The sequence below is a fragment of the Buteo buteo genome, chromosome 13, assembly GCF_964188355.1.
Source record: "Buteo buteo chromosome 13, bButBut1.hap1.1, whole genome shotgun sequence".
Lineage (NCBI taxonomy): Eukaryota > Metazoa > Chordata > Aves > Accipitriformes > Accipitridae > Buteo > Buteo buteo.
This window is the reverse complement of record NC_134183.1, coordinates 10,893,358-11,035,556: the sequence shown is the minus strand read 5'-3', so window position 1 is coordinate 11,035,556 and position 142,199 is coordinate 10,893,358. Positions and strand designations below refer to the sequence as shown.

At 47.6% G+C, this 142,199-nt stretch overlaps 4 protein-coding genes across 14 annotated transcripts; all 4 read right to left on the bottom strand.

The window, feature by feature from the left end:
- Positions 1-23,322: 23,322 nt before the first annotated feature.
- KIF23 (kinesin family member 23) lies at positions 23,323-41,123 on the bottom strand. Of its 2 annotated transcripts, XM_075044692.1 has the most exons (24): positions 41,019-41,086; positions 40,857-40,923; positions 40,557-40,685; positions 39,008-39,113; positions 38,163-38,299; positions 37,372-37,481; positions 36,627-36,797; positions 35,628-35,669; positions 35,089-35,201; positions 34,820-34,941; positions 34,171-34,273; positions 33,736-33,815; positions 33,526-33,645; positions 32,847-33,006; positions 32,129-32,296; positions 31,726-31,883; positions 31,175-31,348; positions 30,290-30,469; positions 29,612-29,878; positions 27,391-27,621; positions 26,248-26,330; positions 25,870-25,951; positions 25,682-25,752; positions 23,323-24,126 (listed from the first exon to the last, which is right to left on the bottom strand). In XM_075044692.1, exons 1-24 carry the CDS (start codon positions 41,027-41,029, stop codon positions 24,111-24,113), a joined length of 2,901 nt encoding a protein of 966 aa, XP_074900793.1. In that variant the 5' UTR covers positions 41,030-41,086; the 3' UTR covers positions 23,323-24,110. The 2 variants fall into 2 exon arrangements, with proteins under 2 accessions (XP_074900793.1, XP_074900794.1); XM_075044693.1 differs by lacking the exon at positions 29,612-29,878 and having other exon boundaries at positions 40,857-40,926; positions 41,019-41,123.
- Positions 41,124-43,128: 2,005 nt separating this feature from the next.
- PAQR5 (progestin and adipoQ receptor family member 5) lies at positions 43,129-56,675 on the bottom strand. Of its 2 annotated transcripts, XM_075044691.1 has the most exons (10): positions 56,386-56,426; positions 54,481-54,569; positions 54,102-54,154; positions 53,412-53,644; positions 53,075-53,202; positions 52,739-52,944; positions 51,940-52,066; positions 47,089-47,185; positions 46,419-46,560; positions 43,129-45,801 (listed from the first exon to the last, which is right to left on the bottom strand). In XM_075044691.1, exons 4-10 carry the CDS (start codon positions 53,460-53,462, stop codon positions 45,554-45,556), a joined length of 999 nt encoding a protein of 332 aa, XP_074900792.1. In that variant the 5' UTR covers positions 53,463-53,644; positions 54,102-54,154; positions 54,481-54,569; positions 56,386-56,426; the 3' UTR covers positions 43,129-45,553. The 2 variants fall into 2 exon arrangements, with proteins under 2 accessions (XP_074900792.1, XP_074900791.1); XM_075044690.1 differs by lacking the exon at positions 54,481-54,569 and having other exon boundaries at positions 56,386-56,675.
- A 9,313-nt stretch (positions 56,676-65,988) lies between these two features.
- On the bottom strand, positions 65,989-120,403 carry GLCE (glucuronic acid epimerase). Of its 8 annotated transcripts, none has more exons than XM_075044683.1 (5): positions 120,310-120,403; positions 102,779-102,878; positions 75,990-76,552; positions 72,027-72,272; positions 65,989-69,376 (listed from the first exon to the last, which is right to left on the bottom strand). In XM_075044683.1, the coding sequence occupies exons 3-5, from the start codon at positions 76,537-76,539 to the stop codon at positions 68,352-68,354; spliced, it is 1,821 nt and encodes a 606-aa protein (XP_074900784.1). In that variant the 5' UTR covers positions 76,540-76,552; positions 102,779-102,878; positions 120,310-120,403; the 3' UTR covers positions 65,989-68,351. The 8 variants fall into 8 exon arrangements, with proteins under 8 accessions (XP_074900784.1, XP_074900783.1, XP_074900785.1 ...); XM_075044682.1 differs by lacking the exon at positions 120,310-120,403 and adding an exon at positions 119,905-119,928; XM_075044684.1 differs by lacking the exon at positions 120,310-120,403 and adding an exon at positions 108,780-108,851.
- A 9,296-nt stretch (positions 120,404-129,699) lies between these two features.
- On the bottom strand, positions 129,700-139,503 carry NOX5 (NADPH oxidase 5). Of its 2 annotated transcripts, none has more exons than XM_075043894.1 (15): positions 139,384-139,503; positions 138,602-138,845; positions 137,643-137,853; positions 137,064-137,298; positions 136,480-136,633; positions 135,234-135,409; positions 134,693-134,875; positions 133,820-133,952; positions 133,187-133,329; positions 131,729-131,773; positions 131,233-131,357; positions 130,741-130,825; positions 130,449-130,548; positions 130,125-130,291; positions 129,700-129,831 (listed from the first exon to the last, which is right to left on the bottom strand). In XM_075043894.1, the coding sequence occupies exons 1-15, from the start codon at positions 139,501-139,503 to the stop codon at positions 129,700-129,702; spliced, it is 2,253 nt and encodes a 750-aa protein (XP_074899995.1). The 2 variants fall into 2 exon arrangements, with proteins under 2 accessions (XP_074899995.1, XP_074899996.1); XM_075043895.1 differs by having other exon boundaries at positions 138,695-138,845.
- Positions 139,504-142,199: the final 2,696 nt, after the last annotated feature.

Here is a 142,199-nt window from a genome sequence, read left to right as displayed (position 1 = left end):
CAGGGGAACCCTGCCATAGTCCCTTAGCCAGCCCTCGTTACTGTCAGACCCAAGTGCTCACAAGTTGAATGCCTTTTACCTGCAAGTCCTGCAGCAGCAGCCCGGCCCAGAGGTGCCATGGGAGCTGGGAGCGGGACAAGCCTCCCACCCACAGGGCAGCAGCAGAGGTGAAGGTGCCTGGGGGGATGATGGAGATGAGAACTGAGGGGGTCCTGAAATGATTTTTCCCTTCCTTCAAAGCGCTGAGGTTTCAGACATCGTTTCTTTTTGCACAGTACAAGCAGACAGCTCTGGCCTTTCCTGCAAAGCCCCCGGTTACACAACCGCTGGCAGGACACCAGTGCCCTTGCCCCCCCCGCCCCCGGCTCAGCACTACCCGCACCCCCTTCACCGTCACCGGCTGTTTCGGAGCGGGTGTCTGCAATCCTCCTCCTGGAGCAAGCCCGGCCTCTGCAGCCAAGCCCAGCTTCACAGGAGATGGGTCTTGGGGTCTCCCCAGACTGCACCCCCAGGCCACCCCCCAGCAGGCACCTGGGAGTCCTCTCTTGACAAACCCTCCTCCCAACAAAAGCTGATAATAAAAGCATTGCTAAGATCCTTGGCCAGCTTCAACACTACCTTTTTTTTTTTTTTTTTTTTTTTTTGCAAATGACTGCTGAGAATTAATCCTCCCTGTTACCTGCTGCAGCCATGAGCAACGCCATCACAAGTGTCCTTTAGATAAGGTTGCTGCCACTTAATTAGCTAATATTTGCACAGTGGCAGGAAGATGTAGACAGCTTCCTCGGCGCTAAGCATCGCTATTAGGTGGGAGATGATCCGTTCCTGCAGGAGAGGAACCGCAGGTGGCTGTGCTGGCTGTTGGCAGCGGTATCACCCAGAAAGGGTGCAGACCCAGCGGGCTCTCCCAGCAGAAAGTCACCTACAGAAATTCTATGTCCTCTCTAGAGGCTCTGCCCAGTTGCTCCCAGCCCCGGGGGAGCTGGGGTTCTTCCTTCCAAGAAGAAAGGGGGCAAGGGCAGATTAAACACAGGCTTACCGAGCTCCTTCCATCGGCTCAGCACCACTGCTCAGGTACCTACTGCATTTCCAGAGAGACCTTCTGGTCTCTGCCTCAGAGAAGCAGAAGATGTTGAGGATGCAGCTCAAAGGCAGGAGGATGCAGAGGGGCTTCATGTCTCATCAACCCACCGTGCTAGTCCTGGCAGCGGGATGCCACGGCCCGATGCTCTGTGCATGTGGCATCTCCTCGGGCGAGGAGAGCTGTGAACACCTCCCACACTTCCCAGCCCCGTTGGCCACAGCACCTCATTCCCAGAGCCATGACGCTGTGTACGGGGCAGCGACCCTCCGGGGACCTACAGCACAAATCCCATCAGCAGCACCCACCAGTACACTTCATTTAGTACTTCATTTAGGGGCTGCTCCTGCAAACATGAGGAAGAAAGGAGCAGAGGGGTGGGCAGCACCAGCCCTCCCGTGCAGGGGGACGTGCTCTCCTCCCACGGCACCAGCTGTTCCTCCCCACCGGACCATCCTGCTGCAGCCCTTGGGTGCTTCCAGCATCCACAGACTTAGTCCCCAAGCCATTTCTTGCCTTTCCTTTCACTATTGCCACGATAACATTGCAGGCCAGAACCTGAGACTGTAAACACTTTGGAGAAAAGTTGCTTATGGTAAAGCAGTTATTAAAGATATCTGTAGCATCACCCAAATTGCAAGGAGAGCAACAGAAAACTAGACAAATGCGCAGAAACCCTGAGAAACAGCAGTCACACGACTGAAGCACGAAACAGGATGGTGAGAAATCTGAGCTTTTTCCCTGCTTTGGCCCAAAAGGGAATGTTTGGGACAAACCTATCAACTCTTGGTTTCCTACATGCATAAAGCTTTCTTGAGGGAGTCCCATTCACTGGGAGCAAAAGCTGCTCCCACCTCCCACGGGGCTCACACAAGCCACAGCTTCAGAGCTTGGGTCATGTTCCCTGCAGAGCACTGAAGGAGCACAGAAAGGCTGATGCAAAAGCATAATTAGGTGATCGTATTTTTAATAAGAAATGTAAAGAGTTTGCTTGTGGCTATGCGGGGTGGAAAGAGCTGTGCCAAACTCTATGCCATGAGTTTCTGCCCAGTTTCACCCTCAGTTCAGGGGGAACTTGTTCTCACTGGGAATTTCAGAGGGCTGAGCAAATGGGTCTGGTTTTGGTTTTATGTAGCAGAAAGCGCTGGTATTGGGCTACCTCCAGCAAATGTGAGTGCTGGGTTAGCGAAGCCTCACTGTAATTTATGCGCTGGTTTGGGAACCCACAGCCCTCGAGGGAACATGTCAAATCCACATCAACTGCCAGATCTCGCCGCTGGATCCCTGCTGGGATGGCTGCTCACTCCTTTCCCCCTGCATGCCCCTGCCCACCAGCTAACCCACCTCGCGGGCTGAGACGGGGCAGGTCTGAGGCTGATTCCTGACCATCGCCGGGGAATTTCCAGGTCCTGCATGAAACACATGTGGACTTTTCTTTGCTTCTTTTGGGATGTCCTTTAAACGCTGTCAGCCCTTCACAGGCCACTTTGTACCTACTGCTGTGAAAGAGAAGGGTTCCGCATGTCCAGCTCACCAGCTGGGAAGGAATGGAACTCCCCCCAAAACCCCCAAGGGATCAGGGCAGCTCTCCTGCTGCCCTTCAGCTGTAGCACGGCTGCAGGACATCTGCTTGGTGCAGCATGCTGAGTTTTGGGGAGAAGCACCTCATTCCTAGGGTTGTGATGCAGATGATGAGCCACTGCTATAACACCAGGAGCCCTGCAGCCCCTCCAGCACTGCCACGATTCCCTTTCCCAAGTCAATGAGATGGTAAATCTGTGTTCATCCATACCTGGCAAGCCTCCTGAGGTCTCAGCTCCAGCCCTGGCAATGTGGGATGCAGACGCTCATCCTCCCCAAAAGGAAGGAAAAAATAAAACACATCCAGATTTCCATCCTGCTATGTGAAGATACGTCCTGGCCCCTGCAAGTGCGGATCCCTTTACAGTGACACCGCTTCATCCAGGCCTCTTGGCAGATCCAGATGGGCTCCGTGTTGACACATCTGGAGCTATTTGCAGCACCTAGATGGCACTCCAAGGATAACAACAGTAATTTGGCACGGCACGGTGACGGGGTCTGGCAAACCCACCTTTACAGCCACTCATGGGGGGGTAAAACAGGTCTGCAAGGAGGGTCCCATTCTCATACCACCACGGGAGAAACATCAACACCCTGATTAACCAGCAGCACCTCACACCTCAGCTGCACTGAGGGAGCGGTGGAAAATGTGCCCTTATTTACGAGCACTCCTCCAGCATCCCTCCCTCTCCACATGCCCGGTGCCTCCCAGGACGGGGGACACAAAGCGCAAGTCGCTGTTAACGTCCTGTCTAGGCAAGTGCTTCGGGAAGCTACAGGAAAAGCAGTTCCTTCTCCCTGTTTGCTTTTTGCAGGTTTTGCTTGTGCAAGGTACTGGATTAACAACGCCAAGCTCTGCACCCCCCAAGGCCAGCGAGGACTGGTGATAAAGTGCTTTGCAGCCGCTGCGGTGCAGCCGTGCTGAGCCCGAGGGGGCTGGAGAGGACAGGGCAGCTGCCCAAATCCTGCCTTTCCAGCCAGTAACTCCGAGCTGCTGACACCTGGCTCTAGGTGATTAGCAGAAACCGTCAGCCTTATTTCATGCATTTTAGCCAGACACTGATGACTTGAGGTCACAACCCCTCGCTAACGAGAGGCTTTGCGTGCCTAACCGATGCCCTGAAGCAATTAGTCCCTCACAATGCTTATTATTTCTATACGAAACGGATGCTGCATGAGTTTTCTTACTGTTGGCAGAATTTCCTCCCTGTAAAGTAAATAAGCGTGCCGGTATTTACCAAAAGCATTCCTGAGTACCATGTCCCCTGCGAGGCTGCAGCAGCTCCTTAAAGGAGACCCAGCATGGCTCAGTCACGGCTGAGCTGGGATGCCCCATCTCTCTGCCCTGAAAGCCCTGAAAGAGATTTTTAGCTCAAACCCCACAACCACGAGCAGCCCTGGTACGGTCAGCCATGGAGCCTGCAACCTCTCTGCCGGGGATGGGGCGAGAGCAGCACAGGAGCTGTATAACCCAAATAGCAACACAGACCCCAAGGAGCCATTAGTTATCTCCTTAGGTAGGCTGTGCTTTGCCAGCACTTCTGATCACCTCTAACCTTCAGCTAAAACACTGCAACATCTATTTATAAGACCCGGGGACTGTAAAAACCTAAATTCAAGCCCTGGAGCAGCTCAGCCAAGTCAACCACCGAAGGCATTAACACCTCCCTTGCAGCCAGACCACACAAACCCGGGCTGGCAGCATCTCCCCGGCCCACGACATGCTGACCGCACACACCACCCGAAAGGCCACGCTGGCTGCAGGGCACAAATCGTGCCCCTGGGCTGGAGATGCAGCACCACGAACCCAGGAGCACGCTGAGGAGCCCCACACCATCCGTAAGGGACCTGCCACCCAGGGCAGGCTGCAGCAAAGCACTGCTCAGCAGATGAAAACCAGCCCGAGCAACAAGGACCCAGCTGCTGCTCCCACACAGAGGTGTCCCTCCAAAGCACAACTCCCTGCAATATTTTTTTTAGCGTGGAGGCATACTTATCGGCTTGCAGTTTATACGAGACTGCACTCCTTCAATGTCCTTTAAAGCACTTGCCTTCTGATTCGGAAGGGAGACTTGAAATAAAAATTAAAAGGCAAACAAAACCAGTGTCTCCACTTAAAAGCCCTTTAAAGGCTTGGAAATGATTAATGTGTTTAAACTATAAACTGTAGCTGTTTTAAGAGGAGATAAATACGAGATCAAGACTTCTGACTACACAAACAGTGCGAAAGCGTAAGTAAACAGCCATGACAAGTTTAGCACTCTCATGGAGACAGAGTTCTGCAGAGGACGCGTGTGTTCCGTGCCACCGCTGCAGGATTTAAAGAGGAAACATCAGGCAGAGACAAAAAAAAGAGCAACGCGCAATTAAGCTTTTCCTTAGCCGGCTGCACCATGCAGGGTCAGAGCACCCTGCTCATCCCGGGCTCTGGGGTGGCAGAGCAGCCAAAGAGGGTTTCCAGGGGAGACGGTCAATGGACAACGTGTGTGGCATCGTCAGTGCATTTATCTCAAGGCAGACAGTTCCTCCCCAGGCTCCTCAGGACAGGAAAATGTTGCAATGCCAAGATTAGTGGAACTTCTGCCCAAAGAGTCATTGCTGTTGATTGCCAGCTCTTGCAAATCCACTCAGCTCTGCTCCAGCTCTCACCAGCACTAGTTTTGCTCAACCGAGGATAAAACCAGGACCAGGGTGACAGAGGGAATCCACCTCCTGCCACCACGGCGGGGCATTTTCCACGAGCCGTGGGCTGGACCAAGCCTGGCAGGGGGCTGGAGGGCAGGAGGTAATGCAGGCAGCTGGCAGCACGTCCCCTCTTCGATGGGAGCACGATGGCAGAGCTGCAATGTGCAGATGCATTGGCACGTTTTGCAAAGCAGCTGCCAAGGCTGCTCATCACCTTCGCAATCCAATAGCAGCACCACAAGCCAGGGAAGTCCGATGGAGCACTGATGGAGGGGAGGAGATGTGGTGGGAGGGACAGGCAGAAGCCCCTGACCAGTGCCAGGAGAACAACCCCATGTCCCCAAGAACAAAACACATGCTCAATGGCACTGGTTGGTCTGTTTTGTATTAAACAGGCACCTGAGACAGAAAAATGTGTACATCTCCCACACAACCCTGGTGGGACCCCACCGCCCTCCTCCCCAGCCTGGCGAGCAAGAAATCTGCCCTCCAGCTTTGGCAGATGGCAAAATACTCTATAAGAGGAAGAAGGAAAAGAAGCAATAACAAGGCCATTTCTGCTACAGATGAATAAAGATCCTTGAACTCCCTCCAGAAAGAGGCATTGTGTCCTCCAGGGCAGCTTGCAATGCTCTGCCAGGCAGATGAACTCCGAGCCCGCTCCTGAATCATCCGAATCACCTTAGCACCAGCTCCCTTGCTGCCCACCAAATTTCGCAATTGAGAGCTGTGCCCTGGAAACTCTGGGATTTACATTCCTGCCTTGCTTAGTATCCCGGCACAGAGATGCCATTTTGTCCGCGGAGCTGCTGTGCTGAGCTGCTCACCCTCCCGGGAGCACAGAGGCAATCCTCGGTACCCTTCCCACCACCAGATTTCCCTTTAGGTCTTGAAATCAATCTTTCCCTTCAAAATCTGAAGAACTCCCCATCCTCCTTTTTCCCCCCAGGAGAAGCACTAGAGCCACTCCATTTAGCACAGCCTGCTCCCCACACCTGCCATCCAAGCCTTACCATTTGGAGGTCCCAACAAGCCCGGTTAACCGCAAGGCATATCCCGGTTCTGCATGTTGTTGTGTTTTTCTCGGTGATCCAAGACAGAGCTGCAGGTACAAAGAAAAGGCAGAAAACACAAAGACCGCCAGACCTGAGCATGGAGAAACTCCCTTATCAGCTTTATCCTAAAGAGCAGGATGCAAAACATGAAGACAGAGCCCGTACTGGAAACCCCAATATGACTTCTTCCATGCAACATATAGCGACATCCTGAAACGAGCCCAGCGGGAATGATTTTGGGAAGCAGAGAACGTGCGCACACACATGGATGCAGGGAAGGGACTGACACTGATGTCCCTTGCTGTGCAGCAAGAATAATTGCATGAGCGTGGTGGGAAGGAGGTGGCGGTTCCTTGGTGCGTGGAGGGAAAGGCAAGCAAACAAACATCAGAGAGCGCAGGAAGCAAAGTGATGCATTGGACTTTTCTGCTGAAAGATTCATGTTGAGTTCAATGGGCCATTTAGCAGGTAACTGTCACTTCAAACAACATGGATTATTCAGACAACAGGAGACAAGCCAGGGTAATGCTGCTCGTAATCCTGTGTATGTTCAAACACTTTGACGGCTAGATAAATAGACTATTTAATTAAACCAACAAGTCATCGTTTATTTTCACATCACAATAGGTTAAATGGCTTTTTATTCCCATTTTCCATATCAACAGAGCAGACTTTTTAGTAATAAAAGCTAAACTCTAATTAACAGCTGGTGTGGTTGTACTTGGCAGCATTGTGAGTAATTCAGTACAAAGCAAACACATTTACTATAAATGGCTTTTGATTGCAGAGACCAAGGTAATGGATGTTTTGTGAGCGGGTGCCAGCTACCGCCTGGTTATTGTTTCAGAGGCGTTGTGACAGGACCAAGGACGAGGTGAGAGCAGGCATCGTCCTGGCCAGGAAGATGGAAGTGAGAAAACATCTACATGATTTATAAACAGAGCCTGGGATGGGGGCAGCACCCACAGATGCTGCCGAAATGCCACTTGGGGAAAGCAGCCAGAGCCCCCACCAACTGCAGCGGGGTTTCAGGAGGAGCCCCACGGCAGGAGGGTCCCATTTAGAAATTAAAACACTAGGATGAGTGATCATCCCAACCTGCCCATGAGCACCCGGTGCTGTCTTACGCCAGCCCTGTCCCCTAGGGCTCGGCCGGTGCTTGCCCAGCAGGCAGGACCGCATCCCCCATGTCCCCAGGATGCTCCCCAGCGGCTTTCTGCCGCCGGAGGAACAGCCATGCCTGCTGCTGCTGCTACAAATCAACAGATGCCACTTAGGGCTGGGATATAAGATCTGCCCAGCTCATCATTTCCTATCATAACGTTTGGTTTTTTTTCCTTCCTTCTAAATCAGCATTGCTTTAATAAGAGGCTTGCTGCTGGTAGTGCCAGCGAGGAAGGGGCTGATGCTGTCAGCACTGGAAAATAAATGGTGTGTCAGCGGCTTCACCTGCCAGGAGTGTGATTTGCAGCGCTCCCCACACCTTCCAACCCCACCAGCCCTGAGGTTTATCTAGGCACACTGTCGGTCACGTCTACCCACTTTTAATGTTTTTCATTATTTATGCAGAAATATTGACAACAGGTTGAAGTCCCCGGCCATAAAAATTATTTAAAATCAATCTCTCATGCTTCACTTACTGATTTCCCATTTAAACGGTCTCTCCGGTGATTTAAATACCACATCCTCATCCAGGCCTCCGTATTGATCCGCTGCTCAGATGGAGCGGTCCCCGTGCCAGGCAGAGTGTGCCCCGTGATTTGTCCTCCCTAAGGTGGCAGCTTTCCTATAAGATGCAAGGCAGATTTTCTCAAATTAAAATGGAGGAAAGGTTTATTCTGAGATGTTACAGCAGGGCTTTGAACTCTGAACCGAGGTGCAGGTGTGAAGGAGAGATGGATGCTCCCCAGGGAGCCGCGTGTGCTCTGCGAAATGGGGTTTGGGTCACATCCACAGTAGCTGCTACATCATTTGGGCTGGGAATCTGGTTTGAGGGCAGATTTACTGCAGTGCTGGGGAGTCAGTGCCGGTGTTTTACCATCCCTCTTACCTGAAAGGCCTGTCTCCAGTGCTGCCAGTGCACTCAGCTAGCTCCAGTTGCCAGAAGGAAACTGGGAGCTGAGAAAACCAACAGCATTGAGTTAACGACTCTTTGACTGGAAGTAAAATTATGACGCGATGGAAAGAACCGGCCTCTGCTTCTGAAAGCAGCGTGAGAGAGGAGCAGCTGGGAGAAGGGAGGCACAGGGATGCGAAGCCCCTCCAGAACAAGGCAAAAACCCTGTGGGAAGCCACTCCCCGCGGCATGGGGAATCCAGGCGCAGCCTGGGAGCGTTTGCTCTCTGCCTCAAGCAATATTTAAGCATCGCACAAAGAGCAGGAGGGCTCAGTCTGGAGCAGGGTCTCCCCCAGGCTCTGTGCCCAGGGCTGATCCCCCTTGCACAAACACACCGCACTCATGCCGTCATCGGCAGCCCATCGCTTTCGATCGCAGCAGTGCCTGGACCCCCACTACGTGCACCGAGGGGGTTCACGCAGCGTCACACCAGGACCTCCTGCGTTACAAGAGTGCCGCTGACCTCTGCCAGGCTGCAGTACCTGGAAAGCATCCAGCGTGCAGCGACTCTGCATATTAAACAAGGACTTCGGCAAGAGCAAATCTTTTCTCTGAAAGCAAGAAAATATGCAGCGTTTTCCCTTGTTTTTAAAGGGAACATGTAATCTGATTATTTTGATTGAGGCTGGTCACAGCAACTGCACAGAGCAAAACCCGCAGTTTCTAAACCCCAAAAATGCTCACTCCTGCCATTCTGCCTACCTGAGCAAACCCAGGAGCCAGGAGCCCAGACCCTAGATGAGCCCCGCTCCTTTCCTGTGCTGAGAGTCTCCAGTATGTTTTGACCAGCTCTGGTTTTCCTAGAGGAAACCAGAAAGCTGAGAAAACTTGCAGCGGCTGAAGGGCTGCATTCAGCTGGGACGCCACTGCGTAACCCGATGGAAACCCAGACCCCATTCCCGGCGGCAGCGGTGGGAACACTTTCCAGCCCCCACTGATCGCTCCTGCTTTGCCGAGGGCCGGATGAGCAGCCAGGCAGGAGAGGAGCAATAAACCTGCCGGCTCCAGGAGCGCTGGCACGGACCCAGGAGTTACTGGGGCTCACTGGAGACCTCTCCCCTTTGCTTTGCTCTTCCCCTCCACCGTTGGTGCACTGGGGACATGTTCCGCCTGCACCCTTCCCCATGGGCATCTCCCACCTGCAGCTTGGCTCGCCATGCACAGCCACGGGGCCACCACTGGTGTCACTCCAGGCTGGCCAGGGGGACAAGCTGCTGTCCGGCCAAGACTCAGGACTTGGGCTTTAGGGCATCAGCCTTGCAGAAACCCTTCTCCGTGCGGGATGCACTGAGGGCAGCTCTGGCTCCCAAGCGCTGCCTTCCCCCAGTGCCAGCGAGACCCTCCTGGGCAGCCACCATGGCCAGACAGCCCTCGTTGGGACCAGGATCACCCAGGAGACCCATCCCCCTTGCTAACAACAGAAGAGTCACCTTTATATTAAACGGAAGCCCCACGGGATTGCAGTACAGAGAAGGAGCTGCTTTGCGTGCACACAGAGAGAGCTCTCGGCGCGGGAGCAGGTAAGTGGAAAAAGTCAAAGGCGGCAAAACAAGCAAGTTTGTGAAGCCAGCATTACTGGCCCACCTTCCGTGGAAAGCACAGAAGTTGTGGCAGCCTCAGCTTAGTCTTCCTGGTCCATTAGGATAAACCTATACGGCTTCATTAGGGTTATTTTAATTTTGCCCGCACAATAATTACGGATGTTTGAAGCCCTGGTACAGACCCATTCTGCTTGTGCCACACAGGAGGCGGTTGCAGGGAATGCCCCTCGCCCAGCTGCCTGCTCCCCGTCCTGGCAGGACACGGGGCCGAGCAGCATCGCTGCTGCAACTGGGCAGTGCCCTCGCACCGCTGCAGCCCAGGGGGAGAGAGGTTTGTCTCTGGTGTCCACCACTATCAGCAAAAGTCATTCTGGATACAGTATTTGAACCCTTCATTAACTTCTGCACATCTCCGATAGGCAAGGTGCTTTTGAGCAGAGCATCTTCCTCCCCATCCTCACGCCAGCAACAGGTTAACTCGGTAAAATAACCATGTAATTTGGGCCATGCACGTGGGCTGGCTAGCTTGGCTCTGCAAGGGACAATAACTGCTGGGCTCCAGCGGGTTTGCAAAAGGCACAGCCCTGCACATGCACCCATGCTGACCACATCTTTGGGTCGGACAGGCTGCTGCACAGGCTGCTTTCTTTCGCCACCCCCACCAAAACACAAGCTACAGGAGCACAGCACGAGTCGGGACAATGAGGCACAGATTTTTGCAAAGCCCCGCGAGCTGCAAAATCAGACAAAATGTTATTTGATCATAAAGCTCCGGTTTCCAACACTAATGTGGAAGCAGCTGGGTGCGGCGTGCACGACATGGCTAGCTGGGTCATATGGGATGGAGCTGCTCCAGGGTGAGCGGATCCGAGGAGCCTCGTTAGGGTATAATAGCAGCTTTGTGGGGAAATGGCTGGAAGGGCGTTTGGAGAGCCAGCCCCTGCAGCCGAGCTGCTTGGGCTGCACACTTGCCAGAGGTAAGCGAGCCAAGAACGCAATGGGCTGTATTAGACTTGTCATCGTGGCCGGTGCTGGGGAGCAACATGCTGTAAAGAGCCATCGCTTTTGGAAATGTTCGCTCCCGGCAGCTCTTTGGGGAAGTGCTACCAGTCCCCCCCTCTCCAGCCCCGCTCCCAGTGTTTTCCCACACGTAGGCATCTGCCTCCACCGCCCTCCCAGACCCCACGGTACCTGGCATGTGAGGCAGGGGGATGTATGGTGCCGGGTGGGGTGTACAGCATCACATCCTGGGGCGCTTTTCTGGGGATGCAGCTATGTAATGGAGGTGTGTACTCCAAATCCAGATCCGTCACCCAGAGGAGAAGGGGGTTATGCTCCCGTTAGGGTAACTCACCAGCCACAGCTATCCTATAGCCTCACCTATACAATACCTGCTGTACGTTACAGCAACAGCTTTGAAGGCCCAGGCTGCAGATGCACGGAGACCAGACAGCAGTTTTAAGCGAAGCAAGAAACCTATGGGCAGCAACATCAACCCTCAGTTTCCCCGGGGAGAGACAGGGACCTGCGAAGGAAAGCTGCTGCCCTGGGATGGGGCAGGCGTAAGCAGCCACTTGGTATTTTCCGCTTCACCCCGCAACCTTTCCCAAGCAACTGGGTCCAGTTTCTGCTGACCTTGGAGGCTGCGCAAAGGGGGAATATAATTTTGTGTCGATGGTGTGGATTCCCTTCTTCCTGTTAAACAAGCTCTTATTTCTCTTGTCACCTTTCATGTGCTCCGTTTGGTTTTGAAAACCTGCCAGGAGAGAATAAGGAGCCGCATTCAGAGCAGATTACCTAACCTCAAAAAACAAGGCGATGCTTTTAAAGCCACCTCCACTCTGCTGATGGAGAAAGGCAAACCCAACGATGAGAGTCAACCCAGGGAAAGAAAAAAAAAAAAAAACCTGCCACCTGCATTTACTTTGTGTGACCTCTAGCTCTAACTATCGCTGGCGTAGAATAAATACAGAGGGGAGAGAAAAACACTGTGTCCTAAAGCAAACAGCAAGGACAAGCTTGATGAGAGTATTTAAGCGGTTATTAGAGAGCGCTTGATTGCAAACCTTGTAGGAGCCCCACGGAGCATGTGATGTTTGTTTTACCAGCACTTAGCAGCTGTCCTGTTAAGGAAGAGAACAAAGTGTAGGTGTTATAAAGTCAATATTGTTACAAGGAGGCGTGTGACAAAGGGCCACCGAGCTGCAGTTCAATGAAATCACTCTCTCATTGGGTTTATACAGCTTAGCTGAGGTTTATATTATTTCCCCTGAACTACTTTTCCAGATGTGTATGACATAAAAAATTAAGAACATAGACCCAACATGATTATTTCCACTGATGAGATTAATGTGTGGGTTGGGGTTTGTTGTTTGGTTTTTTTTATCTTAACTAGAAGATGGATTTTTGGAATGAAACAAAAGTGTCTTTTCAAATGGTTTCACATCCCTCACAGCCCCACTTCAGGTGGGGAGCTGCTCTCCTCCTCCCATCCCATTTTTTCCCAGTCCTAAGAAATTATCCTTTAAATTGAAATTTATCCTGTTTATTGTTGCCAAGAGATGTATTGAAAAGAAAGGCCACAAGTCACACTGGCATCTTCTTGACTGGCTGGCCTCTACTTAGCAACCTTCAGAAAAAATTAAAAAAAAAAAAATAATACTTTTTTTGCACCTGGATCATTAAAGCATTAAAGCTTTTAATTGCCCATATATCCATCCCTGGGGCAGACACCTCCGAGCTGCTAGTCCATGGGGAGTTCTATTTTAACACTTGCTTTTTGATTGCAGAAGTTTTGGTGGCCTTTGCCAGGAATGGTGAATTGCAGTAAAAAGAAAGTCATATTCACAGAAACACCCATGCCAATAAAATAGGTATTTTCCATTATGAAAATAATTCCTTATAAAATTATGAACCAAATCACATGGAAGAAATCTGCCCCCCTCCTCCCCCCCCAGCTCAGATGTGTTGTCATCCCCCCCACCGCAGGGCTGCTGCTCCTAAACCCCCCAGCCCTGCAGAGGCTGCGGATTCCCTGTGTGTAACCTGGAACCATTGCACAACACCCCGAAATAAAAAAGCACAGCTCGTATTTCCTGCTTCCTTCACGGGAACCGCTGGGGCAGAGCCCTTCGAGTTTTATGTGTTTAAATTCTGTTCTGACGCCGCAGTCTCAGATTTGTGCTTTCAGGAGGGAGGATTAACTTTATCCTTATTGCAGCTATTAACCTCTGCCTGCAAGGACACTAGAGGTAAATGAGTAACTTCATTTCTTGGGTAACGAGAAAATATACAATACTGTCACCAAAGCACACAGAGAAGTGATTTTCTTTCCATGTGTGAGAGTAAACACTTTTTTTTTTTTAAAACACACTAGATTATTTTTTTTAAAGGAACTTCCCAGTTTGCAAATTTTCACATTTTTATTAGGCATATGCATCCATCAGGGGCTTGGCCTCCACTCCAGATCCAGAGCCACATTTTCTAATCCATAACTTATTTTTTCTCTTTATAAAACCAGAGGTGTCAAACCCAGACCTTGAGGGGAAGGTGGAAATCCAGGCTTGAATCCTAATACCGCAGCCTGACCTCTTTGCCTGTATTTCACACCTCTGGAAATACCATCAGCTAAACCCTGCTTTTCCACTTAAGCACCATTGAAAAATGAAACTATCTGTAAGCTTCGCCTAGAATAACACAAAGGCTTTTGCGATACCTGCCCTGTCTGGGGGCGGGTGGAGGCATCCCACCCCAAAATCCTTTGGCCGTGCTACCTGGGGTAGTGAGGTCTCCAGACCATGGGGCTGCAGGGAGCCCCTGTGAATAGCAGCAGGCAAGAAACCACAGCCCAAGAAATGGATCATTTTTTCTTGTCTGGGTTTTGCTGCATTTTCCTACCGAGTCGGTCTCCCCCCGACTCTGCAAATAGCAGCTCTGCCTTGTTTATAAAGGCAATGTTGACATTTTGTTATAAATGGTAATGTCAATTTGATAAAGTTAATTACTTATTATTTGGAATCTAATTTGCATTGAAGGTTGAATTCATTAAAAAGCAGAACTCGTGTTTAAACAAGAGGTGTCAGAAGCAGCTGAGGGGATGTGGGAGCGGGCTGCCCAGCGCCGGCAATGGGCAGCTCCCCGCGTGTGCTGGTTCGGTGGGGTGTGCTCCAGCCCCGCTGTCAGAGGGTTTATTAACACAACAGATGAAAGTATTAACGTACTAGAGCTAAGAATTCCCAATGCAATAATGCATTCGGATAGTCCAAGCTCAAGTAAATATTTACTTTGTCTTATTTTTCAACTGAATTTCTTAAAGCAGCTGAGAAATTGCACTTTCCAACTCTGCTCTGGTTTCAAGTCCACAGCAAGACACCCTTCCTGCTCATGCTCATTTTAATATCAGTATTATTTTTAAAATACTTTTATTATTGCAACTTTTTTTTTTTGCGTTGGTTCATTCCAACGCCACTTCTTCTAAACCTCAGAAACCCAAACCGTTGCAGAATGCCCACCCTGCCAACGGCACTCCTTGATTTTCAGCCACCTACCATCCCTCCATCCAATAGCCCTGAAAATATTCAAACCAATTGATTTTAGTACATCACACACAGAAAGCAAGCCCCAGACCTGCTAGCCCCTAACCCAGAGCCAAAGCCACGTGCACTCACCTTCCTTTCTCTAGCTAAAGACAAAACCCCCATTTCTTCGTGAACAAATTTTCTTCCTGAACCCTCTGTACTACTCAGATACCGTTACCAAAGTCTGCAGTGCATCCACCAAAATGCGGCTTAACACCCATCTGTCCTTACGTGGTTGGCTGAGAATAATTTGGGGGATTCCAGCTAGAAGGTACAACAAAACCAGAGCAGCAAAGCCCCAAACCCACCACCAAACAGCAAGGCACCTCTCCAAAACTCAGCGGGCATCTTGGCAGGACCCGACCAAGCTGCCCGTCCCTTCCTCCCCCGCCAGACCCAAGGGCGAGCTGATCCCCCCGGGCTCAGAGCAGGGCAGGAGGGAGGTATGGAAGCGCTGGTGCCCCAGCACACGACAGCCCTCCCCAGCGCCCAGGGGCCACCGTGAGGGGCTGCAGCCGCAGTCCTGAGCAGCGGGCAGGGTGAGAGCTGGGGGAGGCTCATTTCACCCTGAAAGCATCGAAGTGTAAGTGGTACATAGATGGGGCATTGACCTTTGCAGTGCTGACAGTCCTCCAGCCGCAGCTCCGTGTGCCGCTTTTGCTGCTCACAACCTTTCAGCTGCGCACCCGAGGCCGGCGGTGCAGACCCCACAGTGTCCTAAGTGCTCTTATCCTCATCGCCTTGCACCGGCAGGCTCCGAGTCACTGCTACACTGGATTTATTGTCAAAGTGATTGCCACTGACATTTCAACCATCCTATTTTCCCTTTATCTCCTCACCCTTTTGCATTGTAGCTTTTAGTGTGTAACTCCACGCCAAGATCCTCTCACCTTGTAGCATTTAGTCTGTAGCTTGCTAGAACAAGCACAACCTCGCGGGTAAGAAGCGGGTAAGTCATTTTAATGTGTTAAATACTGCCCAACACTATACACGTACAAGGCTTAACAACCGATTAGTGCAAAACAACCACGCTTAATTAGGCACATTCCAATCAGTGCTGGTAGCATGTTAAACAAGCCACCGAAAGGGAGCCTGAGCTGGTCTTGAGGAAGGGTGCAGCTGTCCCAGGGAGAAGGTATGAGACGTTTCACAGCATCACCCCCACCGCTGGATCCTGGCCGGGGACCCAGAAGAGGAGGATGCTTCTCCAGGGACACCCCTGCTTCTCCAGCTGCCCACTAAGGAGGTTTTTCCTTTTCTTTCTCTTTGTTCCACACCCCACCCCAAGGAACATCAGACTCGATGGGTGCTGTCAGCAAAGGGTGCTGCGATTCACGTTTTGTGCCTCAAGTCAAATTGAGGCAAAATCCAGCTAGCTCTGTACGTGGAGCCACTTCCCTTCACTCCTGTGTTTGTCCTTGTGCTCACTGTCATGGTTTTTAACCCGAGGGAGGAAAACACGAGAAGAACATCCTCTGCGTGCTGCTGAGGCTGTCAGACCTGCTGGGCAGCGTGCTCCGTTCCAAACCCCAAGATGATGCACCTCGCTCCGGACACCTTTGGCTGTCACACCTCTCTACAAGCACAGGCTTGTCTCTTCTTGCACCAGCCAGGTGGGAACATGCAACACCAGTGTTTAACCTACAATAACTGTGTATTTCCAGCAGCACCAAATAGATCTCTCCTGCGTTTGTGCCTTGGGGAACTCATGTGTCTAGAGGAGTGCCAGTAAATGATGACGCACAGCATGGGAGGTCTTCCTCTGTTTTTCCCTGTGTGCCATCAGAAGGCAGGGTGCCATGCGGCCACCCTTCTCCAGAGCATCTCCAACGCCCTCATTAACTGCTCCCAATATTTTTCTAGCTGTCCTTCAAAGGCTGCATTCCCCGAGTACGGGGGTCGTGGAGGCGTTTCAGGGCAGGCAGAGGGGAGGGTGGTGGGAGCAGAGCTGGCGACAACACGACCGAGCACCATCTGCCACCCTGTGCTGCTTGCGCGTGGACCGGCGACCATACAGGACCCACGGCACCAACGTGGTGGGGATGCAGCCCCACCGGTGCTGGGGCAAAACCCCATAGCTGCTCCATGGGCTCGGGGAGGGGGGAGCACAGCGAGGGGCTGCCACGGGACCCCCAGCCCCCCTGCGCTCCCTTTGCCAGGCAGAGGCTGTACAAACTGCTGCCAGGACTTGGAGCAGCGCAAGGGAAAGGCTAATCCAAGCCCAAGAAGCTAACAAATGGTTTCAAAACATTTCCAAGTACAGCAGAAGAGCTAGTTCACTTCGAAACACAGTAGGAGACAAGATTTACTAGGCAAAGCTGATGCTACTTACTGTACACGTTCACTGTAAAGGTTAAAGCGCTGTGAGCCAATATGGGTTTAGGGGCTTCGCCGTGACCCGCTGCTCCACATGCTCATTTAATTTAATTTCTCTGGCTTTTGTCTGCAGAACACCTTCTACCCCTTTCAACAGTAAAGAGCCAAAGGCCCAAAGCTAATATATATGCCTTAGATCTCCTTGATGATGCAATCTAGTAACAAATCACTACTTAAATAATCCAGCCATTTAATCATCCAGAAATGTGTAGAAATAAGAGGATTAGCATTCTATCCTAGGGAATTGTATTTTACAGGCTCTAGGTTTTTTCCTAATAAAACAACAAGAGCAGCTCGTGGTATTTTAAAAATAAATCCAAGTATCCAAAGCTCCAGAATAACCAAGCTGGTAGGGCAGGAGGAGGCTTTTCCACTACCATCTAAAACTCCTTGCTCACTAATTAAAGAGTTTTCATCTGAACCACAGGTTAAAAGATAGGTTTAACTCTTGCACATCCAGTCTCAGGAGCCTAACATGAATTCTTTGCAGGGGCAAACTGGGAATCAGTCTGCTGCCTTTCCCTGGGAGCTAACTCAAGGTGATCCAACTGTGCCAGTGCTATCCCTGCCCCTGGAAAGTGGCTCCAGCCTGGGCAAAGGACAAACTTCTTTCCTACAGAAAACAACTGTTGTTCCCCATCACCACCCAAACACCCTTTTACTCATCTTTTTATAGGTGTGCTTCGTCCACAAAGCTGACTATCATCAGAGACAATATAATTTTAGCATGTGGGTGGATTATTTTTAACAGCATCTGAACTCAACATAAATCAAGGCAGACATTGGAGACAAATGCTATTTCTGGGAAGCAGGGAGCAGCATGTTGGAAAAGACCATTACTTATATGTCATGCAGACTACTGGAGCAGGTCCTGTCCGAAGGAGGATGGCCACCAGTGCTGCCAGGGGACGTCTGCACATAAGCATCTACCCTGTTTATAGGGATAAAGCCCCATCCTTCGGACAGGGGTGCTGCTGAGTTGTCACAGACGCCAGCCCTTTTTCACATCAGCTGCCCGCCCCAGTAAGATCAATGTTTTTGCCTGAAGTAGTAAGCTTCAAGGTGATTTTCATCATCCACAAGCCCTCAGACGCTGCTCCCAGCATTGTCCCCACACAATGCCACTCCGCTCTGCCAACACAGGCTTTGCCACATGCCAGCGGTTCATCTGCTGCCATGATTTCGTGAGGGTTGCTCGTGCCTGCCAGGATTATTGCTTATAATTATTCACGCTGTGCCATGAACAGCAAGCCTCTCAGAAGAAAAGCAACTCCAATTTTTATTCCTTTGGGCAATCGAAAGCTTATTCCTGCAAATTCTTAAGAGTCAGCTTTCAGCCTTCACACCCAGCCCCTAATTACCACTCAGACCATCACCGTGGACATAGCTGGGGGGAGATGAAGGCCACCCCACCGTGGACCACCCCAGGCCAGCAAGCACTGCCCACACCACAGAGCCACAATACAGGCCACACACACTCTGCAATAATCAGGGTTGGACATGAGAAAGGGAGACCACAAAAGGGAGTGGAAAGTAGAAAACAGTTCACTGTGAGAAAGGATATTAAAAGCAAAAATAATCACTAAAAAGTGAGTTTATCCCAAGCATCCAGCAGTGGCCATTCTCTGATCCCCGCCTGCATTTTGGCAGCTGCATTGTTCAGAGCCAGATGAATTCCTGCATCCCTGTTAGGCACTGAGCAATGTCTGATGGAGAAGGGGCAGCAGCAGAACCCGAGGTTTGTACGCCTCAGGTCGGTGCCTGCCCCTGCAGCCCATTCTGCCTCCCCATCACACAGCGAGGACAAGGCAGCAGCACCAAGCGCCCAACTCTGCCTGCTGCCAGCACGGCTCACGTGCCTTCAGGCAGCATCACTTGACAGGCACAGCCAAAGCATAGATGTTCCGCGATGACTTCGAAGCAAAAGTTGACTTCCACTTCAGACAGCCTCCCTAGATAGTCAGGTTTTTTGGCCATGCCTTTGATCCCTCTCTGCAAATAGCTTCCACCAGGCAACAGAGGAGGACCAGGAGACTGACAGTCCCCGATCGAGAGGCCAGGCTGAGAACAGCTGTAGCCGTTCGGGTCAGGGTCGGAGCATGTCAGCATGCAAGTGTGAAGCACGCACAGGAGCTGCCAGGTCCAAAAGCAAACAGGCTCCTCCGTATCAGCTTTTTCCTCCCCTGCTCTCTGGCAGCCTGCCTAGCACACAGGCTGGGTTCAGCCAGAACGCTTTTCACAGCGGCAGAGTGCAGGCACCTTTTTTTTTTTTTTTTGCAAAGCACTTGGCAAGAAGAGCAGGCAGGCTAGCGAGGTAGGCAGTAAAACCCCGTTAACTTCACTGGGAAGAGTTCAGCTAATCCTACAGGCTTCTGGTACTTACATCCTTAACAGTGATTCACTGCTGCGGACACAGAGGGGCAGAACACGACCTGGAAAGAAGATTGGTGTCCTGAACTTTCATACCCTACCTTGACCCGTTTTCGACGGCAGACTTTGGAACAGTCCCAGTCCAAGAACAGCTCTAATCCAGCTCACTGTGTCTACAATTTCAAGGTTGAGCCTGCATGTTATTCTTCTGCTTTTCATTACTCAGCAGAGGCTGCAGCCAATTAATGCCAAGAACATCCAAGCAACACAGGCAACAGAGTCCAGAGCCTTCACCTTTTGCCAGCGGGAAACTCTGACGATTCAGAACTGGCAGGAAGATCAGGCAGCATTAGCTGCAGACTTCAGCCCGTTGTGGTAGGAATTTGTTACCTCAAAAGGTAAACATAAATTCAGTTCAGTATTCCTGACAAATGCTGGCTTGCTAAGGAGCTAAAGGACAAGCAAACTGACTGAAATTCTTCTCTGACACCAGGCTTGCTCACAGAGCAGGGCATCCACTGCTCATCAGCTCTCTTCCAGAGAGAAGCAGCTGACTGGAAGTGCTGAAATTTTGCAGGCTTCCAGCTGCATGAACCAGAAATCACAGAAACGAGCCTCAGAACAAAGGCACTGAATAGCTTTTCACCAGCGGGCTACAAGCCTTTGCAAAATAGCATGATGCATCACGCTGGAGCATGGTATGCTCCTGTTGGCCGACAGAAGGACTGGCAGAAACAAGAAGGACCTGCCATGAACCCTGTTTAAATGAAGAAAAGCACTAATCACACAGATTATCATGCCTTTACATCACACTGGTTACTTTGTTTCCATGTATAACTGAGTTCTCCTCAGCAACAGGTTCAAGCATCCCAACAGGGAGACAAGTGGGCAGCTGCTTCTACCAAGCACAGAGCAAACAGATCCCGAGCAAACATTCCTGTTGCTGACAGCAAGACCCCAAGATGCCCTTGGGGTTAGAGCCCCTGCTCTATAAATCGCTCCAGCCCAATAAATTGCTCTATTATTGGGCAATAACAAATTCAGGGCTAAACCCACCCACACCCCCCCCCCCCCGCCCCACCAAAAGCTTGCCCGCTAGAAACGAACTTGGAGTTACTCCGTAGGGCTACTTCCTTGACCGCTCTTGGAAAATGTTAGCAGCAATCAGTGCAAAGCTCAAGGGGAAAATAAAGGAAGGTATACATGTACTGCAAAAAAAAAAAAAAAAAAAAGCTGAATTTCCAAAGATGAAAATTTTTCCCAAAAGCCCACTTGCTTCAGAAAGGTTTTTCCATCCTCACTGACAGCAGACTGGTGGGAGCCGGCTCTGGCCAACATCAAGCAGTCAGCCTCGTTCAGCTATTTCACAGAGGAGCATTGGTACAGGCAACCCTCCTACTGCGTGCTGCTGTTTGTTTTAACGCTTCCCACTGAATGTCAACGGAGCCTAAAGAACGACAAGTACACAAAGATACCCACAATAAATGCCAGCCCTTGTTAGCTGAGTAAATTGTGTGCTTAGCTGAGTCTTAGAGGAATCTTTGCAGAGTAAACACTGCCAGTACTATGTGCGAGGGTAAATATGCGAAGAATACGCAAAGACATGAAGCACGACTTCAGAGGAATGCAATTGAGTGGCACGGAATGCAACTCTGCTAATGGAAAAGCATTGCTAGACCTGTGCTAGTAAACTGAGCCTGATGGGCACGCTGAGCTCCTCCCGCCATTGCTGCCGCAAGAGTCCCCGCGTCTTCTCTTCCCCCAAGTTAACAGTCTTCACGAGATGAGCCCGAGTCCTCATCCAAGTTCTGTTTCTTTCCAAACATGAACCCAGGGCAGCTTGCAAAGCTCGTTCTCACTCATTAGGTTTTAATCTTTAAAGTTATCTATGGCACCCATCACAGGAGGTAATAATAGCATTTGAGTAATTAAAGACGTAACTAAGATAGGAGGGAGGTGCAGTATGGTTGTGTTGGCTGCACAGGGGTGATGACTAGTCAAGACTTCAAGCCAGAAAGAGCAGCCCAGCCTTCACCCTACCCTTAAATTCTGCTTGGAGGCATGAGGCAGCACAGTTAGCTCAGCGATAGACCTCAAAGGCAGTTGAAGCACATGAAGAACAAGTCACAGACTCGAGACAAGTTGTTACCATGCTGCCACCTTCCTCACAGCACTGGCAAGGACAGATATCTTCCTCACCAAGGTCTTATATTTGCGCTTTTGATTAACCTTTATAATAGGACAAGGTGGCCGCAGTGACCGTTTTGTTTGTACTTAACAGCTTTCTTGTTCAAAACACGAAATTTCTGAGCAAAGCTCTTGCAAAACATTGTGCATCAAAATACAGATCTTGGCAATGACTGAGAAACAAACACTTTGGCCTTGTGTCCTTTGCCACCACTGATACAAAAACCAGCATTTTGAGAGCTAATTCAGAATGCCTTTCCCATTGCTTTTGAAGCAACCCAAATGAAGCCATTCTCTGTAGCTGACTATATTTCCTTTACAAAGTTCTGAGTATCAGTTTCTCATCTCCCTCCCAGGTTTCCCCAGTAACACTTTCAATATGACTTACACTGATGACAGGATGATTGAATCCAAATCAAAGAGATAATGCATTTGACAGCTTGCTCATCATTAACAGGAGATTAATTATTTTAGTCTATGCGAAGGAGTTAATTTAAATGCCAGAAGTAGGAGCATAGGCCTTGTTTAAGTTTCTTTCATCGTTATTTCTGTTGGCTGCCCCTCCTATCCCTATCCTTCCACAGGGTAGCAGCAAAAGGCAGGAAGATGAGTGGCAGCAGGGAATCTGCCCAGGTTAGGGATATCCCGACACCGCAAGGTGGAAGAAAAGGAATTCCCTGCCCCATGCCCAGGGCAAAGCCTACCTCCCTGCAGGGCAGAGGAAGAGGGATCCAGCCCCAGCCCCTGATGGTTATTCCACACCATCTAGTGGCATTAGCTCACCATGCAGCTCGGCTTCCCACCGCTCCATCGCCAGGCAGCGCGGGATTTGCCTGTTGAGCTCAAGTTCACAGAAGCCTCTTAAACAAACCCACACGTTTCTTCAGGCTGGTTTGTCCCCTCATAGGTTTTCCTTCCGTTCTTAGGCACTACATTTAACTAATTAGTCAGGCAGTAAATAAAAGCAAAACTGTACTTCAGTCAGCATCCTGAACACACATTGGACAAATGCATGCCTGCCACACAAAGCTTGTAGCTTTTTCAAGTAGGACTTCTTGTTTCCCAGACCAAGGCGGAAAGCCTCTGAAACCATTAAGCAGCGCTGCCTGCTCAAGACAATAGAATAATGATGCTCCGTCTTGTGTGTTCTCAGAGTGATTATGATCAAGCCTGCTTTTAGCTAGGGGATTGCTAAGACTACCACAGCAGGCAGTGTTAGCACTAGCCATTCCTGCTGCTGTACAGCTTTCTGCTCCAGCTGCAGGCCTAGGAGACCTGTGGAAAAGATGACGTTTCTTTAGAACATAAGCCTTTTCATGGACTACCTGAAAATAAATTTGTTTATAGCAGCTATGAACAGGCACTCAGATTGGTCATTTTCTTCCTTAAAAAAAAATTTTTTAAAAAAAATCCCCTAGGCTTTATAAAAATGCTTTTTAAACTACTTAGTAACAAAAGCATTTTCTTATGCTGGAAAAAGCTCAAAGCTTCAATATCTTTTAACAAGGCAGTCAGTCATTCAGAATGGAACCAAGTGCCCTTGAAAGCAATTTGCAGACATAAAGATAAGGTTGTCCAAAACATATCTTGGGATCCAAGCAGATTTCTTGGTTTAAACTTCAGAAGTATCCCTAAAAGTGCATTCATTCATAGCTCTTTGCACAAGACACAGTCAAGATGCTGCGACGCTTACCTTAGTTTCTGTAGCTTAGCATTCCCATAAGTAACAAGAACATGGTTTGCAAGAGCCATTGAATAAAAGTATTTATTTTAACATGTTTGCAGAACCACACATACAAAGTTCTCACCATATCTGTGAGCAAATTACCCTTTTACCCCATATCTACAGATGTAAAACATTTATTTACTTGCACTACAAAATAAAGTAGATCTGATGTCAAGTCACCATCACTCATCATATCAGTATTCTTGCTTCGTTACTATGAAGGTTTGAAGATTGAAATGTTTTCACAAGCTGATATGCATATTAAATAATCAAAGGTAATTCTTTCAAGAAGAAATCCATATTACCAAGCTGTTGCTAGTTATAATAAAATATGAAATGGTATAGAAACACGCTTAAAGTGCGTTACTGCATCTAAATAAATAGCAGCATTTATGCCTCTTCAAAACAGAGGACCTGACGAGGAAGGGATAGTAACCAGGACAGAAGTATTTTGCCCTATAAAAAGAAAACAAAATGAAAAAATATGCAAGACAAAAGCCTTGTGTCATTAGCCTATAAAGATACAGCTTAATAACAAGGGCTTCATACATACGAGACAGAAGGTGTCCTTCAGAAGTCCAGAGGACACAATGGCAGAACCTCCCTACATCTATTGAAAATATACACACCCACACATAGGCTTCTTTGGGATTGCAAGAAGTATCTCCCATTTAACCATTGCCTAGCACAGGCCATTATATAAATATAAGCCTGTAGTGATTGACAAGGCAGTTTTTATCAAGTTTATCACTGGCAGCAGATATTACATCAGTCTGATAAAATCAAGAGGATTCCAACGCAGTAGTACATTAAGTTCACGGCTTTCTTCGCCTAAAAAAGGAAAGAAAAAAAGCCACAAACAACTTTCAGACTTTACACAGCAGCAGTTTTCCTTAACAGTAGTCAAGAGCCTATTTACTTATTCTGCTGTATACATCTCACACCTCCTATGCTAAGAAATGCAACAATTAACACAAGAAAGCTAAAGAGCTTATTTATCAAGAAACACTTGTATTTTGCTTTCTTTTTTAGGCAACCATGAGCATAAAACAAATTTTTATTTAAATTACTTAATAAGTTTTTAATACAAGCTCCAACTCAACACAGAGGCAAACTAAAGGATTTACTACTGTATTACAAGGCTGTAAGTAGCAGTAGCCACCTTGAGCAGGTCCCAGTTTCTAATAAGAGATGTAATAAAGTATATGCTAACATGATGAGAGGCACAAATTTGTCACCTTATCTGGAAGAGGGATTACTGGTTTCAGATACTCTCCAAAATATCCTTCCACCGTAGTTCTAAACTTTTTGGATTCCAAATGCAGTAAGTTTAGTTGATTTTGGCTTCATAGAAACCTCTCTCTTGCCTGTAAACATCTCTTGCAAAACTGCAAATTTTATTCCCCTGAGCTGAATAGGTGACTTCCAGAGCACTGCCAGCATCTATGTGCAAGAGGGCAAATCTGGATATTGAATTCTGTTCTGCAACACCTAGTTTAACAAAACTATCTTATTTGAAGCATTTCTTTTGTCAATAAAGTGTTTTGTTAGACATGGGGGCTCAAGTGTTGGGCACTAGCCTTACAAACTGCAGGATCATCTGGACCTTTTGCTAGAAATCGGGACTTCTGATTTGGTAAGCTTGCATTTATGTGTGCAACTGCCACTGATCCCACCATGGGAAAGAATGATAAGACAGCCCTGAGGAATTCAGACTGTTATCTATGCATTTGAAAAAGCGGAAAGTTTCTTCTAGCATGACTAGAGTCCATGCTTCCTTAGCAGGTGCCTTGACAATTACACAGCAGGTAGCAGCTGGAATATGAGCTACATTCAAGTATGCCATTAGGTATATCCCACAGTTGCCTCGGTTTCCTCCTCCCTAAACCATACTGAAATGAATAGTAAGGTATTTGTAATCTTATTTAACTTAAATTTATCTAAAGATATAAAAATGAATACATTTTACTACATCAGCACCTGACAGAGGCTAAGGAGGCAGAAGAAGAGGGAATACAGCTTAGTACCTTGTCCTTGCAATCCCTAACCCTATGCCAGTCTGGACCTACTAGGCATCCTACAGTTCCCACCTTTTCACAGTCAAGATAGCACAAGATCAAACTTGACATTCTGCTCACTACACTGAATGCCAGACTTTGACCCAGAAGACAAGTTAATATTTCTGCTTAGAGTCTCCTACCGATCTACCCTGTCACCAGTTTCCAACATTGAATAAGTCTGCTTATCCTACAGCATTAAGGAGGTATGCACCCCAAACCTAAAGCGGGAAGGGCAGCAAGGTCAAGGGGAGGGGGGGAGTGCTCACTTTAGATATTATCAGGAAAGAGATTGCAATACCCCAGCTACAAAGGAGAGCTGCACTTACTTGGGCTGAGCATGATGCTGATATCCAGGTCCAAGAGCTGATCCTGCCCTCATCTCCACTGCCACGGAACACTGAGAAGACACAGAAAATCAGTCTTCACTGCTAACCCCCCACCTAGCTATCAGCATTTCCCCAAATTCTCATCCAGACCAAGCATGAGATGTCCCCCTTCTTCCTTTTTAGCTTACCCTGGTTTCTACATCAGTCCACTCAGAGTCTGCAGCATCCTCATGTGGGTCAGGATTGGAAGGGGATGATCTTCGCTTTCGACTGAAAGAAGTATATGGGGAAAAAAAGAAGTTACAAGTGTCGTGTATTTTGGCAGATTCTCATACAGGAGAGAATACATTTTATACTTTCTAAATAAATACCTTGGTCTCAGCAGCAGACCAACATTAAAAGCAGCTACAGTATCTATAAAGCCTCTATGAGTTACTTTTACATGATTTCAAGTTAGATGCAACAACTTTATGTTCAATTATTTGGACCAGAAGCAGTTACATATGCAAGATTGGAGTTGCATATCTCCAGCAGTGTCAGAACCTAAAATTAAGACCACAACTCACCCGGTTGGAGATTCTTGCTTTAGAGTCTCTATCTCTGTGAACTGCACAGCCTGTCCACCACCCCTGGTTTTGAAAACATCGCCCTGGAAACAAAAAGCAGTTAAAGTAGTTAAGGTACAGTCACTAGGTCAGTATGATAGCTACAGCACCGGTTTCAAATGAAAACTTAGGTGCTTACAACTGTCATTTCCTTGCAGGTTAGTAGCCAGCTAGCATATGTGCACAAATACACTCTGCCCCGTTGTATATCTTCTCTTATTAAACACAGGACAATAGTGAACACCATCTATTCTGATGATCATGCAAGATACCCATAGAGCAGTCACTATGATGACAAAGATTTCTGTATGATAATGATGACCAAGTAATACTACAGAAAACATGTCATAGGCTTAGTTCCATTCCACAGCATGAACAGATATGTGGTCAGCTATGCAAGCCTTTGCTTTTGGCAGCATCGCTGGAATGTACAAGGTTACCTTACAGGAGTGAGAGCTTTTTTTAAAACTCAAAGAAAAAAGACAATATTGGAAGGCCTGTGACTGTAGGAAAAATAAACCAAAAGCCTCTTGCTACAAATTATGAAGAGGTCTCAGTTTGCCTTAGGTAAGTACAGTCAGTGTTTTGGGACACAAACATTGCAAGCTTTCAAAGTGTAGGCTGTCTCACCAATTTGTTTGTCAGTTGACTACTAGAAATTATGTCCTGGAGCATTTGAGCATCCATCACTGCAGCAAGCTTACTCATACTGCTAGTGGAAATCAAATAATATCACTCCAACAAGACTGACTCCACAAGATTAGCTGCAGCCACAAGTCTAAGAAACTTTCATTACAAATGGATTATTGCATTTTACTAGAGGAAAAAAAAAAACAAACCACCTTAATTACTTTCAAGGAAAAGTGACCGAGATAAACAAGCTTGTAAAGGTTTTTATGAAGTAATGACAAAGTTCAAGAAAAGTATTTTCAGACTCTAAAAGCGCCCTTAAATCCAACTGCACAAAATTTTCAAATCAAATCTCTTAAAAGATTGAGTCAAACATACCCTTTCACAAGCCAGTAAGCCCGTAGCACAAATACATTGCCAGAAATAGGTTTTGACAGGGTTATCACAAGTTTACAACAAAGGCGTTTGCTTTACCTTAATTAGTTTTGTTTCAATCTCCCCATCAGAGGCTAGCTCCTGGTGTGTCAGCATATACTTGTCACACTTAGCTAGTGCCTTTTCACTTGCAGCTGCTACTGTGATGGCATGAGGGACATGTGGCTGCATGACTGTTTCAGTGGGCAGATTAGAGGGTGGCTTATGATCTACCCATCTCTCCCCAGCTGAGCGCGACCGTCTGTGTCTGAGGCGAACTGGAGGTGCATTCTGATCAGAGTGGAAGAGAATCAGAAGAAATCAGCACACAGCAAATCTCTCGGAGGTTATCATTAGCAGAAGTGAACTTTGCAGGTCTGGTTAAGATACGTTTGTATGAAGATCAAAGCTTTATTCCTAAAGTGTTTTCAGAGTGCATCCTGAAAGGCACCATTACCAAGAGCCTTGCATAAAATTATTAACAGATTATTTCTGTGCCAATTCCCATTTCTTGTAAATTTTAGGTGTTATATCCAATCTGTTGCATTCCATACCTAGTAAGAATTTCCTCAAGGAGGATATTCCTCAAGAATATATTATTTTCGGTAATGCTTCTCCTGAGTTTCCAAATCAAAACAGATTGCTACAAACATATTAACCGACCAGAAAAAGAGACATTTGTTTCCATGGATGCATTCATGAATCAAAATGTATTTTTGAGGTAGCAAAGGAAGCAGACTGAGTATGGATTGCCAACATCTCTAAAGGACGCAAGACCTCATAACATTTCTGAGTAAATAGAGCAGAGGAAGCATCCCCTGTGCTAGTGCTATCACTTCTGAACTCAGCTGTTGGAAATCCATGAAAAATGATTGAAGTTCTTGTATTTTTATTTTATGAACGTTATTGTCAGTTGCTCAGGAAAATCAGAACATTCTGGAAACTTGTTTAAAAACAAAAACCTGGGTCTCTTCAAGATCTTTGAATGGGCTGTTGAAAGAGTATTTGTAGACTCTCTCTGTTCCATTTACACACTAATTTGAGACACCTCTGAATCATGGTGAGGTCAATATCCCAAACCTATGAATGCAAATCCCATCCACTGTATTTTCAGATGATGAGCATCAATTAGGACTTCTTTGACCAACAGACAAGAGATTGGCTGCACCCTCAACAGATAAACCTCTTACAAGGCTAAAGCAGCTCTTAAAAATTAAACATATACAGGGAAGTGTGGCTTTCAGCAAAAAATCTTCCATTAAAATAAAAATAATAAAAAAAAAACCCAAAACCAAAAACCCAAAAAAACCAAAACCACAAAACACACTTCAGTACTTTCTTCCCTCACTTTTAGTGGGCAAGTACTTATTTCCATTGACGGCTTTTTGAAACAATTCTGCCAAGGTGCCTTAGAAGTTATGTTGTAAGGAGAGGGCATGCTACTACTGGTCACATTTTACTGTGGCAGAGACCACATCCCTTACTCTGCTGACAGTGGTTCATGTATTAGTTGGAATAGCATTTGCTTAAAAGCATGTCCCTGACTTCAAAGGCCCAGCAAGTGACAGAAATCTTGAGAATACTCTCAAAAATGAATTGTATCATGATAAACTTTCCTCCTCTTTAGAAGCTCTCTCAAGAGGCTGGAGTTGTACAATTCTCTTTGATTTACCTGAGCCACTGCGACACCACTATAACGTGATAGAGACGCCACCAATACAAACATTTGCATGCACCAGTTTAATGAAGAAAAAGTCTCCCACCTGTAAGCAAAGTCCCCAGTTTTAACGCAGATGTGAAAGTTAGGGAAGACTATTCTAAGAGAGTGAAAGTTAACAGTCACACAAGTGAGATGTTTGTCCAAGCACTATGTCCAGCAGACATTTGCAGATACAGCTTATAAGACCACCTTTTAAGCTGCCCAAACAGACTATGGTAAATTACAGGCTGCAAGATAGATCTGAAGAGACACACACAAGTTAAAACACAAGAACATTCATAGCTAGAGAAAAAGTCTAGCTAGTTCAGCATTCCTTACCAGTGCCATCTAGGTGCCAGCAAGAAATACACACACTGCTTTTAAGGAGTTTCCAAACGTCAAGTTAAGAAGTCAAAGAGAATGAGTAGACTCAATTTCGAAACAGTACTGTCCTATGAGAAATACATTTAGGGGAAAACTCCAATCTATGTTAGGGGTGCTCAATGTAAGGGAGCAGTTGTAATGAGCTTTTAAGTCAGACTAAGCAATGCTACGTTAACTTTTGACAGGAGCAGCACTAACCCTGCAGCATTGATCCTCTTCTATTTCTAGCTCATCTCTACGCCTGGGAACCTCAATGACTCCAGTCCAGCACATCCCTCGCCTTCTGTCTGAGGTGTTATAGTCTCTACTTTGTTCTGGTTCTTGTTGTCTACTCCTTGCATTAGAAGTGCCACTGGTATGCTTGTGCGAAGGGGTTTTCTGCTCCCATTCCATAACACAGGATGCCACAGAAATGCTGCTACAAGAATTAGAACGTCTGTGCACCTGCGGGTTGCTCATGTGCCGCTGTTAGGGACCCAAGTAATAAAGTTACTAGAAGGCTAGAGAGAACAGGAAAGAAATTAGCAAACATACAGAACTGTCAACTTATAAGGCAATAAAACAATGAATACTGACAATGTGCAGGATGCCAATTCAGCTATTCAAGCTTATTGTTTTGGAGCGGTATTGTGTTGCAGTGACAGCATTAAGAATCAGCTATTCCTCCAATACTAGAGTAGCATTAGAAGGTAGGAGCACGAATAAAGAGCACTGATAAATACAACAGGAGACAAAGAATTCAAAGCAAGTTTAAGTTATGCAAATTCTGTGCTTGGGAACTATTTTCTAGCCTCTGAAGAGAATTGGCCTGCATTTCAGTTCATTCTTATAAATGTGCTTTTCCCTATGTCAAGAAGTGTTTTAAAGGCAACTTACGGGTGCTGGTGAAGGAGACACTGATCTCTGAACAGTCTTCTCTCGGTCTCTCTCCCGTGAAGGTCTCTCTGGTTTTTCATTTTTTGGTTCAGTAACAATAGCCTTCAGCTGCTTCAGTTTTTCATCTTTGACCCAAAGTTTATTCTGCATCTCCAGCTGCTTTGCTGCTACACGACGCTCCTACAAAGACAAGTGAGGACAAGCATGAAGTACGTTACATGAAAGCACAAGCAATTGTGCTGAAGGTTTGAAGGGAATTGCATATTCCACGTGGAATGAAATTCTTCCCCACTGAGATACAAGCTATTGGAGATAACAACGTATCAAGCTAAAGACTTTCCAGATTATAAAATAATACATTTGATGCCATAACCATTTTGCTTCCTAAATTATGACAAATGGAAACATGTCTAACTATAGTTCTATCAATCATCCTGAACTAGTAAACAGTCCTGCAGTAGTAAGAGTTAATCCCTCAGATTTCCTTTCCTTATTGCTTGTCAAGTGGATAGCTGAGCAAGAGTTTACATGAGGATAAAGGGGAAACCCTGTCACTAGGCTTCTACTGAGAACCCACAGAACAAGGGAATCACTCCTTAGAGTGCCACTAACCCAAAAGAACAAATTCTAGACATTGAAATGAAGTGACACAGTGCTTAAGAGGGCTGCTCTAACTGCGCCGAAAGTCCTTGAGGAATTTATCTTATCATACCATATTTATAAAATTTAATTTCAAAATGTCTGTTCCATGTCCATAATTAAAGCCAAACACACCTCCATTCTTAATGGTACTACTATATAAAAAACCATCACAAAAACAAGCCAGCCAGCTCCCCCCAGCATTGCTCCATTACCCATTTCTAATAAATATGGCAGTGTACTTACACACTCCTTCTCCCATTTCATAGTTGTTTCTGCCACCATGCCTTGCAATCGTGCTTCCAATCTACGCTTGTCAGAAGCCTGACGTTGCAATTTCTGGCTCTTGCTTTCTAGTTCTTGCTGAAGATTACGCTTGTCTTCTTCATAAATTGTTGCGGTTTTCTCCAAAATCTCAATCTGGAGGAAGAGAGGAAGGACTTGGCTATGCTTTTTAGAAGTGCAACCATCTACGCCCAGAATTGCTAGTTATATTTGACTGTTAACATATACTAGAATATATTAGCTGTTGTACAAATACACCCAGAGAAATAGTCCACATTCCAAAAGGTTTCAGAAATTTTACAACTTTAAGTTGCCCTTCTTAATGTATTTAGAAAAGTCTTACCTCATAAGAAAAGCAAAAAAACTAAGTGTTCAGTAAAGTTCCCCACAAAATACTTCTAATCTTTTTTCTGATATCCATCTTGCAAGCAACTTCAGATGTCCAGAAGCTTGCTAAATGGTACACAGAAAATGCGTTTTGTGCTTAGTTTTAGACAATGAAAAGAACTGACCTTGTATTCCAAAGTTTTAATTTTCTTCTCCAGGCGTTCTAGCTCCATTTTCTGTCCTGCTATTGTTTTCTCTTTCTCAGACAGTTTCCCTTGAATATAGTTTTCCTTGGATACAATACTGGAGTCAAAATCTTGCAGCATTGTTTTAAATGCAAGCACTGCAAGAGAATTGATATTTTATCTTCTCACCATATCTCTATAATATCAAAAGCAGTTCTGTTTTTCTCCTACCAATTTAACACTACCAGCTATTTCATTACCTCAAAAAAAAAAAGGGGGGTTTTAAGTGGTCAATCTAGACAAGATTCTTATCTCATGTTGGCACAGAAGAGATCCCTTGAGTAGCAGTAATAAGGGCGCCAAAAAAAAAAATCTAGTTCCACACTGATATTCAAATTCTTACCGTTTTTGGCAAACTCCTCTGACAACATTTGTCGTAGTTTATGGCGTTTTTCCAGGACTTCAATAAGCTTTGGAAGTGTTTGATCATCATTAACATCCAATAGCTCACATGAAGGCAATGGCGGAAAGTTCTGCAAAAACATTTCTGAAACAGATTGCTCTTCTGTTTCTGCAAGATTAAAGCCAAGAAAGTCTGTCAGCAAGCTACAGAACAGAAAAATTCCATTTGACAATGCACACCCACAGATCATTCATTCCACAGTACCATGAAGCAGACAGAACTTAGAATAATTAATGATAACTAGAAGTTTTCAGAGGAGATAATAGTGTGGAGAAAAAAATTAAATGTGGCATTCTTGATTCATTGCTTTATAAAACTTCCAGACAACTCTTGATTTCTAAAGTAGGCCCTAAGCATACAGAAACATCAAAATATCATCTTCAGCCCAATTTCCTTTCAGGAGCTGCAATAATGGGACCATGAATTCAGCTCATCACCAATAACAAAGAATTACCTCAAGACATATACAGCAACTGGGTTTATACTACAAGTAGCACTGCAGTATGAGAAGAGCAATGCCTATTGCAGAGAAGACACACAACTAGCAGTTAGGTGAAGTTCCTTTTGCAGTTCCAAGGCTCAAATAATTTGCTTTAAAATTGCCTTCAACTCCTAACAGAAAAAACTGTGCTGTAATCTCCTGCATTCCAGCATTTACCTCCATTTATTGGGCCACCCCGCATCTCCAGTTTCCGGGAGAGTTCCTCTCTGAAGGCCTGATTCCTAAAGCGCCGTCCTGGTGTTAAGCCACAGAGCGGTCTATCAACAGGTCTTGCAACTTCAACTTCCTGGGTCATTTCTGCAAAGCGCATGACTTGCTACAAAAGAACAAAAGCAAGCTTAACAACAAAACTAACCAGAAGCAGTCCAATATAAGTTTGAAAGTGATATTTTTAGGTCAATATTAGAGGAGACATTATCAAGCTATAATCTCAAGTAGTTCCCAGCTAGATAGCTTGTGATTCTAAAGTGGAGCATCCAGAAACCTTCCCGTAATACCTCCCCGACCTCAGTCCCAAGGAACCATGAAACCGACTGTGCAGATAGCTGAAGTTTTGCAAGTACTGTCATAGTAGGGATTAAGCACCTAAATATGGCTATTTGGACTTCTGCAGATAAGAGAAACTTTTCCTATTTTACAAGCAAGTAGCAGTTGTCATTTTTAAGAGGAAAAACAAGACTTAGAGGGCACATTTGCCCTACAATATTGTATTTGATTACCTGATGTGCCCAAACAACAAAAATTATCTTTCCTCTCCTCTACTAAAGAAGTACAAGAATTCAGTGATAAACATGAAAAAGAGGAAGGAATGAGGTAAGATCTGCAAGGAAGTTACCAAGCTTTCCTCGTAGTCCTCAGCTTTAGGGTTAACACACACAATCATACGCACTTTTCCTTCACCATCAAAATAGTTCTTGAAGAGATGAGTCAGTTTGGAATCTCTGTACGGAACCATCTTAAAATAAAGTAAATGAAAGATCTAGTAAGCTTTCATTATACCAGATCTTCATCAAATCAATAGATAATTAGATAATGGGTTGCATACCTTATTTGTTCCATACATCTGGTTTTCCCGTAGAACTTCTATACATGTTCTTAATGTCATTAGTGACTGATTAATATTACCTAAAAAAAAAAAAAAAAAACAAAAAACAAAACACAAACACAAGACAAAAAAACTCTATAAGCAGCCATTTGGATCATGTTCCCAAATTATTTAGCAGCTTACTTAAGAATAAATTGCCTGGACTTAAGTTATTTGTAACAAATATAACTACTCTAATTAACTGAAGTATCAGAATAACTGCTACTAAAAACTTTTGGTTTCCAAACTGGAGGATTTAAGGTCATCAGATCAGACAACTGAACATCATAACAGAACCATTCAATTCTTCCTATGATGTGTTTACTAGGAGACAAGACTAACATGAGCATATATTAGCACATAAAATTACCAGGCTCTCTAAAAGGTGGTACATACCTGCTTCTCGCAACCTGTTACCTTCAGCTTTTGTTCTATTAGTTCTTTCACTTCCAGCCAGATCAACTAAAGACAGCTGGCTTAAAGTGATCTGTTCTTTCTCCTGTTACAGAAAACAAATTATGTTAGGCTAATGATTAGCTCTATATTCCTTCTAACAGGGTGGTGGTGGGGGAACACCCCACCCCCCAAACCTAAACCAGCATGCACACTTAAAAAGAATGTGTTGCGTCTTTAAATAAAGACTGAGGGTGTTTTTCTAGCCCTTAGTGCAAGAAGCTGTGCACCACTAGCTTTTTTTGTGAACAAGTTTAGCAGATCCCTTCTGTCTTGGGCCACAAGATAGATATAACAGCTGTGCTCATTCAAATCCTTCAAGTTTATGATTAGCAGTTTTTGCTCAAAAGAAGTAGAGGTAAAAATCAAAGGAATAAGCAGCTTCGCACTCTATTTTAACGCCCTACTTTCAATCTGTCACAGACTCGAACTTTGATAATTTTGATTTCCTTCAAAGTGAAATTGCTAACGCTCAAGACACAGTAACTGTTTCAGTAGGCCATGCTGCAAGGCTCACCACCTTTTCTAACCCACATATATACATGCATACGCGCGCAGAGCTCTCCTTTTAATGTCCTCCCCTGGAATTCACCTGTAGCACATTATCTCCATCTGCATCCAGGGGTGCCTGAGCCAACTTTATTATAAAAACACTGTGAGAGCGACTAGATTCTCGATTCAGCTGAGTGTTTGCAATACGCCGCTTCTTTTGACCTGTTTAGAACAACAAAAACAATCCCTCCAAAAAACTGTTTTATTTAACAGACTTGCCACCTGGCAAAGCCAATTCTGTTTTCAGCATAATATCATAAAGGATTACACATCTGTACTGAATTTAAGAAGTTATATTCTAAGATTTACCTCTCCAAAACACTTCAAAAGCTTCTTCTGTAGATTTCACCTCTACTTCTGTGCATCCTGTGACATACATGTTGTGATTCTGGTCCTCACGAAGTATTTTGGACTGTGGAGGTCTTAAGGACAAGGAGGAAATAAAACAAACAAAAGAACACTAAAATTGAGTGGAGTTTTCTGTACAACATCGTGTCATGCAAATTTTCTTTTGTTTAAGTACAAAATTGAGACTGGACATGTCAATTATCCGTACAGCAGGTGGAAGAGGAAGTACAAGTACATGGACACACATTCAGCCAAGATTAGTTACACTTCAGCTACTGCTTTAATTTAGAAGTTAGGTTTAATTGCAATTCTTATTGGAAATCATGGGTTTGGGTGGCAGCTATTGTTTTTCTACATGCGTACAGAAGCAAGATGGCTTCAACAGCGTTCTATATTCGCTAGTAAAGCAAGAAGAGATAGGGAGTCTGCATTTATTTTCTGCTTCTACTAATAGGAAATTTCACTTTTCAATATTGGGAATAATATGCTTATGCACATACATAAAGTCACCATTTCGCACAGGAGTGTTGCAATTGTTCCACCTACCAAAAAGACAGGGTTAAAAATATTAAGATTTTAGACACAAGCTGAATGACTTGTCATATATAATATACTGTTGTTTCCATAAATAGAAATAATCCCAGATTCTCCGTAGGCTGATTTTTGGACATAAGCACAATACTAAACCAAATAATTTTATTATTCTTTAAAAAGCATTCACAGACATTCAAACCCTTTTCAAATCAGTACCCTGGAGACAGCTTTTGAGGTTTCAGAGACATAGCATGTTTTGCTGTAGATAGTCTTTGTAAATCAGCCAACTCTTTAATTAACACATGTACCGTTGGACAGGCATAGGGTTTTCTTTAATGGATTTAGAATTTTTAAAAAATGTATTCTAAGTTCAATTTGCAGACTGTTTTTTCCAACAGTCTCAAGATTTACCGATTTTAGACATCAGCTAAATACACACCTTTCCAAAAAATACTCGGAATTTCATTTATAAGACAATTCATTTCTGTTTTTATGGAAATTACTAACATCAAGTGAAATAATATGCAAACTTGCATTAACTGTAAAGCAACAACAAAATAGCTACATTTGCCCAACACGCTGTTTCCAGGAAAAGTGTCAGCTAAGGAGTGGCTTACTCTACAAGTTGCAGTCACCTGCTAGGAACAGTACTCACAGAATAGCACAAATAGACTTAGAATCTCAGTGGGATACAACACACTGCCTAACAAATTAAATATTTGCTTATTAATCTCCCATTATAATGGGGAAGGCAGCACCAAGTCTTAGCAGCAACAGAACAACCATCAGTACTTGGCACACTTAAATACTATTGTCTGGATTCCTTTGCCATCACCTTTTTCACGTGGTTTTTTTAGGTGATTCCCATGAATTGAACCAGACTCGCCAAGACTACAGCTGTAAAAACACTATAGTTCCCCCCAAAGCATAACTGAAGTAGGAGTAATAGTATTCATAAAACTAACTTTGGTTTTATAGGCTCAAAGGGAGCTTCCTCCAAGAGGTCATATATGTAGTTGTTGTAGATCTCAATATAGGAGACAAAGACACTGTAGACATTATCTTCATCAACTTCTTCCACTTTGCAATGATCTTGCACATTGATCATATCAGCAAATTCTGGATCTATTTGCCGCCTGTTGAACACACACAATAAGTGATTGTAATGGAGCATCCACAGCTAGCTAACATGTCAGACAGGGACTACACAGTTAAAAAGCAAGTCTACTAACAGATAGCGTGATTTAAGTATGGAAGTGCTCACACTAGCAATTAACAACAATCCATCCAGTCTCATTAGGTTAAAAAAAGCACTCTGAAAATTTTAAGTAGATAAACTTTCATCTGACACTGCTGTACTCAGCTGCATTAAGAAATGCCTTGCAAAATTCCTGGATAGTCAGCATTTCTATGCTCCATTCAGAAATCCCACTATTTAGCAAAATATCCCCAAGTTTAACTTCACAGTATTTTACTCATGGGTTAACAGGTACAAAAAAATAGACTTCTGTTGCCTGATTCTAAGTCTTCTAATCTAAATACTTAATTATGCAATTGCTCAAACCACATGAAATATACTAGCTTTCCATTAATAATTTTATTTTCTTTCTTCAAGGGAAGGATAAAGAGACCAAGGTAACTTAAAACCTCAATTTCAGAACAACATTTACATTGACTAAATTCATTCTGCATGTTACAATAGTTACTTACTTGCCAGATGGAGTTTTTGGAACAGGCATAGCATCTCTTTTCTGGCGCTCTAATAGAGCATCTACTTCACACTGAACATCCACACCATTCTTGTCATCAAGCTTGAAAACCTGAGCAGTGAGTATGTTTAGACAATATAATGAAAAACACTAGAGAACATAAGGTGTTAGCCAGCAAAACAAATTACTTGATCAAGCTGTCTAGCAACCAGAAAATACCATGCCCCTCACTAATGCTTGATCTGCTGGCTAAAGCAAAGTAGATCTGACAGATAATAGGTATTTCCAAGATAACAGTATTTCTTAAAAGCTCCCAAGCTAGCATGCTACCAAGGAAAAGACTTTCAGTACTATTTCAAATATATTTAGATACCCAAAATCCAGAGATGTTTGACCACAAGAAAAGCCTCACATCATCATGCCCTGTATTATTTTAGATATGGTTTCCTGGGGCTTTTGTATCTTGTGGCGGGATTTCATTCTGTAACTCAGCTTCCTCTTTCCCTTTTTATTGTTTTAAAAAAGTTAATTAAAGAGTGAGTGGCAATTATAAGGATAGCCAGACTGTACATCTTCATGAAACATCCCTCCTAGCTGCTATGCCTGCCTCCTTAGCCTTACTCTCCACATCTCATGGGAGTGGGGTGGTTTTTTTTTTTGGTTGGTTTTCTTTTTAAAGTGCTCCAGTCACATGACTGGACAGGAGATAAACACTTTGAACAGAACATTTTGTCTAGGGTTTATAGGCTGTTTTAAGCAACGGCATGAAGAATTTAGTGCAAAACTACTCACAAATCGCTTGGCCTGGAATGGTCCTATGCTGTTGAAGATCATATCCAAACACCGTGGGAGAAGTCCTCCATCACCAGGAGATCCTGTCATGGTGTGTGTTTTCCCGCTGCCTGTCACACCATACGTAAAAAGGAGACCTAGGAGGAACAGGAAAGTCATGCCATCACACTTGCTGTCTCAAAAGAAAGCTCAGTTATAATTACACACCCTGTCTTTCCCAGTGTCAGATGTATTTGGAAAAAACAATGACTCCTTTTGAACAGTTAACTATTCCAGCCCATCAAAGCCACTGTCATCACTAGTGTTTGCATCTCATTGATGGCCACTTCAACTATAACTGACAGTACCTATCATCCTTTCTGGGGAGAGAGCATTTGGAAACCAAAATGGAAGGAAGCCACTAAGTCCCAGGTGTAGAGGGCTCATTTGTTATGACTGTTACTGAGGAGTCTGACATAAGCCAGATACTGCAAGGACAAGCACCATGATATTGAACCATGCCCAGGAGATCAAGCCCTACAAATTGATTTCTGTGGCCAGTCTTTATGCAGGTAAGTCATCCCTTTCTGCAGAAAAAAAGCTTCTCCAGTTAATGGTGTACAAAAAGATGAGACCTTGACACAAGTAACATGCACATCATAACAAGGGTAAATAGGTTTAGAAGTAATGAAAGACAGGAAGACCTCCCAAGGATGTTGTATAGGGGAGCTATTCTCATTGCAAACAAGGTGTACATGTTTTTAGCTAGGCAAGCTAGGAAACCTTGAGACGTGTGAAATCATAGCAATATAAGAAACTGCATGGTAGACATACAGAAAAGTGGTAGAGAATAAGTACTTGCTTACCATTTTTCCCACGAATGAGATCTTCCACTAGAGGTTTAGCCACTACATTGAAGAGCTCCTTCTGAACAACAAGGGTGCCAAACACTTCTTTAAATGAATACTGTGTCTGAAGAAAATAAGATACACTGTCCTAAGCCTTAAGTTTCCCTTTAAGAAGTCCATTGTTTCAAAGTGCTTTGTTGTTTCATACCTTAGAACTGCTTTCCGTCAGCTTACCAGAATGATAAAGATTCTACTTTAGGATTATACCAGTGTTTGAACATGGGCAGTTGCTCCAGTGTAACTACTCTGAGAATAAGCTATGCATAATGAAGAGTAGCAACTGTCTCATTTTCACAGAGCTCAAGTCCAGAAATAACCGTAACGATCACAAAGCCTGGCATCCCAGTGACTAGAGAATCTCACAATTTACAGCTTCAAGCTTGAATTTCTGTTTGTGCTCCCACCATAATCTACACAAGCGCTGGGCAAAGGAACACCCACAGTGGCCACAGTCGAGTTGTTCCAGTATTTAATCATTTTGTTTTAAGCTTGTGTCTTTTCCAGTCTAGCCTCAGTTTCCAGTCATAGGTTTTCAGTATACTTTTTTTTATTTTGATGAATCTGGTCACTTTTCAATCAAAACACCTCCGTATATAAATATCTGAATTGTAAAGTTTTGAGCAAAGGTTTGTTTACCAAACTTTTAATTAATCTTTGCCTATTTTATTAAAGCCTTTGAAGATCACTTTATGTACTTCCTATAAGAATTTCCATGCTGAAATCAGAAACAAAGTATTCTACATCTCAACTAACTCCCCCCCACCCCCGAAACACCATTACCTTGCAACATTTTGACTTACAGCACTGTGTTGGCAACCTGCGGTAAACTGTTGCACTACCAAATCATATTCTGTGCTACAATACTCTGGCTGCTCATTCTGTATGCATGATCTAAAGCCTCCTTTTCTAGTAAACATTTGCATTGATCAAGTAACCATATGAACTATCCCGTGACCTGCTGCCTACTCTTCCACAGTTCATGACATTTTAACACTTTGTGCACATAACCTACAGCTTCACCCCCCGCCCCCGTATTCTGTAAATAAGGAAACATATTGCTTTTTGCCCAACTTAATTTTGGGATAAATCAACCGTTAATTCATTTGTGTCTGATTTAGCTTAGAGCTGGTTTCTTTCAATTAATCCTACATAGAAAGGTCCTTTGAGCAGTCTAAATGTTTGCCAGCTTTGCTTTTGTTCTTCTCACCCTCCTCCTCCGCCCTGGAGAAGCAGCCTTGTCGTATATGGAGAATATATTTGATGGCTAAGGGTGCATTTTTGCTCTAGATGGTTTCCTGGGTTTGAAAATTTGCTTTTCTAAGTGCACAAACTGCTGATTTGCACACTGCAGGAGACACCCCAAGCCAGCGGAAAACAGCCACAGCAGGGAAAAGGACCTCGATTCCCTAATTGCAGGCAGGCCCTTCAACCACTCACTGCTCCAAGGCAGAGGGCACACGCTCGCGGATTCCTCCGCTGCCCAGCCCCTCCCGCCCCAGGCCGTTACCTCCCGGTACTCCCCGTTGCGGAATATCCTGTATCCGTCGGGCGGGTGGATCTGAACCGTGGTCTCGTTGATCACCTCGATGCAGCACTCCTGGTCCGGGCGGCTGAGCGGCCGCACCCTGCAGTACACCTGGGGAAGGGGACGGGGCAGGGGGGACACACAGAGAGCCCGTCGTCCCTCAGAGCAGCCCCGAGGGGCGGCAGCAGGCCGAGCCCCCAGGGACCCCCCCTCACCGGGGGCCAGCGACCCCTCCCCGCCCGGCGCCCCCGCCTCAGTCGAGGCCGGCGGCTCCTCACTCACCCCCACGGGATCCTTCAGGCTGGGGTTGGACGGCTTCTTCACCGCCGGCCTCCGCGGCGTCTTGGCCCTACTGGGAGAAGGGGGGAGGCGTGAGGGCCGAGCCGGGCCCCGCCGCCGGACAGGGGCTGGGGAGGGGGTTGAAGGGGTGGGGGGGCGACTTACGCCGCCTTCATGTCGCGGAGAGCCGCTGCGGGCGGAGCTGAAAGTCGCGATAGAGGCGGGCGCTGCCGTTCAAGCTCGGCGCTGCCTCCGACCGGCCGCCCGCGCGCCCGCTGCGATTCAAATCAAACCAATCAGCGGCCGCGGCCCCCGCGAGCGTCACCGCGCAGCGCGCGCCGACGTAGCGGCGACGCCCTCCACCCCAGCCCCGCCCCCTCCCGGCGGCGCAGGCAGCAAGCGTTGCCATGGCGACGTCAACGGGCGCCGCCCGCAGGCGCGGGCGCCCCCTGCTGGTGCCGGCGGACCCGGGGCGGGGTTGGGGGGGGCGGCGAGCCCCGGTTCCGCGGGCCTGGGAACCCCGAAATCAAGTGGGACCGGGCCCGCGGGGAGCCCCGGCGGCCCCGGGGCCTCGCTGCGGCCCGTGGCGGTCCCCGGGGCCGGGCTGGGGGAGCTCCCGCCTGGGGGTGGGCCCAGAGCTGGGCCTGCAGGCCGGAGACGGGCCTTGCCTCGGGGAAATGGCCGAAGCCGCCGTGCTGAGGGCTCTGGGTGCCCCGCGGGGGAGCGGGAAGCCGCCCCTCCGCACCCCGCCATCCCACCCCGGGGCCGCTTGTCCACCAGCCAAGCCACCATACGCTGGAGCAGGGACAGAGACAATAATGTCACCGGAGTTCAAGGCCGGGGCTTCAGGCTAGGCCAGGGGAGGCTCTCCCTGGAAGGCTGCCCGGGCTCTGGCTTGTCTTGCGTTTGCCTCTTTTATTTGCTTAGTTGAAATAAAGGTTGGGGCTCGGGAGGAGAGGTGTCATCCAGCAAGTTTGCTGGGCCAGGGCCTCCCTGTGGCTAAGCCACTACCTGCCTGGAGGTAAATTGGTTATTTCCTAGCCTGTAGGAGATGCTTAATGGTGGAAAACAAAGCCTAAAATGTGAAGTTAAGACACACATAAAAATCCTGGCCAAACAAGTCCACTGAAAGACCTAACTTCCTGACAAGGAAATGCTCTTCTAATTCAAATGGGGAAACTGGGGTAAAGGATGAAGTAATTGGGTTTTAACCCTGGGTAGCAGCTCTAAGGCCTCCAGTGGGTTGAACTCAGTCTCTCTCAAACCACAGACCCCAGTCAATTCTCAGTTTTAGTGCAAATTAACCAAATCAAGTAAGCTTACCCCCTTAAGGGAAAAAAAAAGAAAAAGAAAATCCAAAGAAATCCCAGCAAGTGGTCTTCTATTTTTTACTGTGACCACTATCAGAAGAAGCTAGTGTCCCGGGCCAGCCTTCACTTCTTAAACACTGTTTTAAAATACATCAAAACAGACACGTTTCTTAATGTTCTCATCGCACACATCAAAGATAGAAGTGGTCAAAATTGAACTGGCCTCCCCAGGAGCAGAACCAGAGCCCCGCGTGCAGTCCCACTGTCACAGAGCGCCTTGCAAGCCACAACTGTCCTTCCCCTGCACGCTAAAACTGGTAAGATGGGGCTGCTGTCCTCAAACCAGACTGAATTCCCAAAGCCCTCAGAACTAATGGATAATGACACCTGAAGCTGCACTTCTCGCAGCAAAAAACTCAGCTCACTCTTCCGCTGACAGCCACGGCAGCGTCTCGCTTCTCGTGGATCCCAGACCACTTAGGACTTAATAAATTAAAAACAGCATACTGATATCCACCTGGAAGATGATACACACAGGATAGATGAGAGCACAATTCTGTATCGTTAGAGGAGGAAAGGTGGTTTAACAAACAAGCTAACAATTCGCACACACCAGACGCCTTTCCTAAGACTGAAGGTACAGCAAGCCCAACGACAGTGCCTGCCTCGCGCGGGGACATGCACCAGAAGACAGTCCTGCCACAATCACTTTCATACCCTCACTCCAGCTCATTTTGGATTAAGCGTTATTCAGCAACATTCAGATTCACCTTTTACCTTAACCCAAAGGAACTCGATAGACCTAAAAATCTGCTGTATCTGCCTAGTTCATCAGGGCAGTAAAACCTGCTTGGCTGAACAACAGACGAGTGATGTTCTCTGGGATTTGGTCATAAAGTTAATAGTTTTGTTTGGGATTTGCTCTGGACTGGGCGCAGAGACACAACGAAACTACATGTTCCAGCAAATAAATATCCTGTATTATTTACTTGTAACAATTTAACACAGATTTTTTATTTTTTATGAGAATAAAATTTAGTACATTGAATAGCTTTTTGGAGGTCTGTCTCCAGCTGATGAAGAAATCTGGCTGACCTGTGCTGCTTCAAGATCAAACATTCACTCGTTCAGTGCATAATGTACATGCCAGACAAAGGGTCCATGTGAAGCGCTGCAGGACCCAGAGGGATTATGGTAGTCTAAAATACGGTGGGGGGGGTTTAATGTAGTTTTCCTACAAATAATTTCACCTAAAGAGGATGAGAGGACTTCCCAAATTCAAAAGTTAAATGACTAAGAAAAAATGTATAATGATTCATGTAAATTTTATAGACTCTTAAATCATGTATTGCATGCAGAGCCAGATTCCTTTCCGGTCATGTGAGTACACAAGGTAAATAAGCTTTGCAATTATTAGCAATTATCTCTGAAGTGATTAATTTTCACAGACGGTATTTTTATGAAACTGTACAAATCAGGTTAGCATATATCAGTGCGATAGTTATATTAGTTTTCTCTTTTAATGAAATAAAACTGTTGAATAAACAATTATGTTCCAGTGCTTATAAATATTAATATAAATCTTGGTCAGCTTTCAAAAGAAAGCTATTTTTTGAAAGACTTATTTGTCCCATAGTATATTTAATGAGCCATTGTATTGTCACTCAAAAGTGCATCAATTATACCTTGATAGAGGCAATTATACACAAAACAAATTATACACCCGTATGATTATCAAGAAGCTTGATAGTATTCCCTAGCAGTAATCTTTGCATCACCTGTTCCTGTACCTCCTGCACAGTGTTAGGTAAATCCAACATGACAACCTCCGTCACTGGAGCCACCAGCTGAGCTGTCCCCGTGGGCTGCCTCCCCCTTGCCCGGACCAGGCTGAGACCTCCGGGCTCTCTCCAGGGCTCTCTGCTTCTGCCTGTAAAATCCAGGTGCAGCAGCAAAAGGAAGTGAGGAGCAACCGCCAGAGCACAGGGCTATTTCTGGGTAAGCAGAGGTCTAACTCTGGAAATGCTTTAAAATTACAGGTTTTGGTCCCCTGTGCATTACCAGCTCAGCTGTTCTAACTCCTGCCTTTCATCCAACAATGCTCACATCTCTATGCTGTACAGCCTCCCACTTCTTGCTCAGCTGATGTTTTATTCTCCCCAGACACCTGCATCCTATTCCCTTATGAAAAGAAAAACATTCTTCAATGCGAGTGGGACCAGAAGCTAGAGAGGTTCAGAGGTGATGGCTCTACCATCAGTCACACCTTCAGACCAAGGGTCCATCTAGCCCAGTATCCTGCCTCCAGAAACACCCAGGAGAGGGTGTCTTGACGTGGCAGTCATGAATTTCTCAGCCATTGCCCTCAACGCAGTGTCAAACACCTTTTCTGAACAGCGCAGCTGCCTGCAGGCAGCTTCACACCCGTGTTAAACACTCGGTACCAAACAATGCTTGTAAGGAAGCCCGTGTTGTCACCTGGCAGGTGCAGGTATTTCTTCCTCCATGTACCTTTGATGCCACAAATGAGGTTAGAGAAAGAGCCCAGCTGTGAGTATGGGACGGAGGTGTCCAGTGCAAGGAGGAACGGACGGTGCCCCCCATGCTCTGTGCTTGGGGCTGCATCAGCCGCCGGGCAGTCACATCGCCCACACAGGCGGGAGCTCAGCTCTCCCATGGGAATTAATTTCCCAGGACTTACCTCTGCACCAGAACTGGTCAAAAAAAAAAAAAAGCTATTCTGGAGGAATGTCCCGCAGAGAGTTCCAGAAGAACTCTCTCTGGGTAATGATTAAAAATAACTGAATTTAAAAAGTAGGCAAACTCTAGTCTCTCAATCCCACATCTGTCAGGCACTTGGGTTTAGTGTAAGGCTGTGTTAAATGGATATTTGAGGTTTTAATGTCCAATATAATGCCACTTTCAAGGTGAAAACCTTAGTTAGGGAGCCCCTGGGAGAGCCCTTGCTCATGCCTTTGCCAAGGAGTCTTGGCTATTGGTCTAAACTTATGACAAGGACATCTGTGTCACCAGATGACTGGTGTTATCCACATTCACTTGCCTCCCTGATTCCTCCATAAGGCAGACTTGATGAATGCCTATTGCTTTGGAAAGTATTAGCACTTCTCTCCCTTTTACAGAAAAAGTTAAGATTATTTTAAATATTTCTTGTGGTGAAATAGCAACTCTACTAAAAGCATTTCGTAATCTGTTCCCAGCTTTAAAGCTGTATGTACAAAAACCAGTGCAATATGTTTCGCTCTTGAGAAAATTTTAAATAAACATTTTCTCAGAGAGTGTAGGCAAATAAACTCCTCCTCATCCATACGATACATGTATTGTTTAGGGTGTCTCCCGTGGAGCAGCATAAATACTATCTAGACCTGAAGCCTAATGCCCATGTGGTTTTTCTCTGTGCAGAGGCTCTGGCATGAAGCTCAGGGACATCGAGCAGAGCCCAATAACAGCCAGGCTCACAGCCATGCAGATGCCCATCGACCCAAGGGTCTGCAGGGAGGAGGGAAGCAGCGAGGTGGGCAGGAGCCGGTTGTGGCGCTCAGCCATGTCCATCATGATGGCCTCCATCTGGAAGTGCGTGCCGATGATCCCACAGACGTGGAAAACTTGGTGGCTGTGCCCTGTAACAAAGCCAAAAGCACTCACGAAGAAACTCCTTGGGCTTCATTAAGACACCGCCGTGAGGGCTCAGCAGGCCTTCTGCCTAGCTTCCATTGCCTTTAAATATTTATTCTGCTAATTTCTGTGGCTTTTATCATTGCGCCACCAGAGCACAGAGATCTTCCTTTCCAAAATGCAGCCAGCTGTAATGGAAGCGAGGGACGTGCAGCTTGCTGCTGCGGTCCTGGCACACGCGATGTGCTAAGGAGCATTGTGCTTGTGCATGGCGTGGAGGGGGGAGCAGGGAAAACCCCAGTGCGGCCAGGACTGCCATCCACTCTCCTTGGTGGCTGCTCCTGCAGTGCCCTGACATGGCACTGTGAAGCACTGCTGTGCCACAGGTGAGGTTTTTTGCATGAGAAATGAGCACTTTGTGGTCAAAAAACCCTCTGTGAAACATTTTGAAGACAGCACACTTCCCACTTTACCTAGGCAGGACTGCTCTATCTTGTATGTAAAACATTTCGAATTTCCAGCAGGGAATATATTATAACCTCTGGGAGTCACTCATGCATTAATGCGCTTTCATCCTGAAAATAATGAGAAAACAATGCCAACTCACCCTTTCAGCACTTACCAATATAATCAAAGTGTCCTGGCGCAAGTCTCTCTGGCAGATGGCTGGCGAAGATGAAGCAAGTGAGGAAGGCAAAGATGGTGTGCTTGTAGTGGACCAGGATCGCAGCCTCCGTGCAGCTCTCTGCCGCGCACAAGTAGAACTGCAGCAGCAGAAAGGCATCCGTGCAGGGGTACCGTGCAAAGGAAAGAGGGGAACAACACATTTCTAAAGGAGGCAATGCCATTCCCTGAGCCCCCATCGTCTCCGGCTGCCCATCACCCAACACCAGGGCACACGGTGCAGGACCCAGGGCTCAATACAAGAGCTGTTGCCTCCATTTCATGCAAGTCCCAGCCCCGCACATCCTGTCCTTAAGACCTCACTGCAGCAAAATTCCCACCCTGCTCCAGTTTAGGAACTGGAAAAAATGCAGCTTTCAAAGGCAGTAACTTTCCAGCATAGGCAAAGTTTGAACGTAGCGCTTTGAAGTGGAAGGAATCTGCCTATCAGTAGGTGCAGGAAAAAATAACCAAATCTCTTTTCCTGCCGGAGTTTGTTTCCCTTTAAAAAAAAAGAAAGCTGGCATATTTTCCCAAATATTTTCAGACTAAGATGAAGCAGCTGATATTTCCAACCCTGCAGCAAGCAAATGCCTCGGTGCTGTGAATATGGGCCGTGGGAGGCGTACCCTGTAGAAGAGAGGGATGCTGTCGAAGAGGTACGGGTACACAAAGGCCAGGGTGCGGGAAGCCTTGCTGAACCTGGGCCGCTCCATCTCCAGAAACCTAGAGGCAAACAGAGAAGGTATTTGACATGGCACAGCACGGCAGATGAGGCTAACGTAAGCGCTGGATTCTGTTTGTCAGTCATTTGCTGGGGACCGTGAATTGCAGTATATAGGCTGCACATACATCCTTCCACAGATGACTGTGAATTCAGCCAGAGCAGTGCGGTTTTTGTCTGCTGAGAGTATTAAAGCTGTGACCACCCTCAGCTCATATGGCTGAACCTTCCCTGGTAGAACCCTGAGCTGGGGGAGGAAGGATTTAGGGGCCACCCTCCCCTTTTCTATGCTCTGACTCTCGCAGGTGCATCCCTGCAGCTCTGAAAACAGTCTTTTTTACACTATCCTGGCATGGCTGATTTTGCTTCTTTCACCATTGCTCATTAACCATTACCCATCAGCAGCTAGAAGCAGAGCTGGTCTTTAAACAGCTGCTGCCCCTGCAGTTGTTTTTAACTGAGTTTTCACTCTTGGTTTTGAATCCAAGCTTTCTGAGCACAGCAATCAAGGAGAATACATCTGCCTTGGTTTGGAAGGCTTTGTAGGTAATGCAGCATTCAGGCTGTGATTGTCACTGTTTGTTAATTAAGCTGTATTGCAGCTTATGTCTGAAATGCACGACGTATCGCAGCATCCTTCTTTTTTACATCCTGCCAAGACTTTGCAATTGTCATTTCAGAGAATGCATGGAGAGAGTTACTGAAATCACAAAGTAAATTAATTAAACAAGTTACTTTTTAATGACATCACCATTATAATGTAAGAAGCAGCCTGTTGGTTATAATCATACCGTATATGAGGAGGAAAGTGTATGTCTGGACAGGGAATACTATTCTGCATTTTGTTCCCCAGGAAATCACGCTGCTGAAATGTAGGACATACTTCATAGCTGAAATCACAAAATAATTGACCACCCAGGTCCCCCAAAAAGCCGTTGGAGGACCTGGAGCTGGGTTGCAAGCCCTGTGCCAAGCCCCAAGCCTGCTCTTGCCGCATGGAGAACACAATTCAAATGAAACCTGGAGACAGAAAGCCCAGGGGAGCCTCGGAGATGCCCAGCAGCACATGCTGGCACAGCCGCCAGCCATCCTGCTCCATGCAGCATCTCCAGCCGCCCGCGGCAAGACCGGCACAGTCAACACGCCCCACACCAACACCTGCCCCTCCGGCCACGGGGGCGGTTGGGGGGCAGCAGGGTGGCTGTCGGGATGCTCCCTCCCATGAGGAGGGCTCCAGCAGCGAGCCCATCACCCTGCCCTTCCGCCACCGCCACGGGAGCTCCAGACCAGGAATGGAAAACCTCTCCCTTCGATGCCTCCCTGCTGGGAAAGACCAACTTTTGTAGGGTTTTAGCCCAATGTGGAAACAGGGAGATTAACTTGAGCAGAATTACAACAGACCTGCCCACAAAGCAGAAGGGCTCAATCAATATGACCCAAAATACGGGTTGAAACCCCAACACTTCAACTTATGCTCAAGAGCCACTAACTGCATAAGGGCTTTCCTCTTGCTCCTCCTGGGTTTGGCCTTCCACCATGGCTTGTGGCTTGCTCAGAAGACGTCACAATGATGCTGAAGATGCCTCCTCCTCTATTTTTCTGCTGTATTTCTGCATGATTCCTGCTGTATTTTCCTACCGTGGTTTCACCTGCCCAGGGCTGTACTTCCGTCCTGCTCGCCTGCTGCTGTGCGGTGCTGCGCTCACCCTCGCCACACATCTTCCCACTCCTTCGGCCACGTACCGATCCAGCCTGCGCTCCTCTGTTGCCAAAACAGAGCCACTGTATTGCAGCCTGGGCGCACGGCCAGGCGCACGGTAACCCCGGGGACAGTGCCCTATTTGCAGAGGATGGCGTGAGATGTAGCAGAGTTCAAGCGTACTCTGTTCTCAGCGTGAAAAACCCATACAGGTTTTTCTGCTTTCATGGGGATGTCTGCAGGGAGATGTCAAATTGTCAAGCATAAAAGAAACCTTTTGTGCAGCTGCTCATCCTGCAGTGGGGGGGGATGCAGTTGGATGCTCTCTATTTCAGTGTGACAGAGGTATCTAGCATCACGTAAAGGATAAACACACTTATTTCATCCATCTGCATACATTTCCCTGTTTGGCAATTCAATGTTCCTAGGGCACAGGATGCAAAAACCAACCATACAAAAATTCTTACTGTCGGCTCATCAACCAACCATCTAGGACTGGAAAATTTTCCTGAGACGTTGGTAAAATTTGGTGCAGCAGCTTAGCAAACGCCTTTCTTCAGATGCTCCACTGCAAGCCCCTACCTTCATCACGTTGCTGCATCCTCCTCTGCATTAACCCATACTCCCATCGACCTTCACAAGGCGCATGCAAGAGGCTGAGCATACTCTGCTGCTGCGTTTGGCCACGGTGCAGAAGCTCAGCCGGGCTCAGGAGCCCTTCCCTCAAAAGAACCTCTCTGAAATGGCCAGGCGCGCTGCTCACCTCTCTCTCCTCAAGTGACTCCAGTCCCTGGCAGTGCCACACTCGCCCGGGGCCGCCGGCAGCCACGGACCCTCCCCGTTCCTGAAGAGAACCCTGCCCAAGGTGCGGTTGGCGGAGCAGCCCCAACAGCATTGCTGTGCTGCTGCTGAGCCCTCGGCGAGCCGGGCAGGAGCGGGAGTGCCTGGACAGGTCCCCTCCGAGCACAACCGGCTCGGTAGCATCACCGCCCATTGCACAATTCGGTTTTGGGTCTGCTCCCATCCAACCCCCCGCACCTCGGAGGGACCTTTTGGCTGGTGTGACACAGCTGAGATGCTCACACGCGTGGGGCGTGCAGAGGGGCACGGGGCGAGAGCAGCTGCCGTGGGGACGCTGGCAGCCCAGTGTGTCGGGGCAGCATCCCCGTAGCTAACGCGGTCTCCAGACGTGACCCGGCGTGCGCAGGGTGCAGTGATGAATTACGGGGGCTCATACTCTGCTCACCACCGTGGGGGCAACCCAGCACCATTGCTGGTCCCCACTGGTATGGTATAGTCAGTATTCCTGCTCCCCCAGGGATGCTTTGTTGATCTTTATTTTTTTAAGCCTACATTTGATGGATTTACTACTTCTCTAATGAAAATTACTGAGACAACAGGAAGTGCTATTCTATCACATAGCGATAGTTGCATGTGTTTCACATACCTGTACTTACAGTTTTGTAGTAGATAGATGCTGACAATTAAATTTGCAGATCAAGAATTTTTTTTAACAATCCAAATTAATCTGGAACTGATCTCAAGTTGCTGATACTTCCTAAGTGTTATCTTCAAGTGGTAAGTACTAGGATTAGCACATGGTCAGTGAGCTTCGTTTGCTAAGCCCATCTAATGAGACAATAAAGAGACGCACAAGACAAAAATAAGAGGGGGAAAAGAGAAAAAGAAAGAGAAAGAAATGAGGAATATAAGGAAAAAATACCAAGCCCCAACTGGCATCATCCACTGAGTGATCCAAGAGAGACCCTTGAGTTTGCAGTACTGCTCAGTAATGCCAAGGACAGGTCCAAATCTTCTACCCCAGGGAGTTACTCCAGTGACTAACCCACAGACTAAAAGGCAAGTAAATCCTCCTGTACTCAACAGACACTTAAATGAGCCAAATTTGCAGGATCCGCAAGGAATATTGAGAGCTTGGCACTCTCCCTCTTGGGAAAACATGGCGATGCTCAGCTGCATCCCACCCTGCTGCATCCCACCCTCTTGCAGCAGAGCCAGCCAGGCAGCGTGATTTCTTCCTGCTGTGTTTGCCAGGGCATGGGAGCATCTTTCTCCCTGCCGAGGCAGCAGCATCGAAACACAGCACTGTGCTGGGGGGGTCCTGGGGGGGCTGCCCAGGCCACAGCAGCCGGGGAGGAAAAGACCCCTGGGGTTACGTGATGCTGCGACAGGTGACCACATGCCAAAGACACCCCCAAATACAATGACACCCCAAAATAGAAGGAAGGGATAATGCCAAATTATTTGCACTGCTTGTGAAAACAGGAATTGTACGTTTTGCAAAGCAAACTGTGTGTCATCGCAATGACAGACATGAGTGCTTTACAAACACAGCCTTCAGGGGGGTATCTACCATGAATTAAGCAAAACCCAATCCAGCTAGTGATCTAGCACAGCATGTATCACTGGAAATCAGCCAAAGAGTTTAGACATTTGAGTTATTCCAAACAAATTGTCGAATGCCATTCAGGAACAAAATACCGCGTACACAATGCTGCTCATGCTTTAAAAATTATGCAATCGGCTGCAAGAATGTTGAAGTTCCTCCTCTGTAAATCTGTTATACACACATATAAAACATATAAACACACACACACAAGCACATATAAACACACCCTCACGCACACAGCACTTAGGCTGATACATGCCTTTGGCAGGACTAATGTCATGTTTAAACCTAAAGACATGCTTAAATGTTGGGGGCACTGGAGCCCACCCCTTTTTGCAGGTTATATTGGAAAAACAACAGCCTGAACAAGGTGCTGGAGGTGGGTATCTTCCTGCCAGGCATACACCATACAAAATTACCTTTTGAACTTTCAAAAATTAAAGCTACTTCTTTTGTTTGCATTTTTGATCATCAAACTCTCCTAGTGCCCACACGCAACACACTTCCAAAGCCAAAAGTCCTCTTCTTCCCCTTCCTAAGCTGAAGGCTCATATTGCTACAATACAGCCTGTAATTGAAAAGCTTTATTAATAATACTAATTAATGATTATGCTGTAGTCATCATGGCAGATAAAGCAGAGGCTTACCTGGAATAGCAGGACAGACTGGTGCTAACGACAGTGTTAAACACCGCAATGGGGATGTAGCAGTGGTGGAAAGTGCTGTTGACCCATTCTGCTGGGAAAATGTATGCCGAGTATGCCAGCGCAGACCCTGGAAATATAGGAGGTGCTCAGTTTAGTTCCAGGTCCTGCCAGGACCTTCAGCATCCTCCTGGGCACAGCTGTGAACCTTCAAATTGGCGCTTGGCATTGGGTGCTCTCAGGAAAGGGAGATATGAATTAAGGTAGAGGAGCGGCTAAGTAGCTATGGAGAGCATCAGGCAGACGCCCCGACAGCCAGCTCCTGCAGACACCTTTCCCTGGGGAGCCGGAGGCACGTTGTGCCATGCAAAGACCCCGGCTGCTGCTGCTTATTCGGGGCTTGCAGCCCAGCAAGGTGCCACCGACTTCACTGACAGCATTTGTCTTTAATGTGTTTTTTTTCCTTACTCTATTTACTACAAAGACCGAAGAGTGTCACACAGCCAGGCCTCCGTCCCAGGGCTGCCCAGTATGAAATCCAGGCCCAAATTATTATTTGTGGCAGCGTCAGAGATGCTTCACTGTCCCTCCCAAGCACCAGGCTGCAGGGAGGAGGAAGAGGAGGAGTGGAAACTACACGCAAGCAGCCACCAGCTCTGCTTGTCTGGTGGGTACGAGCCATCTGAGCACCCGGGGTTCAACCCCATCCCTGATGCCTCCCTGTGCTTCAGCTCCTGCTGCCCCGGGGAAGTGCTGGGGTCTGGCATCCCACCAAAACCTCCGCAGACGTGCCCGTCCCTACCCAAGCTGTACATGCTGAGAGCCGCGTAATCGAAGAAGTAGCAGATGTGCCGGGCGCGGGTGGACATGGTGCTGAAGGTGTGGGCGCAGCTGGAGGCGAGGGGGTAGATGCAGCAGGTCAGCAAGTAGGCGAGGAGGGGCCAGGAGTGAGGGTCCTCCCGGCCCCCCGGCCCCCGCAGCCGCCCCACCAGGGTCCACACGAAGTACCTGTGGGTTGGAGGAAGGTGAGCGTTGCACCCTTGGGTGTCCCCCGTCCCTGCTCCCCTAGCCTTGCTCCCACCACAGAGACCCACCGCCTCCTCCCACAGATGCTGAAGACCCAGAGCACGGTACCTACCAGGCAGGCACAAAATGCGTCCAGATATTTAGGGTCTCGTTCGTCATTTGGAAGACGCTGAGGAGGCAGTCTGCTGCCGAGCTTCTGGGGGGGCGATACCCAAAGAGAATCCCCTGCTCCTGGTACCCCTGCAAGGCAAAGACTGGCACTGGTGGCAGTCGGAGGAGAAGGAAGGAAGGCTGCCGAAAGGCTGCCTGTGATTCAGGACCCAGGACCCTGCTACGAGGACAGAACCGTGTCCCCTCTGCCATGGGAGGTGGGCCTGGGGAGGGGCTGCCCGTCACCTCCCCAAATCCCGCCAAGCTTTGGGCTTAGGGAAGAAAAGCTCCTCTCTGACCTTAGGCACTTGGTTGATGCTAAGCAGCCGGGGTAACTTGAGGCTCAGCATTGCGCAGATCAGGGCTCCGGCTCCAAGAGACGTTTTCGGCTCGGCTTGCCTGGGGACGAGCCCCGGCAGTGCCTCACACCCCGCCTGGCTGCATCTCACACCCCGCTGGGGAAGCGATGGTATGGGGACAGGGCTGCCCCGTGACGGTTGAAGCGATGCTTCTCGAGCTCAGGATGGGTGACCTGATGTGGGGACATGACACAGTGTCTCAATGCGGGGTCCCAAACCCGCACGTGGCTAAATGCTTCCTGGGGGTTTCCCATGGCATGGGGAGGGGAGACGGCATCCATCCCTGCAGGGGATGTTGGGATCCCTCCCTACCACCCATACCCGAAAGGGGCAGGGGGAGAAGGACAGCATGGCCCTGTGCCCACCACCCTGAGGGACTGTCCCCCACTATTATCACCCCAGCAGAGCCAGGGGAGATGCAGGAACAAGTGCCCATGTCCCCGGAGCACCTCAAAGTTGCACAAAAAGCCCTGGGCATGGGCTGGGGTGCAGGCAGGTCCCCTCAGGGAAGCCGGGAGGACATGGGGTCCCAGGCAGCACCTGGGCTGGTTCCCCTCTGCCAGCTCCCCATCGAACATCCTGGTACATCGACGGTGCAGCCCCTCCGGCCCCAGCGTCTCCCTCTCTTACCTGCTGATGGCTTTGGCAACGCTGCCTCTCCCCCCTCTGCCTCCACCTCCGGTCTGTGAAATAAAGGTGAAAAAGAAAATCATCATCTCTTGTGCCCTTCTGCAAGGGAGCACCTGGCCCAGGGGAAGCCGGCTGAGAAGGGAGCCCGAGGCTCGGCTTGTGAGATCAGCCTCCTGAGAGCTGCTCCTGGGATGGCGATTCGGCTGCCCCAGCCGTCCCATAACTTCACATCGGGACACACCGAGTTTCAGCCATCAGCACGCGTTGCCAGTGCCGCACAGAGACTGGCTAGTCCCAAATAAACCCCTTTGCTGCCCTTTCCCAGCCCCTGGCATTACCCTTCGTCTTCCCCTGCTTTTCCTCCCCGCCCATACTCTACCTCTCCTCACGGCCAAGCAGCTCTGGTACAACACGGGCAAAATGCCATGGGCCACCGTGTGCAGGGAGTGCCTGGAGAGAGGGAGGTGGCTGCGAGGCGGTTAACAGAAAGGAAAAAATTAACGAGGCAAGAGAGCAATAAACCTGACATAAAATAAAACTGGAAATGCCTTTAGTTAAAGATTAGACTTAAATCAGGAGCTTTTTTCTCAGCTGTTGAACTACAAGCACGCTGCCTTAAAGCTACGCAGAGCCTGAAGCCCCCCCCTCCCCGGTATTCCTGCACTTCTCCATGGGGAAAAGGGACCTGAACCCTGCGGTGGCCTCCAGAGCCTCAGGACCCAGCTGGAGGGCAGGGAGTGAGGGCAGGGAACGAGGGCTGCAGCCGGTTATTTGCATGCTCCAGAAATAAAGGGCAGCCTGGCACAGAGGCAGCCTTTGCCTATCCCTGCTGCACGGCTGATAGAAACACAAATGAAGGTGATGATGGGATGGAACAAAAATAATGTCTGTTATCTCAGTGAAGCCAAGGAAGCCGCACAAGCCCTTCACAAAGGCACGTCGCGAGGTGCAGGAGTTCTGATTTGCAAAGAGCCCTTGGATGGGAGCCCCGAGCTGGGTGCACTTGGGTGCAACCCAGGCAAACCATGCCTAAAGCAGGGAGCCGGTCCCCTGTGCCCACCGCACGCCAGGCTGCCTCTGCAGAAGAACGTGGGAAGCACCGGGCCCAGCCTCAACGAAGAACTTGTATTTTTAAAAGCAAAATGAGTCACCGGAGCTGCGGGGTGCAGCAGCAGCCCAGGCACACCCTGCAGTCCCGTGTTTTCCTCCTCCTTCAGCTGACTTTTTCCACCCGGGGAGCAGTGCTCCCGTGGCAGCGGTGTGGGATGAGGGATGCCTCTGTCTCCTCCTCCTCCTCCTCCTCATCCTCATCCCCCCATGGCCATGCACAAAGCCCTGTGGGGATGTCAGGCACCGCAGGCTGCAGGTCCAGCCCGGGAGCCTTTGGTTTGCGCCAAGTTCACCCAGGGAAGGTTCCTGCCTGGCACCGGCTTTCACCCTTAAAGGCTGCGGTTTGTCTCTGGCAAGAGGAGCCCTGACATGTCCCCTGTCACCGTCCCTCCGCCGCGTGTCCAGACTTGGCTCCAGCGTGCGTGGAGCGTGGCCGCAGCAGCTCTCGCACGGCACAGCTCTCCCCGCCAGCACCAGCCGGCAGCCGGTGCCTTTCAATGGAGGGAAAAATATTTTTAGCTGTTAATTATTAACTTTTATGACTTACGGCGGCGCAAGGAGAGAGACTAGTTGAACTGTAAAACTAGCGTCTGGGCTCCTTTGAGTGCTCGGCCCCGGCATCAGCAGCAAAGGACATGCCAAGACCTTTTCCAGCAGAACAACAGAGGCTTTGTAGGAGGTTGTTATTGCTGCGGGTGGCTGCTGGTATCTGCTCGGGATCTGAGATGAGCAGGCAGCTCCGAGCATACGCGTAAGCTCAAGGCTTTCCAAAATCAGTGCGTCTCAGGCACGTGCTTGAGCTCTTTGCCAGACCCAGTGCTTTCACTCGTCCTCCTCGGGGGACGGCCACGTCTCAGCGCCCCGTCCCGCTCCTAAAATGCTGCCGAGTGAAACTTCCATAAATTCTGCAAGCGACCAGCACAGCCACGAGCTGCTGGTGCTGTAGGAGGGCAGAGAAAAAGCAAAGTCCTGCCGGCCCCCCCAGCACCGTCCCTGTCACACGCAGCTCCTTCCCACCTTCATCTTTTCACGGCGCGTGTGAAAAACTCCCAGCCTCCGGGTGCAGACCCACGGGCGAGCATCGTGCCGTGCAAACCCCCAGCATCCCCGGAGTAGCGTGAAAAGCAGCAAGCCAAAACGATTGAGGGGAAAAAGCAGAGCGGCCGGTACTTACGGCGCTGCTCCCGGGAGCGGGGCTGGGTCGGATGCTGTGTTATCGCCGGCGCTGGCTCTGGGAGACCGTATTACTCATCTGTGTACAAACACAGCCCACATGGCCCAGCCGCGTTGGAAGCCTGGCCGGGGCGTAGGCAGCCAAGCGAGCGCGCTGGGGCAGGTTTTGCCAAAACCGGCAGCCCGGCAGGAAGGGCAAGGAAGCTCTGTCAAAACCCCTGCTTGCTGCTGGCACCCGGCGGGACCGTCCCCGCACCCCAGCTGGGCTCGGGGGGAAGGACGCGACGGAGGTCAGCCCCGCCGGCTGCTTTCCCAGATTAGGAGCAAATTAATTCTGGCTCGTCTTTTAGTGGAACAGGAAAAAGGCAACAAAATAAAACCGGAAATAACTGTGGCCAAACGCTCTCAGATTGTGCTCTGGATTAGCTTCAGCCGGGCTGCAAGGAAATGGAATACGGGCAGGAAAAAATATTAACTCACAGACCTCCCTGTGCATCTTCAGCTCCCAGGCCCTTCTGCTTTAGCACCGGAAAACACCCGAAACTTGCTTAACTGCCTCCGAGGAGACTGTAAAGTTAAAACCCTCCCATAGATGATGAGGGAGGTGCTCCCAAACTGGAAAGAGTTCTTACATCGTTCCCGGCTGGACAGAGGACCACAGCCGGCTGGGCAATGGGGGTCTCCTCGGTCACCGCGGAGCCAGAGCCACCGGCTCTCCCCAAGCCTGCGCCGGCTGCAAACCCCAGCGCTGTTCCCCTTCTCCTCCCCGATAAAGCCTCTATTTTTACTGCAGCCGTTGGTAACGTGTTTCACAATATCTGAATAGAGCGGTAGATTGAGGACTGCGAGTCGCTGGAGAGGGATGCATGGGCATTGCTCCTGTATTATTAAGTAGTTGGAAGAACTGGAGCCCAGCGTAATGCATTGCTCACGGGTCACGGAGAGAAGCATTAAGGGTTATATGAAATCAGGGCTGGTGAATGTACAGCACTATCCTGCATTTTAATCACAAGGGAAAGCCTCTTGACATCAGTTTCTGGGTGTAAGCGTATTAACCCTCCTTTGCCGGCATTGCAGCACAGCTTCCTCTCGAACAACGGCTTCCCAGGGCTCTGCCATCTCCTTTTGGGTGCTGTTCCCACCATGAGGGATGCCCCAGAGCTGAGAGCATGCCCGTTTCCCGATGTCAGAGCCTCGCTGGCTGACCCACTGGCGGGAGGCAGGTCTGGGATGGGCACAGGGATTTGCACCAACGGGTCCAGTAACAGGTTCCTTAAAGAAGGGACCCCCATGCAGAGAGCCAGATGCCACCTGCAAAACCCAAACCCTGTGGCCATGACCTCTGCTACCATGAAATTCATCCCTGGCAGCAAACAGGAGCTCAGGAGATGAGCCAGGGATGCGGGGACGGATGGGTGCCAGCAGAAGCTGATGCTTACGCTTCGGCGTGAGCCCACGCAAGGCTGGGTTTATAAACAGCCCTTTTATTTGGATGAAGAAAGTAAAGCTGTCCCCAGGCAGTAGAAGGAAGACAATTTCATCACAGCATTGCTCAGAGGAGGAGCTGTATCATGGATAACCGGGGCACCTCTGGGTCACCCACAGCTCCTGCAGCGTTTTTTCCCCCTTGCCAGCAAATTAGCACAAAATTAGGATTTATTTTGCAGGCACGGGGTGGGTGAGGCCATGGCCGGGCTGCGCACACACACGTCTGCATCCAGCTGCGGGGCAGGGGACAGCTCAGCTCCTGGGGCAGATTGTCACTGACTTCATACCCTGCAGCCCCCGTCCCCGCAGGGCTCCGGGCCAGGAGAGAGGTGAGCAGGAGGAAAACGCTGCCTCTCTGCCCATTCCATGCTTTTGGCATTAAGCATGTGTTTTAAACCATCTCCTGGGCTCTTTTTTCCTCCAAACCATTGACCGCAGAGACCAAGATGCAGATTTACTCTACTTACCCCCTCGCCTGCCCGGGTTTATGAGCTGCAGCCAGTCAAATGAGCTGGAAAGGATGAAGTCTGCTGTTGCACCGTAATAAAACCATAAAAAACTTTAAAATTACTCCTGATTATTTTTACACGATCATTGACACAAACCCATCAGATAATCCAGCCGCATTTATTCGCACTGGCGGCTCGTGCACTGGCAGCAGCTCTGCCTAGCAGCGGCAGAGGAGAGATTTTATACCCGAGTACTTTGACCCCGCTTTGGGCATGACCTCCAGCCCGAGGCAGGACTTTCTTCCCAGCACCGTGCCGATGTACAAGCAGCCTAGGAAACCCCATGTTTCCAAAACCAGTGTTTTCAGCGCTTGCAAAGGCTGTGCCAGTCCCGCGGTGCCTCCCATGCAACTGGTGCAACGAGTTTCAAACCTTCCCAGCACTGAATGGCTGAACCTCCAGCTACGTTTTTTGCAGCAAAACAGAAACCAAGCTGAACTACAATCATGCGAGCGGGACGTCCCAGGGGTCTGGAAACCAGCAGCGAGCACAAACCAGCTGAGAGCTTTTACTGAGGGTGTTAAAAGCCAGAAATGATGAAAAATGAAAAATTGGTATTTGAGTAGTGGCCAGATCCTGCTGCCCTGCTCTGTCGTTCATGGAGAACAGTGTGACCTGAGTGTGGCCGAGCACAGGGAGCACCTGTGGGCAAGGGGTACCTGCAGGAAAGCCCCAAACAGGGTGCCCGGTGCAGGTTTGGGGGGGCCCAGCTTGGCCCAGCAGGCAACTGCTGGAATTGGGTGCTGAGCAGTGCCAGTGGGGACATCCTGCAGCTTGGGGACAGGGACAGCGCTGGCTCCGCCGCCACTTTGCCAGCAGCCCTGGAGCCCCGCATGGCCTGGGGAGCACTAAGGGCACACGCATACCCCTGCACATCATCCGTCCCCCAAGCTGCGCACAGACACGGCCCCGTGCAGATGTGCAGACCCGCCCCTGCTGTGCACACCCAGCCCCAGATGTTCACAGCCCCCCCTGCAGATGTGCACATCCACCTCCTAGGTGTGCACACCCCCCTGCCTACGTGCACCCCCCAGACGTGCCCTTGCACTCCCCCGTGCAGATGTGACCACCCCACGCAGCCCCTGCACAGCCTGGGGACAGCCACCACCCAAGGGGCAGGGGATGCTGGTGGCCCCCGCGCAAGGGACCAGAGCGGAGGCCGTGTCGTGGGTGCCAGCGCTCATCCCACCCGTGGCCTCAGCTCATGAATCCAGGCTGCATCCCCCCCTGCACTCAGCAGCACAGCGTGCTCTGGTTTTAATCACTCCCTGGTTTTTATTTGACTTATAACTGGGCAGCAGGAGCGTAAAGGTGACTTTTCCCTGCTGGCCATACCCCAGAAAAACTGCGTCTGTTTGCTGAACTGTGGACAAACATCCACCCTCAAAAAAAAAAATGACTCAGTGGGAGCTGTGGAGGCAGCCGGACCTGCCTGTAAAGCCCTGCCAACCTGGGGGAGAGCCACGGCAGGCTGCCGAGCCCCCAGGCACCCACACAGCCCCAGCCCTGGAAGCTGCAGGCTGAGCCCAGCTTTCAGGCTGAGCCCAACTTTTAGGTTGAGCCCAGCTTTCAGGCTGAGCAGCTCGCAGGGCAGAGTCTGGCCCTCGCAAGGCTGTGCCTGGGCTGTACTCCCACCGCCCAGCTCTGCCCGGGTCTAACGCACAGGGGAGTGATGGCAAGGTGCTCCGAGCAAGTATTTCTTCTGCTTTTTTTTTAGTCTTTAAATTAACTGGAGAGTCCGGGCACAGACTTTCCCAAAGTTTCTGTCGAGGGGTGAAGACCAAGCGTGGGAAAGGTTCCCCCCAACCCAGAAGTGTCCAAGCACGTGAAAGCCATTGCACAGGAGGACTGAGGAGCATCCCTGGCCCCACAGCCATCAAGAGCTGCGGGTCAGGCATACAATTCCCCACAGAGCCAGGAACCAGCAGGGGCAGAGGTAATCCTCTGGGATCTCTTGCCCTTGCCCTGCCCAAAACCTGCTGCGTGGCCCCATCAGTCCCCCACCACCCCAGGTGACAGGGCCAACAGTGCCTGGCACAGCAGCGGCTCCACTGGCTGGTGCTGAGCCCCTGTGCCAGATCCTGGAGGGGGGGTCACTGTGGCCGGAGGGAGCCTGGTCTCCCATCCTCCTCCTCATCGCAAAGGGGACCTTGTCAGGGCAGTGCTGGCTCATCCCTTCCCTCCTGGCCAGGTTACCCAGAGAGGAGCTGCCGCTGCCTCCTCTCCGTGCAGCATCGCGACAGAGCCGCTAACAGGAGGTGCAAAGGGAGAACTAGTTAATATTTAATTTAGCCCTAAGCCCGCATGTTTAATTACACACATTTAATTCTTTGCCGCGTTATTCATGGTCTACCGCAAGTGCTGCCTTTTCAGTGCAAACCCCGCCGGGGGCCGACCCGGTGTGTCCCATCTCCTGCAGCCCTGCGGGGCCTGATCCTGCTGTGCCCGAGTGCTGGGCAGAGCACGTGTGGATGCCCATGGAGGACGAGGGCTCCCACTGCAACCTCTGCCTGTGCTGCCTGCGCTTTGGCAGCATCACCTTTGCAGCAGGCATTGCTGCCAGCTGGGCTGGCACTGCTGGGCACGACCACAGTGCAAATACCAACGAGGGACAATTCACAAGGTGACAACTGTGGAATAGGAACGCAATGGTTTATTCTGCTGCTCCGAGTTGTTTTTTCCCCATAAAAGGGAGTTAGTTGTCTATAAAGTCAGTTGTTGTGAGCTGGAGCTGTTCTAAATGAAGGCAATCAGTTGTTCCAGACCTTGCGCTAGCTCACAGCAAAGCAGAGCCGAGCTCATGATGTGCCTGACTTGCAGAATTGCAAAATGTCCGTAGGTGACCTGGGGCTGCGGCGTGTCCCACGGCCCCCTGCTTCGGTGGGCGTTAATGGCCTGTGCTGCCAGCGGGACCCGCACACACGAGCAGCTCCCCGAGCGCACCACGAGCCCGCTGGCACCAGCAGACCTCTGCTGCAGTCAGGGCAACTAAAGGCTTTACAGAAATCGTTGCAAATAACAGAGCAGGATGGGTAAAAGCAGGCGGCACTCACAAGCTGAGCAGGATCCCTGTCCCTACCCCCTTCTGCAATGGGCAGGGAAAGCTGGGGTGAGAGTGGTTGGGGGCTTTGCTACAGGATGGGGTCACTCTGGGAACACTGCTGCACCAGCAATCAACAAAAAAAACCCCCAAAACTTTAGAAAGTTTTAAATTCATAAAAAAAAAAAAAAGAAAAAATTGGCATCATTAGCAGCTCCATCATCACTGTTAGCAGCCGTTGTGTCAGCAGAGGACAAGCCCTGCTGCAGCCCCTTAATGCCTTTGGAGACCACCCCTCTCTGCCCTCCTCTCCGGAGACACCGTCTCCCAGCCTCCTCCGCCTCGAGGAGCTGGGGGGCTCACGGCAGCGGGGTGGGGTGGGCTTTGCCCCCACGGGTCACCGCTGAACCTGGGAGGTACCTGCGGAGCAGCTCTGGCTTCGCTCCAGTTTCCTCCCCTCCTGCTCCACCATCGCCTGCTCCCCATCTCCCGCATCCCGGCGGAGACCCCCGCATCTGGAAAGCCATGGGGGAGCACTGAGGTGGCTGAGCCTGGGTGGAAAAAGGGGAGTCTGGCCAAAATCACCACCCTGGTCCATCGCAGGCAGGGAACAGGACCCCTGCCCTCTCGGCCCCTGCTCACAGCCGGCCCTTGGTGCCGGCACAGCCCAGCTCATGCAACACGGTTCTGGCTCCAGCCTCCCTTAATTAATACTTTTAATCACAAAATGAATATGCTGACGCGTTCTGCTTACAGGGCACGTGAGATGGAGGAATGTGCCAGTGCTGACATTACTGTTAAGTTTTTGGAGGACATGGGGGTACGGCAGCCCCAGCCGGGAGCAGGGATGCTGTCGGGATGCAGAGCAGAGAGGGAGGAGAGCGGCTGCAGAAAACCAGTGGGGAGGGAAGCGGGTGCCGAGGAGGAGCCGCGTCGTGGGAGAGGAGCCAAACCCTCGCTGGAGTGCTGGGTCTCCATGGGGAAAATCACCCCCAGCCCTTCCTTGCCATCCCTGGCACCCTCCTCATCATCACTTCCCTGGAGCTTCACGCGCTGCTCTGCCTACCCACGGCACCCATGGGCCCAGCTGGATACGGCTCCGCTCCACATACGCCGGGCCCAGTGCATTACAGGGAGCAATAGCCAGTATTAATATTTAATTCTCTCTAAGCAGCTCATCTCTCGGTTAAGCACCCAGCGGCCAGTCCTGCAGTCCCCGGGCAGAGGGAAATGGCATTTACCACCAGCTGCTTCTGCTGACATTTGATTGTTCAAACAAGGCCCAGGGAAAACAAAAAGCTACAGTGGAATATTGGAGCATTTAATAAGATCCAGCCAAGCCCTGTGAGCGCTTGGGATAAAGATGGGATTTCAATAAAAAGGCTTCTTTATGATCAAATTAATGGGTTATTATTCCCCACCCAAGCGATGCCATTTGGATTTTCTTTTTTCCCCTCCCAGTAACAGGCTTTGCAGAAATAAGTCTTTTTAGATGCTTCCTGCACACAAGCAGCTGACGGTGCCGCTCGGTGCTCCATGCCCGGGGGGCTCTGGCTGATTTGGTACCTTAGAGGTCACCATGCAGAGGACGGCTTGATACCCCACCTGGAAAAAACACAAGGAAGGAAGGAAACCGCTGGCCCAGGGCCAGCACAGGGTCCCTCTGGAGGGGCTGGGGAGCAGAGTGGGTTCCCGCATGGCACAGCCATAGGATGCAGCCAGCCCCAAGCCCTCGCAGCATCCTCAGCAGGCACTGATGCCGGCGCCTGCACAACAAGCCTCTTTCCCAGCATCCTCAAAAACCTCTTTTCAACACCCAGAAAGGTTCAGCCAAGATTTCGCTCACAAACAGGCGCCTGGACCCAGGAAATGTGTCCGTGCACCATTTATGTCTCCCAGCGCTGGTAAAGAAGCTGCCGCCTCCTTCACTGGAGACCTGCTGTGGGGGGAAGCCGCTCATATTTCCTCGTCAGGGTGACAGAAAGCCACTAAACCATGATGAATCCATTTAGAAGGGAGTGCCTTAAGGCAATGGCATCGCTTAAGCTCAGGAAGGCAATCAGACTGGGCTTATAAACAGGGAAAACGCTTTAGAGCAGCATTTCTGCTGGCAGAGGGGGGCCAGGAGGCACGTGAGGCAAGGGATGGAGCCCCAGCGGGATGGTGCAGAAGGAAGGCTGTACGTGGAGCTTTTTCCCACTAGCAAATACTATTAATCTAGACTAAGCTAGAAAAACAAACAAAAAAAACCAACAGACACACACCTCACCTTCACCACCACCACGAACATGACCTGGTACCAGCATTTGCACGTGTTGAGGGCAAGAGCAGACCCTCAGGTGCTTGAGGCCAGGCCAATACTTGTGTTTCTTCCCACACTTTGCACCAGAAGCCTGATCTTGCTGTAATTAGCTATCAAACATATCACATTGCCTCTTTAGGGACAGGAACAGCCAGCCCTCAGCAGCCGGTTGTCTGTGGTCACCCAAGTACGGTGAGAAATAAAGCACTGTTGGCGTATTCACAGCACGAGGGTCCACCAATTCCCTGGTCCAAAGGCTTGGTGACACCTCGAAAGGAGCAGGAACTCCTCTGCTCTGTGGATGAACAGCCTTTTGTGGCAGCTGGCAGGAGATGCACAGAATCCATCTGTCCTGGCCAGTGCAGACAGACAGACTCCAGAGCGTGTCCTGATCCCAGGATGGCAGCTCCGCTCGAGGCCAGCAGCATGGTGGGGTTCGACCCCTTCCAGACCAAGGCAGGCACATGTACTCCTCTCCTCTGAGATGGGGAACCCCTGAGTAGCTACGAGAGCAGGAGCAGAACCCCTCTGCTCCCTCCTCCCACCCTCTGCTCATTAGTGGTTATTACCATGGCGCGAGGTGCTCCATCCTGTTAATTTTCAGTTCAACCCAACGAGAGCTACTCAGCAAGTTGCTCAGAGATACAAATTCAACAAGATGAGCTCTTAAAATACTTACTGTCCTAAAGATTCAAGCCAGTGAGCGCCAGGATGTCTTTCAACATTTGCACTTCATTGCAAAATTCCACCTTGTTGAATAGGCTGAAACATTGAGTGCTTGCCTTTTAAATAGCTCCTGCCATTTTTGGAGGAGATTAGTAAAGTATGGAAGCAGCTATTTAACATTCAGGAAATGTAACGCATACATGGGAGTTATCAGTCACTCCAGGCAGATGGTAAATGTATCTCCTTTCACCACAAACTGAGCAGCAAACATTCAAATTCATCACCAAGACAACATATTGAAATCCACTTCTATTTTCAATTCATACGTTTTTAACAAACTGCTAAGTAATGAAAATCAATATTTTCACCCAAGCAGTTGGGAGACAGTCCTGAAGCTCTGCCCAGCTGCAGAAGATTTGCTCTATGCATTTCAGTCATGCAAAATTATTCACGACCAAGTCAAACGTGGCATCCTGGGTGCAGCTCACATTTACAGCCAAGGAGGCACCGACTTTCCATCGATCAGCTCCGATTTAACAGCACTTCTGCATCAAGGTGGGAAGCATCACTTCAGGCATGGAACGGCTAAGACAGAGGTGACCTCAATCCCAATTTTGGGGGGGAATTTTGATAGGACTTGCATATTTTTAGCTGAAAAGAGGAATTAAGAAAGTGGTGCACTTCTTGGACATTACAGGCAACCTCAGCAGACCCACCTGCTGTCTTTGTTAGGGTATTTTTTAGTGGCCAGTCAGTTAAAATTGTTATTTAACAAAAATCATAGAAACTCAAAATGAGATGCCTTTAGCAGAAACAACTCACACCAGCAACATACTGCATGAACTTTACTCGACCAGACAGAGAATATAGATCTGTAGTCCTCATGCCAAATCAGCAAACTCTTAACTGTTGAAAAGAAGAACATTTTCCACCTTACTTAGAATAAAAACCTTCCAGAATACCCTAAAAGCAGACATCTCAAAACCACTAAGATGACTGCTCACCAGGGCTCACCTGCAACCACACATAGGGTAGAAGGTACCAACTGAAATAATGAAGATGCCCCACGTTTGTCTTAAGATAAAAAAATTTATTTTACAGTCTTATAAAGCAGCTTTACATTAAGCACAAACGTTGATCCATTTACTTTGTATATAAACATAGTAGAACCTTTCCCGCTGCAAAAAGTCATGTCTTGCTGTATATAAAACTAACATGTGCACATTGTGCTTAAACTGCAAAGTCTGTACAGCTTTACAAAGGACTACCCTTTACAAGAGCATCCTGTAAACAATTTATTGCATATTTAACACATGGTGTATATCCCACATGTAAAAAAAAAAAGTAGAAAAAATAAAGTACAATTACAAGGTGAATGAAAATAGCAGCTTTCAGTGAATGTCTTGCACAATGGCCAAGAAAAACAGCACTGCCACACTTGTACAGTTGTGCTTGTGTGTCACTGGTTTGCATATACTCATGCGCACTATGTTTCCAATGAATTCTATGTACAGTAAGCCCCATGGAAAGATTGAACAGATCTTAGCCCCTAAGACCTTTGTCAGTTTGAAGACTGAAAAGAAACAAAAAAACCCCAACTTAAGTGAATTCGATGAAGTTATGGGCACCAATGTCCAATAATCCTCTTCCACCGCACAACTCAATTAAAAAGAGTAACAGGAGAAACCCCACACTAACTCTCTTCGGTTCTACAGCCTCTGATGGTGGTTGGTTGACGTCACACATGTGCTAAGGCCAACAAAAATGCAATGGAGATGTTAAGGATAAGGTGGTCGGACAGGACCGACGGCGTTGGCATGGCCAACCTACGCTTCTGAGCTCACCTATCCAACAGCTGCCGGGCTGCCGCTCACGAAGCACTGAAAAATCAGCAACACTGCAATTTTTCAACTGGCATTAATTAAAAAAAAAACCAAAAAACCCCCAAAAACCAAAAAACCCCCCCAAAAGCAAGAGGAAATTGTGGCCTCCGTAAGGCACCGATACCACCTCTTAAGCAGTACCCAGAGAGTCTCTCCAGATTCTCCAAATCCAAAATGGGCACAAGATGGAGGAAACATGCAGGAGAAAGATGTTTCTGTGTTTGCAGCAAGGACCAGTCGTTTGTAAAGGAAGCACATTTTTCTGGGTTTTGTATGTGTGTGAGTGTGCGCGTGTGTGTACACATGTACGTAAAAAAAAATTCACCTCTGCTACCTTTGGTATTGAAATTTCTCCTGTGACATCCACTTTTCATATTAATTGATATAATCGTAGCATGCGTTTGCAAAGATCAAGTAATTAAAAAATTGCTTCAAATATCTGCGAGAAATAGAAAAAGCATCAAAAAATAGAGAAAAGAAAAAAAATTAAGATGCATATTGTCCTTGTGCCTAGCCTTTTTATGATTTAAATGAACTTTGTTGTCAGCACGAACTTCTTAAGCTTAACCCCCACCTACACGTACAACACGTAATAGGATCAGTGGAAAAACCCCAAAGCTAATACATGTCCTTCCCATGCCGGCATATGTCAGGAGCTTTCAAGTCTGGGACTCTTAACAGCAAACACCAGCATGCCTCAACAGAGCTGATAACCCAATATTTGTTACACTACCAACCAAAACACCCCTGATCTAACGATGCTATCAGTTGGTTTTACTCTTCTGGATCAACCAGGATGCTACACACCAAGGCGGCAGACTAATGGTGGTTGTAAAGGACAGATAAACAGGAAAAAGAAACCACTTGGTTTCTTCTGCATTACAACAGTACAGTGAAAGCGTTTGGGTTCGGACGTGTGTGTTTGGTTATTGCACGGGTACCCTTGCTTGCTTGGCAGAGCCACGAAGACAAAGGACACCCAAAAAGCCAGTGCTGGAGATGTAACAACCCCTTACACTATGAGTAAGACAGTAGGCAGAGGTGAAACTTGGTATTAAAGCACAGGTGGAGCTGGAAAGCCCTCTGGGGTAATTTTAATTTTTAAAATGCTTGATACACTCAAGCAGGTTAAAAATGAAAATCACCATAGGAAAACTGTAATTAATTCCAATTGCATTTCCTGCACACTACTGAAAATGAGCTCCACGTCATACTCTGGAATTCAAGACAAGTCTCCCAAAGCATGAAGTTGCCAAAGCTTAGAGAAACCTCTCAGATGTAATTAAAAAATACAGTACAAAACATCAGGCTCCATGACAAGAGATTCCAGCTACCAGGGAGGACGCGACACCAGCAAACCTGACAGGTGATGGTAAATTTGGCTTTATAAAAAGGGGGTGGCATGGTTGCAGGCTTTGTGCAGTCCGTGAGCCCCACTGAGTTGTGCTTACGTGATGTGACTTCGAAGCCTGCACGCTGTCTGCGTGTTTTCTGTTCACATGTCTGTAAAGAAACCATACAGCTAAAGGATCTCCATACAGAGAACTGAAAAAAAAAAAAAAAAAGTGTATTTTTCACCCCAAGAAAAGAATCCTTATTAAAAAGCCCCCACCTTTAAAAAAGATACACTGTCCACTACCCAGGCTACAAGTAAATACACATTTACGGCGTTACACCACATGATCTGTTACGCTGTTCCAACATATACACATATTAACTCCATTTTAAAAGAGGCCACGGACTAACTTTTCAGGCAAGTGCTGGACTTTAGAGACCTGTATGGCTTCTGCAGATATTTTCCTACAAAAAGGAAAAAAAAGAAAACCAAAAAATGTCCCCAAACTCAGGAGCACAAAGGGGTTTTGCTTCGTGCAGATAGTTTCACTGTGGAGCACTAAGGACAGGTGATGTTCCCGAACCCTACCCATCAGACCCAAATGTTTTCACACTGGAATGCAATGATTTCAGGAGATCAGTTTTAAGGATCACTTCTTTGAAACGGTCTGTAAAAATTTAGGATGCAACCTTTGAAACTGTACCTCTGCGAGGCAGCAGGACCGAGGGGTTTGGTTGTAAGCTCTAGTTGTGCTTTGCCCGGCCGCCTCGCAGGTAGCTCTTCCACCTCTTGACGAACTCTTTGAAGATGGGGGACTCGTCTATCGTGCTGAGGAGCTGGAGCTGGTTGATGTGGGTGGTGTGATAGTCCCATCGGGCCAGGTTGGGAGCGGTGCCGAGCATGAAGTGCCGAAGGTCGTAGATGGTCCCTGAGCCGGTGTCGTAGAGGGGAAGCATGGCCTTCAGGGACTCCATGCCCCGCTCGTAGAGAACCCGCGCCTCCTTCCCCAGCTTCTCCCCGGCCGTTTCTTTTAAGTCATACAGCCCGATTAAGGAGTACATGAAACCGTTGAGCACGAAGGAGCTGGGTGAGGTCGGGTACTCCTCATACCAGTCGTGCCGGTTCATGAAGACGGCTTTCACCCCGCGCTGCTCCGACGGCAGCTTGTACGGCGCCGTCGCCCGCAGAGCCGAGCTGAGGAACGCGTGGTCCTTCGTCAGCAGGTACGCCCGCACCAGCGTGGAGATGGCCTGTCCTTGCGCCATGGCCGAGTACCAGCCCGGGTCCAAGGACTTAAAGCCTTCCCCCAGCTTCCTCGTCACCATGATGGGCCAGCCGCCCCTCTCGTCCTGGTTCCTCACCAGCCAGTTGCTGGCAGCAAAAAAAGCCGCCATGTGAGCGGTGGCCGAGATGGTGACGTTATCGAGGAAGCCTCTACCCTTCGCTACCAGCCTCACCACTCTCTTGGGCATGATTTTGGTCTGCTTGACGGCTTTTGTGTTCGAGAGGCCGACGCCTTTCCGTAGGTCGGTCACCAGGTCTCTGGTGAGGGTGCTCCAGCTAGTCCTGGGACCGATGCCGTAGTAGATGTCTCGGTCCTTAAAAGCGATGAGCTGGGTGTTGGAGACGTAGTGGACGGTGAAGAGTTGGTTCTTCTCTGTCGTCTCGAGAACCACGGAAACGCTCCCATTTGTTATGAACTTGAGATCGAAAGAAATAATAAAATCTCGGGTGTTCCCAAGCTGCAGAGATACCCCCTCGGTATTTTCTGCAAAACAAACCAAAAAAGCCTTGTTCAGTGGTAAAACACTCATTTCTCCAAAATGTTTAAGCTACAGAGCGCAACTTCCAGAGGTAACCCCTCTTACCAGACAGGATCCAAAAGCTTTTAGGGCAGCCCATCAATAATTCAATCATTCTTTCTGTGCCCTACCATGTATTATTTAATTAAGCATAAACGTAAATCCGCGAGCGAAGGCCGACTCCCGCAGCACCGGGGAAAACTCGTTTGCCTCTTACATTAACACGCTGCAACACTTCACTGCAGAGCAGAAGTGCCAGGGGCTCGATCGATGGCTTTATTGGGGGCTTCTGGTACCTGATCAATGGAGGAGTGCAACGGACACCAGCAGGATCTGGGGTAAGGGAAAGGGACATCAGCGGGGGGGGTCTTACTGCTGCCTGCAGCTGCCTGCTGGCAGGACGCAGGACAGGCAGAGCCGCACTTTTCCTGCAGGATGGGGCACAGCAGCCAAGCTGCAAGAACGTAGATGCTGCGTGATCTTTCCCTTCTGTAATTCACAACATAAATGAACCACCACTCTTTTGCTCCAAACTGAAAATTTCACTTGGCAGAAAAGACACCAAAAACGCAGCGCCGCTCGAGCAGTCGCATTTCTGAATAAAGCTCTGCTTTCAGCAAAAACAAAAAAGCCATGAGTGCTGAGAAGCAGGTATTCAGGATCCCCCTGGGACTAATATTTACATTTACAACTTTTTTCTTTCCCAACCTGAAAGTTCCAAAAACCAGTGCGCTGATTAGTTTAATGGGGGAAAAAAAGAAAAGAATATAGAAAGACTAATGTGTTAAAGTATTTATTAACCTCTCCATTGGCAAAACTCAGTTTAATTAAAAAAAAATTTAAATAAAGCTCCTAGGCAATGCCACATAATAAAATCCGGTGCTCTCTAACAGGCTAGATTTTAAAATGTAAAATCAACTACTCCCCCAAAAACCTATACTAGAAGATCAAAGGGCTAATTAGTTTGTAAAGCTGTGTGCAAATCTTGTAGCTTTGAAGGCACAGGGGGATGATAAACACTTAAAGACAGTCATCTTAAATTAACAGCTTTCCATAGAATAAAATTTGCCTGTGCGAGGCAATTGTCTCCTTTCTGCTACTTCTTGATGTGTGAAATACCCCATAAATATTTCTATGTGCAACCTTCGAGTTACGGTCAGCTTCTTCTGCAGAGCAGAGGCTTTTCTCCATCTCCCAAACTAATCTATGGCATTTTGCAATGTCTTGTGTTGTACGGTGCTATTGTACAGTACCTATTATTTTGACTGAATGTCATGTTTTCCAATCTTTTAAAGTAAAAGCCTCACTCCTTTGAGTTTTGGAGATCAGCATCTGCTTCGGGAGAAGAAACTGAGCGCTTTGTTACACAACGTTTTGCTCCTATGAAAAATCTAATTAAAAAACCCCACTCACAATTCCTGTCAAGTAAGTTTTATGGTTCCTTGTAAATAAATGCTTGTGTGATAACGAAGTGAATTACAATGGGGGGGGAGGGAGTTTTAAGAAGCAAAGGAGAACTAAAGGCTGCCTGTTGTTTGCACTGCCTTAAGCGCCTATAAATCCATTACTTAAGGCCATCTAAGACGAGTGGATGCATACCTCGGCCTTCGAGCCCCGCAGATTACTCTGCCATCAATAAAGGATGAGGAGAGAATACATAACAGATCTTTTAGCCTTTCCTCTCCCCATATTTATCTACTACAAAGACACAAGAGTGTTCGACAATTTTTTCCCTAGAGACTCAGGCCTAAGGTGCCAACTGAAAATTACTTCATTGTCTTTTTAAGTAATGGACTCATTAATTCTAATGGGTATTGATCGAGGAAAAATACATTACGTCCTTATTAATGAGCCTGTCCTAGCACAAAGGAAACTCTTGCATGAAATAATGAATTTCCCTGCTAAGTACAAAACAGAACACAGTAAATTGAAGAGACGGCAACAAAATGCATCTTGCACGTCTGCAGGTGAAGGAGAATGCCCGTATGCAGCCCCAGACCTTCACTGTCCTCCCCCAGTCCTCTGCAAATACCTGCGCAGCACATGGGCAGCTGCTCTCTCTTGCTGCTTTGTTTAAGGCAACTTGGGTTAGCCAGAACCAAGATCTCAAATTTTGCAAAAATACTTGCATCCCAATGAAGAGAGAGATCCCAGGTCCAACCGAAGAGTTGCATGTGCTATGCTTGCCCCAGGCTGAAAATAGACCTTATCTATCATCTGTCAACATCTGCTTATCACACGTCAGTGCTATTTCCCAGGCTTCACAACTGGGTCCATCTTTTTTTTTTTTTTTTTTTTTTTTTTTTGCTTCTATTTTGAGACAGAAGCTGAAAGGCTCAGGAAACGTGACTGTAGCTTCTCACTGCCCTCCGTGCATACATCCACCCACTTTTTCATTAAAAGAGTGTTGAAAAAGCAGTGACAGAGAGAAAACAGAAGAAAAGAAAAACTCCAGAGGTACGGAGACAAGATGACATTCTCAGGTGAGATCTTAAGGATGGGAAGTCACACAGGATAAATGAAAACACTTTGATCCCAGCAAGTTAAAGCTCCCCTGATACCATCTGTGCAAATTAACAGACATGGCTTTGCTGCCACACATTTAGGATAACCCACCTGGAGCAACAAACTGTTTGACACTAGTGAACTTGGCTTTATCAGATACTGTGGACAGAGAGCAGCCTTTTGGCACTGTCCAGTCTGCGGACCTGCTGGTTTTGTCCTTCTCTTCAGCCGTTTCATACACCTCGATGTGAGGTGGTTTCTCTGTCAGGTTTTTACTGTAGTGGCTCAACCCGTACTGTGCAATCTGGATGGGGTAGAAATAGCCTTGAGGTCCCCACTGTGTGGATAATGGCACACCTACGAGAGAGGAAGAAAATTAGTATTTTATCAGCATGTTTTCAAAAAGCAGTGTTTACAGCTCTGCACACTCCTCCTCCATACCCCATCACTCCTTTACTTCTAGCAAATGGTATTTCTAGGCTTCACCTTTAGCTAGACTTGAGGAAAGTCCTGTTTAAGGAGTGAATTGCTCCCATTTACACTGAGATCCATGACTAGGAAAAACTAAGCAGATCTGAGCGGCCGAGAAGTCCTTATCATGGTCTTCCATACATTCTCATTTAATTGTTTACTGAAGCACCACACTTATTTTAAAATACATTTAAAATGCCCTAACAGATTTCCCCCCCCCCCCTACCCCAGAGACCACTAAATCTCCAAACAATGTTACATCTAACACAATCCCTTTAATGCCACAGAAATCTTTGCAAATTCGGTGTATATGTTATTACTAGATTTTGGTAAGAGTTATTTGATGCTAAAAGAGCAATTTAGCCAGCATCTGCAAATCTGCTCCAATTACCTTGGCTCCCCTAAGAGTATTACAAGCGCAGTCTGAAGTGCTGCCTGCGGAAACCAGCCAAGCTCTCCATGCAATACCAGCAGAACATGCCCCAGCTCTTCCACCCAAAGCTGTCCCTTGTCTTCAGAGCTACTGCTCCAACCCAGCCGTACCTGGGATTAACCCTCCACACACGACCCACTGTCCCAAAAGCTGGTAGCCTCGCAGGACAGCACAATTCTCACTCTTAACTCAGGGTTAGGGTGATTTTAGATTTAAAAGTCTGCACGGACCAGAAGAACCCCCTGGAGCACCACCTCTTTAGAGGATTCAAAGCAGGAAGATCACAGAGTACATCTTCCGTAGCCTGATGTATTGCATTTCACATGCAAAACCCATTGCATGAGCTCAGACAATGTCACATAGCCATGCTTGATATAAAACTTCCACCCTCCGTTATGATCGTTAGCAGAGATGCACCTGCAGAAAACCCTGCCAAGCTCCAGGCTCTCCTCTGCCTGCCCTTCACCAGCTCCCAGGAGCTGCAGCGTCGGGGTTTGGGTGGAAAAACCCTCGTGCCATAAACTGCCTATTGCATCACCGGCTGTGTGGGAAATGAAAACAAACTGTGTGGAGGAGACTTATTTATACACATACCTTCATAAGCAAGCAAACACAGGATACTTAAGATACAGATAAAACCAGGATTCTCCTAAAGTCCTGAGTTTTATTTGGAACAAATTCCCAACCTCTAAATATGAATCCAAAGTGGGAATAGATCACTGTGACCCTCTTGCAGGAAGCCAAGGATATTTAGTACTGTAAACCTTTGCAGGTGTGTAAGAAAAGGAAAAGGAAGATGAAAATAAACATGTTGGCATTTGCACCATTTTTCCCCTTGGCAATGTCATGCTCAGAAACCAGTTTCTTCTGAAATCTGGTACAATGAAAAGCTTACTTAAACTAAATGTAAAAAGATACATTTTCATACATATTTTGGTGGTTTGTGTTATTAATAAACATTACTGATGGAGATGTGATGGTTTACTGCTGCCTAAAGAGAAAACCATCGCAGGAAATATTTAAATACCATGTATTAGCTCAACTCCTGCAAGCCAGCTTGCTCATTAATGCAAAGCATTTTCAGTTAAGGGTGCATTCATTGAGACTGAAAGATGCAAAAAAAGAAATCTGCTACGAGAGCTTTACTTGAAATTTATATAAGATGACAAGATTAAATTCTCCAGGTCACAGGACATAACAACACATTAACCTTGCAGAAAGGGAGAAGGTGAAAATATAACATGAGGTTTTTTCCGTCACGCAGCAATATGAGAATCTCTAGGGCTAGAGTGATGCAAGGCAAGAGCCTAAAACTGTCTGAGAACGTGTTTTAATATTAAAACCTCTTCCCAACAAACTACAACTCCGACCTGCTTGCTGGATGCCAGTAACTCTACTGTCTTTACAAAACCCAGGCTCTGGCACCACGTTTCACAATGATAGCTGTTAAATCACATGCTGCAAAAAAGCAAGGTTTATAGATAAATAATCACATTGTCGAGTGTTAAACTCGCTGGTCTCTTGAGGCTTAAGTAGAGAGCAGCTACACACAACAATAGCCTGCAGAATCCATCCTGGTTCTCAATTAGCTCTTACTGAATTTCAGCTTTTTGCTGGAAAACATCACAAGAATTGTGGAGTCCAGTTGCAAAGGGCAAAGGGGCATCTTGCACATCCTCCACATATCGTACAAAAACTGGTGGGGCTCCAAGACCTAGGTCCAAGCCCAACAACAAAAGCAGCACCCATGGCTATTATTCATATTCACAAACTGTATTTAACCAGCAATGACCATAGCAATTAGAAAGGAAAGCTGTTTCCTCAGCCTCTCACAGTGGATGTAAACCCTGAGCAGGGCAATGCTTGCACATAGTGGACGTGTAGTTACCAAGATGCATTTGCACCTTTGGGAAAGCCCCGAGTTTCAGAGCCCTGCTTCCCTTCCTTGGCAGATGTAACAAGGATGAGAGTTAAAAAAAAAAATAATCAAAATGTGAGAGCAACCTTACAAAAAACTCAACTGACACACCCTAGGCATTTGTTTACGTGAATCCTTTACAGAGAAATTAATTGCAAGACATGCCAGCTTTCTGCAGTAACCATATCATGGGAAGAGCTCATATCAACACAGCAGAGCATCACCCATCACTGAGGTGCATGAAAATGAATGTATTTTATTCCTTAAGTGAAAGTTGGTCTTTAATTTATGAGGGGTCACAGTGTCACATTCCATAATAGTTTTATAAAGTCATTGATTTTTTTAATATGAAACCTGACAAGAATTTTCTGCCATCAAATCTTTGCCGAGACGAGGGAGGACCTTGCGTCCTAATTACCGATAGCACGGTTTAGCAAAAGTGCAAACTGGAAAGGTTTTACTGTATATTAATTTTATCCAGGGACGCTTCAGTGGCTGGAGAGCTTTTTGACCCTTCAGCAGTTCTCCGAAACCTCCTCGCCTTGCTGCGGGCAGCAGCACCTTTCGCAGGACAAGGCGAGGTGATGCCCTGCCTGCCCTGGGTACGGCAGCGCGGTGGCACTGATTTACCTGGACCCGTGCACAGGACGAGCTTTGGCAAGAACAAATCCCACACTGCTGAGCAAAACCTTCCCTGCTTGCTCTCGAGCAACCCAGCAGCGAAGGTTTTGACTGCTGTATCTCCAGCACTGTCCCGGCAATGCAAGGAGACAGGATATTGTTAAACCTGAAGACAAATATCCACTATTAAGCTGCCCGTGAGCGACCAGGCTGTTCCACAGGTGCTGGCAGTGCTGTTTGGCTCAGAGCGTGGGGCTGTATCTGTGCCTGCAGGGAAGCAGGAGCCTCCTCAGGCAGCAGGGCCAGGCTTTTTTATTTAATTTTCTATTTTAAAATAATTTTGGCTCCCTGACAGAGATGACAAGCATCAACAACAATGCCAAAACCTGACAGCAGCACTGTAAGAGAAGTGTCCCGCCACCTCCAGAGTTTGCTGCAACCAGTAAAACCAGAGACACAGGATGGGAACTGGTAAACCTAGTACAAAGCAGAGATTGTGCGTGATTTCTCAGAGTAAGTGGGTTTTATCAACAGTATCACGACAAAATTAAGATCACTTTGCATCTCAAATGATGACAGCAAATTTTAAGAAGCATTTCAACTATTGAAAAAAAACCAACTGAACACAAACCTTCAACACCACTTATGCACTTCACTCTGTCTCGAACCTCTACGTTGTAGCCCTCGAAGGACATGAAGACCCCGTCGGGGTGGTAAGGTGCTCGCTGTGTGTATACTTTGGAGTAGCTATGAGAGAATTCAAACCTGTCATAACCATCGTACTGAGCAATTTTCCCATAAACCTCAAAGTATTTCTCTACCCAGCTGAACGGCAGGAAGACCTCGTTGCCTTCCCTCCTCCCTTTAACGGTGTGCTCATCATTGATCAGACAGTCAATCTCCTCATACTTCAGCCCCGGGGCTTTGTTGCCGTTGAAGCCTCCTGCGACGGGGGGAGCTTTCTGCTGCTCCTGGGGCGATGCCTCCTCGCTCTGCTGCCGGGCCAGGTCACTCTCGGAGGCTGCAGCAGCGGCTCGGCGTTCGGGACCAGCGAGGCTGCGGGGGAACGGGCCGGCTCTGTCGGAGGAGCATCGGTTCCAGAGCAGCACCATCACCAGGGTGAAGAGGGCGCAGATGACGATCAAAGTCTTGTAGTTGACCCGAGCTGCCAAGCAACGCATATTCACACCATACCTGCAAAACAGAGAGGGGAGAGGGTTTTAAGATGCAGTGCTTACAGCCGGAGCTGCTGGTTCTGCTAGTTCAGAGTCCCGGTGGAGCCCGTCCAGCAGCAGCATCGCCACGTGCGCACCGTGATGTTGTTTGGTGGGAAGGGGACAGGCGGGGGCACCTGGAAGATAATTTGGGTTTTTCCAGCTCTCCGCAAGCAACAAGATCAAACGTACCAAGTCACAATTCACCTCCCTGCTGCGATAACAGATTGTTTCACCAAATGCAGAGGATGCAAAGAAACGGCAGCAATCACGGGGCAACCGCTTCTAAATAAAAAGCGTGATGTTGATGAGATGCTCAGCAGCCACCGGGAATCAGCGAACAAACTCTCACTAGCCTCAGCGCACAAGGGGAAGAGAAATTCCCCAGCAGAATTTAACCGCCACCTACCCAGCACCATGAAAGAGGGATTTCCAACAAAACAGCCTTATAATCAAAACCTGAAGCCCAGAAATATTTGTAGTTCACACAGCTTAAATCACTGAGATACCTACATAAAAAGGGATGGCTATTTTTTTTTTGCCTTTTTTTTTTTTTTTTTTTTTTTTTTTTTTTTTAAGCACAACCTATAATAAGAAGAAACTCAATGCTCAAGGCTGGATTGATTCTTGATGTTACTGCCCCTCAAATGCACTTTCAAAACAATAATGTGTATGAGGAGCAGCAAGCAGGCTGGTAATGGAGGACTTTACAGCCAGAGCCCCGGCAGGGACGGTGATAGCAGCCCCAAGGCAGGAGCCTCCAGAAGAAGTGAAGGAGGGACTGGGAAAGGACAGGACCTCCACAGACACGCTCAGGGGCTCACGTGTCCTGGTCCCCCAGGAGAAGGCAGAAACTATGTAAACCCTCTCTCGGGATTTTCTTTTATTATTTTCTTCCTGCAAGATAAACCTCCTGCTGCATGAAGCATGCTCCAACACCACCATTACAGCCCCATCAAGGAGCAAGGCTGAACAGCGTGAAAATAAATCCAGAAGTTGAAGTGATTTAAGCACATTCGCTCAGAAGACCCTAGTTTTGCTGAGGAATGAAGTCCTTCAAACAAATGATGTGCATTTTTCAAATGCGCAGGAATATTTAAGATACACTTCATAAAATCCCTATTAAACAGAAGTTTAATTTCACCTCCCTAGTAAGCCACGGCATCAGAGCCGCTGAGTTAAGTTTTAAACCCGTTGCTTAATTGCAGCCCCATCTGACATCCCTGGGGGCCGCTCGGCAGCTGAGCTGGGGGACTCGTGCAGCCCCAGGCGTGCCAGGATGGTACAGCGGTGCCGGACCTGACCACTGGTGATTTCAACAAGGTGCTCCAGAAACAGCTGCAGATATTGCAGAGATTCTGCTGATCAGCAGGAGTTAACCGTACAGCAATTAAAAGGAGTTTCACCTCGAGTTCCATCCCCCCCTTTTTAAATGGAAATAATCAATTATCTCTCACCAGTTTTATGCTTCCATACTGTAAGCACCATCTGGTCATTTAAAACTGGACTTTAAAAGATAAGTGTCTTATTTTCTGAAAGCCCAGTTTACTACAAGCTTTTAGAGAACATAAATTTATATATAATTGTGTTTTTATGGAAATGCTAACATAAGAATAAATCCAATTTTCTGCATCAGCAGATAATTTCTAGTGATGATGCTTTCAGGATGACCTCAACAAATATGCTCTGCTCTTTTTACACAAAGGGATAATTCACTTTTAAATACGGAATGACATTTCTGACACACTTCACCCCTACCTATAAAACTCAAAATTAATTAAGCCATCTGGATTACCAGGGAATGGGGAGAGAAGGAGAAACACCATCACCACACTTTTTACATCCCTTTACCCCATGTCCATTACTCCATGGTTTTAAACAGGCTCCATAGCTGTGAAAAGGTCCTGGCTAAGCCATTATACACAGCTTTTATTTTATTTTGGTCCTGCTGCCTTGGACAGTAGAGAATTTGGAGCGGTACAAAGCGTTTCCTACGCTCACCTTGCAGCTCCAGGGAAGAGCAGGAGATGCTGCAGGTTGGGTCCAGCTGCATCTGCAGCTTCCTGGAAACGCTGCTGAAATATTTAGTTTTTATGAACTATAAATGAACTGAAGAGGACTCAAAGAAAAGTGGAGTATTTTCAGAGAACCATCACGTTAAGTGTCGCCAGTCACTGAAAAATCTAGAAATATGTGAGAGAGGCTTATTACATGTTAAATGGATAGATGGATTTTTATTCAACTGCAGAAAAAAAGAATTCAGAATTTCAACAGTAAAAAGAGGTAATTTAAACCCACAAAGGGACTGTTAAATTGGTTTATTCCCTTGCTGCTCTTATAAACAGGATTTCGTCATACCATACTTAAAAGATTTAAGGAGTACAACACAGGAAAGTAGTTTTAAGTTATGAAGTAATATATCCACGAGATCCATGTTTGTCTTCTCATTTTGCTGGATGACACACCTAGCCTCTCTAAGGCTGTGCACCAACACATCTCCCACCTAAATTTTAAGGTGTAGGCTGTTATCATGAAAGTCGATCCTTATCCCTCAAGTGATACTGGAGCTACAGGTTTTAAAAGGCAAATACTTCTGAGAAGTCTGGCTAAAATTCCTTTAATTCCTATGCTGAATTACTGGGCTACAGAAATGGCTGCAGCAGAGCAATGCACTGCTGTTATTTACAGCTGGGACTGACACCTGGCACTGGCCTACAGCAACAACACAAATAATCTATAAATTAATACTTGTTTAGTTTTACACTGTTTACGCTTACATAGTTGCTGTACAAATCATTATATAAATTCTAATTAAAATGCAGTGAAATAGCATTTCTTACAGAGTGAACAAGTAGCTTCAAATGTATCCCAAAACAGGGACGCAATTGGAGAAACTTATTTTGCCAATTCAAGTGAGGTGTCAAGACAAGGTTTTGAGACACTGTTTTTAATATAAAGAACAAGAGGGTTAAATAAAAATAAAATCTTGATACCGCTGCTTTATTAATGATGCCTGGAAAGAGGACAAATCTTGGTATTCCGTGCTGTGAATTAGGAATCTACAGTCCCAGCTGTGTATCTAAGAATGACAGATTCAGTTCTGGTAGTCAGTTCTTACATGAAACCAAATTATTCGCATTCTAAAAATATATATGTCTCTCTCAGGAAGTCCCTTATAAGACAGGGGTTTTTTGATCTGCAAAACTGTGTTGAATATATCAAAAGTAAGAATTTCTCTGAAGTCCAGGCTATTGCCTGGTTTCTGTGTACTCGGCATGGGAACCATCCCGGTGCTTCGCTCGTCATTGCTCAGCTTCAAAGCCCAGGACAAACACGGGAGGCTCCTCTCTTGGATAGAGCCGTCGATTTAGGCCATTTGTAAATCGAGCAGGCAATGCTGCAGTCTTTTTGCGTACAGTTGTGCTTGTAAGCAATACTCTCCAGCAGAGGAAGACCTTGGGGTGTTTTCTAGGGGGGGAAGATGCAGCTCCCCAGGACGGGAAGCACTGTCTGTGCCTCCCGGGAGGGCTGAAAGGGAGGACGCACTCCGAAAAGCACTTCTGCTTTCCCAGTCTTAATCAACGTGATGTGGTGAATTCATTTTAAACCAACTGGCGTGGAAGAGGCTAACCTGCAGCAATCCTCGGACTTACCATCCTGATCCTGTTTCAGAAAGCGGGATTTAGTTTCTGCAGAGGGGGGAGACCGCAGCGCTGCTGCTGCCCTTCTGCCTGGAGACAGCGTCTCCTCCCTCGTGCTTGCACCGGTCCTCGCAGGGTCTGTGTTTCCACGACCTGAACATATTTCAAGTGGAACGGGAAGGCTCTGCTGCGAGGACGATGCCAAAGCAGCGACATGGTCCTGCTGCCCAGAGCCCTTCCAAAAAACCACATCCTCAGGTGTTTTTCAAGTCTCCCTGGCATTCAGAGTTAAAAAAGCCAGACTATTAAAGAGTGGTACGTGCTGACACTGGACACAACAGTTTGCGTAAGGGCTGATGTATGTTACCCAGGCTAGAGGTGAGAATTACTTAAAGCTTTCTCACAGCTCCCAAAGGTCCCATCTGTGCAGGTTACTGGACACACTGCGGTGACAGTGACAGCAGGATGAATGCAGACAGGAATACTGCTGCTGGCCACATGCTTGCTTTTATTTTTAACCATTATGCCCGTTTCACCTGGGTGACACAGACACAAACTGCGCTTTCAGGTAAGTATGCGATACAAGCTGCCTGTGGCAACTTCAGTGCTGCCATTTATTTTTATTTTTTTTTGCTCACAGTGCATGGATCAGCTTTTAATAAACCAGATCAATGATCCTCCAAGCAACAGAGATGACTCACATTTAACTCAAATTAAAAGCCCTGGAGGATGCATCACGTGCAGCAAGAGCCCAACTTCCATGGTTCTGCAACCACCCTACTAGCATGAGCAAAGAGCACAAAAAGGGTTTTAAGCTGGTTAAAAATACTAGACGTCATCCTGAATAAATAACCGAGTAAGGACTCAAGAAACCACATGACAAAGTACATTTCCCAAGAACACATTGGTTGGCATGAAGTTAAAGTATTCACATTTAAATTCTCTGCGTTTAAACAATAATCAAAAGTTGCCCACTGAGTCCCGGAGGTCTCCCAATAGTCTAACACACTAGCTCTGTGTTTGCTCGCTAGGAAGAAAGACAGTATTTTTACTTAAGACCAGGGATTTCTGCTGAATAGTGATAAGCTACCTATTTACTTTGAAGTCTCTATGCCAGACTAAGCTATTTAGTACAGAGAAAAAAAAAACCCTGAACAGCGACTGCCAATCTGAGATACACTAAATTCAATATTTAAAGAAAAGATACACCATGCAATTTAACAAAAGAAAGGAACAAGACTAGAACTTCAATATATACCCAGACCTAAAAGTTATACTCAGTTACACACAAACCTCAGATAGAATTTTCCCCCATTTCCTGTTTATTACACACACCAAAATGCTATTTAGGCTAGTCATTACAATGTTATATAATAGAAAAAACACTCGGGAATTGTTTTCAGTAACTGTGGAAAATTCTTTTTGATAATTGTAATGACATCAAAATTTCAGATCCTTTGCCAAAGCTTACTTTTGTCTTAAAATGTGATATTTATGAATCATCTAACTTCCCAACAGCTCTGCATTTCTCAAACACGTTTTACCTGCATCCTCAATCTGCTCATGTTGGCTCCATCTGTGGATTATTAGACAGAGAGGATCTAAAATATAAAGTGAAGAAGCTGTACCCAGCAGCTTATCCTACAGTTTTCCAGTCCAATTAGCCTAATACACCTGTACAGGTATCAACACATCTATTATTAAGCATCAGCCAAGTCTGTGGCTACATAATAGTTAACTCAAAAAGTCGAAGTACTTTTCTATGGATACTGATGTTATCATTTCTTCTTAGAAACTGAGATATGCATCTAATTTCAGCATCAGGCACATTCAGTGCTGGTATCCACGCAGCTACACAACTGGCAAGGTTTTCAAACAGGTTTAGCTGCTGCCTTGAGACACGCAGGGAGTGACTGCACCCCACCCTCACCCCGCTCCCCTGTGGGACAGACGTCTTCTCCTGCCCTCTGGACAGACATACATTTCTCTGCACGCAAGACAGTTAAAACAAGTCAGAGCAAACTATTTCCCCACACAAGAGCAGGATTTTAGTGACTCATGGGCCTTTGACTATCATGTGATCAGGAATGTTTTATGATCTAAAATTAGAAAAAAAACATTGTAAAAATGGAAAAAACTTGCACGCTTCGTTGCAGTGGAGAAGTTGCTTCAAGACTTCACCAAGGCCCTGGATAACCTAGTCTAAGCCCTGCTTTCAACAGGAGGTGGGGCTAAATGATCTCCAGACATCCCCTGCAACCTCGACTTTTCTACGCATCCATAGTATGATGCACAACTTTAAGAAGGCACGTTGATGTAGTCAACAGAAAACACAGGATCTGTTTATGTTGGTCCTACACAACGAGCACTGGTGGTCTTTCTAAACTCCTGCATATGCTGCACACTTTGAAAAGCATTCATCAGCCTGTATTAAAAAAAAATAAAAAATCAAGTATAGCTCAAAGAGTAATTGTGATCTAAACTAGATAGAAAAAAAATTGTTTTTCTAGGATGCTAGGAGGGTGTTCACTTGTCTTGCACTGCAAACGATGGCTTTATCTGTGTTTCTTTGCACAACCGCTCAGCCCGTATGCATTCAGACCAGCTGGCCAGTCCCCGCCACTGCAAAAGCTCTCAGACACCAAAGAGACTAAAGGTGCCTTTGTTTTGCTAGTAAGTCTAGTACAGAATATCACTACACAACTTTGAAGATGAAATTACTTGTATATCATACTTTTATGCCATATCAGGAAAACCAGTTAGTAGGGACTGCTGCTGTAATTATGAGCCCATTTATTGTACAGTCTAATAAATCTACTTGCTTTCCAGATGGATTAAGCTATTAAACCCCTCACTAATGGCACAAACAATAACTCCAAAATCTAGCTGCTGCTTATGGAGGCATTACACTGCCTCTTTCCAAGCTATCAAGTATTATATTGTTACTATGCAGATTAATGAAGCAAAAGATGAAACCATTTCATCAGTCTCCCTCATATTTAGGCTTTGAAAGCAATGCCTGAGCAAGTCTCAAGACAGCAGCATTAAGGGCTGTAACAAGACTCTGAGGAGGAGCCTTGCAATATTATTTCAGGGAGCTGGGCTCTCTCTTCAGGCAGGAAAGGAAAGCCCACCGCACCGCTGCTTTTACAGCACCCCCAGTCTCTTCTTCCTTAGCGGTACTCTGGACGGCACTAGTTATGCCTGTGACTTGACTTTCGTGGATGCCACTGCTACCACATTCAGCTCAAATGGCTTTTCAGTTAGCTGTACCTTTCTAAGAGCATATCGAAGCGCTGAGGAAACACCAGCTGGGAGGGGAAGCAGGGCGGCACACGCAGCCATCGTCTCGGGCTCCTGCAGCGATCGGGTGGGGGGCTGAGGAGCTCCCACCGAACAACCCCAGCGAGCCGGTTGAGGTTCAGCAGCTTTAAGCCGTAACTGAACTGTCGGTTCTGTTTTACAGCGATCCTGGGACCTACAGGCAAAAATAACTGCACCTGCCAACTGTATTTAACTTACAGGAGCTAGCACAAGTATGTGCTCTGAGTGCACTGCCAGGCACAGGCATTAGAGCTGCTCATTTTTCTGCTCAGCAACACATTATTACCTTCTTAGAACAACGTAAAATGCATCATTCCAACTATTTGTCTTCATAAAGTAAAAATACAACAACAAACCGAACGGGGGAAGCCCCATACACCTTTTTCTTTACAGTGCTGTTTGGTGAGATGTGATGAGTGGACTGTCAGGAAAGGTCTCGCTGTAGGTTAATCATTCAGAGCAAACAAAAAGCCATCTAAAACGACTGCAGGCAGCATTTGCTGCTTTGTGGACATAGACATATCATCTACTCCATCCCACCGTGCAGCCTGGCTGGCAAGAACAAGCAATTGGATCGTTTTGTTCCTCTGGATCATTAGTAACTTCCTCGTAACGAGGCGTCTGATCACAGCCCCGAAGAAGAAAAAGCAGACTTCACACGAAGAAAGTGAGAGCGAGCACATGTCCTTCCTCACTCTCCCTGTCCCAAAACTCCCCACGAAGCATTCAAACTATTTGAATCCTCAGCTGCAATGACTACAAGTTATCTGAAAGGTTCAGAAGAGTGTAATTTGACCGATTACTTACATTAGTAAGCTACATTTTTTTATGTAAGTGAAATACCCTGATTAACACCATTTTTAGCCTTAAAAACAGCCTCCACGGTATCTCTGTTACCAGCTTCTCCAGTCCTGCAGTCTCCATACAGGTCACATTTAATCATCAGTGCTGGCAACTATTACATTATCATGTCAGCTCCTATTTGTTACTGACTTATTAAAAAAGAGAAGAATTTTATACTGATGACAGAGAGCGGCAAAACTTTAAATGAAAATAAATCCCCACTCCCTCTCTGCTCTGGCAGCAGTTCTCTCGCATACGTGTGTGAAAATAGTAATTGTGAAAATGTGTTAATATATAAAGTACACATGGTTTTGGCAGCACTATCTCTAATGGACTGATATGCTGATTTATATCCTCAGACAATTTTGCTGATAGAAAGCCTGCAGTACCTGCCTGCTGGTTAAATCATTATAACCTTTATCTTAAAGGTGGGAAGCTATTTTACATTTAAGCTGCAGTCAATGAATAGTCAAATCATAACGAAAAGGAAGATAACACATTTAAAGAGTAACATAGCACGCGCTTTCTACGTAGATGGATAATGTTCAGTCAGGTATTGAACTGAGTGCACGGATGTCCCACTGTATGTGCCATGGGGGACAGAGGGGACAGGAGCGCCCAGCTGAAGCCCCTGCCACCCCAGCCACACGGCTGTCTGGAAACACTTACTCAGATCTCAGCTTTCTGCTGGAGGCCAGCATCTAAGGCCAAATTCCTTTAATGCAGGGACTGATCCAGTACAGCGGCAGTAATTTAAATTTTGATCATGCCACTGGAGAGAGGATAAACCACATAACTCATGGTCTATTTAGCCCTAAAAAGTCAGAACATATCTACTTTGGAAATCCATTTCTACAGCTCAACGTTATGCACGTACATCTTTAAGGCTGCTAAGGCAAAAAAAAAAAAGGCAGAATTTCCCCCTCCAGCTTCCCTTTTCATGGCATGGTGAACAGATATCAAACCTACACACCTGGAGTAAAGTTTTGGAGGGTCTTTGAGAGAAAGAGACCTGCTTTTCAAACCACAGACACAGGATTTCCAACCTAATTCTAGGCTGGATTTGGGAATCATAAAAAAAAAAAAAAGAGACAGCGTTTAAGCTGTGCAGACCACAACAATGCAGGACAAAGCATCTAGCATCACGAGGTTATGTATCTTAGCATATCTGTGGCTTATAGTAACAGAACTTAAATAATAGCATCAACCCTGTGCTTAGCAAAGCAGGTTTAACAAAACAAAAAAGCCATGTCTCCTTTTACCCAGCCTGCTATCATCACCTGCTTCAGGACAAGTTCTGCGTGTCACACACGACTACCCCAATCCAGATGCGAGAAATCATCTGCATCTCCTGTTTACCTGTCTCTGTTGCAAACATACATTAGATGAACTAAAATGCAAAGCCTGAAGCTTGGTTTCCCTCATTTTTTTAAGAGAGAGGGCAACATCAAAAGCACCCCTCTCCGCCAGACCCGAGGAACTGCCTGGCTGCTGGCGCAGAGCGTCACCTCTGCTGATTTCACAAGCAGATGTGTTTTCCCTGGAAATTAATGGAAAGCAAACACACAGCCTAGGATCAAAATGAGATTTTTCACTATCACTTTACCTTTTACTGGCTTATCAGAAATGCTTGAAAGTTGTCTCATGCAGTTATGTACACATTAGCAACTATGTTCTGCAACTAAATTCTTTCACCAAATGACGTGACACCATCACCCAGGCACAACACTGAGCCAGCTTGTAGCTGAGCTCTCCGACTCCTTTGCTTTCCTAATGTATTGGGAAATAATGGCTGTAAGTATCGAGCAGCCAAAGCAGCACGAGTTTCCTTCATTCTGAAAAAAAGAGTTTATCTGTTTTGCTCTCAGCATATGCACTGGGAGACCTTTTACACGAACAGAAGAGGAAAATCTTTTACCCCGGTGCCAACAGAGGCAGCACAGCTCAGTGAACCCGACTGTGTAAGACCTGTTGACACTTTCTTGCTGCCCAGAAAGCCCAAAGTTCACTTTGTGCTTTTCATCTCCTCCCTGCCAGGTTCCCTCTAGGAGCTTCCACTAAAAAAATCCCAATTTAGAACATCATAATGTTCTTCCTGCCATCAAGCAGCCTGATAGGCAACGCACATTTTGGTGGGAAAGACGGGAGTGGTGTTTTCTTTCCCGACAGGGTTTCACGGACATTAACGGAGCGGACAGAGATGCAGGCACTTCTGCTGCCAACTCATTACAACGCCTACAAGAATTCAATACAAAGTGTGCTCCAAATTACAACTCGGACAGCTGGCAAGTATTTGGCGTGCCTGCTCGCATGCAGCCTTCAAATAAAAATAGAAGAACCCTTCTAGTCTGAACACTGCCACCATTTAAAAAGAGTGGGCACGGGACTTTGGAGAGTACGCACACCTCGCCCTAAAAATTACACGGTTCCTATCAAGCAGATGAACTTTGAAGACATGGTCCAACAGCTTCACAAGACCATGTTTTTGTTTGGCTATTGCTAGTGAGTTTTGTGTAATTTCTGCAGTTAATCATGACTTATCTTCCAGTAAGTGATAGATACACAGATTCTGCAAATGACAGCGCTGCAAGCGCCAGCATCACAGCAGTAAAGGCATTAGCAGTTCCCTCATGCACTGCTGCTAAGTGCTCCCGTGAAAGCTCAACTCTCTGGGAAGCCCAAAACCCCACAGTTTTGGTTCACCAATGTTTACAGTTTATTATTGGCATAAACCATTCACAACTGTACTCTTACATACGTACTCTGAAGGTACAGTTTCATTGGCTTTTTCTTTCACTATGCAAAAAGCAGAGGTTAAGGAAGTAATGCTGCTTATAGCAGAGAAATAAATAAAATCTGTTTTAAGTTAGAGGAAATGGCTAAAAATGCTTCATTTTTTTGCTTAGCAAACCCTGGTGCTCTGTACAGATGGTTCTCCAGGAAAGAGTTACGTATGGTAGTTACTCAATCACAGAATTAAAGGTTTCAGTGAAATTTTGCTGCTTCACCAACTGAGTATTTCTAAAGAGAATGACATGGACAATAACAAGCAATGCCACTTAAAAACTTTAATAGAGAGACTTGCCAGGAAATTTTGAAGCTTTGATTATAACTGCTTTCATGAGCATTTTCTCACAGTGTTCACTTAGGAAAAAAACCACTGAAATACTTTTCCTCAAAGTACCTCATATCATACATTAGTTGTGCCCGAACCTCAATATTGATAAACACAAGCTAAGCAGCAACATAAAGCATAAAGTTTTCCATAGGTGCTGGTTTGAACAACAAATAGAGAGAGCAGAGACCTCAGCGACAGCCACCTCCGGGGTTTGCAGCCTGGCTTAGACACAGCCTGGCTGCATAAACCAAAGCGGACAGGCACCAGGAGCATCCGTCCCACTGACGCTGAAATAAAGCAGTGCCTGTGCATGGCCCCACTTTGAACTATCGCTTTCTAACAATCTGTACACAAAAATATACGCACCAGGTAACGGTGTCCAAGCTGTAGATAATGGGGAACAGGGTCAAGGCAGAAGAGCAAATGCCTGGCGGCGGGGTCTCCGATCCACAAGACGTCTATTTCTGGGGAGAGGTGCTGCCTTTCCTTCTCTTAATCCTTCAAATCAAGCTCAGTCTGGCACTTCATTCTCCAAATAACAGTCTGTCCCAGCAGAGTTTATGTTTAGACTCTGGCATTAACCCTGGCAAATGTGTTTGGAAACCTTCTGTTTCTAGATTTTTTCCATATTCAGCACGCCAGAGATTACTCAGAGGCAGCAGCGCTGGGTACTGGGGAGACCAAGATAACGTACAAATCCTGTTTTTATTGAAGTTCACCACAAAGGCTGAGCTAGCTTTTACGTAAGGCACAACAGTAACTTTAATTCTGTTTTTTTAGAATACAGCCCATAAATCCGTATAGGCATGTAATAAGGTATAAGATAGAGATATCCTTTTAATTTACCTTTTTTATCCTACTTTTCAGCTCCTTAGAAGAGCTGATGAAAAAGGAGGGCAGAACAAAATTAGAAGTGATATAAAAGCATGCTGAAAGCTACTTGATAGCAAACTGCTTTGGCCATGAATTATTTTGTATAGCTATGACAGTGAATTATTTATTTTTAAGTACAGGAGGCGATTACTATTAAACATTCAATAGACAAAAAAAAAAAATTACCAGTGAAAGGAAAGGTCAGGACGACTGCTGAGAAGAGAAAAAAGGTTTTCAGAGAAGACTCCCCTCTTCAGGAAGAGACGCAGGTCGGTAAAGTGCAAAGAACTATTGCACGGGGAGAGACGAAATATTTTTGTCCATGGCTCCTGTGTTCCGCTGATTTCTAAGATTCTTTAGTTTTTTGCTTCCAACAAAACTGGGATGCATACCTACAGTAATTATAGACTGGCATGTCCAACACACAACCTAACACAGGCTTGGCAGGATTTGTAGCTTTAAAATTCTAGCAACCAAACTATAATTTGATCAGTCAAAACAGCTTTTCTTTGTAAGAAACATAAATGCAAAATCTTCAGACTTCTTATTCAGGGGGACCAGAGCCACAATGCAGGATGAGAGATCAAATGCAGGGACCTGGCTGTGGGATAGCCCACATGCCTGTCTATTCTCCAGCTCTATTCGGGAAGGCCACGTCTAAGTTTAAATAGTTTTGCCAGTTGGAGCAAACAACAGATTTCATTCTTAAAGACAGCAGGAAATACCAGACATTAAAATTCTACTGTAGTGCCAGATTCTTCGTTTTTGTGACTTTTTTTTACGCCTATTCCTGCTTGAAAAATTAATTCACATTTTACAAGCATTCTACCCCAATATTTTACGCATCAGGGTCTCAGTTCTTCTAATATTTGTAGGCAGCATTTCATCCATGATTTAAACCTACACTTTTTAAACCAAACACAAACAAGCCTACAAGGCAACTCCACCCCACCAGGAACAAGTCCCAGTGGTGTGTGTTGTTTGACGAAGAGCTGTAACACCGAGTTGCATCAAACTAGATGAACAAGCAGCATTTTCACAGGCAAGGCAAGGACGGATGCTGTGCACGAGTGGCTGCTCCAGCAGGAGGGTGCAGAAGGGCCCAGGGAAGCACCCACTCCTGGAGATCACCAGCTACCAGGGGAGCACCAGCTAAAGCATCAAGGGCACAGAGCATTGCCTGCAGGACTTTCCTGTTTCTGTTCAATGTTTTTCACTAACGGGGATTATTGTCCCCATCGTCCAGTACATCTGCCAAAGCTAGGAAAGCATTGCAAGTACAGTGGAAAATAGGATGCTTAATAAACTAAGAAAGTCACCTGGAAAAGAAAAACTTCAAGAAATGCAAGTTATTCCGACAGGACTAACCAAATGCACAATGAGAAGGCAGAAGTTGTCCCACTAAACAGGATGGCTTTGGGGTTTTTTCGTTTGTTTGTTTGTTTTAAAAATACTTAGAGGTTATACTGCATTGCAAATTAAACTCCAGCAGGGTGTCGTGACAAAAATCACCACAGGATGAGTATACACATGGAAATGGCTTACAACAACCCTTCTGCTCTGCTCAGCATTTCTGGAGATGCAGCCGGAACCCTGACCTGCTGTGAGTACCACTCCAGGACACGGACGATTCGGAGAGCAGCAACAGGGACAGACCCACACCACTGTTTTGTGAAGACGCGTTCCCAGTGGCCTCTTCAAGGCCAAGTATCATCCATTCTGCATCTCTACTGACACGCTCTCCGCTCCAGTGCTTGGATATCAAAACCAGTTGTTACAATCAAAGTTGTTTATTTGGTTGGCTTTTTATGGAATATTTATGTCATTTCCTGGAGCAGTTGATTTAATTTCATCCCAGTCTAATGGGACTTCAGCAAGTTTAAGTGGTTTGTCCTTAGGAGAGGCAGCCTTACAGAAGTGTGTCCACGCATCCCCTACAGAAACTCCTTTTTTCATGTCATTTGCTAGTGAAGAGGTAATAATTGTATTGAAATAAGAAAAAAAAAAAATCACTGTGCTTTACAACATTTAGAAGCATTTAATGGAGGATAGATGTTACAACAATGGCTCTATTCAGTTTGTCTAACAGCTTAAAGTGGAAGCTTATAAAGTATCTTTTTGCACTGTGGCAAAAAAAGCTCTGCGTACATTCTGGTGGCTACATCTTTCCAGTTTGTGCTTTAGAATTTAGGTTAACTCACACTTAACCTAACAAAAAAGCCGTAATGATCGATTAAACTCTCAAACTCTCTTCCAAAGCAAGTTTCCCTTCCCTAGCTCAATCTCAAGATACAGTAATTCAATCCTGAAAAAAGAAAAGAGCCTCAGCCTTTCATGAAAAAAAAAAAAAAAAAAGGGGGGGGGGGGGGGAGTTCATCTGGATATCCTGGAACATAAAAAATGGAAGCGAGCAAGCAGCTCTCAGTGTCAAATATTTTCTGCTGGTGTGTCTCTGGACATCAAGCCTCTTCTGACTTGCCCTACCAGCGAACAGATGCCACCACAAGCCTATTTCTCCCTTTTGTGGGAGCACAACACAGAGTCTGCTTAAGCCGCCTCCCGCCACCTCCTCGGGATCAGGAGCAGGACCACTCCACTTCTGCTGGGATGAGGCGGGTTTCGATTTTGCTCTCCCAAGCGGCTGCCCTCGGGGGGTCCTGGAGACCGTTGCAAAGAGGGGACTGATGGTTTCTTCTCGGTGCAGAGAGCAGTGCCGCCCAGCAGCGTGCCGGCAGCCCTCCTGGGGGTTCCCCGGAGGAGGCCGCGTGCCCTCCCACGCTCCGACCTCCATCCCTCGGAGGGAGATGGAGGCACAGCTGCACTGAATTGCTTCTCACAGGCTAGAAGAAATAGATGAAATGACTCCAAACTCCTCAGATTCACAATAGATTCAGAAGATGAGGCTTGCGTAATTTCCATTTGGACAGAAAGGGCTTTTGATAAAGTTCATGTGCAGGAGGCAGCTCTTTGCCTACATGCAAAATCCTCGGTTCGCTATGAAAGATGAGTAGCTTCCCAATTAAATTTGCACAGTCCCTCCCATCACACCCTCTCTCTCTATGCAGCAACTGTAACGAGTGCTGGACCAGTTAAGTCACAGGAATAAAAAGAGTTCTTAAACCCCAGAAATCACAAACTTACAAAAATATCCCGACTATGCACAACCGTTCTTCCTTATGAAACTCTGTTCTCCATTAGCCTTTGTAACAAAGACTCCTCCCCACTTCCACCTCAATAATTAGGGGATTGAAGAAGTCTTGACTGCAGTTCCATATATTCAGGAAAAAAAAGAATTTATAAAGAGACAATGCTCAGCTCCAAATGTGTATTTACAGTCAATGTTAATCCAGAGGGAGTCTCTAACGATCTTCTTTGGCTCCACTTCTCAAGATAGATTTTAGCTGTTCTTCCTGTCGCAATACACCAAGTTATAATGTTACAACAGGATACTCGCTATTCTTTAAGAAGTGGCACTCAAATTTCTTCAACCTCTAAATGCTGAGCAACCCACAGAATTCTATTCTGCAACCCAAACTTAACTGCTCTTGACAACATAATCTTTCTGCTTTTCTTCTTGGGATCAGTCGCATGCAAAAACCCCTCGAGTCAACTGTAGCATCTAGCAGTATCATTAAACAAAAAACACGGACAACAGATACTTGATGTGTTTCAAGGGAAATAACTGGCAGTGGAATAACCTCGATCCTAACAAGCACAGACTGATTTTGGTCTGCGGCTTCACGATGGTTTCTATTTCCTCTCCGGGCTCTTAGTTTGATTGGATTAACTTTAGCTACGGGCCCTCCAGCAATAGTCCCAGTTGAATTTTCACATTAAAAAAATGTGGGATGGGGCTTTTAGAGCTGCAATTCAGCTGGGATTGCAGGGTTTAATACCTTCAGTGCTACCAGGTCAGACTAAACATCATGCAGCCATCAAGCAAAGACTCTTGTGCTCAAGGATACTGTGATGCCCCTACAGCAACAATTTCATCTTTAAACTATTTCAGCATACAAGCAGCTGCTGTCAATAAATTCTCCTAACTAACTCTCCTCCCTAAATGCTTCTGAACATCCCAGATTAGCTGAGCTCATGACCTGGCTGCACATAATGCTTTTGGATTACATTTGCGCCCATCCAAACCCTTGCACCTACCACACTATTATCACCCAGCACACACATGTCACCGCAGGATTGGTAACCTGGCACTGAATCTCCTCTGCTTTTTAAAATGTCACATATTATAAAAAGGTGAGTAGTGGGGGGAGAAAACTACTGTCTCCTTCAGCCAAAAATACCATTTCACTGGGAGCAGGATCACACTCAGCAATGCCCTTTTCCCCAGAGCAAGCAGGCAGTTTGTTTTAAGAACCGCCACATTACAGACCAAACCCTCAAGGAAATCACCACACATTTTTTAATCTTTGACTCTTCAGCTCCATTTATTGTAGACTTTTTATTGGCTTGCAACTTGCCATGCAAGTTAATCAAAACGCTGTGGGATACTGGTGGAGAGATGGTTACAGGAACAGACCAATTTTACCACCACAGACTGCAGATGTGCACACCTTCAGCCAAGCATCTTTGCTTCCTGACTTTTCTCTGCACCACCTCCCAACCCCAACATTTTCTTCTTCTATTCTCTTCTTGCATCTTATTTAACCTACAGGAGTTTTGCTACAGACTTCAGGAAGAACACAATTTCACTTCTGCATTGCAAATTTTTACCGCGTACCTGTACGACAGTCACTGCCTGAAGCCTGCAAGCAATTCCCCCATCCCAGCAGCGAATGGAGGTGTCGGCGGCTGTACCCACATAACCAGTATTCCTGCTGAAACCCAGGCAGGCACTGGCCCAGACCTGCTGCAGACAAAGGCCTCCTAGCTCCTGGTCAGTAGGGCAGATGAGTTAAATTAGACCTCGATACTTACACCGAATACTTTGAGTAGCCCCATGTAAATCAGTAAAGATGCATTCAATATCCTCGGAAGACGGGGACATTTTCACAGAAGCTACACAATGTAAATCCTCAGAATCCCAAGATTTACCTACTACTTCTTATAGAATTCCATTTATGAAAAAACAGCTATTAATATGAAACAATCAGGATAAAGGCAGTTCTCTTATTTAGTTGTTTTCCTGCAAAAAAGAGGCCACAATTCCCTCCATCTCCCCCAGTGCTTCATGTAAAAGAGAATGATTTGCGATAGATGTGTGGTCTTTGATCACTACTCTGAGACTGAATCTAATGGACCGTAACCTACCAACCTCTCCTGCGTCAATAAATAATGTATGAATATGTATTCATACAAACACACACGTATAATGTATTAGGACAGCAAGTCAGAACCAGCAGGAAAATATTCTCTTCTTTTTAAAAATAGGTTAAATCACCACCACTTTATGCATCTGCTCCTGTTGCTAAAAGAACTCAGTTTTGTAGTTTACCTGCTTTTTCCAATGCAACTTCTGCTCTGCAGAAGTAGGAGTTGATTTTTCTATTTTAAATAAACTGCTGTGAAACATCAACAAGCCCAATGCCTCCTCTCCCCCACAAAGGTAGGCAGCATTGCTACCACAAGCTTAATAGCAAGGAAGATTTCAAAGTAAGAAGGAACAAACAGGAAGGATGCAATCAAGTTAGCTATTCTGGGGAGAAGCAAAGCAAACTTCAAGAAGCTTTATGAACAGTCCAAAATTTAAGTAAGTTCAATATAATTGAGAATTCCTTCATTATGAAGTATCTCCAAAACAATCTGCATATGCAAAAATTCTATTTGCAAGCAAGAAAACCCAAGCCAACCCAAACCCCTTTCACAATCATTCTGAAAATTAAACCAATTCCAAGGACTCTCCTGTGCTTAATTCTAGATCAGCATCCTCAACCTTCCAAGTGTGACTTGTAGCCAATGAGGTGTCTATGACTAAACTGATGGGTTTTTTTTTCTTCCAAAACCACACATTTTCAAATGACAGAAAGTGTTGTCTTAAGACACTGGGGCAAAAACTTAAAACCCAGGCAGAGGATATTCTCCACAGTACAGACACAAGTTACAAATACTTAAACTGAACAGAAAATGCTGACACAGGAAGGTTCCCAAGCAACCCAGTTATACAACGAGCACTGACCCTCTCTCTCATCTCCACACCGTCTATTCTAAACCATGAAACATGCAACTCATTAACAGAGGAAGCAGGGAAGAAGAAGAGATGAGTCAATTAAATAGTACCTCCTGATCTGAAATATTTTTCTTTAGGTTTCCTAGAAAACCTTTTATTGTTAAAGCAAGAAAGAACTCATTTTGCAGCAGCAGTTCCTGAAGTGCTCATCTAAATACAAATTGCACTATTTTCACCTATTTTTACATTATTTTAAATATCTGGTTTTGCTGCACAGATTTCAGAAAAAAGATAGTATTTCCAGTTTTAAACTGGCAGTAGAACGTTTTAATATCTTAGTTCAACCCTCTGATGATAGTGGTTTATGTTAACTCCTGCTGATTCACAGCAAGCAATGAGCACTCTTCACTACATCCCAGAACAGCAAAAATTAGAGATGCTCAGGTCACTAGAAGATACTCTAGCTTCACTAGAAGATACTAGAATAGCTTTGCCTCTTTGGAGGAAGAGCTTTTACCAAAATGAAAATATCTTTACCAAAAATACAAGAAAATATAAACTATTTAACATCAGCTAAATATATTCAGAATGAAGCCTCCAGCACTCAATAAACTAAAGGAAATCTCCACTTGATGAAAATTCACTCAACAGGTTGCCTTTTAGACTTTATGAAAGTCCTCATAGTTCAGACACTCAGCTCAGTTCCACAAATAGGACAGCACGAGCTGACATCAAATCTTACTCTCCACTGAACACAGAGAGGAAAACTTCAATAACTTGAAAATACAGACCACAGTGAAAGTCAGCGCGCGCAGCACCAGTTTATCCTGGTTCCCTGCTCGCCAACTTGCAAGATGATGAGCACAAGAAATGCAGAGTTGAAAGAGGAAGGAGAACAACCATGGAGGGAGGAGAGCTTTATCAATCTATTTATATACAAACATAACGACTGCTTTATAGATAAGTTATGTCTATCCTACAATGAGGTCATTAATCTAATGAAAATATATCAAGAAAAATATGTTGAGACTGACAACGATACTATACCTCATCATTAATCCTGATCATATAACCTTGCTACAGGCAAAAGAGCTATTAAGATGAAGACACTTAAATCACTCTACAGATGGAACTCATCACAGCACTGTAAAAATGGTTTATTAGCAATACACTTCAAAGCATTATCTGAAATTTTATAACATGTTATTTAGTATGTATTTAATATTTGTTGTGGCTTTATTGTTGCATCTTAGTTAAAAGTTTGTACTATTAATGATAGGTCTGCCACTGACAAATGTAGCACTGCAAGCATAATTTACTCACAAGTGGTTTCTTTGTGGGAAGTTTGTCTTTTGAGCAACTGGCAATGGCATTGCCAAAAAAATCTGCAAACATGCAAAGATCCAGTTAGCAATTAAGCATTAACAATAGTTTCGCTGATTATACTGTTTATGCTGAACACATTCAGCAATATGCACTGCAGCAAGAAACTGCATATACAGACAGGATAAAGTGATTCATAGCATTTCTGTGCTAGCAGCTTTACTGAAAATTTAAACAAAAAGAATTTTCAAAGTAAACATTTTAAGCAGAAACGTAAGCATTTAGTATTCTATGCATATATAAGCATTTCTATTTTATGCCTTGCAAGCATTTCTGTTCTACGCATTATAAGCATTTCTATTCTACCCATTATAAGCATTGACTAATAATGCAAAAAGAGTGGTTTTGACTTATTTCCTAACGTCACTGCATCTTCAGAAATGATGGTGCCTGGAAGACACCAAGTAAAGACACGAAAAGCTAAAACTACCGGTTACTTCTGTCCTTTGCATTGCGGACACCATGAGCTGCCAGGCATGACACAAAGCAGGTGGGTTCCTGATACTTCAGAAGAGAAGACATTGATGCAGTCTTCCCACTACATCGTACAGCCGAGGCAGACAGGGCTGTGAGCTGCCATGCCATCACTCCGCCACAGAAAGACACGTGGATTGATATAAAATTTGTTAACTGCAACCATCAAGATGTGTAAGTAGACTACCTCCATTAATGTAAGTTACTGCAGACCAACGAGTTTGATCCAAAAGCATTTCCATTTTAGCTGGAGCTAGCACTGCGTTACAGGAAACGCACTTGTAAGGCTTAATGTTGTTAGATGGATGCAAAGACAAAGTATTTGCTTGTGAGCAAGATGTACAAAATGCCATTAGCGAAACTGCCAGAGAGAATGCTAATGCCATATTCATCTCAAAGAAATTGGCGGTGGCTGTACCTTCCTATTCAAGTGGTTGCTAGTTCTCGAGAGTCACTTGCAGAAGACAGGGGAAACCCAATTACGGAAAATAGCAATATCTTTGTCAAAAACCAGCAAGCAATTAAATCTCCCCTACACATGGAAACATGTATTAAAGCTAATTATTGTACATCGGTCAATGTAATTGCAACTCAAATGCAACATGGTCCACGTAATTAGTTGGCACTAATGGAAACCTCATAATGCAACAGATCACTCAGAGTCGAGAATATTTCCTCACAGTACCAGGAAGTCATGCTACTTCTTTTGTTGAATTTAAGGAGCACTTTGCCAAAGAGAAGATGGATGGATATCCAACACCACTCCCCTCCCTTCCCCGATATCAGTATCTGGGGTTACGGAGGTCCTCACACCTAAAGGAACGTCCCCAGTTGGTGGAAGGTCTCCCACACTCCAGCTGCAGCCTGTGAATGCCCCAGCCCAGAGAAAGCTGTTTGGGCTCACCATTGAGCTGCCCGGGACCCGCTGCTAGAGGCTGCAGCAAGAGCTACTCTCAACAAGTTGGATTTGGGCAGATCAGGTTATCAGCTTTGATAGCCTCGTTAACAGAATCATAGAACGGTTTGGGTTGGAAGGGCCCTTAAAGATCATCTGGTTCCACCCCCCCTGCCATGGGCAGGGACACCTTCCACCAGACCAGGTTGCTCAAAGCCCCATTCAACCTGGCCTTGGACACTGCCAGGGATGGGGCATCCACAACCTCTCTGGGCAACCTGTTCCAGTGCCTCACCACCCTTGGAGTGAAGAACTTCTTCCTCACATCTCATCTAGACCGACCCTCTTTCAGTTTAAAGCCATTGCCCCTTGTTCTATCCCTACAGGCCCTTGTATAAAGGTCCCTCTTGGGCTTTCTTGTAGGTTCCCTTTAGGTACTGGAAGGCTGCTCTAAGGTCTCCCCAGAGCCTTCTCCTCTCCAGGCTGAACAAGCCCAACTCTTTCAGCCTGCCTTCACAGGAGAGGTGCTCCAGCCTTCTGATCATCTTCGTGGCCCTCCTCTGGACTCGCTGCAACAGGTCCACATCCCCATGTCCTTCTTACACATGACCGAAAAATATTGGTTTCCCTTTTGCTATTCTTGTTAGCTCAGCTTCCTTTTGTTCCATTAGATATAACCCGTGCCATCGAGAAACTGCTTACACAACTCCAACATACTCTCAGAGAGGGCATGGCAACATTTCCCAGCCTTCAGCTGGCTACCGGGCCAGTTTCACTTCGATTTATACCGCTTGGCGATGCTCAGAGACCCTCTGCCAAAGAGGGAACAGCAGGAAGATAAAGGAAGATTTGCAGCTGCAGCAAGTGCGGGAGCTCCTCCCGTCAGGACACCCAGAGCATTATTCACTCCTCAGGCAATGAGAACCCAGTGGCAGAATTTAACACCTGCACCTGGTACCTACTAAAGCACGAGATAAACCACATGCTTATGAAAGGCCACACTTTACATAGCCCAAAATGTTGGGCAGAAAACAAACACTATTTTGTTTCAAGTTTCACAGAATTAGTAATTAGTGTGAGTTAATTATTAAGTGATTTTACCCCTTCTGCCAGGTGTATTTCTCCAAGAAGAAAAAAAATAGTTTCACCTTCTGTGAAGGACATGGTTGAAAGACCAGTTTTTGACTGCAATGGCAGATCTTTTTCCAATGACAGAGGACTAATACTAGGCTGGGTGCAGCACGTACCTGTGCCCAACTGGGTAAATAAAGGCCAGCATGCACCTGGTACCATCTCGTGACCATCAGATGTCTACTGCCCTACAAGCCAAGTCTGCAAGCAAACAGCACAAGAGAGATTTTATAGGAGAAATGCTGAATTTATTAGCAAAAATTCTTTGTGGAGCAAGTTTTTCTCCTAACAAATGGCCACCACTCTCCTTTGTAAAGGCTGACTATTTGCAGGCTCCAACAGCTGTAAGTCAGTTAAACATTTTGTCTGGGTTTTAGTTGCAAATACCTGCCCAGTTCCTCAGTGGTTTTGAGCTTGTAATCCAACATCATCATTTATCCATCAGTAATACGCTCTGGCCTAATGAGTAGTTTAACGCACATTTAGTGACTTATTTCAAGCAGGTACAAATTAACCAAACCACCTTTTTGCCATCTGCTTGGAGAAATGAATTCCCACATTAGGGTAATAAAATATGGTGATGTGACATTTCCACAGTAGCTACAGAAAGGCACGCTTGAGCACAGCCCGCGAAACACAGCCCACCTCACATCCGCTGGGAAGTGACACAAAATACACCGAGCTTGTGGAAATTTCCAAACAGAAACTGGTTCTTTCAGGGAAAAAAAACCCCAACAACCAAAACCCCACCCTGCTGGGGAAGTGGCTCTGGATGTGCCAATCTAGACTCCACCACGACCATAAAATACGGAGGAGGAAGGAAAGGCTTACGCATCTGTTTCCAGCAAGGGAACTAGGTCACTGGAGAAGCAATTAACAGGCTCGCTGCAAAGATCGCCTTCCACCCAGCCATGGTGCATCAGATCCCTGAAGCGCCTGATGAACTGCGAGGTGGCCGCACAGAACCGCCCGCGCCAGGACGGTCACAGGACTGAAACACCCCCTTGTTTGAACAGAGTTCAGAACAGCCTTCCGAAATGAGTTTTTTCTGATGCTGCTAGTTAAAAGTTAGCCGAAGTCTTAATTAACACAAAGCAGAAATATAAAACAAAAAGTCTAAAGCTCCTCTGCAGTCTAACAGCCACCTGCGTTTTACCAGGGGACTGATAGAGCTGATCTTAAACTTCAGCAGGTGTGCTATAGATGCACAGACCCAGTTACTTAAATATATGATAGATCAAACAACCCAGAAAGACTTCATCCTAATTATTACAGCTGAACAGTTACCGCTGAAGCACAAGTAGAATAAGAAACCATCACAGAATTATTACAGAAAAAGCTAATTTAACAATGAGCTCCGGAAACATTAATTGAGGCCACCAACAAGGATGAGAAGACTTCACAGAAGGGCAGCCATCTCCAAAAATAATCTAGAATGACCTTGCTGCTTTGGAAAGGCAATATTGACCTGGAGATGTTACATGAAAGACAGACTGATGTAGAAGTCGAAGACATGACCTGGTATCCATGGCTGTATTTACCACGACGGTGCAGCCAGCGAGTTGCCCCTGCCTGTAGCAACCCGGTGCCTCTAGTAGCACGTGAGACAAATGAATACACAGGCAAAACGTTCTGCTTTCACCAATATTGTAAAAATTTCTTTAAGAAGTTGTACCCCACACCCCCCATTGCCAGGAACAGAGTAGTCTCCTGAAGTTTCTGTTCAACAGCTGTTCAATATTCAAGCATAAAAATAAAATTAATACTAACCTATTTTCTTCTGGATGCTACAAGGCTCCCTTTTTCATCTAGAAATTCAATGCATTCACTCTTTATTCTCTTTCAAGCCCATTGACAGCCTGTAAATTTTTACTTTATATTGCAGGGCATCCAGAGGCTCCAGCCAGGGTCAAGGCAACACGCTAGAATGGAGACAGTGGCTCCAAAAAGCTTCTCAGTCCTGGTCTATCAAAATACCTTTTTAGCAGATGCTAAAATGCTCCCTGTCTGTATAAACTAAACTGTTCAGTCTATGTCAATAGCTTCTCTGCTGCTGTTCCCCATGGCAGATTAATTATCAGTCTACCCAGATCTTCTCCTTCACCATATTAACTGATGCAATGTCATTTAAAACATATTAAATACAGCAATATACCAAACTTGAAAACTTGCATAATTCATGAAGGAAAAAAAAAAAAAGAAAAAAAAAAGGCCTACACGCAGCTAGGAAATTTTGCAAACGTCATTCTTTCATCTACCACCCTCCCCTGTATTTTTTTAAACCAATACTGAACTTGGGGGCAATTAATATCCAATATAGTTCTAACAGCAGCAAAATGATTTTTAGCATCTCCTTCAAACCACTGTTTCATACCATCCATCACTTACAGGAAAATACGATCAAGACAGGAGTCTATGAATAACTCCGCTTTTTCTCCAGGATTCAATCTAGACTGCTTCTAAATATGTATAATGCCTAGACTACATTAACACATTAAAGCTTTGTAGATTGCCATCAGTGCTTCTGCGGCTTAATTTCATCTGTCCCTCACAATTCAGATCTTCAACTACTTTCATCCTAAAGAAAAAAAAAAAAATCATTCCACTTTAAAAACTCATGATGCTCACATAAGCAGATTGCTAAGCATGTTTAAGAGGATATATATTTAAAACCTGGCAGCAAAACTTTATTCCCCTACTGAACAGGAGTATTCTCTCAGATTCTATTGCCTTGATGTTAATAAAAAGCATATTCTACGATCAGTTAAGCTTGAAAAAGCCTGGGAAGGATGATGAGTTTGACAAGTCAAACAATTCAGGAGTAGACTTGGAGAATATAGCAAGTGATAGAAGAGTGAACGTTTTAAGCAACTGATAAAAAAAATCCACCACAAGGGATTCAATGTGCTTGTTTTTCACTCCAGCTGCACAAAGGATAGAAAAGCACAGTGCAGTAACACAAAATGGATGCTTTTTTGCAACCACCACCTTAATTTCCAAACAAGTTTCTCTGTCCGGTTAAAAATTCATTTCCTACTTCTAACTGAAGATTTTAATTGCTAACACAGATGCTCTTTTCTGCTCATTCAATATGAGAGAATTTAAAACATTCTGTGCCCGAGACAGTCCTGCTGCACAAAGTAATTGGAAATGACAGATCACATACACCAGTGCAGGCTTGACGTTTGTACATCGAGTTCTGAAATAAACCTCGGCAGATTCACAGGAGTACTCACTCCAAGCTGAACGAATTCAGCAGCAGAAGCCTGAAAAATAAAAAACTTACCAATTTCAGATTAAGCACACAAGAGCAGCATGTATTAATTACTGGGCAGAAGTTTCATGTTTTCTTTAATCATTTTGAAATGCTTTGAATCACTTGTCTGGTATAGCAGCTCTGAAAGAGCTTTTATCTTCCAGCTGTAGCACGAGAGGCATGCTGGAAACCCCAGACAAGGTTTTCTACCTTCCAGTTTTGGCATCTCTCCTTTTGAATTAGGTTTCCTAAAGTTGTGCACAGTGAGATATGCCGTAACTAGCAGAGAAGCGATTTAAGTAAAAAAATAATCACTAAATTTAACAAGAGGAGAAACTTGGAAATTAGAGTCACGGAAAGCCGAGCTTCAGTTTAATACGTGTATTTTGTATAGTATCCCAAAGCCCCTATGCAAGTACAACAGGTTAAAAATCCTGCCTCTTCTGTGCTACTGAGCTCATGCTTACAGCATGGATAATTATATACAACTTACAAAAGAAGGTAATTAACACACTTCTCACATAAAAACAAACAGCTAGGCTAATAGCATGCAGACCTGTTCTCACACACCACCTTACCCGGAATAATTCACCATTGATACTTACAAGCGCTCACACTGGAGTAATTTATGGATACCATGGTAACATAACTACAGCTCACCAAGTCTCACCTTTCATGAAATTCATGCAACTACTACCTCTCCAAAGTGAGATTTTTTCACCACCTCCACCCTATTTCCACCCCCTGCATCCTTCAGAAGTTACCAAGCTTACTTACCGTCCAAACAGGGAAAATAAAAACCTCTGAAAATTAGGTTTTAGGCATGACAGCCCTTCAGCTGTACAACAAAAACAACCAGCTCATCTCCGCCCGAGCACCACAAGCAAGCTGGTCGAGTCCCCACGCTAAGCAGCCTGCTTCCCTTCCTCTGCGCAGGCTGAACCTGGTTATTGCCAGGACACCTCCTGTAAACACACAGCCATATGCCTTCTGCAGCTGCAAGTTATTAAATTGGATGAACATTAACCGTTTAGGCATCGACAGCAGGCTACACATTTTAAACACCTTACAGAAAGTCCAGCCCAAGAGTTAACCAAATACAGGCATTTATTAAGCAGGGAGCAGGGAGAATCTGCTCCTTTCTTACCTTAAGCAAAGGGAGGTCTCTGAATTCTAATGCATCTCAGATTTTTCAACTTCAAAAATATATCAGTTGGTGATTTAACGCGATTTCCCTCTCCGACTTCCTACAGGGGAGATGTGGAGAGAAAAAAAAAAGGAAAAATTTAAGTACTTAAGGATCTGCAACAGCCATCAGAGTTGAATTTTTTCCCCTCTATCTGTAAAAATCCTCTTCTTCAGTCCTGTCTGCTCTTAAGACAGCACTGCTGACGAATTTCAAGGCTCAGCTCTTGACATGCAGAATCACTGAAGGATCAAGAGCATAAATGTCACTTCCTCTAGGCAGCACATCAACTGCAAAGGAGCCTAATCTGCTCTCCCCACCACAATCCTACCCAACTGAAGAGTAAATCCTGACATCTGCCTCATGCAGAGCTTTCATTAAATGTTTCTGAAGAATTCCAATTTAAAGCCCCTATCTAAAGGATCCCAGTTTTAGCTAAACCATTATGTAGTTTGACTTGAGAAACTGCACAAGTAGAAGAATATAAACTGAAAGCTAATAAAACAGAAGTCAAAGACTAACCTTGAAACAAATTACAGCTGGCTACATCTGAGCAGTAACAGAGGTTCTGGAATTATTAAATAAGCTTCAGAAGAGATTTAACTAACCAAATTCCACTGCAATGCTTTATTTATGGTATGTGTGCCGGTCCCAAAATATCTGCTAAGGTTTTTCCATCTCCTTTATTGCTTCTGCATATTTCCTCATCAAATCCAACAGGCACAAACCCTATGGAGGCTGGAAGATTTTTTTTTTTTTTTGACAGTATTTCATAATGCAGTGGCCTAAAGTTCCTTGAAATAGAAATTAGATGTCATGACCACAACATCTTAAATACATGGTATATGTGGATTAAACAGAAATCAGGACACTAGCATCAACTTGAAACACCATATAATTAACTCCTAAAATGGCATTTTAATAGTCTCTGCCCTTCCTCAACTGGGCAATAGCGTGTATAATTACTCTCTTATTAGCTCTCTGCATCCTTCCCTTGCATTCCCAATTTAAAATTAAACAAAAACTCTTTTGTTGGAGTTTGCCTTGAAGAAGTCTTGTTTTAAAAGGATTACCCGCCGCTGAAAGCAAACTGGATTCTATAAAAGGAGGCTTATTTGTGCACTTGAACTCTATTTCTTTAGGTATCTAAGACACACCTGGATCTTTTAAAAATCTATTTGAATTTTCTTACTGGATTAGCTCCATAAAGTAAATTTTATCACCCATTAAAATTTATGCCAACGCAACTTGAGCCTGCACAGTATTTCCTCCTATAATCCTCTTGCTGGAGGCTCAATTTAATAAACAAAGGCAGCTCTAATAATTCAAATCTTACTTTCAACGATGTGATGTGCCTGTCAGAAGCTTTCTACAACATAGTCAGTACATTTCTTCAGTCTCTCTCCAAGGCTTTGCATACATTTAAGCCTGCGTCTTGCCTTTTGAATGCTGATAACTACCGTGTTTCTTTTCTCTCCTTTAAAGGATTAAACGCAACCACGCAGACATTTTTATTAGTGCATCATGCACCATTAAATTGTCAGCTTGTCTTCCAGGATTCTCTTTTAAAAAAAAAAACAACAAAACAACCACAAACAAACAAAAACATGGCCTTGAAAATATCTTTACAACAAAATACTCATTTTCTTGGCACTTACTTATACACTGAAGCAAACAAAGCCAAAATCCGACCAACAAAGTACCACATGTATTTTCCTTACAGCCAGGTTGCAGAAGATGAGAACCACTCTGCACACAACATGTATTTTTAAAGACTGCGCAGTGCGTTCACATAACATCTACCAGAAAGCCCTTCACTTCGCTGCCCCAAGAGATTTATTTTTATTATTGAAGAGTTTACCCTATTGCCTTCAAGTGGCAAGGTGAGAACTCCCCCACTTTGCACTCTGGTCATATGGGAACAACTCTCAGAGAAGAAATACAAGTTTTTAACATGAGAAAGCAGTGATATTTTCATCCAAGACAGTCCTCCATACACGAAGGATGGTGCCAACACACATGCTGTGAGTCCCACACCAAGAAGGTGACGGCTTAGGATTCCCTGCAGTTACTTGCTAAGGGCGCTCTGGATTTTTAATACCTCCCTTATTTTTTGTCAATATTTCTATCTGGGAGTGAATCGACTCTTTTTCACACACTGCAGCTTCCTTCTCTCAAACTTTAACCTACCACCAAAGTGCCCAAAATTTCCTTCAACAGGGCTGTGCCTTGGCACAATTTTCAACCAGCCCTGCAACCTTAACTTGAGAAAAAAAACAGCCAGCACTGCAGAAGTTCAGTTCCTGCCCAAATTGAATCCATCTAGAGGAGTCTGCCCATACAAATCTTTTACCTTGTGTCTCACTACCAAGTTTTAAAAGTAATCAACATGTTTGAGATGTTTGACTTAGAAGGCACAAGACCCATCGACACTTTAGATTTGCACATTCCTTTTGTTTATCAGCAGCAGAAGTACCCCTGCATCTCTTCATCAAGGAGAATTCCTTTCTAAAATACTGGTAAAATTCCAGAAACCATTGTAGTCCTGTTCAGCGCTGACGCAGAGATCAGTGCTGGGCAAAGGCCCCCTTGCTCCCCGCTGTCCTCAGACGGGCAGGACCAGGCTGGTTCCTTACAACAGGTCAGCAGAGAATAAACAAGGAGCATCCCTGCAACAGCTTGGACACAGTCAGGAGAGTCAATCTGGCCAAGTTATGTTTCTGTCTGCTCCTGGCTTGCAGGAAGAACAGCTGCAGAGCCTGGAAATAAACCCAGGAGATTGCCTGAAGGCTGAGCACGAAGCAGCCAAGCAGGTGCGTTACCCCCGTTTCTCTCGCAAGGCGAGAGGCAGCTCATGCAAACAGCTTGCACTGGGGGCTAGACGAGGGCATCGCTCCAACAGCAAAGAAATCCCTGCGGGTACCTTCAGAAGAGGGATCAAGAACTTGACGCAGTCAGACATTCAGCCAGCTCCACAAGGACTGCGGTAGGTAGAGGGTGAGAGGACAGAAACCGAGCAGGAGAAGGCACAAGTGACACTTAATGCAGCCCCGAGGGATGGAGAGCAGCTATTTTCTGTTCAGAGGAGCCCAAAGCCACGCTGGAAGCAGAAGCCCAACGTGGTAGCTTCCTCAGGAGGCACCTCAGCAGAAAATCAGTTGACTTGCAGGTTGAAGGTAAAATTCACATAGACAGAGTTGCACATTTATCAAGAGCTTTTACGAATACATGCGTAAAATGAAAGATTTCTAACCATCAGTAGAGACAAGTTTTTGCTCTCTGGTCCAAGCCATCTGCTTCATTTTAAGCCTTGCTCCACTTAGCTTCACTTCTCCAAACTCAGCTTCAGCGCTGAAACAAAGCTTTGGATTCCTTTTGTTACATTTCTGAAATATAGTGATTCTTGCAAGGTTTGGTAAGTCATTAATACATGTACTGGGCGATTAGAAGCCTTTGCTTGCAACCTGCAATTTCAGCACAACCACAGCAGTGTTATCAGATAATGTGTTAATAACCTGCTGTGTTTAAATACGGTGTTAGAGTGACAGGCATGTGCTGGTTTCAAAATGACAAAACAAATAGCCAAGCATGCAAATTTTACACAATCAATTCCAAACTCCCGACTGAAGATGAAATCCTGTTTCTAGAGGTAGGCTAACACTTTGTAGAACACTGTGGGAATGCAACACCCTAAACCACAATTAAAACAGAAAGGATTTGCCATGCTTTTTTGAAGTTAATTTTTTTTTTTTACTATTAAATTAATTTTTTTATTATTTTTTTATTTAAAAAAAGAAAGAAAAAAAAAAAAGGACTACTTGTAACTGCCCACAGCTTGCCTTAGGAGGTACAACCTTTCCAGTAGCAGGATAAGGTTGGACAACAGTGTAACTCCAGCTTTTGTACAAGGTTTTAAGATACTCCCTGGAGGAGGCATCACATAAAAGAACTCTTCCATCTTCGATAACAAAAGTTTCGGCTGTAGGCAAACCTAACAGAGGGGTCAGGCTAACAGAAGCTATAGAGGAGACAAGTACTCAGCCTCACCAGGAAGGACTTGCAACAGGAGAAGCAAGAGGATCTCATCCTAAGGCTATCAGAATACATCCCAAAGAGATGGTCCAAAACAAGTTTAACTCATTTTGTTGATATTACTCTCATGAACACGCAAAAAATCACATTTTCTTTTCATGCCCAGATAGGAGGAGGATTTTATCTCATTTCTATTAAACAGAACAGTAAGACCTCATATTTTACTTTGGTGATCTATAAAACAGAATTTGTTGTTTCTAAAGCCCAAGATTGTTAAGAGAAAAAAATTCTCTACTCCACTTCCAGCTGTTGCACATTTCTGACACTGAGCCACATCCACAGGCACAGGCAGGACACACAATTCCTCCTCCAAGCCGCATTTTAACATTTTGCCATCTGAGTCAAGAATCTGACAGGTTCAAGTTACACAGTTCAGATCAGGCATCTGACTTGGTCATAAACCCCAAGATCTGAATTTCTGCTTTCATACAATGTCCATTACCAACGTGGCTCCTCTAAATGTGTCGTGCCCATCCATCGAGACAGAGACGGACGTCTTTTCCATAACCCAGTGTTTCTGTCGCCTCCCAGCTGTACAGGACGGTGGTACGGGCAGTCAAAAGAGCAACGTGGAAGCTGCAACCTGATGTCTCAGCTAAGATGCCAAAGGCCAGCAAAGACTCACGGGTTTAAGGTAAAGTATCAGCCTGCTAGAAGAGGGCAGAGGAGAAAAGGTGCAGGCACAGCAGCCTGCCTTCAGTGCACTGAACACACCGACATTTGTCATTTATTAAGAGCGCTTTTCAATTTAAATAAGGTGGTTAAAGTGATAGCACCCAATTAACTGCTCAGTAGGAGGACGGCATTAATATTCATGAAACATTCAAAGCAGACGTGGGATTCTTAATTGTCTGAACCCACACACAACAAAGCTGCACTAATACTGTACCATCCCCCCCCCCCTTTTTTTTTTAAAAAAAGAACAATATTCATTTTAGTAGCTGATTTGGATTCCATTCTGATTTTCGCCAATTTAAACACCAGCATTCAGCTTTACCCAACTCCGCTGCTGGTGAGAGGGGAACTTTTGGTCCCACAGAAAGAGGAACCAGCCTGACTCAAGCCCACGGGGTTAAACCCAACTAACCCACACACTGGCTGTCACAGCAAGTCCCTCAATTTGAGCCACAGAGGCAGTAAAACCGTCCCTCCCAAGTGCTGCTATTCCAGTGTTCAATCCCAACACAGCTGATTTTCTGACTGCAATGTAGAGCAAAGCAGTTATTTAGAGGAAAAAAAAAAAAAAAAAAATAGTGCCCACTGAAGATCGATCTCCTTGTCCTACAAGGTGGGACCTCTGCTGGGTTACAAACAAATGGGATTACAAAAACTATACTCAGACTAAATTATTCTGGAGGCAGTTCTGGGCTAAATGCAAAGGACCTGCCCACCTCCGTTTACCAAAGCTGAGCAGGAGCTCCTGCAGCTCCCCGAGCAGGGCAAACCTCCGCCGAACAGCAGCGGCATTGTAAGCTTCGCTCTTGCAGCTGCGCTGGTTTTATCTGTGTCTCGTTTTCCATCCTCATCAGCCTCGCGAGCCTCCCTCACGCAGCCCCGGCCCGCGGAAGCGGGGTGCCAGGGGCTCTGCACAGACCGCTGCTCCCCACCTCGACAAACATTAAGCTTGCGACGCAGGATGGTGGAATAAGAATTTTTTAAAGCGTGTCCCAAGAGAAATGATGGCAAATCATTTAGCCATCGGGAGATCAGGATAGCAGGAGACTGAATTGTACTGGGATACCAAGGGGAGGAAAGCGACATCAGACATCAGGCGAGACCTGCTGCCATCCACAGAGCAAACCTCATCCCTGGAAGGAGAGGAGCGAGTTCCAGCAGAGGGCACTCGGATGCCAAAAGAGAAGAAACCCACCGTGCGCAGGGCGTGGGGATGGCTCTGCCAACATCTCCATCGACCGGGAGAGACGGGTTTTGCCGTTAGTCCTCAAGCAGCCGCAAATGCAACGTGTTCGATCCAAGGTCTAATTCCGGGCTCTCTTCCAGCCACAGCAAAACGCTTCTGCCGCCAGCTCCCGTTTCAAAGGGTCTCTGCAATCCCACGCACGGGATGCAGATGGGTTTGCTTTGACAGCAAAGACCAGAGAATAAGAAACTCCACACCAGTCCCCGAGGAGTCCTTCCACTTTGGGAAACTGTTTAAGGGGAAATGTGCACTACTGTCAGTCACACCAGCTGTTAAAATAAGGAGAAAGCAATGTCACAAGTCAAGCCAAGCATCTTGTTAGATGTTTTTTACGCCGCAACATTTTGCGAAGAAAGCTTAAATCTTCTTGAAGAAATGGCCAACTTTATAGCAGCAAAATTTGAAATTCCCTGTCAAGCAGGCAGGGAACTTGTTAAAAATCCCATGAGCATTAAAATGCAGTGCATCACAAGTCATATCTCAGCAAGATAACCTCCATTTGCTCAAATGGAAACTGAATGTAAGGACTGAAACCAGTAGGACAAGTTTCAACTGTAGTTACTTCGGGAAAAAAAAGTTTTACTGGTCAATGGTCCTTCTGAAGCAAGAAGCATTTTACCACAGAGTATTACAGATGGTCGTTTTAAAGTAGTTGTCACAACAAGGAATAAGCCTACATTTACAGCATACATCTCCAAGCAAATGCAATGAGCTGTGCACCTTGGATTGTGCACAGTATAAAATACGTGGGATAAGAACTGCACACTATATAGCCCATGTCAGGGAAAATGCAAATGTTTACATGCACTATGAAAAACGGGAGAAGATTGATAGTTGGGGGTTTTTTTTTCATTTACATAGGTTTAAAAGCTTATAGATAAGACAGGTTTTTAGAATCACACAGGTGGATTTAAGGCAAAATCAGAATGCGTGATTGACAAGAGTCTGCAAAACCAAAACCCTGTGTGCTGCTCTGCCATCACAAGAACACGCACCTGGCAAATGCCAATAAAGTAAACCTGGCTGTTCCAGGGCTTGAATGTCTAGGTGTGCCAGGCACTGAGTAGATCAACTTTTGACCTCCTGATACTGTGTCTTTTTTATGAACACACATGTCAGAGATGAAGCAATTTAGTAAGTGTCAGAGAAACACAGCATCACCTTAAGTCTTCTGAACATGAAAAACAGCCATCAAAACGTGGCTGTTCTGTGAATGATCTGTAAGCTTTCATTTTCCCAAGCCACCAATACCATAAAATGTAAAAAAAAAAAAAAAAAAAGTATTGAGGTAAGAAACTTGAGAATTGTATCTTTAAAAAGGTGAGAACCTGATAAATCGCACTCCTGCAAGAAAGCCAATTTTTGCAAATAGCTAAAAAAAATGTCACAATTATGCATTACTATCAGCCTGTAGTGTTGTGGCAGCCCATTTGCATATCTATTACTCTATAAATTTTACAGTCCACAAACACCAAGAATACTTTACTGTTACTGAATGCCGATGCCAAGACTCGCCTTTCTAAGAAAACTCAGAACTGTGTAAAATCCTTTGTCTAAAGCATAACATTCACTGCTGGTGTTTACTGTAATTCTCAGCTCTGTGACCCACCCAGCTTAAAGTTTAAGAACAAATTCACCTTCTGTATACATAATACTTCTGTAAGATATAAGGCACCAAATACTTACTTCTAGATGTAGTTCAAAGATCAAATAGGAGTTCAAGGACTAGATAGATGTGTATTGTGACCGACTTTCTCCACATTATACCAACAGGGATACATAACCTCCTTCCCAGAGCAGTAATAAACTAAGCCTTCAGTGATAAAAAAAGCCCTCTATTGAAACCTCTAGTGGAAATAAGACCTGTGACTATTGAGGAAAGCATCTGGCAGACATTAAATCCAAAAGCACACCTTTTCTCGCATCTGTCCATTCTCACCTAGCAAGGTGCTGATCCTAGCCCTACCAATGAGCGTTCAAGGGTTTTGATACTGCATGTCAAAAATGTTTGTGTGCATGCACAGCTTATTTTGATATAAGGCCATTTCCCTACCAGAGGTATGCAAATATACGCCTTTCAACTACAGAGGGTTAAACACTAGGGCATGAGTGTACCTCCCCTCTTTTATCCAGTGTGATGTTATTTTGTATATTATGCAAAGGAGTCCAAGTGTAGCATTAAGTTTTCCATAATTCTTCACTTTTTGTGATAACGTAACAGAAACAGTTCTTTTAAAAGTCTAATTCCCGGCAGGCTTAATATGAACATTCTCCGAGAGTGCTGTTCATGCTTAAAAACAGGCATTAAAACAGCTAAAACATTTGATGTTTGGAAACAAAGTTACCCATCTGCCAAGGGTTTTGGAAGCATTACATACCACGAAAGATTTTCTGTTCTAAAGCCATTTCATGTTAAAGAAAAATCTCTAGACATGCAAAGCTTGAAGCTTAAAAATAATCCTTTCCACTTACTTCTAGCTCTCCCTTGCAAAAGCGTTTCTTTACTGTGAAGCACCAGTTTTCTGTTGCAAACAGCCACCCATCGCATAAGATTGAGTATTTAGATCTACCTTGCCTCTACGAAATAATGGCATTTATAAATTAATCATAACACTTAAAAATAACTGACCTACTTTGCTTGGCCACCTAGGATTCACTGCGTGCAAGCATCCAAGCTATGAATTACCACCGTGCCAATGGAAGTGTGAAGGTACTGCACATCAAGCTGAGATTCCACGGCAAGTTGCTGCACAACCTGCGCTGTGTGCGTGCTCAGCTGCCTTCAAAACGCTGCTGCGGGGGCTCGTCAAGCCTCCCAGCGTGAAGGTCCAGTTACCTCCATCAGGTTTCCTCAAAGAGAAGCGCTACAGTCCGGCTGACCCTGAGATCAGTGGCATGCTCTCATGCACCGGAGGTACTTGAAGCTTCAGCTACAGAGCTGATCTGCAGAAAGCTCTCTGTCTGCTGGGGTGGCACTGAAAATAGCTTAAAAGAAGATAAACACCACATCCCTTGGTTGCAATGCACCCATGAAGCTAGGGACAGCCTTCCAAGCAAAGCAGCTGGAAGACAAGCCCAAGAGCAGGTCGCAGGGAGCACCCTTGCCAGGGGCAAAGACAGTGTGTTGGGGGTGAGAAATACCCTGATGCTTGCAAGGCCACAGGCATCAAGAAGCATTTTTGCAAACTAAAGGGCATTGGCACATCCGTAGCACCACACACCGAGTGCTGGGGGTCCTGGTTTGTCCAGGCTGTGGAAGTGACCGAAATATTAGCCTTTTCTAATCCTAAAACCCTGCTGGCTTTAAGTTACCACTAACATATGGCTGAGCAGGAGGAAGCTGTTCCTCCCACCTACCCAAAAGCGAGTAGCTTTGACAGTTTAACTTCCTGGGAAATTCAGATTTTTCTGGAAGAATACTCAGTACACGAAAAATATAGCAAAACCCACTAGCATGTGGAGGAAGGTGGCTGGCATTGTACAAAGCATGCAGATCTCCAACACCTTGGCTGTGGGACTGGCATATAATGGAGATTTTATCTAAATTCACCTTCTGTACAGCAGTTCCAGTGCAAATTTATCATGTGGGCAAGGAAAAAAACACTCAAAATCAGTTATAAAGTGAATCAGAAGTGCATAACTCTATTTAAGAATAGATTAAGAAAAAAAAAAAAATCACAACAACTCCAATTACACTCAGCATCTTCCCTGTTCTTCCACAGATGACTCATCCTTCATTTTCTTCATCTGTAGAGCAACCATAGTGCTGATCATGTTGTTCTTTACGTTTTTATTATCAACCAGTAGAAAACCTCACAAGCCTAGGGAAAGTTATTTCCAGCAGTTCCTGTGGCTGTGTTTCCGTGGTTAGGATAGCTGCTCACAGCCAGCAGCACCACAGCAAACCCTGGCCACTCACCCACGGGACGGCAGGCTCTTGGGTGCACGCAGGCAGCCCTGCCTGCACGTGTATTTTCCCTCTGAGTACAACCAAACTGTCCCAGAGCAGCCAGTGGATCCCACTGGCAACCACGCATCACCAAAAGGCTTGCTGCCTTTGCAGTATGAAGTATGTGATCTATTTTGGTTTCTCAGCTACATGGAGAAACAGTATATATATAAAAAAAAAAAAACCAAAAAACAACAAACACCCAAACAACCCACACTGAGAAAATTACTTCTCCCTTACTGCAGCAGAAGATGCTCTGATCTCATTTGTTGACATTTATCATTAGGAAGAGAGACATCTGAAAGCCCTACTAGTAAAGGAAAGCTTCTTAGGGTTTTTAAGAAAGCCTACATTAAACAGCAGGGATGGCAAGAGCCGATTAGTCTTTCAGCTTGAGATACACAGTACAGTTAACACAATTTTATTTTTTTAAAAGAACTTAACAAAACCAGCTAAGACAACATAACCAGCAGCCTTCTGTATTCAACTTTGTATTCAGGTACCTTTTTAACAGGAGAGCTTGATGAATAAATACATCTTGAAGTCATAGCTCAACTTCCCAAAAATCAAAGTCAACATTTTTAACAATATATGTATGCTAAAGAAAAAATTTTCTGCTTATCAAAAAGCAGAAGCATAGATCAAGCAGGCACAGATAAGAAAAAAGTAAATAGAAAAGTATTTTCAAAGGCCCCTCCACTTCAAACCACACGCCAGAACCCTATTTTCAGACGAGTACGTTCATTTGACAAGAGGCTTCTGCAGATGTATGACATCTCTCTCTAAAGTCTTGAGACACTCAGCAAACACATCCAGGTCAGCTCACTAACTCTGCTTTGCTCGCTTTTGACAACTGGTTGCAAACACAAACCATGCTCTTAAATAGTCAGCTCAATAATCAATTTAACAATTAATCCTTATATCTGCTCAAATGCTGCTTAAAACAAATCATTAGAAAGAAAATTAAGCCAGCAGCCATCCATTATTTCTTATTCAGTCAAAATAGTATCTAGCCATCTTGTATAACATCAAACTAAACAAGGCAATCCAGCAGCTTTTCAGGGAAAATATGAATGAAAAAGAAAAGTTAAATATTGTGTGAAGGTCACCTGACTGGATAACCTTCAGGTCCATTTCAACAACTCAACTCTACCTAAAAGTGTGGCAAATACCACAAACATTCAAAAATTAAATGGATAGCAACCACCGAGGTTAGGAAACCTGCAGGTCCGAAAGCTTCAGGTACTTAATGAGAATGTATCCCACCATAAGCAACAAGAGCTGCACTTGTAGGGCATGATTTTTAAAGATGATTTTCTTGCCACAGTTACCTTTGCAGCTTGGATGGCACTGAACGCCTGGAGCCGAGCTAACAGACTGTTAACGAAGCAGAGTAGGAAGCAATAGAAACCATTTTTTATTTCTTCAAGCGTTTTTTTTGCAGGAATTAATTCATATATTTTGGTATTGTTAGAAAGATTTCTATGGGAAATTCAAATATACATTAAATATAATAACTGGTAAAATAAGGTCATTCTGTTCAGATTTGAACTTCCTTTTTTCTATAAGAGAAGGAAAACAGAAAAAATACTTCTTCAGGAAAACCACACCCAGGAAGAAATGGGAAAATCCTTTCACTTTCAACATGGAAACCAAAGTTTTAAGAGGAACAAAACTGCCTTTTCAAGCACCAGACACACTTACTGAAGGTGAGGGCAACCTTTGGTATCTCCAAGATTGAGAAGCACAAATAAATATCCTGTGCTTTCACCTCCAAGGGAAGCTCCACAGCCGCACCAGCTCTAGGAGCTCCTGATAAACTGCTTTTGTTTCAAAACTTTCTGGAATTTCCCACATACCTTAATACAATTAAAAAGAGGAAAAGAAACACACTAACAGCCCCATTTCCCGTGCTAGACCAGCTCACGGACACTCCTATCAAACTTGCCTGTTCAGAACGCTTCTCACTGAAACACATGGCCTAAACTAAACTCACAAGTACCCTACAAGGGACACAGAAAAAGTTTTGATGCTCTGGAAGAGACTTTATTTTTCATGGCAAGAAGCAGGACAGAAAAAAAAATGAGCTTGAACGAAGCCACTTTAGAAGCTAAACCAAGCGGTAACCTTCCTAGTTCCCACTACGTACGAGAAGATCAAGTGCTCTACTGCCAAGTCAAGCTCATTTTCTGCTCCCTCACTTCAGCTCTGTTCTTACCTTGCTTTTTCGTGGGTCTACATATTAGCCCTAAAACCCAGCAAACGTGGCTCACCACCACTCCCATTTGCAGAGCATGTGCTGAACCGTGGTCACTCCCCAGCACCTTCTCCGGGGAACATCCAGAGCAGAAACGCTGGACCCTGCTAGACATGGAAACCCTTTGCTCAAGTGAGCTTTGTTAGGCAGAATTTGCTCCTTAATCCAAATCATCTAATCATGTCTCTCAATCTGGATCCAAACTACATGCATGCCTGCTTAAGTTTAAAAATCTTACCTGCTATTTTAAATGTTCTTAAACTAATATTCATGTGGAAAGCCCATTTGAAAAGAACCTTAATCAAATAGAAACCCTATTGTTCTCAACCTTACCAAGGTCAGCAGGAGATACATTTTAAAGCTCAAGCTAAAATGGTTTGGGGGGGCAGGGTTGGTGTTTTGGTGTTTTTTGAGTGGCTAACCTTGCTGCTTAAGCATTTACAGTTGCTTCAGAAAATTCTGTGTTAAGGTTTTTATTATAGTGAAACTGGGAATATATCATTCCTGAAAGAGCCAAGATTCAATGCTTCAAAGTCCCTATCTGTACGGTAGATATTGCACGGGCAGCAACATGGGTATTCCCTGAACATCTTAATTTCCAAAAGTGCAACTTCAGACAACAATAAATTCTAACTCCTGAAAACATAGCCAAACCAATTTATTTTGTGATCAACAAGCTACATGTAATCTAGAGTCTGTAAATCAGATTTTATAAAGTGACACCAGCCAACTGGTTCCCATATCAGGGGACACCAGCTGATCTTTAATAATACAAGCGATATAAATGAGGAAAAAAGAAAAGGTGGCATACTTGAGATAAGACACTAATTAAAAGCTCATTTCCTTTGGAATTAGCAGTGAGCTTTCTTTAGAAGGATCTCATTACCATGCATTTTATCTGTCACCTCCAATATTTCAAATTCAATATTAACATTTAAAACACAGCCGAGAAGCTATGTGCGGTTTTCAAGCAAACTTTGTTAAATATTAGCTAGATCATTACAAAGTCTTTCTTTCGTGCCACAGGTTTGCGCACCGCTTCACCCAGATTAAAAGAAAGTGCAGAGGCTCATCTATAGCTCTGTCGGCAACTACGGCACAAAGTTCGGCGGTGAGGAGGGATTAAAAAGCCAGCAGCCCGCTTGTCACACACAGAGGAGGTGCCATGTTCTAGTGCCAACAAGACACTGTGAAGAGGCAGGAAGCAAAAAGGATGCCAAGAGGAGAAGATGAGGTGAAAAAAACAGAAACAAAAGCTGCAACTGCAGAGCACGGAGGGGGCAGTCAAGAAAATAGCGAGTGCCGATAGGAAAGCATATTTATATTTTGTTCTAGAAATGCTAAGTGAAAATCCAGCATAACTACAGAAATGCTAAATTTGCGCTAGGCTTACTTGCATGAGCAAATAGTCCACAAATACGAGTGTTTATTCCCCAAATTTTATTTAGGAACATCAGAATTTTAGCGTTCGGGAAAAAAAGGAAAATCACGAAATGGCAATATTGTAAAAGGGGAACATCTTCTGACATTTTAGGTCTGTAGCACAAGGATAAACTGATGAGTCAACTTGCTTTGAAAACCAGCAGAAACTAGATCTTAAAGTTTTGACTGCGGCTCAGACATGAAAGCTAGGTCATTAAAAACATACCCAAATACTAAAGTAACCCGTTTAAGAAACACCGCAAGTAGATGCCCTTTAATCTTACAGCTCAATTAAATGTTCAGAGAAAGAGAGTTACTTTAAATGTAGTCTCAGTGAAATCTAACTTATTATTTCCCTTTTCTTGCCAAAAGAGCAGAGATCCTGAACAGAGAGAAGAAAACCACCAAAGACCATTAGGCAAAAAACCACAAAGCAGCAGTCTGGATTATCACCTGCTCATGCTACAACGGTACCATAGGCGACCATTACTACTCCTGCCAAATATTATTGGGGTGGGGGGTTTGGGGGGGGTTGTTTTACACATTTTACCTATTTCTCTGCAGCAGTCACCCAAGACCTCTTGTTTACTGCAGCATATGCACTAGCCAGGGCGACTAGTGCACCTCTTGTTTTTCCAGCTGGAGTAGCATTATAGACTCCGCATTACAAATGGGAGTGCTATTGTTAAAGAATCAATTGGACAATGAAAGAGCTAAGGACACTTGTCTTACAGAAAATTACTGTCAAATGCTGCCAGACCCAGCTTTCCCTCTTTCTGGGCCACCAGCCAGATACTAATCATTTCAGGTCCCTACTAATTTTTAGCTGTGTAACACGCTGCGTGATACAAAAGGGGCAGCTTCGTCCAGGCTGTGCTACAGGATACTTTTATTGATTATTAAAAAAAAAGAAATAGCTACCATCCCAAATGTAGACAGTGACATTATTACCTCATGAAAAGTTAAAGGACTTCCCAAGGCACCACCTGAAGGGACACGTGCCAGGATCTCCTTATTAAAGCAAGTCTTCCTACCTTATCAGAGCACAATGTCAAAAGCCATTCCACAAGCCCGGCAGACAAAACAGTCATGGAAGTTACATCGTATCTTGGTAAGAAGAGAGTTGTTTTTTTAAAAAGGTACAAAGAGCACCTGGAAAATCGAGATGCCTCTGACCTCAATTATATTTATCGATCACCAACTGTATCAAAAGGGTTAGTTGTTCACTGAAGGGAAAACAATGCCTTTAAGTAAACAAAGTGCAATATTTCACCTAGATTTCACAACTGTGCCAAAGAACATCTTAGTAGGGCAAGATGCCTCTACAGATATATCAAATATTGTTAAGGCTTGTTATAACTGGCCAAGTTTAGAAGCACACAACGTCCTTAAAATCCTTTCCTGCTTGGCCAGCTCTAACTAGGAGAGCTATTAACTACTGGCAACTCCTGTGTCTAATGGAACAAGCCAAAAGGCTCAAGTTCCTAATTGTCAAAAGAATAAAAAAAACCAAAAAACAACAAACCCAAAACACTCTCACACTTTTTGGGCTGCACTCCCCTGAAGCCAACAAGCATCATGTGGAAGAACTGGAAAAATCACACCCCTGTTTGTACACTGATCCTCTTCCACTACCTGGGAAACTGTGAGGTATTTGCCTTTGCAACATTAAAATTTTGCTTAAAGGCAGAATATATTAGCTAAAACTTTGCATTATAATACTACTATCATGCATCCTTCTTAGGCTTCTCAAAACGGGCAGAAGCAGAGCAGCCCACAGACGCTCAAACCTATCTGCAACTACAGCACAAGCACACCTTATTTGTGTTCTCATGACTTTGCCTTACAATAAAATGCCCAAAATCTCTTTCATCATGAGGCATCTTCCACAGTTTCATGTGCAAGGTCTGCAGCAGCTGATCTGTATGTTGTACTCTGAAAGAAGCCACAGTACACATGATCCCAGAACATACTGTCCTCATCATCCGAGTACTCACCTGCACTCATTCTAGCTCTTACAAAAACCATGGATATTATTTTAATTTTCCCCTTCCCAGAGAGTACGTTGATCAGGTTTTCTCCTCTTCACGCTGTTCAAGTGGGTGTGAATTCCAGAAGGCAAAATAAAGAGCACATATAGACTAGGTCTCTTTCAATTCAGTCCTGTTAAGGAGGGTGACTGTTCCTGTACTAACATACCTCCAGCACAAAACCCACTTAGCTGCGGCCTTCCTAACAAAGCTGATTTCATCTTGTTACACCTGCTACGGCACTCACTTGGAGCGCGCAGCGATCCTTCATGTAAATAGGTTTACAGGTGGCTGTTACTTTGCTGATTCCAGAAGCACCAGGAAACCTGCTGTTTGCTGGTACAGAAGCAGTTTCAGAGCTTGATTTGACAAAGTCTGATGCACCTCCAGTTCACAGTGAAAAACTAAAGAATAAGAAAGTATTCCAAGTTGAGTTTAGCTTTATGGGCACCTGACTAAGCATCTCAGCCTTACTGTGAGTGCCTTCCTGTTGTTTTTGTTATACCTCAACATCTCAGGTATGGACACAAATGCATGCAAAATGCCGTGACGGAGCAAAAGAGCACCCACGCCTGAGCAGGGGCAACCCAGCAGCACCTGAGTGGGCCACTTCAGCATTTTCCCCAGGTATATATTCAGACAACTGTCATTCTGTACCGGGAGTCGACCTCTGAAGATATTCACACCCCTCTTGCCTAGCAGAAGCTAGGTTGTACTACGTGATTAAACACGACTCCTTATTATTCGCTGAGCCTATCCAGATACCGTACACACACCGTGTCACATCTCACCAGGTAACACCCCTGCTACACAGCTTAGGCGAAGGAGGCAGCTTTGCTTCCCCTGCGAGAAACGCGCCCGGTTTTACCGGGAGACCTCAGCTAGCGCAATTCCTCCTTCTAGAGTTTGGTTCACCTTGAATTGGAGGTTTTCCAGGCAGGACTCACCGCGCTGGAATCCCACCGGCTGGAAAACAGAGGGTTCCTCCGCGTATTCCTGCGAACCACAGCCCGCGCTCCTGCGTCGCCCTTCCAGGCTGAGAGAGAACTCCCAAACCCCAGTTTGGGCCGAGCACCTCCACGCACCGAGGGCGCGGGGTGAGGCCGGCTGGCCCCGGCTCCCTCCCCCAGCCCACCCCAGCAGCCCCAGGCCGCTGCGCGACACAACCCACCCTCCGGAGAGCCCCAGGGCTGCCGCTACCGGCTCCGAGGCTGCCGTTACCGGCCACCCGCTGAGGGAAGAGGGGGGGGCCTCGGGGGGGCCCGCCTGGGGCTGAGGAGGGGGCGCGGGGCCGCGCCGCCTCCGGAGGGGCCGAGAGAGGCCTCCCGGCGGGAAGCGGAGGGGTGCCGGGACCCCGCGGGGCGGAGAAGCCGCGGCCGGGGGTACCGAGCGGCGGGAGGCCGGGCCGTTTCCTACCTGCGGGGGGCGCGGGCCTCACTGGCGGCGGAACCCCAGCGCCGGGGAGGCGGGGGCGCACGGAGGGGCCGCGCCGCGTCCCGCCCCGCCTACCCGCCGCGCCGCCAATGGGAGGGCGGGGGGCGGGGCGCGCCGAATGCCCTGGCCAATAGGCGCGCGGGGCGCGGGCCGCGCGGCGCGCCGTGACAGCGGCGCCAGCGGGGCGGGGAGCCGGCGGGGCGGGAGGGGCCGCTGCACCGGGGACACACCGGCCCCGCGGCGGGGCCGGGGCAGCTCCCGCCCCTCCCCTCCCACCCTACCCCATCCCATCCCCACGGCGGGCAGCCCCCCCTATGCCGTCCCCGCTCCGTTCCCCCTCAGCCACGGCCTCGCTCCACCCCGTTCCAGCCACCGGCGCGCCCTTACCTGCGCGGTGCCGCCGACATGGGTGACGGGCGGGGCGGGGCGGGGCGGCGGGGCCTCCCGGAGAAGGGCAGCGCACAGCGGCCGCGGCCGAACCCCAGAGCCGGGGGCGGTGGGGGGGGGGCGCGGGGGCGAACGGGCGGCCCGGCCCCGCCCCTACTTCCCGCGAGAACGGCGGGTGCGGGCGGGGCCTGCCGCCAGCCAATGGACTGCGCGGGATCGGGAAGGCGGGCCTACCGGGTGGGAGACGCTGCCTATTGGCTGCGCGGCGCCCCGCCCCTTGGCAGCGCGCACGTGGCGGCATGGCGGCCGCGGTGGCGGCGGACTGCTGGGCTGTCCTCCGTGTGGCTGGGGTGGGGGCTTTAATTAAAATAACCTGTGAGGTTTTGCCGTTGTTTTCCGTTTAATTAAAATAGTCTGTAAGGGTTTTAGCGATCCCGTAGGTGGAGCTATGAATTCCCTCCCTCAGGCGTGGCAGGTTCGCAGCTGCACCGTGGTTTCCCAAGCAATCGCAAACGTCACCTTTTACAAATGTTACTGGACTTTTTTTGTCTAGTTCTCTCTTGAAGGAAACGTAATTACTTCCTACATGAACTAAATTTTACCTGTTTCTGCTCAGCGTGCAGAAATCGCCGCCTTGACCCACTGCTGTGACATCTGATGACGTGTCAGTTCGTGTGCCGCTCTCCTTCGTGTTCTCAGAGATAACCCATGCCAGAGGTCTCCCTCCCAAAATAAAACTCCTCATCCCTATGCAGGCAACAGATGCCGAATTTCCCTTCAGCCGCTTTTAGTTTTTGCCTGCGGCTTCTGTACAGCTGTATAGCTTAGTGCCAGCAGCACTTGGCCATCCAAAGGCTGGATCCTGCCCAGGTGGGTTTGCACAGCCTTCCTTGCATGCTGCTTCTTGCAAAACCCTCGTTTGCATTTTGCAGCCTTGCTCCCTCTGCTCCTGCCCTCGGGGCAGGGGTTTGCTGCCCCACTCCCTTTCCCCTGCACCCATGCTCTGGCCCCGCAGGCTGCCTTTCCCCTAAGCTCAACCACCAGCTCCAAAAAGTCTTTGCCCGCTCTTGGGGCTCTGACAACGCGGGCAAGATCTCGGAGCAGGGAGACTAAGCTGGGTGCTCTCAGGTGCATGGGCTGAGCGCGGGGCCCTTTGCATGTCCCAGCTGCACAGGCTGGATTGACCTTCCCAGCCCTGTTTGTGCACCGGTTGCACGGAGGTGCCAGGCACTGGGATTTGCCCCACATCATCCAAGCCCACTGGCCTCCAGGTCTTTTATACCACTACAGACTTCCCGTGCTAAAATCCAGGTTTAGGGAGCTCCAGCTGAAAATGGTGGATTGACCTTCCACTGATTTTAAATTAACCAAGTAAGAAGAGACTCAGTGAGTGTCTTAATTACAGCGTTATCTTCATTACTCATCAGCAGACCCGGGAAGGCATTTACTCGAGGCGAGGACTCAGCATTGCCGCGCCACCTTCACCGCTTCGCCCTGCAGTTGCAAAGCACGATCCTTCAGTCTTACCTTCTCCACTGCAAATAAAAGATTGCCCCAGCACGCGGTGTGCGAGGTCTGGGAAACGAGCAGCAGTGGAAGGGGGGTGTACGTGTCACTTGGTGTGTTACTGGGGTGCACTTAAGTAAGCAAGACTGTCTATAAAAAGTGCAGAACCAGATGCTGACCTTCGGTTATGTTGCAGGAGCTGCTGAAGGTTGTGTGCTGCGGGGACCTCTCAAACGTTGGGATTCTGGTGGCTTTGCAAAGCAGGAATAGTCTTAAAAGAATTATTCTTTTAGCTTGGCCCAGAGATTGTTTCCATGGCAATAAACACACATACGCACCCCACTCCTTTGTCTAAGTTATTCGTTAGTCTTATTTGTCACACACCATGAAAACAAAATCATAGGGTAAAATGCAAAGAGATTTTAAGATAATGAAAGGTTATTGCCTTCCACTGTTCCTCTTTGTGCACAGAGGGAGCGTGCGACCAGAGCCAGCCGCGCCGAGAAATTTCCATTGCAAATGAGTTCAAAATCCTACCAATGCTTTTACATACTTTGGCAGATGTAAATGGAAGGTTGAGCAGAATACATCTTTCTGCTTTCACATAAGAAGTTCTTGAAGTGCTGTACAGGAGGTATTGTTAAATGAAAAAAAAAATTGAGTTTCCTTCATTAAAATGCAATAGTAAAAATAAGGTGTCTGGGTAAAACTTCAAGGCCCCTTTCTGCCTGCCCCACGCCATCATGATGGCACGTCAGCTATCCTGGCTTGTTTAAGCGCTGTTAGGAATCAATCCAAAAGCAAATAGTGTCCTCAAAGTGTGTTGCAAAGAAATATCGCAGGTGTTCTTCCAGCATGGGATAAGGGATTTCAGCAGAGGCCCCGTCTACTGTAATGCATTTAAATAGAGCTTGAAGGATGCGGTTCACATGCTAGCATGAAAAAATTTACATTGCAATTATTATCTTGTTCCCGATTAGCTGCTGTGCCCTGTCTGCGGAATCCTTTCTTTCCGCCAGCCCAATATCAAGCTCAGTTATTCTCCTTTCAGCCTCCTCCTGCACTGGGCTCTAAGCTGATGATTCATGTATTAATATGTGGTTATTAGATGACTCCTCTACCTCCACTGCTGCTATCTGTCTCTGGCAATGGAAGGAGGAAATGAATTCTTAAAACCTCAGGAACAAATAGTCCATGCACGGAGATCAATCCTGCTCTCGCTGACGTCAATGGAAACATTTCCATCGGCTTCAATAGGGGCAGAATTAGTCCTATATATCAGATATTAACTTGATTTATAACCTCGCAAAAATCCATGTAGCTGAAGGGGGAAAGCTGTATCTGTTAAAAATAACTCGTGGGAATTAAGTGACTGTCAAAGATATTTCCCTTTCAGGGGGAAAAACAACTATTGGGGCTGTTGGCTGTGAACGGGGGGGCTGCCTGTGATGTGGGGAGCATCCCAGCCCTGCTCAGCTGCTGCCCAACCCGAGACCCCCAGCTCTTCAAATGGGGCTCTAACGAGTTACTGCTCTTTAATTAACTCCTCCATCTCATCCATCTGCCCCCTTGAAAGCCGGGTGGGAGGGCAGCAGGGGGGAGCGTGGCCGCTGACGGCTGTGGCAGAGCCTCTTGCTCCTCTGCTGCCATGGACCAGTCCCCAACCCTCCTCTCTGCAGGGAATCCTCTGCTTTCAAAATAGTTTTTACTGCCCCAAAATAAGAGCTTAATTTAATTCTGAATTTACCTGTGGCCACGCACACAGTGCATTGAAGCGCCTGTGCTGGGCATTAGCAGTGGGCAAAGAAGAAAAGCCCCAAGTAACCTCTTCTTACCGCAGTGCTAGGGACAAACGGTGCCTGGGCTCACCACCCCCCATCCTGCTGGTGATGGGGATGGAAACAGCAACAGAGGGAGCACAAAAAAGCACCAGTCCCCTACCAACCCCACCTCACCCCATGGGCCATCTGCCCTGCTGCAAACAACCTGGGATGAAGCCGGTATCATCCCGTCCAGCTGCACCCGAGGAGGCGTCTAACATCTGGGTGCTGCCGCCTTAATTTGCAGGACCCCCCCATCCTCATGTTCGTGGTCCTACACCCCGTGGTCCTTCCCCTGTCCCTGGCACGCCGGGCACCCCCTGCTCCCCAGTCCCTAGCTCCACCAGTTTGGGACCAGTTGTGCTGGGGACAGTAGGGGCAGGTCACATCCCCTCCCTGTACAGAATTTCACACCCAGAGTCCGAGCTCTGGAGCATCTCCCTCCCCTGCCCTGCCAGGCAGAGGGAACAAGAAGACCCAGAAATCACCACCGGTCCTTCATTTCCCTAATTAGAAGCCACCAGCTAATGAGATATCATCCAAGCAAAATATTAGGAGTCGCGTAATAATTATATCAATGAAATCAACAACAATTTAACAGCAAAGGTTAATTACATTTATTTAAAAATCTGATAGACAAAATGACGCTCAAACAGTTGGGCAGACTAATTGAAAGCTAATGTTGCTCCTAAATTGAATTTCAAATGAATTTTACATCCATAGTTCATTTTGCTAATTTCATTCCCTGTATCCTGTAATTTGTTGGCAGTGATTGATTACTTAAGTGAATAATATCTATGTACCAGGACCACTTAGTAATAGAATATGCCAAGTGTGATCATACTGTTAATAAATACAGTTTCTTCAAGGTTTTCCTCTCTGTCTGGATTTTGGAGAAGTGGGGACACGGTGCCGGGGGAGCAAAGGGCTTTCAGCAGCCATAAGCTCCTATTTTAGTTTCTTCTTAACAACAGGTTGCAAAAACCTTCCTATGCTGATGGCAGCCGCCCCTCGCAGCCCTCCAGCAGCATTGATACATGGCAGCATTCATCACCTCTCAAATCCTCATTTTCTTTTGTCAGTGGCTGAAAATTTATATACTGAGGGTTTGTCAGGGAATATTCTGCACGGAATATCCTGTGCAAGAGGCGCCGCAGCCCAGGTGCCCTCAGCCAGCCCTCTCCAACCTGAAACCCAGTGCCCAGCCCCGGTCCGGCACTGCGGACCCCTGACACCCAGACCTCATATCCTGCGGCTCAACCATTACTCGAAACCCCATCAGCTGGAGCGGTGGCTTGGGGTAAACACAGCAGAGCCCCAACAAGCACTGCTGCCTCTTCTCGGCATCTTTGAAGCATCCGCTGCTGCAAGATGAATGCAATTATATCTTAATAAAATTTTAATACAGGGAATTATGCACTTTGCATCCAACCAACAATTAGCTGTTGCTATGCTACAGCCAGAGTGTAATCACAATAATGAAGCCAGCCAAGGGAAGGCATTAATCAGGAGGTGTATCATTATCCAACCTCACCCCCTGCCTCCCCAGCTCCTGATTCGGAGCCTCCTGTTGCTTTAACATGAAAAACAACCCCAAAACAAAGCAAACCCCAGGTTTGGAGGGAGCAGCCCCTCTCTGGGCACCATTTCCCGTCCCAGCTGTGGCTTGGTTTGGCCAAGGAGACGAAGCGGCCTGTACCCCACTGCTCCAGCTCCGTGCCCGCTCCAGCGCCGAAACCTCACGAGCGGCAGCAATCCCCCTTCCCCAACTTTCGCATCTTTTAATCGTTTATTCCTGGGATCCAAAGGAAACATCTGACGAACCGGAGATGCGGGGGAAAAATGGCAGCTGACGGAGCTTCTGCAGATGGAAAGGGAAGAAATTCATTAATTTTTCATCGCCGTGGCTGGGACGTGAGCAGCTCAGTATTCATCATGTCAGCAGTGACCTTGATGCTGCCTTCATCCCCCCTTGGAGAGCGTTTCCCCACCATCTGCTGAGCATCAGCCTGCCCTCCGGCAATGGAAAACACCCCGGGGTGGGAGTGAGTGCAGGCAGGCGGGTACCATTGCTGGCATGAGCAGGCAGGGAGCAGGCAGCTGAAAGCCTGCAAGATGCTTGCATGCTCCAGGGCAGCAAAACTACCTCCTGCAACCCCCTGGCCGGCACATTTCAAGCCCCGAAACGAAGAGGAGCAACCAAATTCTTCCTGATGAACCACATGCATGACTGCAAAAGGCCAGCAGTGTGCATGCTGGCGGGCAGCTTGCCAGCTGCAGAGCAGACACGCTATATGTCTCGGTGTCCCCAAACACCAACACTTTCCTCTAAAGGGAAAATAAAAATCAAAGCCCACCCGGCTTGCAAGACCCTCCTACCCTTCAAAAGCACGGCTGCATGCTTCCCATCAGGGTGGCATCCCCGTTTCCTGGGTGTTTTGTATGATGTCCCCCCCAAATCCCTCTGCTTTGGGTGCCCTGGTGCCACGATGCTCAAAAAGAGCTAAATTTGCCTTTTTTTTTTTTTTTTGAGATGCTGCAGGCATCAGAGCGCTTCGGCACCCTGCAATTCAGCGGGGATGCGGAATGAAAATGATTATCAGCAGACACATAATGATTCATTCTGTTTATAATTGCTTCGAAATGTAGGGAGAGCAGGGAGATGTAATTAACTCTTCTTTATGATTGAGATGAGTGTGTTTTCCTCAGTCACGTGACACTGCCACATACAGCCACAGTTTTTTTCTGGCGTCTTTGGCAATGTGAATGCATAGATGCATGCACGTAAACGGAGTCAGTCCGGGACCATAGCTGAAAGATGTCCCTAAACCACCATAACTCTATGTGCAGAGGGGATATTTATTTCCCTGCGAGCCCCAGGAGACTGCAGCTGTCCTGATTTTCCCTTGGATGTGGCAAGCAGGATCTTACATCATCCCCTGATTGAAACAGCCTTCTTAATTACGGTGCATGGGCTGCCATTGCGACAATGCCGGTAAACGGGCACCCTGGTCCATGCCCCAGAGGATCAGCCCACAGGTTTGGGGTCACATCCAGGCTCTGTTTCACAGTGTGGGTCTCTAGCAAAGACCCTGAATGGGTTTGGTTTTCTTGGCCAAAGCTTGGAAGGGACACGGAGCAGCGATGGGGAGTGCAGAGCTGAGGAGACTCTTTGCAGAGTGCGCTGAGGGTGGAGAATACGTCGTCAGAGGAATGCGGTGGGATGAAGAGGAAAGGGGAGCCCCTCTCCCACACTGACACTGCCAGAGGAGCTCAGTTCAGCGAGCTGCCTTACATTTCCGTCCTGCCGCTAATTGAGGCAAGAAGCCCGCATTAGCCTGGGTTAAGAAAAATTGACACTTGACTGTGGGATCTTCACCTTGTGCTGTGTGTTCCTGGGGTGCTGAGAGCTCTCCACTCTCTCTCCATCCATCATGCATCAGCCCTGGACGTAGCCCACGGGGGATCATTACCCAACCCATCTATCATGCTATCTGAAGCAGATTCAACCACAGAGTTTATGTCACAGCCCCACATCAAATGATTTCTCCTCTCTGGCTCCAGATTTCACTGTATCGCTGGAGCTGATTGGACAGCCCAGCTCCTCACTGCCTCCCACATCAGCTACTGGTTCAGGCTAAGCGATAAGGTCAGTGGTCCCTGTGCCGGCATCCCAGTAGGTCTGGGATGAGGCCGGTGGAGTGGACTGACAGCATGACACAGGGGTCCTGGGTGCCACCCCAGCAAACACTGCCACCCCCCTGCAGCTCACCCGCCCTGTTTCCTCGTGCAGGAGGGAGCTACGGCTGGGCCTGCAAGAAAAACAAGAGCACGAAGGTGCGGGTCCAAGTTTTGGGGGGGTTTCTGCCTCGCTCAGGTCATGCCTGGAAAAGGCAGCGGTGGGGCAGCTCCCGGTGCCGTGCTGGCACTGGGGACAAGGGGGCTCAGCCCCTGCTGCCGCCTGTGGCACCGTCCTGGGCCTCCCGCTGCATCGATGCCTTCCTGCGGCTGCCACAGCTAGGGCAAATGCAAAGGCAAACCAAGGAGCATTGGATGCAATGACCCAGGACGGGGTTGGATGCTGCGATCGGCTCTGGAAGGCAGCAGGGTCTGAGCATCAAATTCCCAACCAAAATGGCCCCAACAAGGATCTGCAGCCCGGGGCGTGCTGACGGCCGCCCCAGCCCGGCCGGGCTCCCGTGCCCCTCCAGCAGCTGTGCCAATTAGCACCCATTCTGCATGGCATGAAGGCCCAGGGACCGCAAGGTGCAGGGTGCTGCACGCTCTTGTCCACTACGGGCTCCCACCGCACCGAGGGGTGCAATCCTGCCCCGCGGCACGGCTGGGTGCTCCGAGCCTTCCCAGGGCACAGGTCCCCCCGCACCCCCATCGCACCCTGCCATGGCCGGCTGTGCTGGCTCTGCGGGACGGCCGGGAGCCCACCGTGCCGGCAGCGGGCGGCTCCTCCGCCTCTGGGTTAGGCTTCGCTTTCCCCACGGGCACCTTGGCCGTCAGATGAGCGTCTCATCCACATTAATCTTTCCTTTTTATTTTTTTACACAAAAGCATCAGCGTACGGCACAGGTGGCCCATAAAAGGCCGCATAGATCAGCCAGGGACGGCAGCTTCACGCGAGCTGGGTCCCCGCGGGCCACTGTTGCTCCCAGCCCTGCCGGCCACGCGCGGGGACATCCCCGCACCCCGCGCCCCACTGTTTTGGAGGTCACCCCATCCCGCCCGCCAGCCAGCCCCTCGGCACCACCAAAATACCCATTTTCCCGGTGCAAAAAAGAAACCAACCCCCTTCTGGTCAGCAAACCAGGGCTGAGATGGGACAGGGCAGGGGGGCGGGCTGCCAAGTCGTTTGTCTTTTTTGCAGAAAAAATGTTGCGTGCCCTCCGGAAAGGAGCAGCCGGGGCTGCCCCAGGGTGCGGGGCGGGCAGCGGGCTGTGGCAGGTCTGCCCTGGCCAGGGGGGTCGGGGGGGCCCAGGCCGGCGCAGCCCCGGCCCCGGGCGGCCGGCAGGGCGCTGGTTGCCGAGGCTGCAGTGCCCTCCTGTGGGCACCGCTCCGCCGGCCGGGCCGGCCGCCCGGCACCCCGCAGGGTCCTGCGGGACCCCGCTCCCCCCCCCCACACCCCGAAGGGCTCCAGTACCCCGTCCCCTCCAGCCCAAAGCCCTGAAAAGGGATGCAGGACCTCATCCCCTCCGTCCCAAAGCCATGCAAGGTGATCCAGGACTCCATCCCCTCCATCCCAAAGCCCCGCAAGGTGATGCAGGGCCCCATCCCCTCCATCCCAAAGCCCTGAAAAGGGATGCAGGACCCCGTCCCCTCCATCCAAAGCCCCGCAAAGGGATGTAGGACCCCATCCCCTCCATCCAAAGCCCCGCAAAGGGATGCAGGACCCCATCCCCTCCATCCCAAAGCCCTGAAAAGGGATGCAGGACCCCGTCCCCTCCATCCAAAGCCCCGCAAAGGGATGCAGGACCCCATCCCCTCCATCCAAAGCCCCGCAAAGGGATGCAGGACCCCATCCCCTCCATCCCAAAGCCCTGAAAAGGGATGCAGGACCCCATCCCCTCCATCCCAAAGCCCCACAAAGGGATGCAGGACCCCATCCCCTCCATCCCAAAGCCCTGAAAAGGGATGCAGGACCCGATCCCCTCCATCCAAAGCCCCGCAAAGGGATGTAGGACCCCATCCCCTCCATCCCAAAGCCTTGCAAAGGGATGCAGGACCTCATCCCCTCCATCCCAAAGCCCTGCAAGGTGATCCAGGACTCCATCCCCCACATCCCAAAGTGCTCTGGGACACTGGTTCTTTCCTCCTCAAAACCCCTGCATGGATGCTCCAGGACACCCCAAATGGCTCCAAGATCCTGTACCCTCCACCCCAAAGCCCCGAAGCCCAGCTCAGCCCCTTCCCCTCCCTGTTGTATCCCACCCTCCCCAGCTCTGACTGAGAGGTAGCCGGGAGCCAACATGGATGGTGCAGAAGGATCCAGCCACCAGAGCCCATCACCCCACTTCAGGCCTTTAGGGGCAGGCAGGGAGGCAAGAACTGTTGGTTAGAAGTTTTCTTTGAAGAATTGGAAGCCAAAGCGCTCGCAGTGTGCCCTGATGACTTTGGCAAGTGCTGGTGAGCCACAGAAGAAGACCTGCACTTTTCCTTTCTTCTCCTCTGCCACCTTCCCAAACACCTAGGGCACAGGCAAAAGGAGAAGAGGAGGTGGTGGCACAGCACCGTCCCGCCCTGGCCGGATCCCTGCCTGCTTTGGCAGCTGCTGCCCGGCACAACTCAGCCTCCCCACGCTCCCATGGCACTTGCTTTCCCACGGGAGGGAGAGGTTTCCCCGGGTCTGGATATCCCAGTGCATCCTTCCACTCTGAAACGGGGCTCTCCTGTGGTGTTCCCCCCCAAAGAGCAGGTCTGGTGAGCATGGTTCCCTTTGCATGAGCATGATTTTGGTGGTGGGGCAGAGCCAGCCCTCACCTTGCTCCAGTCGGGGCGGCCGGGCTGGGTTCTGGTCCGCAGCCCAGTGATCGAGTCCCTCTGCTCCTTGGCGGCCAGCAGGTCCAGGGCCATCTGCAGCCCGATGGCCTTCATGTCATTCTTGCTGAGGGCCGACGTCATGTACATGTGCATCTCCAAAAAGCGCCCTGGGCATTCAAGGGGAGCCCGGCTGCAGTCTGGGGGTCCAGCCCCACTCTGTGCCCCCTTGGGTTGGGCTGGGCTCTCATGGGGGTGATGCCAAACATGGGGCTGGGGACCCCTGCGTCAGGGGGCTGTGCTGGCCGGCCTCTGCCTCCCACTCACCTCCCGGCTCCTGCTCAGCCTGCTCCATTTCCAGCTTGGTTAGCAGGCTGACAAACCACTCAAAGTGCTTCTGGTCCCGATTTATCCAGATGAAGTCAACCTGAAAGGACACAGCAGCCTCTGCTTCGAAGCAGGCAGGCAGCACAGGGGCCAAATCCAGCCACCCACCACCCCAGACCTCCCGGAGCGGGAAGGGATGCTCGTGGGCTCTCCACCCCCAGGAGTCTGCAGCCCTCCTGCCCCCATCCCCAGGGAAAACCTTGGTCCTGCATCGCCCTCCACGTGCTCCTACCTTTCTGAGCGTCATCTCCTCGTCCCGCAGGTCCTCGCACCACGAGTAGTGGCAGCTGGGGCAGCTCTGCTTTCGCCGGCGGTACCTGCAAGGGCAAACACAGCCCTGCCTGCCCCACTGCCCGCACCCCTCCGACCCCAGCAGACCTTTTCAGGGAGACCCCGAGCACCCATTCCTCACCAGCTCTGGTGCATGCCCACGGCCAACCTCCTGCCAGGGGGTTTCATGCAGCAGAATTCCCCAGGGGGAAGCCTGACACCAAGGAAGGACCCACGCGTGGGTCTCATGGCCATGTGTTATGAGTCCCAAGGTTAGAATTGAGGAGGAGCCACAATGGGTGCTGCCCCATGGTGCTCATCCCGCAAGGAGAAGTGTCAGAGGACGGGTCTACCATGCCATACATCACGTCTTGTGCCTCCCAAAGCCACGTCACAGCTCGTATTGGGGGTCTGCTGGCATGACTGCAGCCTGAGCTGCTGCAACGGCACCAACCTGTACATGATGCTCTGCAAAATGGAGGCAAAGGGGGTGATGCCAATGCCTGCGCCAATGAGCACAGCGTGTTCCGAGGTGAAGATCCTCCGCGTCGGGGTCCCATAAGGGCCGTCGATGTAGCACTAGGAGAGACAAGAAATAGGGAGAGATCCAGCAGCCCATGGGTGCTAAAACAATTCTTAGGCTGCAGATAGGAGCAGGGTTAGTGTGCAAGATGCATTGCAGGCTTATGGAGCCCAGGCAGAATTTGGGGTCTTTTATGGGAGTTTCATGGGAGCAAAGGAAGAGGAGGAGAGGGTGGGCAGAAGCACAAATCCCTCTGGCAGTGCTGGGTTTGCATCAGCCCTAGGTGGGACTCCCTGTGCACAGGGGCACATGCATCAGGTGGCCAGGTACATGTGTGGGGTGACTGGGCACACATGTGGGTCCCCCCTGGGGATGCTGAGTGCAGCCCTGCTCACTGGAGCTGGGGAAGGACCGGGGCATCCCTCACCTTGATGCTGCAGAACCGATGGGTCTCACCCAGCCCAGTGGAGACCTGCAAGGTAAAGAGAGCAGTGACCATCTCCTCCCCATCCCTAACCCCTCCATGACAGCTAATGCTAAACCTGCTTGTTCCCCGGGTTTGGTTTTGGGGTGGTTTTTTTCCAGCTGGGTTTATCCAGACTGCACATGTTTCCAGCCGCATCCCTTGGTCAGACCCAGGGTGCTGCTCATGCCAAGCCCAGCGCAGTGCCCACATTCCCGGCGCTGCATCCCACTAACGTCCAATGCCAGGAACCTGTCACCTAATGACATTATCTGGATCATAATCGGTTTGAGTATTGATTAAAAAGGCAATTATCCAAATCCCCACACAAGTTAGGGGGTGAGTAAGAAGTTTCCAAGGACCGCGATGGCCTGGGTGGTGGGAGCAGGCGTGGGGAACCTCTGCTCACCCAGGGACAGATAAGAATGTAAGGGTGACAGGTAGAGAAACTCATTAAAACCAGTGCATGTAAGTACGTTATCTGCCAGGACTGCTCCTCCAGCCCAGACAGAATCAATATCCCGAGAGCTTTTCATGTCAGGGGATAAAAGCTGCTAACGGTGGCTCTCAGGATCCTGGCGTTGCCGTGATTGATATCCGAGAAGTTTCTTTTGAAAAGACCTTTTAACGAGCTTTGGCCCATTTGGGATGGAAGCAATGCTTCCCCTTGTTCCTCCAGGTCAGTCCTCTGGCCGCTGCTGCGTTGAGGAGAGCAGAGACACCCCTCCCACTCCCACCCCGCAGGCACCAGGGGCTCTGCCGCTGCCCACCGGGGAGCGTGGGGGTCTCGGCGGCGCTGGGTGAGGGTGGGAGATGGTGCTCACCCCCTCCGCCGGCAGGTCCTCCTCTCCTGGGGCAGCAGCGCCGGTGGCTTTGTATGATGTCAGCTGAACGGCTCTGTCCCCGCCGGTGGCCACAGACCCCCCCTCGGAGCCAGTTCTACTGCAGAGACCTTCCTGGAAGCCAAAGGCCAAGGCATCACTGGCTGCGATGCTCATGGGCATCTGATGCCCTATCTATCAGGGTCATACAGCCTAGGTGGAGGGGTGGGACACAAAATCTTTCAAGGCTGCACAAGCACCTTGCAGGGGATGTGCACCACGAGAGGTACCCCCAGCACCCAGCCTGGCGCTGCATGGGTGGCTGAAAACTGGGGTGACCCCGGGGGGGAACAGCTTAGCAGAGCACATCCAGCCCTGCCCTGTCCTCACTTCTTTGATTTTTTGGAACTGGCCAGGGACAGACTGTCCGGCAGAGCCCTGCGCATGTGCCAGACAAGGACATCAGCTTGAGAAACCCATAGGCACATCGTGGGGGGGCCTCAGTTTGGCAAAGCCACCACCTCGCAAACGGCTGCCAACCAGCAGCAGTTCAAGGTCTAACCTCTGTGTTTGCCGAAAGCCGAGCCCCATCCACACCAACCTGCTCCCAGCGTCGGCATCTCTTCTCCCTCAGGCTCCTGCTGAGCGGTTTCGGCTCCAGGCTGGGCAATTCGGGCTGCTGGAAGTATTCATACAGCTTGTTGGTCCACTGGCCCAGCGACCTGATGTGCAGCCAGAGGGTCTCTGCAGGATGAAGTGGAGCAGTGGGTGGGCATCCTACATAAGGAACTGCCCTGCAGCCCCAGCACCACAGGCTGTGTACCGTACACCTCTGGCCCTAGGGACCCAGCAGCAGTCCCCACCGATGTCCTTCACATTAGCCCCAGGCTTGCAGCGGAGGATCAGGTTTGCTCTAATAGCTGGGTGAAGCCCAAATCCCAAACCTCGGGCGCCCATGGGGCTAGGCAGGGCATTTGGGTGCCATTCTGTCCCCACGCTTCGCTTGAAATAACCCAAGCACATGTTTTTATACAGCACTTATGTACAGGCAGAGATGGAGACAGGGGAGTTGAGGCATAAACACACACTGCCCTGCTCCATGGGCATGGACACCTCCTTGCATGACCCTCAGAGGGGATCCAGCCACCCCGATGGGGCTTGTGTGATGCAAGACATCGTCCCAGTGATGCAAAACATCCCAGCAATGCAAAATGAGTGAAGGATCAGTGATCACCTTGCTGCTCGGGAGCGCTGCTGATGGTGAAGGGATGCCACTCGTAGGTGGCGATGGCCGGGATGTTGAGGTAGATGTAGTCTCCGGGCTTGTAGTGGAAAAACTGCGGTCTCTTGATCACAAGGTGAGTCACCTGGAGGTAAAGGAGACCAGAAAAGCTGGGACCATCCAGCAGGCACGTCATGCTGGTTGGTCCCTGCCGGGCTGGTGTCCCTGCAGCCCACGAGCACCCAAGTTTGTGCCTCCCATTTTAAACAGTGGCCGACATGAGATGGAATTACAGCTTTGACCTGAGAAAGAGGTTTGTTCTCCTATTCACTGCCCAACTTTGCTATCAAACAAAAATCTCAGTTAGGGCTGGCCTCAAACAAGATTTTTTCTGAAGAAACTAAGAGTCAAAGCAGTTTTCATTTTGTCTTTTGTTGTTCTATGGGTTTAGGGTTTTTTTACTTGAAAAATAGACAAAATTCTAAGCTTTAAAAAAATTGCTAGAAAACAAAAAAAATTGCTTTCACCTTTTGCTGCAAACATTCACCAGCACAGCCCGAAGGAACCCAAACCCGCATCTTTTCCATATAAGCTATTCATTGCGCCCTGTCCCTCCCACACATGGCCGGGAGAGTATCCCCCTTCCAGCTTGCTGTGCAAACACATCAGGGCCGTCACCCCCTCCCATGTCCCGCTGTCCCTCCTTTTCCCCTGTGTCGAATAACCAGCATGGTCACTTACAAAGTGCTTTTCCCCAAACTGCAAAACGCTTTGCAAATACTAAAGATATTTCTGTGCACCATAGCAGCTTTATTCTGGGTCTCGGAAGAGGAGAGCATCAGGAGGGAGGTGGGAAGGGGCATGGAGACCCCTGTGGGTGCAGACCTTGGAGGGCAGCAAGTTGACCTCCACGATGCGCAGCCCCCCAGCACGCCGCCAAACCAAGCCGACCACCTTCTCCAGCACGAAGAGGCAGCCGGGAACAGCAAACCATTTCCAGAAGTGGGGGCCGTGGAGGATGAGGAGGGTCCAGACAGAGATGTAGGAGAGGTGGGTCCAGTAGAAGACCTGTGGGCAGGGAGCAAGGGACATCGAGGGGGGCTGAGCATGAACTGAAGCCGGTAGAGCCAAATGGTGCTTTGTGGTGAGGCTGTGCCGGGGCATCCCAGCAGGCAAAGGCAGCCCAAATGATGAAGAAAAGCACAGAAACCCCAAAACTGCAAATCTCAGGAGCGGGGGGGTGTCCAAGGGCGGTATCAAGGGGCACCGCACCGGCTCATGAGCTCTCCCCCACCCATGGGGAAGTACCTGGATGGGCACCCACCCGCCAGACCCTCGCCCCGGTCCCCCCGGCTCCCCGAGACGGAGCAGCTTTGGGCACGGCATTGGGGTTTTCCAGGTCGCACTGGGCCGCGGCGGGACCCACCTCGAAGTGGCCGCTCCGTCGGATGCAGGGGCTGGAGAAGGCGAGCATGGCGGCCAGCAGCCCCTGGAGAACCAGCCCCGTCTGCGAGGCCGTGCCGCCCAGGCCCCCCACGCCGGGCCGTGCCGACAAGAGGTACTCGGCGAGGGCATGGCGCCCGTCCTGCCGCGCCAGCCTGCCTGGGCACACGCACGGGTCGGGACAGGGTGCTGGTCACCCGCAGCACCCCCCAGCTGCGCACCCAGATTTCTGCTGCGCTCACCGAACCGCTACCAATTATTTTAACTAAGAAGCGCTCAAGTGCTTTGCCCAGACGTTTTGAAAAATGCAACGTTTCTCCTTTCCGGGGCCAGTTCTTGGGCTCAGCGCTGTTGCAAGGGGGGGCATTTTGCAGGAGGGTGGGCGATGCCAGCAGACGTGCTTCCCCGGGGGGGCTGCTCATCCCCTTGAGCGGAGGAAGGGTGCAGCCCTGGCACCCCGCCGTGGGGCAAGGGGGGGTGTGGGGTGCAGGGCTGTGGGATGCAGGGCACAGGCCCCACTCGGGAGCTGCGTGGGGGAGAGTGGGAGCCCCTCGCTGCCCGGCTGGGAAGCCACTAGAGGGGGATAACAGACAGCACACAGACTGTGCGGCACCGCACGGGCCCTCCAGCTCCCTGCACCCTGCCTGCGGCCTCGCCGCCCGCTTGGGCATGTGCATCTCCTCTCCAGGCCTTGCATCCCCCTCCCTGGGACATCTGCATCCCTCCAGGACATGTGCATCCCCCATGGGACATGTGCATCCCCCCAAGACATGTGCATTCTTCCTCCCCGGGGACACAAGCAGCCCCTCTCTGGGACATCTGCATCCCCCCGGAACATGTGTGTCCCACCCTCAGGACATGTGCATCCCCCAGGACACGTGCATTCCCTCCGTGGAGCATGTGCATCCCCCCAGGGGACACATGCAGCCCCTCCCTGGGACACCGGCATCCCTCGGGATATGTGCATCCCCCCTGGGACTTGTGCATCCCCTCCCTGGGACATCTGCACACCCCCCCAGGACAAAAGCATCTCCCCTTGGGGCTCAGTGCAGACCCCTGCTGCTTTTCATCCATGCAGTGTGGGTGATGCCTCCTCCACCAAGGGGCATTTTCCCCTTTAGCAGCAGGGGAACCCACCGCAGGATTAATGGGGCGCGTTAGAGGAGGTGTTGCCCGAGACAAAACCACAGCAGCCGAAGGGCCTCCCCTGCCCGGGAGCTGCTACTTACTGAAGTTGGCGATGTGGGCACCCGTGTGAACGGCTGCCAGGATCAGCACCACATACCCCACGAGCTGGTGGAAAACAACGTGCTGGTCTAGCGGCAAAACATTGGCGATGGGGGTAGCTCGAAGCCAGGTCAGACACCTCCGCAGCATCAGCACCTCCGGAAGAGGGAGAGGGACAATTGGAGATGTTGGGGGGCAACTGGAGATGTTGGGGGGCAATTGGAGATGTTGGGGGCATCAGCCAGGGGCTGGTCCCCTGGGGCTCCAGAGCCAGCTCCCCTCTGATACAGGGTGTCAGACTGGAGAGCACCCAGAGACAGAAATCAAGGACCTATCTGCAGGCTGCCATGAGCGCCCCTGTCTCAGAGAGCTCACAACCTCCCTAACCCATTATTTATATATAATTATTTAGAGCAGACAGCCTAGTCCCACAGCTGCAAAAGCCCACAGGCTCTAATTACTGCCCTCCAAAGAGCCCCTGGCACAGGGATAAGGTCCCAGTACAGATGTGACTGTAAATAGCCCAGGTAACCATCACCCCATGCACCCCACGAGCTTTGCATCCCTCCTGGGACCCCGCACTCACTGCAAGGAAGGCACAGTTGAAGTTCAGGCACTGCCCGCAGCCCCGGGCCACCGCCAGCCACCTGCCAAGGCCAACATGCCGCAGGGCGGCCAGGGTGAAGAGCAGGAGGTTGAGGCCAGCGTAGCCCCCCAGGAAGGCGAGTTTGCTGCGGTGGTTGTGCCAGTATGCCCGGGTCAGGTAGCGCGGCCGGCAGCTCCTCTCTGCGGACGGCGGGGGCTTCAGCCAGCTCGCTGCACTGGGAGCAAAGGCATTGGATTGCTCCTTGCCCAAAGAAAGGGGGAAGCTGGGGCAGTACTGCACCCAGGCTGGCACCCAGTTCTGCACCCAAGCCCTGCACCCAGCGTGGCATCATCCCTGCACCCATCCCTGCATCCAAGCCCTGCATCCGGCTTGGCACCATAAGGCACTTGAGTTGCTCGAGTGCTGGCCCAAGCACCTCGTGGTCTGGGCACCCCATGATAGCCTTAATGAGAACATAAATCCTATGCTTTTTCCTCCATGCAGGAGGAAAAAGGTGCTTGCAAGGGAAACCACAGCCCCGCGGAGCTGCCAGAGGGACCCACCGACCGACGCAGCTACCTGATGGTCAGGTTCTCCAGGACCTCTGGGAAACCCTCCAGCTCCTCCCTGAGCTCCTCAAGAGTGATGGAGCCGCTGTGGTCCTTGTCAGCAGCCTCGAAGAGGGCTAAGGTGAGGTCTCCCAGCCGCTCCTCAGGCAGGGCTATCGCGCTCTCCCGCAGGCACCAGCCCAGCACCACGCGCAGCTCGTCTGGGTCGATGGAGCCACTACCTGCGCAGGTCAGAGCAGGGACCTCGATATGCCACAGCACCCTGACAACCCCATGGTTTTACCTTCATCTTGCACCTTTAATCCAGAAGTTGCCTCCCTTTAATGCAGAAATTGCACGCGGGATCTTTGGGAGGAAACTGTGCCTGGCCAGAGCAGGACCGTACCATTGCTCATAAATCAGCGAACTCATGCATTTAAAAAAAAAAGTGACCTAATTGGCAGTTTACCTGCAGCAGCCATGTTGTCATTTGGCTGGCAGAGCTCGGTGCTAGCAAAGCGATGCAGACACGCTTATCTGGCAGCAAGGCATGAGAGCAAACCAGATAGGCAAGAGGCTCGGCTCTCAGTTCTTTGGCCAGCATTTTATGCCCAAGCAGGTCAGAGCAGGAAAAGCAGCTCAAGAACAGCTTTGCTTTTGTTATTTCCAGCTTTCCCAGCCAATGGAGGAAGAAGAGAGCGTGCTGGGATTCATAAATATCAATGGGATTGAGAGTTGATATTTGAGCGGAGCAGAGACTGCTTCTCTTTGCAGCCAAGGGTGAAAGCGAATCGTGGGAAATCCTGACACGTGGCTGATTTAATTGCTGGCTTTCAGATGGATTTTTGATGCTTTCATCATGGGACGAAGGCAGCTAACACTGCTTACCTTTGATGAAGATCCAACAGCGAAGACCCTCCTACGCTATTACCCAGCTGTGCTTAACCTAAGAGGGGACGTGACACCAGCACTGAAGCTGAGTGGCGATGCCCGCACTTGGATGCTCAGAGGAGAGCCGTGCTGCCTTGCAAATGGCAACTTTGTTCAAAAAAAGACAAATGAATCTATTTTTCATCATCTTACCATCCACATCGTAAACCTGGAAAAGGAATCTCAGCTTGTCCATCTCATTCCCGTGTATGAGCAGGCTCAGGGCTTTCAGCAGCTCCTCCAAACTAATGGTCCCGCTCCCGTCTGCATCAAACAGCGTGAAGAACCTCTCGGCGAAGAAGGACTGCAGGGAGGAGGACAAATGCTCTCACACGGCAGTGGGATGCTCTCCACTGACCGAAACCTGATGCTACAAACAAAGCTCTCACAGCCAGCAATGGGAATCGCCTGGCAAAAGCTGAAAGTGGTGGGGAAAGCCTGAAAACAGGAGGGAGGAACAAAGGCTGCTTTTTGTATTGGCATTGCAGCCAGAGGGGGCTGCCCAGGGAAAGGAGGGAGCCCTGGGGACACGGGATGGGATGGGGCAGGAGGCAGCTGGGAGGGAATATTCACTGGGAATAGCCAAGCATGTTCAAAGACAGGCTGTGGATAGCCAATCGATTTTGCATTGCCAATGGTTAATCGGTGGTTTCCACTCCTGCTTGCTGCAGAGTACTGGTAGGTTTCTCTCTCCCTCTTCTCACACAACACCATGCAATTCTATTTTTAAGCTTAATTTTCTCCAAATACAGTAAGAGAACACAGTTCGGTGTCGGGCTGCTAGTGCTGCCTGGAGGAAAGGACCCAACGCCCCAGCTCCCCACCCCCCCAGGAGCATTCACCTCCTTCACTTGGAGAGCGGTTTTGAACTCTTCCAAGTTGATTTCTTTGTCCTCCCCCACGATGCTCCCGAACTGCTTTGTCACCCACCGCAGCCACTCGGCATCCTCGGCCGCGCTCATGGTGCAGGAACCTGGGGGAGGGAGCAGCACAGGATGGGCAGCAGCCCCTAGTAATGCCCTATAGCCTTCAAAATCTGCTTTTTTACTGTTCCTGCCATGCTTTCAGCACCTGCAGACTCCCTGCAGCCTTGTGCTCCGGAGCAAAAGGGCGGCTGCTCTCTGTCTGCCTTGCCAGGGCAGGATGGGGCATCCCTCACCACTGGCCCCAAACTGGGTCCCGCAGCAGCCGCCCTGGGCTGAGCGGGGACTTGGGCAGCCCCGATGGCTGCGGTGATGATACACGTCTGAGGGCCATGTGGGTGCTGCATCACATGCAACCCCAAACTTCCACGTACCAAAGAAATGAGCTACTGAGTCCTATTTGTACCTGCCACATTACTGAACACCGCTGTGAAGGTGCTTGAGGTGATATTAGCACTAATAAAGGGTAACTCCTTCCTTCTTGACCTTTCTTCCCAAGGCAAGTCAAAAGATGCAGCTGTTTGAGCCATCCCTGTGCCTGCACACCCCACGTGAGACTCTCAGTTGCTTTTATAGACCTGAATTAGCAAGCACCAACACACAAGATGGTAAGAGCTAGAGCATTTGCAGGGAGAGGAGACGGGCTGCCCCCGCGAAGCAGCTGGCACCTCCCTGGTCTTGCTTTGCCCTTGCCAGAGCAGACATCCTCACAGGGGCTGTGCAGCTGATGGCTAAAAGTGAGAAATACCCCCCCCCCCAAAAAAAAAAAAAATCTGCAGCTGCCTGTGCTGCGCAAGGCTCACACGGCCACCATGACCTGCCAGCCACTGCGGGAGCAGAGCATCCTCGGGGGGGGTCAGCCCATGATCCGGCTTCGTGCTCCCACTCCCCTCCTGCAGACAGAACTCATGGCTCAGCCCCAAAGGGGCTGCGGAGGAAGGAAGGTTTCCTGCTTTGCTCCCTGGCAGTCCTGCACAGTCTCTCCTCTTTCATCTCCTGCTCTCGAGCAGCTCGTCCGTCAGGTTAACCAGGTACTTCGGGTACAAGTCCCTGGGCTGCCTGGGTCCCTCTAATCACCCAAGCGTGAGCAGCGTCGCACAGCCTGACGTGTTTCACGGTGTGTGCTCAGTGAGGCTGAACTTGTTACACCCACACGTTCATCCTTGGGTTTCCCTAACTTTTGAGAGCTCAGTTTTACAGACTGAACCGTTCCCAGACCCTTTCAGCTCCCAGTGGCAGGGAGGTGCCGCTCCTCAGTTGAGCTGGGACGAAGGGAGGGTGGCAGCAGCAAGATGCTCTGGGGTTTCCCTTTGCAAACAAAACTCGAGCAGGGAGATGGGAAATTTTGCTCCCCGCATGCACTCGGCCCTCTTTCCCCTTCCCTCTCCTCTCCTGGATGGTCCTCACCTCCATCCTCCTGCTCCATCCCATTCGGTCCCTGCCTTCTCACCTCCCCGTCCCCCTCTCCGCCTCCTGCTCCAGACCTCAGCGCTTCTCCAAATCCCTCATCCTTCTGTCAGATCTGTCAGCAGCTCGCCAACAGAGTCCAAAATTACCACCGGCTCTCATTATCTTGGGAAACCAAGAGAAAATCAACACAGAGCTGCTGCGTTCAACGAGCCTTTTTACAACTCTGAGCCAGCCTGTGCCATATTACTCCAACCCCCTTCTGTTCACCATTCTCAAATGGCTCCTGTGGGACATAAAACGGGGGTCGCAGCAGAAGGACATGGTGTTCCTGGGGAGAACAGGCAGCAAGAGAGCAATGTTGGGCAGTGTGGCTGGAAACAAGGCACAAACTTCTGCTCACATACAGGGCGGTCACTCCCGAGCCCTCTCCTGCTTCACACCGGTTTTAATTTATCATCTTGCCTATCTTACAATCACATTCCGTTTTGTCATCAGGTCTTCTCTAGCTGCAGCCCGGTTCTTCTGTTGCTGCATAATATTTAAAATGTAGCTGATCACAGCTGTTGTATGTTATTCTTTTAATTTCCTTTATTTTATATTTCTTGCGCCATTAAGCAGTCTCACCTCGGGAAGCGCGCACCCTGCCAAATCCAATAAAGAGCTCGTATTCACCTGGTGCTTCAATCCTTATTTACCGGCCATCAGGAACACATGGGGAAGTGTCTTTTTCATACTGCAAGCTTTATTCCTTTTTGAACAAATCCTACTTGTACACCACTAAACTGTGACTAAATTGGGGAGGAGGTTGCCATGGGAATGTCAGAACCAGAAACCAGGTAGTAAAGCATTTCTGCTTTACTACTCCGGCTGATGTCATGGGTGCTCCAGGCAGTAAACAAGCAGGGAAAGCAGGGAGATGGTTTGTACGCTAAGCGGCAGAGTTTCGCTTCATCGCCGGAGCTGAAGCAGCCGATCCCAGCTGGAAAACTTCCTTGGACTACCTACTGTCTTGTTTATTGGAAAGTTTGCGGAGCTTCGCACAAAAATCCCCCTCTGGCTCCATGGGCACAGCAGACACAGCTCAGGTCTGGAGACATTGCCCAGGGACCAAGGCTCGTGCTGCACACAGACCCGATGTCAGGAGCATCTACAGCCTCACCTCTCCTACCTTCCTGTCCAAGCGTCACCCTGATGCATGCCCTGCATATTGGACCGCAAAGAGCACAGACAAAGGTGGAGAAGGCAGCAGAGTCTGACAAAACGTATAGGAAACCCGCACACACTGCCCTGCAGTCAGCACCTTTTTCCCTCCTCATGATGGAAAG

Bases quoted from the DNA above. Each gene is read 5' to 3' on its own strand.
- KIF23 (XM_075044692.1), bottom strand. The intron at 26,331-27,390 runs GTAAAGCAAACG...TTTTGTTTCCAG, and splicing joins TTGAAACAAAACTAATTAAG to GGCGATGTTTTCAAAACCAG. The intron at 25,952-26,247 runs GTGAGTTGTGGT...TACTTCTTTCAG, and splicing joins AAGCAAGAATCTCCAACCGG to TCGAAAGCGAAGATCATCCC.
- PAQR5 (XM_075044690.1), bottom strand. From the start codon at position 53,462: ATGCTGAGCCTCAAGTTACCCCGGCTGCTTAGCATCAACCAAGTGCCT. The intron at 46,561-47,088 runs GTACGCCTCCCA...CTGCTGCTGCAG, and splicing joins GCATCCCTCTCTTCTACAGG to TTCTACTTGTGCGCGGCAGA. The intron at 45,802-46,418 runs GTAAGTGCTGAA...GCTTTGTTACAG, and splicing joins AGGACACTTTGATTATATTG to GGCACAGCCACCAAGTTTTC.
- GLCE (XM_075044681.1), bottom strand. From the start codon at position 95,865: ATGCCATTGCCAGTTGCTCAAAAGACAAACTTCCCACAAAGAAACCAC. The intron at 76,553-95,815 runs GTGAGTAAATTA...TCTGTTTTGCAG, and splicing joins TTCCCACAAAGAAACCACTT to GTATGGTGTGAATATGCGTT. The intron at 69,377-72,026 runs GTGGGTTATCCT...TTTGTTTTGCAG, and splicing joins CAAACAGTTTGTTGCTCCAG to AAAATACCGAGGGGGTATCT.
- NOX5 (XM_075043894.1), bottom strand. From the start codon at position 139,503: ATGAGCGCGGCCGAGGATGCCGAGTGGCTGCGGTGGGTGACAAAGCAG. The intron at 131,774-133,186 runs GTTGGTGTGGAT...TTTACCTTGCAG, and splicing joins GATGCCGACGCTGGGAGCAG to GTCTCCACTGGGCTGGGTGA. The intron at 130,826-131,232 runs GTTGGTGCCGTT...TTGCCCTTGCAG, and splicing joins TTGCAGAGCATCATGTACAG to GTACCGCCGGCGAAAGCAGA.